The sequence below is a fragment of the Sturnira hondurensis genome, unplaced genomic scaffold (assembly GCF_014824575.4).
Source record: "Sturnira hondurensis isolate 20B ecotype Veracruz unplaced genomic scaffold, ASM1482457v3 Scaffold0008196, whole genome shotgun sequence".
Lineage (NCBI taxonomy): Eukaryota > Metazoa > Chordata > Mammalia > Chiroptera > Phyllostomidae > Sturnira > Sturnira hondurensis.
In genome coordinates this window covers 1,422,876-1,541,796 of record NW_028080827.1, presented here as the reverse complement: position 1 = coordinate 1,541,796, position 118,921 = coordinate 1,422,876, and the positions used below count along the sequence as shown (strand labels likewise).

The window sequence follows — 118,921 nt, the reverse complement described above, 5'->3', positions numbered from 1 at the left end:
CTTTGCTGGATAGAGCAATCTTGGATATGGGTCCTTGCCTCTCATGACTTGGAATACTTCTTTTCAGCCCCTTCTTGCCTATAAAGTTTCTTTTGAGAAATCAGCTGACAGTCTTGTGGGAACTCCTTTGTAGGTAACTGTCTCCTTTTCTCTTGCTGTTTTTAAGATTTTCTCCTTATCTTTAATCTTGGCTAATGTAATTATGATATGCCTTGGTGTATGCTTCCTTGGGTCAATTTCTTTGGGACTCTCTGAGCTTCCTGGACTTTCTGAAAGTCTATTTGCTTTGCCAGATTGGGGAAATTCTCCTTCATTATTTGTTCAAATAAGTTTTCAATTTCTTGGTCTTCCTTTTCTCCTTCTGGCTCCCCTACAATTCAGATGTTGGAACGTTTAAAGATATCCTGAAGGTTCCTAAGCCTCTCCTCATTTTTTAAAATTCTTGTTTCCTCATTCTGATCTGGTTGAATGTTTATTTCTTCCTTCTGCTCCACACTCTTGATTTGAGTCCTGATTTCCTTCCTGTCACTGTTGGTTCCCTGTAGATTTTTAATGCAACCTTCATTGCTGTCTGGGTCTTTTTTATGCTGCTGAAGTACCCAGTGAGTTCCTGGAGCATCCTGATAACCAGTGTTTTGAACTGTGTATCTGATAGGTTGGCTATCTCTTCATCACTTAGTTGTATTTTTTCTTGAGCTTTGAACTGTTCTTTCATTGGGCTTTTTCTTTTCTTTTTGATCTCAGCACACCTGTTAGTTATGTAGTAAGGGGTGGAGCCTTAGGTGTTCACCAGGGAGGTGCAACCCACATAGCTGTATTGTGATACTGTATGTGGGGGAGGGGTGCAAGAGGAAACTGTGCTGCTTGCTCCACTCTCTGTTGGTTTTCAGTCACTTCCCCCACTTCCCATTGTCAAATTGGGCCCTTCTGGTGCTGATTCCCAAGTGGGCGGGCTTGTGTACACTCTAGGACTCTGTGGGTCTACCCAACAAACTCTACTGTGAGGCTGAGAGTTTCTCCTGCTGCCTCCTCAACCCCCACAGGTGTTTTCGGTCAGAAGTTTTGAGGCTTTATTTCGCTGCACTGGAACCCTGGGTTGTACAGTCTGTCTTACACCCCAGTTGTTCCTCCTGGTTTATCTGCACTCAAATGTGGAACCACCCAGTCCTCCAGCTGCTGCCTTGCAGCTAGTCCCCTCCACCTGGCTGCATGTGTCCACCCCTCCTACCCTCCTACTGGTCTGGATAAATATTTCTTAATTCCTTGGCTGTCGGACTTCCATACAGTTCGACTTTCTGTCAGTTCTGCTTGTTTTTTGTTTTTAAATTTGTTGTTGTTCTTCTTTTGGTTGTGTGAGGAGGCACAGTGTGTCTGTCTATACCTCCACCTTGGCTGGAAGTTCAATTTTGTTTATTAATTAATTTACTCATTTAAAAATATCTGAATGTCTTCTGAATATGAGGGACTCATCCTAGGCCCTGGAAAAGAAAAAAGTCTCTGTTCTCAAGATAAATATTTGACTCGTGAAAAATCTGGGGCTGGGGAAGATGTATTTTGAAGTGAGTCAGAGGTTTCTAACATGCCCTTACCAACACCTTTAACTCCTATATATCCTTGATGTCCTTTCTCATCCCCCACAGAAGCACCTATCGATCCTACACTTGGACTGAATCCTGCTTAAGAAATTTGTACAATCGTGTGGATTGGTGCACACTTGGGGTATATGTTCCCAGGCCTAAATACTACTTGGTGATTCTGTTACACACCCCTCCACATGCTCCTTAGTGTCTATTCTAAACCTTCACTATGTTCTCTTACCTGGTCATAAAAGTATCATTTTTCACAGGGGAAATGGAGGCCATAATGTGTCACTTCCCTCAGCTTTTCTGTTCCAATCCTATACAGATTTATTTGCATTTGTATTCTCTGGTTAAAATTCCTCCTCTTGTTGCCTTTACTAGCTAAGTTTCTAAAGAGAAAAATCAGGCCTTCATCTCATTACTTGCCTTTACTTCTCAACCCTCTAAGAGACACTTCTCTCATTGCAGCAGAAAAAAGAGGCAAACCTTCTAACCAGGTCTAATCCATACAACTGTCCTTTGATTTCAATCTCTCTCCTCTTTCAGCTACATCAGTTATCATACTTTCTACAATTCCAACCTGTGTGTGAGTGTATGTTTTCCCTCAGCAAAAAATAATACTCAAAATAGTGTTCAAACAAAAACTATTCCTCTGGCAACTTCATTTTCCTTTAGAGCTAAGCTCCTAAAAAATACACCTGCTATCTTCACCTTTTATTTATTCCTCAGTCTCCTGAGGAATAAATGATCGGTGATTTCTACCTGATTTCTCCCTCATCCCTACAAAGTACTGATGGTATATCTTCGACCTGACCTCTCAACTGTCATTTCCAGTGGATACTATGCAGGTCTTCCTGATCATTCCTTTGAGTGTCCTCATTTGGGTTTCTGTGGTACACTCTCTCCTATCCTTACTGATATTCAAGCTCTTTCGCTAAGTTATCTTCTTCCTACCCTTGAGAGGTGGATGTACACAGCGCCCTGACTTTGAGCCTTTTCTCTTCTCTTACATCCTTCTGGGCAATCTCATCTGTGCCCAGGTTTCCTCTGCCCTGTGACCATTAACTGCCAGCAGCCATGTGGGAGGGGAGGTATAAATTTGGGAGGAAATTTGTACCTCCCAACTTTATAACTTATAGTAAATTAGTTCAAATTTATACCATTATAATACAGTTTAATACTGTGTTATAACCAGTACAGTAGATAAAAATATCAGTAGATAAAAATATTTATTAATATTTGCAATATTAATACCAATACAGTACAGCTTATACCATTATAATACCATTATTTATACAGTTCAAATTTATACCATTCAGTGGGAGGGGAGGCCCTATGCCTAGACTTCTACTCTTGACCTATCCTAAGCTCCAGGTCCTGTTCCCAACCATCTGTGGACAATTATCTGTGTGTGCAAAGGCACTGCAGGCTCGACACAATGTCACAATTGACTCTTCGCCAAGCCATCCTGGACTCTTCCCTCTTCCTCATCTCGTCTTGTCCCTTCCACTGGCCTTTTGCATTATTAAATAAGACAATTACGTCAATAAAGATAGTTCAATTAAATGATTTTAAAAGCCTCTATTTTTGGATCTTATAGCACTGTTGTTGGGTATGCTCTTTTGTCAGGGTTGTGGAGGAAAACAGAAGCAGCTGCGTCTCTACCACACAGCTGCTATCAGTTTGCTATCTGTCATCTACTACTCCTGCAACCCAGTGGCTTCTCTGTGATCTGGAGCAGGCAGAAGGCCTGCCATCTTGTGCCAGGTGTCCAGATAACATGCCAACAACTTCAGACTGGCACTCTTCCTAGGGACCACCATGCCTCTTTGTAAATCCCTGTCTAGAGGAAACAGCTGTGTATATTAAGATGAACCATTGTCATTAAACATAAACTTAATGTTAAATAAAAAATATCTAATTTTATATCGTAGGGCAAGTCTTGTTTCTACTAAAAAGCAAAGTATTTATATTTCAGGAATAACCTTTAAAAATGAAGGTCATGGATCTGACCACTATCCCATGTTAACTTGTAACTACATAGGAATACCACCCAATAGTTCAGGAGAATGCAAAAGGGCACTACATCAGATTTTTCTGGGTCAACTTTTTGGACACATGGCTTCTTTTGAGACATTAGAATAATGCAAAAGTACTCAGATTCCCATCATTTAGCTCAGTAACAGTAACAGTTAAGTGAGGTTTGATTGCTAAAGACCCAAAGGACCCAAAATGGCAGGGCTTATAAACCTACAGTTTATTGCAGGACAAGGACACAAAACAGCAACAGAGTAAAAGTAAGGATGTGAATCACAGACAAAGGCCACCTCACAGCAGGGGGTCCTGGGCCATCAAGCCCAAGCTCCATTGTTATCCTTTCCACTGGTGCAACTGCCCCACATTTTACAGTTGGTACAAGGCCCTGGACTTTGTTTTTTAGTTAATCAATCTTTCTTAATCAGTTTTATGATTTATGGTCATATTAAGGTCACTTTTAGCTTGATCCTGAGTTTCTGAGATAGTCTGTATAGTCTATTAGAACCCTGTCCAGTTGTACAAGATCTAGGTCCCCTGACCAGACTGTGACATAGGAGAGTTCAAATAATCTTTGAGGTGACACAGCAAATGTATATTATAGACCATATCATGTGAATGCAACTGTTGTTGCCTCTCCCTCATGACTAATAGTGAGAACAACACATTTCCTGTGGGATTCTGTGGGGTGAACTGGCTCACTTCTTGTTCTCCGCTCCCTGCTCCTTGTCTGAGATGTCAATCTTCCATCAGCTCCCTGTCTTCCAAAAAATTATGGACCACTCTCATTTACTGTGTTGTCTTTTCCCTTCACTTAGTCTTTGTAAGTTTTCAGATTGTTATTCTGCTACAGTCATTTTAGGGCAGTTTCAGGGGAGAGGGAATATAAATGTTTATTTCATCCACTTCAGTCTCTAGTTATGTGGAAGCCTCTAGACAGTTAATTCTAAATAGCCTGATAAAGGAGAAAAGTAAGAATGCCCTCAAAATCACTACAGGGTTTTACAGGAAGTTGGGGAGCCCACAGCTTTGTCTCTTCAAACTCACAGGATATAAAAACCCCAAAGCAGATGTAAATGAAGTACTCATGTGGGCACAAAATTTAGGAAAAAACAAAAAAACTCAGCAATCCAGATAAATAATACTTTAATGCAGTATTAACCATTAAAATTAATTAATAAAATAAGTGGAAAATTCATGATGAACAAAGCATCGAATTTTAAAATAAAGGGTCAGTGGTACTGACATTTCTTTGACCTCAGGCTCCAATGTGGCACCAGTGGCACACCAGGAATTAGGGTGAAGTGAAAGTAAACCAGCCCTTGCACTGTCTACAGCCCCAAATCATCTGGGTAGTCCAGTAAAATCTCTAGCCCGAATTTGGGTTAAGATGATACCTGATTGCTGGCACTACTAAGTACCTGAGTAAAGCAATCAAACTTATTCTTTAAAGCAAGATAACATCCATCTAGGCTTCAAATTATCTCTAAAAATAAAATGTTATATACAAACTATACCACACAACCAAAGATTGCCAGATGCAGGATGAGAGAAGCCTCCTTCAGCAAAACAACATTCAAAAGAAACATCCAGGCCCTGGCTGGTGTGGCTCAGTGGACTGAGCACAGGCCTGTGAACCAAAGTGTCGCTGGTTTGATTACCTGTCAGGGCACATGACTGGGTTGCAGGGCAGGTCTCCAGTATGGGGTGTGCTAGAGGCAACCACACATTGATGTTTCACTCCCTCTCTTTGTCTCTCCCTTCCCCATCTCTCTAAAAATAAATAAAATATTTAAAAGAAAAGAAAAGAAACATCCACAGGAACTCCAGTCATCAGATTATCAGACAAACTATACACTGTCATCTCACAAAGAAACCCAATACCCTATTAGCAGTCACTCCCCATTTCTCTTTCAGGTGCCAGGCCTTCACTAATCTATGTTCTGTCTCTATAGATTTGTCTATTCTGGACAGTTCACAGAAATGGAATCATACAGTATGTGGTCTCTTGTAATGGGCTTCTTTCACTCAGCAAAATGTTTTCAAGTTTCATTTATTTTGTAGCTCTTATCAGGACTTCATTCCTTTTTATGGCTGAACAAAATTCCATTGTATGGATATTCCATATTTTATTAGTGGGTTATTTGGCTATTTCCAACTGATGAATGGACATGTGGGTTATTTCCACTTTCTGGCAATTATGAAAACTGTTGCTATAAGCATTTGGGTACATATTTTTGTGTGGACACATGCTTTAATTTCTCGTGGATACTGGGAAATTTCTCCTGGGACACAGGAGTGCTTGCTGGGTCACATAGTAGCATCATATATGACTTGCAGATAAAAAAGTTATGTACAAAATATGAATAAAAATAAACCCACTAATATATCAAATCAGTGTAAGATTTATATGATTCATTTGTACAATTATTTGTATGATTGTATTGTAGTTTTAAAAGACAATGAAAAAAATTAAGGAAAGTAGCTCACATGCAAAGTTAGAATAAAGAGATTAGAACTCAGTATAAAATGAGAAAGCTGGAGACTTCCAGCCAAGATGGAGGTGTAGGTAGACACACTTTGCCTCCTTGCACAACAACAAGAAGGATCACAACTAACCTCAAAACAACCAAAACTGTCAGAAAATCGAACTGCATGGAAGTCTGACAATCAAGAATTTAAAGAAGAGAAGAGAAATGGGAGGGAGGTGGGGAGCACTGGGGGGGGGGTGGCAGGGCTGGGAATATAAGACAGAAAACTGTACTTGAACAAGAATTAAATTTCAAAAAAGAATTTAAAGAAGAGGTATTCATCCAGACAGGCAGGAGGGTCAGAGAAGGGAGCCAGGGTGGAAAGGACATGGAGTGGTGGCAGCCAGTGGAATGGGCGAACCCACATTCACATGTGGCAGATAAAAATGGGGAGGGACACCTGGGGAGTGAATGATCCGAGTCCCAGACCAGACCACAAAGCCCAGGGTACCAGCACTGGGAAAACAAAGCCTCACAACTTCTGGCTATAAAAAAACCAGTGAGGGTTGGGACAGCAGAAGAAACTGCTGGTCTCGCCAGGAGAGTCCATTCAAATGGCCCCTGTGGTCCTAGAACATATGCAAACTCACCCAGTCTGGGAACCACCACCAGGGCAGCAGCTAGAGGGGGGCCAGTTGCATGCAGGAAGTGAGTAAAGTGACTGGAAATGGGATGAGTGCCAAGCAAGCGGCATTATTCCCCCTCCAACAACTCCCTCACATACAGTACCACAGAGTGGCAAAGCAGGTTGCCCCACTCTGTGGAACACCTAAGGCTCTGCCCCTTACAACGTAACAAGTGCACCAAGGCAGGGAGTCAAAGCAGCTCTACCTAATACATAGAAAACAAACATAGGGAGGCTGCCAAACTGAGGAAACAAAGAAATATGGCCCAAATGAAAGAATAGATCAAAACTCCAGAAAAAGAACCAAACAAAACGAAAATAGCCAATCTATCAGATGCAGAGTTCAAAACACTGGTGATAAGGACGCTCAGAGAACTCATTGAGTATGGCGAATGCATAAGGGAAGAAATGAAGGCTACACTAAGTGAAATAAAGAAAAATCCCCAGGGAACCAACAGTGAAGGAAATAAAGCTGGGGTTAAAATCAATGATTTGGAACATGAGGAAGAAATAAACATTCAACCAGTAGAGAATGAAGAAACAAGAATTCAAAAAAACAAGGAGAGAATAAGAAGAATCTGGGACATCTCCAAAAATGCCAACATTCAAGTCATAGGAATGCCAGAAGAAGAGAAAGAGCAAGAAATTTAAAACTATTCGAAAAACAATGAAAGAAAACTTCCCTAACATGGTAAAGGAAATAGACATACAACTGCAGGAAGCACAGAGAGTCCCAAACAAGTTGGACCCAAAGAGGACCACACCAAGGCACAACATAATTAAAATGCCAAAGGTTAAAGCTAAAGAGAGAATATCAAAAGCAGCAAAAGAAAAGCACAGAGTTACCTACAAAGGAGTTCCCATAAGACTATCTGCTGATTTCTCAAAAGAAACTTTTCAGGCAAGAAAAGACTGGCAATAATTATTCAAAGTAATGAAAAGCAAGGACCTACAACCAAGGTGACTCTATCATTACTCTGTCTAAATGACAGCAAAGCTATCATTTAGAATTGAAGGGCAGATAATGCTTCCCAGACAAGGTAAAGTTTAAGGAGTTCATCATCACCGAGCTCTCATTATGTGAAATGTTACAGGGACTTATTTAAGAAAAAGAAGAAGGTCAAAACTATGAACAGTAAAATGACAACAATTTCACAACTATCAACGATGGCATGACTGGAACTGGAAAGCTTTATGCTAAGTGAAATAAGCCAGACAGTGAAAGATAAATACCATATGATCTCACCTATAAATGAAACCTAAGCAACAAAACAAGCAAGCAAAATATAACCAGAAACATTGAAATAAAGAACAAACTGACAGTAACCAGAGAGGAGGAAAATAAGGGAACGTCAATAAAGGAACATATATAAAGGATACATGAATAAAGCCAAAGGGGGTAGGTTTGAGGGTGGGAAGTATGGCTGACTGTGATGGGGTGAAAATAGAGACAACTGTACTTGAACAACAGTTTAAAAAAAAAGAATTTACCTATCTCACTATATCTTCTTTTCAACACTTCATTGTTAAATTCCTCTCATTATTTCAGAAATAAATTTGGTATAAATAAAAAATAACCTAAAAAACAAAAACAAAACAAACTAAGCAAACAACTAGAATAGGAACAGAATCATAGATGTGGAGATCCTATGAAGGGTTATCAGTGGGGAGGGTGAAGGGGAAGAATGGGGGGAAAGGTCAAATAGACAAGGGGATATTAAGAAAAGTATAGGAAATGGATAAGTCAAAGAACCTATATGCAGGACCCATGGACTTGAACTAAGGAGGAGGGGAATTGCTAGAGGGAATGAGAGGAGCAAAGAGGAAAAATGGGACAACTAAAATAGCATAATCAATAAAATATACTTAAAAATAAAATAAAAGGGGAAAGCTAAGGAAAGTACAAAATCAAAATGATCAAAGTTACCAGATCTTGACCAACTGGTTAACTTCTAATTTATTTAATAATTTTCAAAACATCTCAATCATGCCCTGGCTGTTGTGGCTCAGTGGCTGAGCGCTGGCCTGAGAATCAAAGGGTCACTGGTTCAATTCCCAGTCTAGGGCACTTGCCTGGGTTGCAGGCCAGGTTCCTGGTCAGAGGCATGCAAGAGGCAGCCATACAATGAGGTTTCTCTCCTCTCTTTCTCTCTCCCTTCCCCTTTCCAAACAATAAAAAATAAAATCTTTAAAAAACACCTCAATTAAAGTACAGTCTTGATTTTAAATAAGAGAGTGTAAAGACCCAGTAACAAAGTAACACAGGAAGCATAGACTCTGTTGGTTTTTTACAAAAAAGAAAGTGAATACATAGTAATGCCTATTATTGAGACCCTACCACATGCTAGGCATCATCCTAGATACAAACCACACTTTATCTCACTTGACCTTTCTAACAAACTTCAAGATATATATCATTTTCCTTTTTTAAAAAAAGACAATGTTTAAGTGCTCATGTTCAAATCTCTTATTTTACCCAAAATTCCTCCTAAATTACATAATTTCTCAGCTATCTCTCATTTTTCACTCCCTCGATCCCCATTTTCAGAGTGAAAGTTCATGAAAAGTTGCTTATATTTCCCATATCTACTTTCTTACCATCCCCTTCAATCCACTTATGTATGAAGTTGGCCCCCATGACATTGTCAGAAACTGCTTCCTCTGAGTTCAGCAAAGAACTCAGAGTCCCAGTGACCACTTTCTAGACTTTCTCTTAAAATACTTTCCCTTGACTCACTTCTAGAGCAATAAAAGCAGGTTCGGCCAAAAAACAAGAGGCCAAATTTGGACTGTCACTTGTTTTTAACATCCTGTGAGCTAGCAATGTTTTGTGTGTGTGTGTGTGTGTGTGTGTGTGTGTGTGTGTGTGTATTCTTTAATAGTTGAAAAAAATCAAAAGAAAAATATTTCATGACCCTCGAAGAGTACATGGGATTTACATTTCAGTGTCTGTAAATAAGGTTCTTTATATAAATAAAGAACCATATATAAATGGGACACAGACACATTTATTCACTTACATATTGTCTATGGTGGCTTTTGTGCTGCAATGGCAGAGTTCAGTGGCTGTGACAGAGACCTTATGTGGTGCCATCCATCGTTGCTTCACACTGCTGCTCACCACTATGAATCACACTGACAGTTAGAATTGCACAGTGTTTCAAGTACCTTAAGTATCACTGTATCTGTGATATTTTATTTTTTATTGCCAGTGTATAGCCATCATGTCAAAACAAGAAAAGTTCACTTCAAATGTCATTCTTCTAAGGCAGTGGATTACTTTGATCAAATGAGATGAAAAAGCATTGTGTTTATTATACAATAACATTATAACTGTGCTAAAAGAATACAACATAGGTTAACATTACCAAACTAAGCACTGATCACAATATTCCCAACACACAGAAGAGAAACAGTCAGAAAAATCAGAAAATTTAAAATGAGATATCTCATCACAGCAAAATTCCTTCCCCAAAATAAAAAAAAATGGAAATAAGGCTGCAATTAAAGTAAATTTAGTTTTCTGCTGGTTCATTTGTTAGTCAAGCAAGGAAAGCCATTTAGTGATGGTGAGCTAATCAAACAATGTTTAATTGCAGTACCTGAAGACATGTATCCAGAAGAAACAAACTTGTTTAAAACTATTATCCATTTAGTGTGAAAAGTTGCTCTAAGAATTGAGGACATTGGGAGTATTATCAATAATCAATTAAACAAGAAGGCAATTGATTTTGAATGACAGACGTTACAGACACTGTTTAATTGCTGATTATTTGTGGAGCCAATACTGAGTTTAAAATGACTAAAGAGTTATATGAATATCTGGCTTGCCCTCCCACAGACCAGTTCAATGGCTTAGCAGTGGTAAAGTTTTTATTGTAATTTTTTTGGGCTGATACTGAAATTTTTCTGGAAGAGAAGTACTGCCCTCAACTACTATTATCAAACACTAAATAAATAGCTTTGGAAATGAGCTTTCACTGTAGACTTAATAATGTTGAATAAATTGAACTGAAATTATGAGCCAAAATAGTGCTTATGTGCAAAACTTATAAATTATGGTAAATTTTGATGACAACTAATGCTGTTTCAAGCATAAGTAACATCAAGTTGCTTTATACAGATACATTTTTTAGCTTGAACTGCAATTCCAGCAGTTTTTTGAAGCTTAATGCATGTACATAAGATTTCCATATTTCAAAATTCACTTAACTGTGCAATTTGAGTTTCTACCTATTCTTCCACTTAAAATGACTAGTCTGCAATGTTAAAACATGCTACAAGTATGCCATGCAGAGGAGTCTAATAGTACTTCTCTCTTCCTGGTCACTTGATCAGTACTGGAAAAAGTCATAAAATTTTCCTGACTTTCTTCTCTATCATTTTTTTCTGATTCATTTATGCTGGGGTTGATCCTTTTCTTCTGATGTTCCCCCGGGGAAAGTGTTTAAACACATAAAACACTTTAATGTGCATAAAAACCACCTAGAAATCTTACTAAAATGTAAGTTCTTGATTCCTGCAACCAGAGATTCTGATTTAGCAGGTGGTCTCAGAAGTACTGGCATAGAACATACCATATTCCAATTTGTATTATAATTTTATGTACAGGCATCTCCTTTGTAAACCTCTCAACATCAGAGAGTACTAATTTTTTAATCTTCCTTCCCACCTAGCACTTAGTAGGTACTCCAGACACATGTAATAGTTATTGAAAGAGAGATTGTCATAATTTTACTCTGATAAGTAGCATTGTCAGCCATAGTTTCATGAGGTGGGCTTGCTATACTTACTTTTTTTGTAATAATTGCTGATAATTATGCTTTGATCAGCACCTAAAAAATGAATAAAATTGTCAACAATTATTCAAGAGCTGAGGCAGAGAGACTGTAAGAAAAAAGCTCTTTTTTTCCAAACCTCTCTTTTCCCCTTGCTCCAATATACAAAGTTGGAGGGAAAGACAGAAAAAGACTGATGAATTTAGTAGCTGAATTAAAGAATGAAGAACAAAATGGATAAAGAAGGGGAGTAGGGAGAGAACAAAAATCATTATCTATTGCACTCTGTCCAAGCCAAGAAATTAACGCCCTAATACCTGCAGACATGGAGAGGAATAAACTTGAGATTTTATACAAATCATAGCCCCAGAGCATTTTTCACCTTTTCTTCCCTTGCCAATCTACACAGACTCAGACTTGCTCTGTTCTCAAGCAGGGGTATACTTATTCTTGCTGGGGTTATACACATTATCACTAGATGGGTTGTCACTGTAGCACTGTAACTGGGGTTCTCAAAGGCCTAGAGTAACTACAGCACATTTTCAGAGCATCAGTTTCATTCAAGGATCTGGAGAAAAACTGCTTAAAATTTTTGCCCCTTAAAAGATTTTTGTGACACATGTGCAAATAAAATCAGCAGAATTCAGTTTTTCCACATCAAACTTGTATTTTTCTGAAATGCATACTAAAGAGCAGAAATATTTTATGTGTAAAGAGTGATTGAAAACTATGACTTTTGGGGGGTATAATCGGGAAACCCATTGATATTATTAACTCTGGAATCTCTGAGTAAATGCAAGATACCATATGAGGCAAGAACAAGTTTTGTAGGCATCTTTGGCCCACCTGGTTTGTGTTCTGACCAGTTATGTGGCTTCTCAGTGAGTCCAGGAAGGCTGAAATAGCGATTGTACAATAGATGTTCATATCTATCACAGAATGGTCTGTCACCTTATAAGTCACTGTTATTACTTGGGTTGTACACAAAGGCACTGGTTCCTACAAATCAATTTAATTTCCTCACATAATTGCCCTTACCCAGGTATTTTGGTATATTGAAAATAACTATGGACAAAATAATATCTTTAGGATTCAGTTCAAAATAATATGAGGTGGAGCAGGAAGAGATGTGAGAACAAAAGACAAAAACCTGGGTGATCTTAACTGAATTGTTCATCTTGATTATAAAGTCTCACTCAGTTGTCTTATTTAATAGCTTTTGGTTTAAGTCTGAACAATTTCAGAAAACAATTATAACGTAAAACTTTGGGTTTTCCTGTACAACAAAATTACAATAAAAATAAAGATCAAGAATTAGGTGAAAAGCATAGAGGACTATGTCATTGGAACTTCTTGATTCATTTAAGTGTAGTGAATTTAAGCATAGTTACAACTTCAGTATAATAGAAAACACCATCAGTCATCTTTCCTCAACAGAAAAGACATGTGACAAGAATTCTGCAGATGCGGTTAAAGAGGCTGACCAGATTATGACCAGATCATATGACACTGATTACCTGGCCCATAAAAAGGATGATGCAACCATCAGAATTTTCCATCGCAGGAACCCGAAAATATTGCACAACTTTCTCTTGCAGCAGTCTCAGAATATTTCATCAGAATTTACCCTTTTATAACTCACAGAGCCATTTTATTAACATATGTTTTTGTGGGTGTGAGACATTGAGACTCTAAAATAGAGAAGAGAAATTGCCTTGATAATGAGTTTGATGTAGGTGTCCGATGCCTTCAGATCAGCCCAGTTTTCTGACATGAACAGAATCCATGAAAAGCAGTTTCTCCCTCAATATATATTAGAGGAAAAAAATTCATAAACTTTCAAAGATATTATCCCAACATATTTTCTTAAAGTATTTCCTGCAATCACATCTGAGTCTTATCATATCACTCATAGTGTTGGCATATGAAGCAAGAATTAAATTTCATTTTAGACAGTAGAAATATTGGTCTTAGTAACGGTAGGCACACAGAGATGCTTGTTTATTCTTTATGGTAGAGTAAAATTTAATTGATAGATTTAAAGAAATACTACTTGTATTAAACAAGCACTGTTGCAACAGGGTCTAAATATCTTGCCATCCCTGGGGAGTACATGGGTCCTTAAATGACCTGCATTTGCACCTCAGGAAAGCTTCAGAAGACTTCAGGCTGACAAATGTGGGGGTGGGGTGAAAATATTCTAACCCACAGCTATTCCAAGAAAGCTCTGCTTTTATTTCAATTAAGCACTAAATATTCTGAGCCAAAGTGGAATGCCCTGGAATTCTTTTAAGGAAAAAGAAATGCTCAGCCCTGGCTGGTGTAGCTCAGTGAATTGAGCGCGGGCCTGCGAACCACACAATCGCGGTTCGATTCCCAGTCAGGGCACATGCCTGGGTTGCAGACCAGTTCCCAGCAGGGGACTCACGAGAGGCAACCATATATTCATATTTCTCTCCTTCTCTCCTTCCCTTCCCCTCTAAAGATAAATAAATAAAATCTTTAAAAAAAAAAAAAAGACCTGGCTGGTGTAGCTCAGTGGATTGAGCGCGGTCCTGCGAACCACACGATCGAGGTTCGATTCCCAGTCAGGGCACATGCCTGGGTTGCAGGCCAGTTCCCTGAAGGCCAATTCCCAGCAGGGGACACACAGAAGGCAACCATACATTGATATTTCTCTCTCTCTCTCCTTCCCTTCCCCTCTAAGATAAATAAATCAAATCAAAAAAAAAGAAAGAAAGAAAGAAATGCTCAGATGACCTAGAACAAAATTGACCCACTGGAATTCACCTAATAGATAACACAAAATTAGAGGGAGCCTTTTGCCCAAAGGGTCCACCCTGAAGGTATAAGAGATCGCTTAGACACCCTAGTTTATGGACTAGCACTCCCCAAACTTCTCCCAAGATCAGGACTGGATGGCAGGACAAGTACACTGAAGGGATTTCTTAACATCCTTATCAGGGTAGCTTCTGGAACATACTTACTAGAAAGTTAGACTACCTTAAAAATAGTTATTGATATTCAGGTAATGTTTCCAGGAATAAATTAGACTGGACCAAAAGAACTCAATATTTACTACCAGTCAAGATGGTGGCATAGGTAAACACTGCTTGCCTCCTCTCACAATCACATCAAAACTACAACTAAAATAGAACAACCATCACTCAGAACCATCAGAAATTTACTTAAATGGAAGTCTGATAACTATGGAATTAAAGAAACCACATCCATTCAGACTTCCCAGTAGGAGCAGCACAGATGGGGAAGGGGCTGGTCCTTCATCCACATGTGGTAGATAAAAATTCAGGAGAGATATCTCAGGAGTGGAGTCCCAGCCCCACCCCAGGCCACCATGCCCGGGGCCAGTGCCAGGAAAATAAATCCCCATAATCTCTGGCTGTAAAAACCAGTGGGGATTGGATCAGTGGAAGAAACTTCTGGAGTCCCAAGCAGTTCCTCTTAAAGAACCCACACACGGACTTACTCAGACTCACTCCCTCTGAGCTCCAGCACCATGGCAGCAGTTTAAAAACCACCAGTGTCATACAGGGAGAAACTGAAGTGTTGGCATCAAGGTAAGAGCTGGAGGACAGCTTTCTCCCAGACAAAGGTGGGCAAAGGCCATTGTCCCTTTTCCCCACAGAGCCAAACAGCCACAGAGCCAATGGGCTGGTGCCATATCTGAGACTCCATCAACCTGGCTAACACTGTTTTCCCCACCTTGAAGATCCCCAGAGATTCAGTCTCACCCAACTTACCAGACTACCCAAGCTGCTTTCCATATGAATGGCTGGTATTGGCTAGTGCTTCATAACTCCCTAAATCCTCTCAAACAACCAACAGCTGGCCTCAGTGAGCCCCTAGCCGTTGTACCACTTGTTAAGTGGCCCCAGGTCCGGCATGAGCAGCCTAGATTCACAGTATGGCCTTGCCGGGGAATCTACAAGCCCAGCACAAGTAGCAGCCATCTCAGATTGCTTTACAGTTCAGGCAGGGTGTGCCAGGTTAAACACAGGTAGCGGCTGACCTTGACCTGCACCACCCAGGAAACTCCAGAGCCTGCACAGACCACATCTGAAGCAGCTACAGACCACAAGACCATCTGGAGCACCACCACCCTGCCCCCACACAGTGAATCCTCCACAGAGTGTGGAAGTTGGTGGTCAGTGGTCACAGCTAGCCCTTGAAGCTGACCGGCGTGGGAAAATCCCTCCCATTGACCTGACAACAGCAATGAAGCATCAACTACCAGAGAAGGGTGTACTCAGCCCACAAGAAAGGTGCACTTCGAGTATCCAGCTTGGGTGATAGGGGAGACTGTGCCATTGGACCCTATAGGACACCTACTATATTAAGCCACACTGCCAAGACATGGAGTCAAGCAGGTCTACCTACTATATAGAAACAAACACAGGGAGGTTGCCAAAAGAGGAGTCAAAGAAACATGGCCCAAACAAAAGAACAGATCAGACTTCCACCAAGATGGAGGCGTAGGTGGAAACACTGTTCCTTCTCCCACAACCAAGTTTGAATACAACAAAGGTTTGGTAAACAAAGACGCAGCCAAAGAACAGAAAATTGAACTATACAGAAGTCCAACAACAACGAACCTTTCAACCAGGACCTGTAAGAGGGGCAGAGCAAGCAGCGGAGCAGGGTCGGGCAGGAAAGATCCCCTGACCCAAGTGTGCAGGCAGCCGGGGTAGCAGCGTGAACCCAGTGAGGGTGTGGGACAGGCGGACGGTGGTCACACATTCGCGGAGATAAACCAGCAGAGGAGTGAGCAGTGGGACGGACCGCGAGGCCCCAGTGGCGGGAGGTGGCAGAGGGAACCGCCATTGCTTTCCTTTGACCCCACCCCCACATACAGCGTCACAACCCAGGGACTGAGTTGTCCTGCCCTGGTGAACACCTAGGGCTCCACTTCTCATACGTAACAGGCACAAACAGTCCAAAATATGGCTCAAGAAGAACTCAAAGCCCCAGAACCAATAACTCTAAGCGAAAAAGAAATAGCGAACCTCTCAGATGCACAGTTCAAAATACTGGTGATCAAGATGCTCACAGAACTGGTTGATTATAGTCACAAATTAGAGGAAATATGAAGGCTAAACTAAGTGAAATGAAGGGACATGCACAGGAAACCAATAATGATGGAAAGGAAACTGGGAATCAAATCGATGGAGTGGACCAGAAGGAAGAACAAAACATCCAACCAGAAAAGAATGAAGAAACAAGAATTCAAAAAAATGAGGAGAGGCTTTGGAACCTCCAGGACATCTTTAAACATTCCAACATCTGAATTATAGGGGTACCAGAAGGGGAAGAGGAAGAGCAACACGTGGAAAATTTATTTGAACAGATAATAAAGAAGAACTTCCTCAGTCTGGCAAAGGAAATAGACTTCTAGGAAGTCCAGGAAGCTCAGAGAGTCCCAAAGAAGTTGGACCCAAGAAGGAACACACCAAGGCACATCATAATTACATTACCCAAGGTTAAAATGAAGGAGAGAATCCTAGAAGCAGCAAGAGATAAGGGGACAGTCACCTACAAAGGACTTCCCATCAGACTGTCAGTGGATTTCTCAAAAAAGACCTTACAGGCAAGAAGGGGCTGGAAAGAAGTATTCCAAGGCATGAAATCCAAAGACCTACATCCAAGATTGCTTTATCCAGCAAAGCTTTCATTTAGAATGGAAGGACAGATAAAGTACTTCTCAGATAAGATCAAATTCAAGGAGTTCATCACCACCAAGTCCTTATTATATGAAATGTTAAAGGGACTTATCTAAGAAAAAGAAGATAAAAAATATGAACAGTGAAAGGACAGCAAACTCACAGTTATTAACAACCACACCTAAAACAAAAGCAAACTAAGAGGACAGCTAGATCAGGAGCAGAACCATAGAAATGAAGAACACATGGAGGGTTAGCAACAGGGGAATGGGAGGAGGAGAAGAGGGGAGAAGATACAGAAAATAAGTAGCATAGGTGGTAGGTAGAAAATAGATGAGGGGAGGGCAAGAATAGTAGGGGAAATATAGAATCTAAAGAATTTGAGGCACGTGGTCATAAACTAAAGGGGGGAAATGGTGGGGGAGGGGGTGTGCAGGGTGGAGGGGAATGAAGGGGGGGAATAGAACAACTGTAATGGCATAATCAATAAAATATATTTTTTAAAAAAGAAGAGATCAAAACTACAGAAAAAGAACTAAGCAAAATGGACATAAGCAATCTATCAGATGCAGAGTTCAAAACACTGGTTATAAGGATGCTCAAGGAATTTAGTGAGGACATCAGCAGCATGAAAAAGACCCTGTCAATAATGAAAGAGACACTAGTTGAAATAGAGAACAATTTACAGGGAAACAATAGTACAGTGGATGAAGCCAAGAATTGAATCAATGATTTGGAACATAGGCAGAAAAGAACAACCAATCAAAAAAACAAGAAAAAAAAAGAACCCAAAAAAGTGAGGATAATATAAGCAGCCTCTGGCACAACTTCAAGAGGTCCAACATTTGTATCATAAGGGTACCAAAAGGAGAAGAGAAAGAGCAAGAAATTAGAAATCTATTTGAAAAAATAATGAAAGGAAACTTCTTTAATTTGGTGAAGGAAATAGACATGCAAGTCCAAGAAGCACAGAGAATCCCAAACCAGACAGATGCAAAGAGGCCCACTCTATGGCACATCAAAATTTAAAGGCCAAAGTTTAAAGATAAAGAGAGACTCTTAAAAGCAGCAAGAGAAAAGCAGTTAGTTACCTCCAGGGGAGTTCCCATAAGACTGTCAGCTGATTTCTCAAAAAAAACTTTCCAGGCTAGAAGGGACTGACAAAAAATATTCAAAGTCATGAAAAGCAGGGACCTATGACCAAGACTGCTCTGTCCAGCAGAACTGTCATTTAGAATTAAAGGGCAGATAAAGAGCTTCCCAGACAAGAAAAAAACTAAAGGAGTTTGTTATCACCAAACCATTATTATATGAAATATTACAGACTTATTTAAGAAAATAAAAACTATGAAAAATAAAATGGCAAAAAATACATATCTACCAACAAGGGATCTAAAAAACAAAGCAAACAAAAATAGAGACAGAATTATGGATACAGAGTGTGTTTTTATGGTTGCCAGATAGGAACGGACTATCTGGGGATGGGTGAAGAGGTGAAGAGATTAAGAAATGCAAAGAGATAGTTACAGAATAGCCATGGCAATGTAAAATACAGTGCAGGAAATGGAGTAACCAAAGAACCCATACGCATGAGTCATGGACATTGAACAATGGTGTAGGGATTGCCTGAGGGAATGGACGGTTCTGGGTGGAGGGGTCTGAGGGAGAAAACTTGGGACAACTGTAATAGAATAATCAATAAAATGTAATTAAAAATTAAAAAAATTTAAGCAGATATCTAAGGTATAAAAAGAAATACAAGAATACCATATTTAGGGTACCTGTGTCCTAAGAATCCAATGGAAAATTTCCCTGGGGTTCTCATTCTTTTACCTTAGTCTTCACTAAAGGACCAAAGTAGTGTATTAAAACTACTGAGGAAGTGCCTACATATAATAGTCCAGACCCAAAACTCTGGAAGGGTCAGGTATATAACCATATTATAAGTCTAATATGCAATATTAGAAGTTTATACTTTCTCAGTGAATCTGGGGCTCTGGTTTTTGGTGTCTGGGGCTCTGGTTTGTGCCAAAGGCTTAATAAAAGACTTGTATAGACATACCACACTTCCTGCAATGCCCCTAGTCATTAAGGCATGAATTCTAGCAACAGTCTGCAATGTGAGGATGAGTTAGAAGTGTCTCTGTTTACAAACAAGAAAGATGCACAGGATCTGTGGGCAGCCACAAATTAAAAAACACTCATTACGCTGCTCATGAAATAACCCCAGAAGTGGAAGTAGCAAGTTATTTCAGTGTGGGAACCTGAATTTGGAGAATTAAGTAGTCAACTATCAGGAAGGCCTCAAATGAAATGAATGGCAGGAATGACTTTCTATATATCATTGTGGAAAGTTTGTACAAGAAAAGTATTGAAAAAACTTCTATACCCAGCAAAGGTTGGGGGACTCTCAGATGCTGAAAAAGACATATACTACTTCCTTACCACACCCCCGGAAAATGTTTCCTGCTACACTCTAAACTTCTGTGGCTACAGTGCCCAAAGAAATTTGCAAGCAAGATGGCAAAATAAGCACAATAAAAATGTATTCTACTAAATGAATCTACTTAAATGAATCCCTGGAACTACACACTGGGACAATATAGGTCACTTAACTGGTCTGGGCAGTGGCTTTACTTTGGCTTCAGTCAATCCCCCTGGAATTTACTTTGGATGGGGTTGCATCCCAGGTCCTCCCTAAGATTCCCCAGTGCAGAGATGGCTGCTTGAATGAGCTCAGGAAAATTGCTTCACTGCTATTAACATACAGAGTTAACTCAATTTTCCACTTCCAGATTACCACCCTGAGGTTGTTCATAAACATAACTGTCTCATCATACAGCCATTTTCATCTAACCACAGAAGTTGAATTAATTTTTTCTAAATTAATATATTTATCCCCCTATTGTAATGAAAGCCAAACCTCTTTGTTTGCTCAATACCTGTGAGACTAAATTATTACTCTGCAGCCAGCATTCCAGAGAGTGAAGGAAAGACGTGGTATTAACCACTCTTCTAAATGAGATACCTGAATCAGAAAAACCTGTTTCCTTTATTTTTTACTAATTCAAAATTGGCTTTTGATTACAATCAGTTTATAGGCCTTCCCAACAACATCACTGGTGCTCCCCAACCAGATAAGAAAATGAGGAGACAATGGTCAAGTCTCTAGAAAGGTGAAAGAGTCTGAATTCACCACAATTTTCCCCAAGTCTATTCTTTAGACTTTCTTCCCTGTCTCTTAAAACTCCACTTTTAAAAAATTCTTTGAACCCAGGCCCTTCTAAGACAGAGAAAGTCTCCAGGTGCCTTATTTATCATTCATTATTGTTAATGCTCCTTCTACTAGTCAAGATAGTTGAAGGTGACTGAGGTAACTGTTGATTATGGACACAGTACACAACTCAACCTCTAAGTTACAAATGAAAACACTGAAAAACATTGGTCTGTTCTCTTTAACTCTCAAATGGCCACCTCAGAAAAAAACAACTACAAATTAAAGCTGATTTTGCTACTTCTCTGTAAGAGACTGAGTTAACAGCACCTTTTAATTTAATGCCAAATGTGAATCAGTTTAAACCGAAGATATCAGACCAAGCCAAGTGCAAACCCCATCCTAGCCTGGATCAGTGACACCCACCACAACTCAAATACATGGGGTGAAAGAACAATTAATGTTCTTCACTGAACTCTTGATTTATTCACCATCCCCTTGTCCAAAGTCTTTCTCTCCACACTTCTTAACACCTGAGAAAATGGTAACCCATCCATGCAGCCATGTGCTCAATCCAGAAAGGTTATGCTCTGACCACCCAGATCCAGACAATGGCCAAGTCCTGTTAATTCTACCTCCAATACAGATTGAAGCAAAAGTAGCTTTACAGCTGTGTGAAAAATAATACAGTAATTAATAATACAGAATAATAGTACAAGAATACAAGAATAAACCATTTCATGTACTAACAACTGTAAACCTACTTTTGTCCCATCCTGTTTCTTTTGAACTTCTTTTATTAATGATTTTAGAGAGATGAAGGGTCGGGGAGAGAGACATCTCTTGGTTGTTCCAGTTATTTATGCACTCATTGGTTTCCCTTGTATGCACCAAGGTCACTCTGTGCATCGGGATGACGCTCTAACCAACTAAGCTACCCAGCCATAGTTCTACCCTGTATATCTTGAATTCATCTATTCTTTTCCCCATGACCATCACCCTAATCCAATTCATCTGTACCTTCTGCCTGGACATCTGCAATAGCTTCCTAACTAGTCTGCTTACTTCCACCTTGAATTCTATTAAATTCCACAGATACATATATAATTTAATTTGTTTACTGGATATTTCTCCCCTCAAAATGTAAGCTTCACAAAGACAAAGACCATGTCTTGTTATCTTTTTTTTTTAACTGGGGTGTTCCTGGTGCCTCACACAGTATCTGGTGCATAGTAGGCCTCAGTAAAACTTGTGAGAATGAACAAATGGTTTGTAGAATTCCTGCATGACAGAAGTCACATCCATTACAATTATAGCTGTCTTCTCTCAAAAATCTTTCTATCCCCTCAGAGCCAAAGAAGCCACTTCCTCAACGAGAATTCTTTTTTTCTTTTCAGGCTGATTATTGTAAAGTGACCTTTTAGCAGAGTCTCTTAGGAAAAAATCAGAGTGAGTGCTTTCATAAAGCATGACTACATGGAATGTATCCAAACTGAGCCTACCCTCCTTCTAATGCTTTGGAAAGAAATGAAGGAATTTTATGGAAATACACAGAAAAATAGAGCCTTTCAGACATTACTGCCATCTTGTGGCAATAATCCTAATCCGCAAGCAACCAAAACTCCCTTTATTATCTCAATTTTTCTGAAATTTTACAATCTTAACCTTGATGTCTCATTTGATCCAGCATGCATTCCTTCTGAAAATGAATGTCCATCAGTTCTAGAAAATTTTCTTGAATTATTTCTTTGAAATTTTCTCCATTCTTTTTGTAATTCCTATAATTTGTATGGTAGACCTGAATTGATCTTTTAGTGTTCTGACCCTTTTTTTTTTCTCTTCCCGGTTTTATTTTGCACCACTTTTTGAGAGGTGATTCTTTTGGCTCCACCACAATGTCACCAAAACAACCTACTGATAAAATATAGCTGAGTTTATTCTTACTGAAGTTAAGGGAGAGCACTAACTTTGGATAGTCTCAGTGGCCTCTTAGAGGGTGAAGGGCAAAGTCTAGATATGTATGGGGTCTTGAAGTCTGGTCCAACGCTAGTGCTCAATTAGGAAAAGACAAAGATAACCTTTGGTGCTTACTAAGGTCTCAATACACCTTTCTGAGTCTGTGTTTTTATTAATCTAAAAATAAGGGGTCCCTACAAGGTATCTCAAAAGCCCCACACCTGCTTTACCTGTCTATAAATCAACAGTACATGGACAGGTGGAAGTGAGATGGGACGATGTACCACTTCTACAGAAAATCGTTTGATATGAAAGTCAATGAAAAAAATTCATCAAAACGGCGGCAGTAAATCAGTAGAAGCTGTCTTCAGGGAGTTTATGTCAGAGAATGTGTTCGAGGAGCCAGAGTATCCTGTAAAAGCAGTAAAAGGTTTAATCTGCTGATCTGGCTGTCTAGGTCCAGTCCTTTGAGAAGAATGGCAATCTCACTCGGAGGGACCAAGTGAAATTCCTATTAGCAGTCTCGTGTTAAAAAGAGCCAGACACAAACTCTACACGCATCAGGTTAATCTTGCATGCCAACTGATGCAGAAAGATGGCTAAGGTGGTGATCAGACGGGCCCGGGCGACAGCTCTGACTCCTGAATCCCCCAGGCTCTGCTTTCCTGCCCCACTTGGGACGAATCCCTAGGGCATCCTATACTCTAGTGGGTTTCCTACTCCTCAAAACCCGACCCGCACTCTCCTTTCCTAGTCCCCTTGTTCAGACCACGCCGCTCCTCCCACACCCCTCCCTCCTTTCTTCTTCTATCTCCGGCCCAGCTCTGCTCCACCCTTTCTTCCCCATGGCTTTCTATTTCTCAGCTCCGACGGTCATATCTCCCCTCGTTCCCGTTTCTACCCATTTCCCTGGTCCCTTTCATACTCCTTTACCGGCTCATCCGGCTCAAGTGGATACTTAGCCGACCAGCAGAATTCGAGCTGGAGGTATTAGCGGAGCAGAGGCCCCGCCCACCTTAAGGATTCCCCAATTCTCCCGCCCTCTGAAGGCGGAGTCAGAAAACTATGGTCTCTGTGGTGCACCTCCCAGGACTGACAGCTCTACCCACCCAATCCAGACATGTACAACCAACCGTCTCTCTCCTGGAAGGACCCCGGGTGAGTGGCTGTCTTGTGCCTGACGCAGTCTCGTCCTCGCTCTGTCCCCTCCCGCTTTGCCTCCCAGCGTTTTAGTCTATCAGGCGATGGTTTTAAGGTTCCATTGTTCCTTGGCGAGATCTGTTTCCAAATTTGCTTTAAATGGAAGACTGAGTCTGAATTAGGAAGCCTGTTCTTCCGCTCCACAAATTTCCTGCTTGTTCACACGTGTTGGCCAAACTTTTAAAGAAGTCCAACGAACTGATTTCATAGCCCTGGACTAAGCTCCCCTGTGTTAGCTAACACTATTAGTAGTAGCTAACACTATTATATATGCTCTATAAGAATTAGCTCTTTTCTCTGTTGGATAGGTGTATTTTATCCCCATTTTACAAATAAGGAAACTAAGTTACAGAGAGGTTAAGTATCTCATAACGATCAGCTATTAAAACAGCTATTACCTGGCTGGTATATTGAGTGCAGGCCTGAAAACCAGAGTGTGGTGTGTTGGACTCAAGTCTAGAGAACACGCCTGGGTTCCAGTCCAGGTACCCAGTAGGGGGCGTGTAAGAGGCAATCACACACTGATGTTTCCCTCTTTCTTCTTTCTGCTCTCTAAATATAAATTTTAAAAAAAAGATTTAAGAACTAGATTTTTTAAAAAGCTATTAAGTGGCAGTTAGGATTAGAACCCAAGTGTTGGGACATATTCCAAACCCACTATAACCACTGCCTCCAGGAGTCTAGAATAAGTTCACAATTCAAGAAGCAGAGTAAATTCTTCCTCTGAGTCAGGTTTACTAGACATGGAGGAAGAAGGGTACAGATGGGGAAAAAGACCAAGAGATTCTTTGCTTTGGCGTTGTGTTCTCTGAGCTTGGTGAATTCAAAGATGAGGTGAGTTCATTAAATGCATATACAGTATGTGCATATCCTTTTAACATCATTCTTTAAAGCTAAATTTTTTAAATATTAAGGGAAAAACTATTAAATGATCTCTTACTAAAACAGGGAAAACATGGCTCTTTAATACTAAAACATAGTAAAGACCTTTAAGGAGCAGGACAGCCTTTAGAAGCTTGTAAGTAGAACATACTTTGTTTCTGTATTATTTAAAGAGATGTGTAGCAGCTAGGTAAATGTGTAGCAGCTAGGCAAATGCACCTTTCAAATCATTCAGTAATCACATAAATCTCAGCTCAAAATTTCCAGAAACAGAGCTTTTCTCTACAAGTACCACATGCCACCTCACATTATATAATTTATAGAAACGGAAACAAAAATACTAATAATTTATTTGACATGGTAATATTTATTATTTCAAATCTGAGTTCAGATAAGGCCCAGGGGGGGCGGTTATTAGGATATAGTGAACTAGACCAAACATTTTCTGTTAAAGATTTTGGTGAGCTGGTTGTAGAGCAGGAACTCAAGTAGCTTTGACAACAGAGATAATCTGAATAAAGAACGGTTAGGAAGTGAACTCATCTTTCTTAGGCACAGTGGTCTACTTGAACACTGAACTTCCCCAGTTAGGCACTGGAAAATTATAGTACCCTTTAGAGAAGGGCTAAAATGAAAAGGCAAAGGAACACATAATGGTTCAGATTAATGCCGAGCAACAAGACTATCAATATGTTATGCTAAGTAGATGGAGGTGAAGCCTTCAGCAATGACTAAATGAATAAAAAGTGTACTTTCATACCTCAAATTATACCAGTAAGGAACTCCATAAGAACTGTTAGGAGAACTAGTTCCTTTCTTCTCCCATGCTTCATATTTAACTCTGCACATGCTGGGAAACTCACTCCCCAGCCTTTGTTGCAATTTAGCTCATGTTTTGCCAAGTGATTTTCTTTTGGTGGGTCTCCATCCTAAAAGTTGAGTTAGGTATCCAACGGTCTCTTCACTTTTGAGGGAGAGAGCATAGAGACCCAGGTTTAATGTCTGTATTAATCGATTGGGTAAAAATAGTCTTTCCTTCAGATTCTGGATGATAATGGCCTACATTATGGTGCCTTAGACAAACAGTTAATTCTAGCTCTGAAAGAAGTGAGTATAAAACACTCTTGTGTTTTGTGTATTTGGGCATAATATACATCAGTAATATGACTACAACTTATTGTGTACAAAAATTACTTATTTTTATATTATTCTTATACTACCTTTTATATTTTATATTATTCTTATACTACCTTCGCTAAACCAGGCGAAGGAGTGAGCAGTGAGACAGACTGCACAGACTAGGGCCCCAGCGACAGGAATTAAAGCCTAAAAGCATCAATTGGAAAAACTTGCGGGGTCAAGGTGCGAGAAACTCCCAGGCTCACCAAGAGTTTGTTGAAGAGACCCACAGGGTTCTGGAGGATGCACAGGCCTACACACCCAGGAGCCAGCACCAGGAGGGGCCGGTTTGCTTGCAGGAAGCAGCAGAGAGGACCAGAATCCGAGAGTGGAAAAAACACCATTGCCCCTCTCTGACCCCGCCCCCATATGTAGCATCACAACCCAGCAACTGGGTCAGATAAAGGGCAGATAAAGTGCTTCTCAGATAAGGTCAAGTTAAAGGAGTTCATGATCACCAAGCCCTTATTATATGAAATGTTAAAGGGACTTATCTAAGAAAAAGAAGATAAAAAATATGAACAGTGAAAGGACAGCAAACTCACAGTTATTAACAACCATACCTAAAACAAAAGCAAACCAAGAGGACAGCTAGATCAGGAACAGAACCACAGAAATAGAGATCACATGGAGGGTTAGCCACAGGTGAGTGGGAGGAGGAGAAGCGGGGAGAAGGTACAGAGAATAAGTAGCATAGGTGGTAGGTAGAAAATAGACAGGGGAGAGGGCAAGAATAGTAGGGGAAATGTAGAAGCTAAGAACTTATGACACATGAACATGAACATGACACATGAACATGAACATGAACTAAAGGAGGGATGTGGGTGGGAGAGGGTGTGCAGGGTGGAGGGGAATGAAGGGAGGAATGGGACCACTGTAATAGCATAATCAATAAAATATATATATTTTTTAAAAGGTCATGCTGGTGGCAGTGGTGTGAGAGGACTGAAGGCCAGTTAGGAAGCAGCTGTGATGATCCAGGAAAGAAGGAGAAGAGGAAACAGATGTTTGGGAGAATTGACAGGATATAAGCAGAAAAGAGATGTAGGATGACAAAGGACTTTTCCAGGGTGACTGGGAATGGTGATATTTACAAAATAGGGAATGCAGGAGGAGGAGCACGTTTAGGAAGGAGATGTGAAGTTGCTTATCTTTTATGAATACCTGCAGCATAACTCAGAGCTGACAGAGTAGACAAGTTCTAAATGCATGTTGATTTGAGTTTGATTTTGGGCATAATTAGATGGAAATGTTTAGTGAACTGTTAGAAATGTAGGTCTAGTAACTTAGAAGAACAATTTAAGCCTTGCAAATTAGCTTTGTTAATTAAGGTATAAATAGGAGAGTGAGAAAAAGCCATGGACAAAATCCTTGAAAACACTCAGCATGTAAAGAACAAGTGGGGAAACAAAGGCTACTGAAGCCAGCAGAGAACAGACACCTAGAGGGGTAGGAGAAAGTTCAGTGTAATGGAAACAAAGATACTAGTTTCAAGAAGGAAGAGGCTTGCACACCCATGTTCATTGCAGCATTATTCACAATAGCCAGGTGGAAGCACACTGCATCTCTGAGGATGGAGGGATGAGTTAAGAAAATGTGGTAAATATATACATCGGAATATTATTTTAATAGCCTTAAAAAAGAAGAAAATCTGTTTTATGCTATCTCATGGCTGTACCTCAAGGACATTATGCTAAGTGAAGTAAGCCAGTCACAGAAGGGCAAATACCATATGATTCTACTTCTATGAGATGTTTAAAATAGTCAAACTCATTGAAACAGAAAATAGAATTGTGATTGCCAGGAGTTGGGGGGAGGGAGGAAGAAGAGTTGCTATTTAATGGTAATAGAGTTTTAGTTTTGCAAAATGAAAATGTTCTAGAGAACTTTTTAACAATGTACATGAAGTTAACACCACTGTACTCTATACTTAAAATGAAGAGGTTGTTTAAAGGATCTTTCTGCCAGGTGAAATAAGGACTGGTAAATGTGTGCACATAGTATCTAACAACTAGGCATTTATTGATCATTTTAGTGAAAGCATTTTATTAAATTAGTAAAACCACTTTATTAGTGGTTATGGTGACAATTAAAATGCACTTGGTTAACGGGTGAAGGGAAGGTGAGGAAGCAGAGACAGCAAGTGAGCCCTGCTTCTGCAAGGAGCTTGCCACAAAGGATACAACTTTTTTCTGCATAGCACAATGTTTAGACAAGATTGATTTAGGGCCCATTTTCTTGCCTCCACTCTCTCAGAGGTCACAGTCCTTTACTGACTATTACGTAATGTCTGAAAATAGTCGTTTCATATATTTTGTCTGGTTATCTAATTATGTACTATGGGAGGATGTTTCTTGTATCAGTTAAAATGGTCAGAATGGAGTCTCTTTTATGCATCTAATTTTTGAAAATAAAAAGTAAATAAAGGAAGAGGGAAGTCAGCAAAAAATCAATCACCTTCCAGATCCTCCCCTTTTTTAATATCTCTCTGAGGATTCCCAAAAGGTCAATTTTTATCACCTCTAATAATGTGACACTCACATTCTGCATCCTCATGAACAGGGCCCTGATAGCACCTGCGTGAACTGGCTAATGATTTGTCATCCTCCAAGCCAGCATTTTAAGAATATTTCTCACCAGTATGTAATGAATGTAGAAGCAGTATATTTCCTGTTATAAAACTGAATGCTTTTCTTTATGTTTATAAGCCATATGTCACCTGACTCTTCAACCTTTCTTTTGAGCTCTCCCAAGAGAGACTCCATTCATAAAAGAGTATTAGTAAATGAGATAGAATTATCAGCTTCCTGCAGTACACCCTTTATTGACTCTTTCAGGGGTATATGAATGGAAAGTTCTCAGTCTTCCTTTGTCTGAAAATATCTTTAGCTCTCTTTCAGCTTAGCAAAGGATAAAATTCTAGATTGACCATTATTTTCCTCAGTACTCTGAAGAACTTATTCCATTAAATTTTAGTCTCTAAATTATGCTGGTAAGTTTTTTGTCAGGCTACTTGTTGTGTCTTCACGGTTAATTTGTCATTCCACTGAATGTTCCCCTCTTTCACTGAAAATTTGTTCTCGTACTTGGAGATCAGAAGTTTCACTACAATGTGTCTAACTATATGTTTACTTTGTATTGTCCTGCTCAGGACCTAAGGATTTGTGCCTTTCATCATATTCACATTAATCTGAAATTACGAGATCTTTTATCCACTACATTAATGGTCTCGTGTATTATTTCCTTTTACTGCCATGATAAAATATCACAAACTTAGTAGCTTGAGGCAACACAACTGATTATCTTACAAACCTGCAGGTCAGAGGTCAACACAAGTCTAATTACACTAACATCCAGGTGTCAGCAGGGCTATGTTCCTTTCTTGTCTCCCTAGAAGAGAATCCCTTTTCTTACTTTTTCCAGCTTCTAGGCCACTCAGATTCCTTGCTTCATGCCCTCTTCTTCCATCTACAAAACCAGCAAAGTAGAATCTCTTTGACTCTTTTTCTGTTGTTTTATCTCTTTGTTTCTGAACACAGCCAGGAAAGATCCACTTTCAAGGACTCATTTGATTACATTGGGCCCACTAGGATAACCCGGGATTATCTCCCTGTCCCAAGATTCCTACCTTTAACCACATCTGCAAAGTTCCTTCTGCCATGTAAGGTAACATTCACAAATCCCAGGGATTAGGACATAGGCATCTTTGTAGGACCATTATTTGGTTTGTCATGCTTTGGTACCTCAATATCTAATACCAAAGTCTCTTCTAATTTTTGGTGAGTGTTCCCATGTGTCTTGAGTTTTCTGGTTCCAGCTCCCTTGTTGAGAGGTTTGGCTATCACTTCTACTACCAGTGTCCTCTGTAAGATTGTCATTCCTCTAGACACAATAGTCACTTAGAGTTATGATGGTGGTCATCTGGAGCATTTGGGGTCCCAGAGGCAGAGGAGAAAGGGAAATAAAATATGTCCTGTTCCCCAGCCCTGTAGCTACATTTTTTTTTCATTGAGTATTGGAATAGAGTAAATAATCCCAGAGTCTCAAAGATGAGTTGTTTTTTTTTTTTTTGCGTGTGTAAATATAGAGCTTTTTACCTTCTAAAACTAAATCTTCTTTTCAAAGAAACTCATAATAAGACCATTGGTTCTAGCTGATGGATAAGTCCCATTCCATCTCCCATTTTTGTCATCTCCTTTTTCTCTTACTCTCCATCACTGGTGCACCTGCCCCAAACTCCTACCAAAACAATGAAAGCCCTTGTGCAGATCATTTCATTAGTCAAAATGACGATGGTCTTCATGCATAGCAATATGTGCATGTGGCTTACTAGAGTGGTCCTCTTACCACTGGTTCTCTAAAATTCCAATTTGTGAATACATTTGAAGGTCAATAAAGACACCCTCCTATGGAATTATTGAATCAATGAAATATTACAGGTTTAAACACAGTTTAGTTTGGAGATTCACTCCTGAGTTATCTTCCTACAACCTACAACTTCAAGAGAATGTAACATCAGAAATTGTTTTCATCTTACCTGGAACCAAAGTCTCTTCAGATCTGACTCTCTTTGCTTGACTTTTCTCAAGCTTCTCCTTACATTATTTTGATTCCCACATATTTGCAGGTCCTACAGTTCTTTTGTAGGCTAATTCCTTTTGGAGCAAGACCTATACTTCCCTGCTCAGGCTATGCAGAGCTCTGCCATTGGTTATCAGGCTGTGGTCAAAAAAGGGTGATGGAGGTACATCTTTCAGAAAACAAGAGTTAGTTATCTTTCAATGAACCTATTTCAAGTGAGTTTATATATGGTCTCCAGGCAAAGGAAGGCTGTTTTCCTCTGCCAAGAGGAAATGAACAGCTTCTTCTGGTCAAGAAGATTTAGGGACAATTGTGAACTTAAGGTTCTCAGGCTCGTGCACCCAAATATTTCTCCCCCAGGTCTTAAGATCTCACATTTTTTCCTGTCTAGAAAAGACCTTGACATGGAAGACCTGCTGAAGCTATGCATTCAATCTCCTTTGCAGTTCTGCCACTCTGGATCCAGAACTCAATTTTCAACAGTGTCTAATTTACCACTACAAGAGATGAGAGTCTTCTTTATGGCTGCCATAGAAGTCCAATGGCTTTCATAGTGTTCCTAAATTGACAATTGGCTGCTTCAAACTATTGTTTTCTTTTTGCAAGGCTTACAATGCGGTCAAAAGCAACCATTTTATTCCCCAATTCTTATTATTACCATTTCTCTCATACCACTCAAGTATAGCATCTGCTTGGTATCCCAATGCCTTATCTTCCACCTGCACCTCATCCCAATTAACTATAGATGAAAGTCTTAATAACACAATGCATGCCACTGCAGAGCAGGGATTATGTGTTTTCCTTCTTATCATGAGGAAAACCTTTCCTTTGCCTTCAGATGTGTGAGTTATCCAACTCCAAAACCCTATTTTGAGGGTCTACTCTTTACATATATATTGATTTTTTCAGAGAGAGGGAAACATTGATTCGTTGTTCCACTTATTTATGCATTCATTGGTTGATACTTGTATGTGCCCTGACTGGGGATTGAACCCACAACCTTGGCATATCGGAATGACACTCTAACCAACTCAGCTATCTGGCCAGGGCGAAGGGCTACTTTTAAAGACCACCCCTGGTACAGGCATTTTTTAAACTGAGGGTCCTAAGAAAACAAAGCTTGAAGTGAAAGATTATATACTAATGCTTGATTGATGGATGAAATTCGAGAAAGAAAGTGTGAGGGAAAAGGAAGTGAGGCAGGAAAAAAGTGAAAACAAACATGAGAGATGTGTTGCCAAGATGTGTTGCCAAGATGTGTTGCCAAGATGTTTGCTTCAGTGCAAACAAAGATGGTTGTTTGATCTTCCAGGGCATCTCCAGAGAGTACTTAAGAAGCTACTGCCTCTCATACAGTAGGCAGAAGTGAGTAATCCCCACTTCTTTCTGTCTCTTTCTCTCATTGCCTAAGGTTTCCCCTCCCCCCAGACATTAATTCCCCTACACTTGCAGACTATATTACCTAGCCCCTACAGGTAGCTTCTTAGAAATCCAGAGCCTCTGTATTCCATTCTGGCTATTTTGCAAGTGCTTCAGTCCTTCCTCCAAGTTAGTATTACATGTGGGGACCCCTCTGTTTGTGGGAGCCAGATGGCAGCAGGGGCTGTGGCTTTATGACTATAGGATACCTCACAGTGCCTGGCATTAGGAAGTACTCAGCAAATATTAGCCATTATGAGTAATAGTAATTATGTGAAATTTTGTGTGATTATTATGTGATGTGGCTGTTTAGAAGCATTTTCTCCAGCCTTTCTAAGGCTTTGTTAAGCACCACTAGACTCTATCAGCACTCTGATACCGAGCCAGACACATCTCAGTGATTCAACAATGCCATGGGCTGTGATCCACCCACAGCACCTGAGGCCCAACCAGGCAGCCAAATGGTTTTGCAACAAATTCACAATGGTTTTGGCCACCAGTGGGTGGCATACAGCTATGCAATGAAGCTGAGTATCTTGCCTTTATAAAAATATGACAGGTGATAATGCCTTCCATTGCCTAGCTGCCTTAAAATATTCTTTTAAACATTTAAGTTGTCTATGAAATCCTCTAAAGAAGTAAATTAATATTGTTTTTTGTTTTATAAATTGTAGCTATGTAGTCGAGGGATAATTTTTCTATTCACGGAGTCACAGATTTGCTTCTGAAACCGTGAATACACGAGCTCTCAAATGTCAAATATCTGAAGGATAATATTTTCTTTGGGAAATATGCTACATCATCCTCTGAGTTAGGTTAACCATAAATAAATATCCTTCATTTAATGAATAATTCAAGTCTTTGCCTTGTCACCATGGAAAAGAGGGCTCCCTGCTCCATTTTTTCTTTGTGAGACCCTTAATGCTGCAAACAGTGTTTACTTCCCTCGAGGGAACAACAGCTCGTGACAAGGGGAAATACGACTTCAACCAAGAAACTGCTGTTCTATGTGACAAAACAGCTTCAATATTTTGTTTTGATTCCTGCTTAATATATATGGAAAGAATTTTTATTGTCAAGGTAAATCTGTGTACTGACAAATGTAATAGACAGGAGCCTTGAGATGGAAGAAAGTGAATTTGGGGCTTTCAAAATATGCCTTTTGCTTTTCTGGGAGCAAGAATTAAGTTTTTAAAAGTAAAACTGGTAGAAGTTATTCAGTCTAATGAAAAATGTAAGCTGTAACATGGGTGGTTTCTAATAAATTTCCTAAACCATGCTTTTCTTGTTGATGATAAATGTTTATCATAAGAATCTGATCTTTGCATTAGAACCATTAGATGACCCACTTGCCCCTGTTCCCAGATCAATACCACCATTACCTCAATACAGATTTGGCTTTTTCAGTTCTGGTCTTTGGACGTGTACCTTAAACATGGCATGGGGCACCTGTCTAGATGCCTCAGGCCACCCCAACAACTACCAGCCAGACCTATTCCGGTTCTTGGCTCCACCCTTCTGAGACTGCATTTGGTCCCAGGAGAGGAGTGGGACGTGGATAGGACATTGAGCCAGGCGCCATCGAAGTTGCAGAGAAATATATGATAGAGTTATGCAGAAAGTATTGGGCTTTAAGTTGGGATATATGAAAAAGAAAGATAGCCAGGGACCACGGAGAGAGGAGAACATTCCTTAAGCATCTCTGTGTTTCAGGTGCTTTAGAATTAAGACATTTAATCTCCACAAACCTCTGATGAAGACATTACTACTTTGGCTTGTATAACTGTGAGCATACAAGCTCCAAGAGGTCAGATACCTTTTTCAAAGGCACTCAGGTATAGATTTCTTATGGAAAGTCAGTAGTTCTGCATGGTAATTACATTCATGGATGGGTGGCATGAGACAGTGGAAGAAACAGATTGGAAAGCTAGAATTCACCCAGATAATAATAGAAAGCCTTATTAAATTATGTCCCTTCACTACAGTAGGCTGGCTTAGGTCCTTGTTAGCTCTGTAACCAAAGGCAACTATACTTAACCTCTCTACCTGAATTTCCTTGTGTTTAACATGGAGAGGGAGAGGAGTGATCTCATCATACCTACCACAAAAAGTTCTGTTAGAACCAAAGGAGACATGAGATATGGACAACCAAAAGAGTCAGGAGCTGGTAGCCAAAGGCAAGAGCCAGGTGGGAAGAGCCAGAAGAAAGAGATGGCTAGACAGAGGCCCAGACACTGCCTTGGGAGTCTAAGGCCTCATTTTATGATCCAGGGCTTCATCCTTCATGGCAGGGGTTCCAGTAAAGAACCAGACAGTAAATGTTTGGAGTTTTGCATAGTCTCTATCACAGCAGCTTCACCATACCCAAAAGTAGCCATGAATTGCATGTAAATCTATGGGCATGGTGGGGTGCCAATGAAACTATTTATGGACATTGGAAAAATCAACAAAAACCCAAAAATTTGTTAGTTCCAATGAATTAATGTAAAGAAGACATTAATGCAACCTTTTGAAACTCTTCCTTAAGGCTATAATATTATTAATATTATAAATAATACTAGATATAAGAAATACATTAAACATTTAAATCAGAGTGTTTTAATCTTTGCACTGTTGACATTTGGGACCAGAGAATTCTTTGTTGTGGGGGCTGACCTGTGTATTATACAATGTTTAGCAGTAATCCTGGCCTCTACCCAGCAGATGTCGGTAGCATCCCCCTGCCTCCTGATTGGTGATGACTAATAATGTCTCAAGACATTGCCTAATGTCCCCTGGGAGGTAAAACTGACCTACATCCCACAGAAAATCACTGTTTTAAAGAATTTCTTGTAAACATGCAGCAAATATGGTCCTAAAGCAGAAAACTAAAACAAAGTAAGGGCCTTTAAGAAATAGACATTCCTTTCAAGTTTGCATATAGGAAGTACTTTTTGTTTACTATGTAATGTTAATGAGTTTGCATGTGTGACAAACAGAATAAAATTATTAAATATTCATATAGCTTACATTTGTACCTTTAGTACTATAAACCTAGCTCATCCACAGAACTCAAAAAAAAAAACCACACAGCTTTTCACCACAGTACACATTACATACCAAATCACATTTATAGAAAACTGTATCACATAATTTTTAAGATGGCAACTAGAAGCAAGATTTGCAAGATTTTTTGGTGTGGTAACATTTATTATTTCACATATAAACTCCAACATAGCCCATAAAGAATTTCTTATTTGGCTTAGCCAAATAATGGAAAGACCAATGCTGACTTTCATCATTGACATACAATGAACCAAAATGAAATTTTTACATTTATTGTTAAAGATCATGGTGAGTTACTTATAGAGTGGAAATTCTTGAATACATAAATACCTTTACCATAAAAAACTTGTCAAGATCAAGACTTATGAAAATGGGCCCACCTTAGGCACACACAGTATTGGCGTAGAAGTCACAGCAGTTAGAAAGGGCTATGGCACTGAACTCTTTATTTTCCCATGGACCAGAAAAAGAAGCATTGGTGCCATTCAGAGAAGTACTGTAATGAAAAGCCAGAGAGATACACAGTGGGTCAGATAAAAAAATGCAATGAGACATATCAATAAGTTCTACTAAGCAACTGAAAAACAAAAATAAAGACCTGTAAAGGGATCTGACCACAATGACCAATTAAATAGAACAGAATTAAGTGTATATTTTCTCATTTGTGCCCCCAAATAATAATACCTTTATACTAGCCTTTGTTTGGTTCCACACACCCCCACCTAGTACCAAGCAACCACCATTCTCCTCCATTTCTATGAGTTTAACTTTAAAAACAATTTTAATTCTCCATATGTGATGCCATGCAGTATTTGTCTTTGTCAGTCTTATTTCACTTTGCTTACTGTTGTTGCAAATACCTGGATATCCTTCTTTTATAAGGAAAAATAACATATGTTTAACCTTTTATAAGGATATAAGAAAAAGTCCAGCCATTGTTAACATAACAAGAACAGTTTATGGGACATCATTGTAACCTGGCAGCCAAAGAGAGTGGACTGGAATGTGCATGTGTGAGCAATTACAACTTCAGTGTACTAGTCAGTGGGGGTGGTAGACACCAGTAGGGTGAGCATGTGCACTGTATGGTCATCACATTCAAAATTGCTCATGACTGAGCAAGTAGAGCAACGAATCTGCATCATATTTTGTGTTAAGCATGAATGTTCCTCTGCAAAACCTGTTCAGATCATTCAGAACTCCACAGCTATGGTCAACTGGCGATTGGCAGCTTTGCCATGACAGCACACCCACTCATGCATCACATCTCATGCAAAGTTGTTTAGCAAAATATTAAATCACCCAGGTGACTCAGCCCCATTACAGCCTAGATCTGGAGCACTGTGACTTCTGGCTTTCCCCAAAACTCAGATCACCTTCGGAGGGGAAGAGATTTCAGACCGCCAATAAGATTCAGGAAAATATGAGGGGGCATCTGATGGCAATTGGGAGAACTGTGTATGGTCCCAAGTTGCCTACTTTGAAGGAGACTGAGGTGTCATTGTCCTATGTACAATGTTTCCTGTATCTTGTATCTTCTTCAGTAAATGACTCTGTTTCTCATATTACATGGCTAGATACCTTCTGGACAGATCTCATATATATATATCTTATTTTCTTTATCCATTCATTTGTCAGTGGATACACATGCTGTTTTCACACCATGGCCACTTGAATAATGCTGCAGTGAACATGGCAGTACAGATAGCGATATCATTTCCTTTGGATGTATACCCAGTAGTGGGATTGCTGGGTCATGTGGTAGTTCTATTTTTAATTTCTTCAGGAACTTCCATACTGTTTTCCATAGTGTCTGTACCATTTCACATTCCCCCCAGCTGTGGATAAGGTTTTATTTTCTCCACATCTTTGCCAGTATTCACTGCTTGTCTTTTTTTATAATAGCCACACTAACAGGTGTAAGGTGATTTATCACTGTAATTTTGATTTGTATTTGCATGTTAATTAGTGATGTTAAGCACATTTTCATGTACTTGTTGACTATTTGAGTTTCTTCGGAAAAATATCTATTCAGTACCTCTGCCCATTCTTAAAATAGGATTATTTTTTATTTTTTATTTTTGCTATTTAGTTGTATAAGTTCCTATAAGTTCCTTGCATAGTTTGGATGTTAATCCTTTATTGGATATGTGGTTTGCAGATATTTTCCTCCAATCTATAGGTTGATTTTTTAAAATTTGTTAATGGTTTTTGGGGTTTTTGTTTTTTGGGTTTTTTCTTTTCCTGCACAGAAGCTTTATAGTTTGATGAATTTTCATGTGTTTGTTTTTGCTTTTATTGCCTTTGCTTTTGGTGTCAAATTAAAAAAAAATCATTACCAAGACAAATTTCAGGGAGTTTACTGCCTATGTTTTCTTCTATGATTTTTAAGGTTTCAAATCTTATATTCAAATCTTTAATCCATTTTGAGTTGATTTTGTGTATGGTATAAGATAGGAACCCATCCAGTTTTATTCTTTTGCATGTGGATATGCAGTTTTTCCAACACCATCTATTGAAGAGACCATCTTTTCCCCATTGTGTCTGGGCTCCGTTATTGAAAACTAATTGACCATTTATGCATAGGTTTACCTATGGGCTGTCTTCTATTCCATTGATCTATATGTTTGTTTTTATGCCATCTTTATACCATTCTGTTTTGATTACTATAGATTTGTAATATAGCTTGAAATCAGGAAGTGTGACACCCAGCACTAGCAGCAGCTGACCTTGTTTTACAGTGTGGCCTCACCTGGGTGCTTCCAAGCCCACCACAACTGTAGCAGCCAACTGTCGATTGCTTTGTAGCTTTTGCTGTGTGACCATGGACAGAACATGGGGTGGCTAACTTTGAACATACCAACAGCAATCAAGGCTTAACTACATTAGGAGGGTATACACAGCCCTTCGGTGGGGGCACCCTGAGTATCCAGCTTGGGTAATAGAGGAGGCTATACCAATAGACCCTACAGGACATGTACTATATTAGGCCACTCTACCAAGCCTGGAAGATATAGCAGCTCTACCAAATACATAGGAACAAACTCAAGGAGGCTGCCAAAATGAGGAGACAAAGGAACATGGCCCAAATGAAAGAACAGAACAAAACTCCAGAAAAAGAACTAAACAAAAATGGAGACAAGCAATCTACTAGATGCAAAGTTCAAACTACAGATTTAAGGATGCTCAATGAATTTAGTGAGGAACTTAATAGCATGAAAAGGATACACTAAATAAAATAAAGAACAATTTACAGGGAAACAACAGTAGACTGGGTAAAGCCAAGAATCAAATCAGCAATTTGGAATATAAAACAGTAAAAAAATCAGAACTGCAAGAAGAAAAAATCCTCCAAAATGAGGATAGTGTGAGGAGCCTCTGGGACAACTTCAAGTGCACCAACGTCTGCATCATGGGGGTGCTGGAAGGAGTAGAAAGAGAGCAAGGAATTGAACACCTATATCATTATTTTTAATGATAGAAAACTTCCTTAGAGGTTAAGGAAATATACATACAAATCCAGAAAGCAAAGTCCCAAATAGAATGAACCCAAACAGGCCGACACCAAGACACATCATAATTAAAATGCCCAAGGTTGAAGACAGAGAGAATCTTAAAAGCAGCAAGAGAAAAGCACTTAGTTACCTACAAGGGAGCTCCCATAAAACTGTCAGCTGATTTATCAAAAGAAACCTTGCAGACTAGCAGTAATTGGCAAGAAATATCCAATGTGATGAAAAGCAAGGACCTACAACCAAGGGTACTTTGCCCAGCAAAGCTATTATTTAGAATCAAAGGACAGATTAAGAGCTTCCCAGGCATGAAGAAAGTAAAAGAGTTTATCACTACCAATCAATATCATATGAAATGTTAAAGCATCTCCTTTAAGAAGAAAAAGATTAAAAATATGAATAATGAAATTGTAATAAATATCTATCAACAGTTGAATCTAAAGAACAAAATAAATGAACAAGCAGAACAGAAACAGAATTAAAGACACAGAGAACATTTTGATGGTTGCTAGATGGGAGAGGGGTCAGAGGAATGGACAAAAATGGTGAAGGGAATCAGAAGTACAAATTGGTAGTTACAGAATAGTCATGGGGGTGTAAAGGACAGCATAGGGAATAGAGTAGCCAAAACATATATGTATGACCCATGGACATGGATAACATTGTGGGGATTGCCTAAGGGGGGAGTCTAGGTGGAGGATGTGTAAGAGATGAAAATTTGGATAACTGGAATAACATAAACAATAAAATATAATTTTTTTAAAAAGTTTGTGCCCTATATGTGCCATCAAACCCTTCACTCCTCTGGGATTTCCCTCAGTTGCAGGGTGCTGTGCCAGGGCTGGAGTTTATGGTAAGATTTTGTCTTAGCCTTTTCTACCCAATTCAATGTGGGTATTTGCTCAGTTACACAATGTGTAGGAGTCACTCAGCTAGTTTCTGATTCTCTCAGAGAGAATTGCTATGCAGCTGTACATTTGGTGAAGCTGGGAGAAGGGAAATTCTGGAGCCTCCTATATTGCCATCTCAGTCTGGAGTCACCCAAGTCTTATTTAGTATAAATAAATTGGAAAAAACATGATCTCTTTCAGATTCTAAATGCTATTGACATTCAGTAAGTAACTATAGACAAAGAGTCCGTTGCAACTTTGGAAGCAGAAGTGAGCAGGAAAGTGTATTCTATTAATTTTTCAGTGAATTTCAGTGATGAGAAGACAACTCATCTTTAAACAAAAATTAGCAACTTTCACTTTATTCATCTCCTTTAGATTATGCTTACATAATGAAATCCATCGAACTGCCACAAGAACATAGGAATCAAAACTATGCCAGTCTATCCAGTTTCTAACTCCTTTAATAGTATATTAAAAGGGTTATTTTTTAAAGATATTGGTTGCCTACTCTGATGTAAAGGTCCAAATAAAGAGGGTAATATCTGTTAACGTGGCATAGAAACCTGTTATACAGCTAGCACCCAAACATCTACCTATATGGTGAACAGATAGATCACTAACTTAACTTACAAATATATCCCCAGCTTTGATTTCTCTCCTGAACCTCAGACCCCACTCAGCTTGTGAGTAGCTTCACATGGAGGATCCACAGGCACCTCCAAGTCAATATACCCAACGGAATTAAACTAAGCCACAATCTTTCCCTTTTATTCCAATTCTTGGAACTAATCCTCTATCAGTGAAATAATGGCCCCCATTAGACACATTTGCCCAAGCCAGAAAAGAGAGAGTACTTAAGGCTCCTTTCCTTTTTTCACCCCATTCTTCCCTCCTATCTAGCAATGAGAAATCCTATTAATTCTTCTTGGTCTAGTGCATCTCCATCCTCATAAACACTTAGTATCAGCTGTCACCATTTCTCACTTAGACTATTACACCAATGTGTTTATTGGTCTCCCTTACAATTAAAGGCTATAAGAATGATCTTTAAAAAAATATTATGCCAGTGTTCAGAATTCTGTGAGTCAAAATCTATATTACTTAGCATTTAGCCCAAGGCCTTTTAAGATATTTTAGCCTCATCTCTAAGAACTCTTTTCATTGTCTTCAGAACTCTCTCCATTTACCCACATATCCCTATGACACACATCTTTTGCTTTGGCAGAACCAAACATTCTAGTTCCTCAATTCTTTCTTTCCTTCTGTGTATCCTATAACTAATTCTTTTAGCTTAATGATATATGCTCTTTTTTCCTGCTGGCTTCTTCAGTATTTTTCTTAACCTTTTATTTTCTGTAATTTGAAAACATGCTTAGGTGTACTTTTCTCGGCATTTATCCTGCTTGGTATGCTCTGAGGTTCCTGGATCTATGGCTTGGTGTCTGACATTAATTTGAGGAAATACTTGGTCAATATTGTTTCAAATGTTTTTTTCTATTCCTTTCCTCTCCTTCTGATGTTTGTAGTTATAACACAGTCCTTTGATCTTCTATTCTGTTTTTGTTTGTTTGTTTCAGTCTTTGTTCTCTTTGCTTTTCAGAGTTGATGGTTTCTATTGATATATCTTCAAGCTCAGAGACTCTTTCCTCAGCTGTGTCCAGTCTACTAATATGCATTCTTAATTTCTGTTACAGTGCTTTTTGATCTGTAAAATTTCTCCTTGGTTCTTTCTTAGGATTCTTATATCTCGGCTTATATTGCCCCTCTGTTCTTACATGCTGTCTACTTTACCCATTAGAGCCCTCAGCATATTAATTATAGTTGTTTAAAATTCCCAACATGATTAATTCCAACATCCTTACCATATGTAGTTCTGATACTTGTGCTGTCTTTTCAGATCATGTATTTTGCCTTTTAGTTTACCTTGGCATTTCTTTCTGATAGCCAGACATGTTGTACACATAAAAGAAACTGTTGTAAATAGGCTTTAGTGAGGTGATGTGGTAATAAGATGTGGGAGGAGGGGAAGTATGCTATAGTGCTATGACTATGTCTCAGTCTTTTAGTGAGGACTGTGAGCTTCATAAATTTTTCTCAAGTTCTTTCCTCCCCGCTAAGTGGGACAGGATGGCTAGAGTGGGCTGAAGTTGGGTATTTCCCTTCTCCTAGGTCAGTTAGGCTCTGACAATACCCTAGCTGGTTTTACTTTGGTTAACTAGTTGCCCCTGAGGGCAGTTCTTGTTAAAAGAAAAAAACAAAAACAACACAGTCTTCCTATCAAGATTGTAGCATAGGTAAACTCGGTACTCACATCTTCCTATAACCACATCAAAATTACAACTAAACTACAGAACAACCTGGATTTTTCAGATCCACCTGAAATCTAGCTGAACAAAAGTCCTAGAACTAAGGACATAAAGAAGAAGCCACATTGAGACTGGCAGGAGGAGCAGAAATATGGAAAGGGCTGGTCCCATACTCATGTATGGTGAATAAAATTTGGGAGGACAATCTCAGCTGTGGAGGTCTCCTTTGAGGAGTAAGGGGTCCCAGCTCCACACCAGGCCCTCCATCCCAGAGTTCCAGGACCAGAAAGAGTAGGCCCTATAACATATGGAAGTGGGAATTGTCCTGAGTGACACTAAGGACAACTGGAGTCCCAGGTGTTCCTCTTAAATGGCCAGTGCATGTATATACTCGGACTCACTGGCTCTGAGCTACAGCACTGGGGCAGCAGCTCAAAAGGCACCAGAGACATAGGGGGAGGAACCGAATTGTCTGGCATCAGAGTAACAACTGAAGGAGCAGCTTTCTCATGGACAGAACAGCTAGCAGAGTTGGCAGACTCCACTGTTCCTTTTCTGAAATACACACACACACACATACAAACTTGCAGGCAGGTGCCATATGTGAGACTCCATCAACCTGGCTCACACTGTTATAACTACCCTGGCGATTCCCTGAGACCCTGCCCCACCCAACTTTCAGGCCCAACCAAGCTCTCCCAGTGGCTTTTTTACAAATGTCCTACCTTGGTTCACACTTCAGACTTTCCTAAAATCTCTCAAACAAAAAGCATGTGGCTTCAGCATGCCTTGTACCTCTCACTAAGTGACCCCAGACACAGCACTAGTGGCAGCCAGACTTAGTCCACAGCTTGGCCCCTCCAGGACATCTCCAAGCCAAGTAAAAGTAGCAGCCATCTTCAGATTGCTTTGTAGTTCATGGTGGTTGGCCCCAGGCAGAACACAGGCAGCAGCTGACCTTGGCCTACCCCTCCCAGAGTCCTCCAGGCCAGCAAAACCATGAACAGCTTCAGACCACATCAAAGTACCACCCAACCACCTCCACAAGTGAGACACTCAAGAGGTGAACTTAGCAGACACAAGAGCCCTGCTGAAGTAAGTACTGGTCCATGGAGCGGGCCCTGAACAAATGATTCTCTGCAATGGTTGCAACCAGTCCTTGCAGCCAATCAGCCTGGTGGTAAACACCTCCCATAGTTGTGGCAATAGCAATCAAGGCTCAACTACAGTGTGAAGGTATACACAGCCCACACAAGGAATGTGGGGAGTTGCACCTGAAGTTCCCAGCTCATGTAAACAGAGATGTTGTGCCCTGGACCTTACAGGACACCTACTACATAAAGCCACTCTACCAAGCCTGGGACACTTGCAGCTCTACCTACTATGTAGAAACAAACACAGGGGGCTGCCAAAATTAGGAGGCAAAAAAATATGTCAAAATTGAAAAACAAAACAAAACTCTAAAAAAAACTAAACAAAATGGAAGCAAGCAATCTACTAAATGCAGAGTTCAAAACACTGGTTATAAAAATGCTTAGTGAACTTAAAGGAAAAGGAGATAAACTTAGAACTTCAACAAAGAGGAAACATAAAATGGAACTAGAAAACATAAAAAATAATCAGCCAGAAATGAAGAATACATTAACTAAAATAAACACCACATCACAAGAAATCAACAGTGGAGTAGATGAAGCAGAAGATCAAATCAGAGTTTGGAAGACAATGAAGCAGACAACACCCAGTTAGAACAACAAAAACAAAAAATAATCCAAAAAAATGATGACAACATAAAAAGCCTTTAGGTCAACTTCAAGTGTACCATCATTTGCATCATGAGGTTGCCAGAAGAAGTGAGAAAGCCGGGAATTGAACACCTATGTGAAAAAATAATGGCAGAAAACTTCCCTAACCTGGTGAAGGAAATAGACATGCAACTTCAGGAAGCACAGAGAGTCCCAAACAAGAAGAAACCAGAAAAAACCCACACAGACACATCATAATTAAAATGCAAAAGGTTAAAGACAAAGAGAGAATCTTAAAAGCAGCAAGAGAAAAGCAGTTAGTTACTTACAAGGGAGCTCCCATAAGATGGTAGCTGATTTCTCAACAGAAAGTTTGCAGGCCAGAAAGAATTGGTAAGAAATATTCAAAGTCACAAAAAGCAAGGATCTACAATCAAGATTACTCTGCAGCAAAGCTATCATTTAGAATTGAAGGCCAAAAAGAAAAAGCTTTCCAGACAAGAAAAAACTGAAGGAGTTCATCACCACCAAACAAGTATTATAGAAGATGTTAAAGGGTCTTCTTTAAGAAGAAAAAAGATAAAAATATGAGTAATGAAATGGCAATAAATACATATCTATCAATGATTGAATCTAAAAACAAAATAAACAAGCAGAAGAGAAACAGAATCTGGACTTCTGCCAAGATGGAGGCATAGGTGGAAACACTGTGCCTTCTCCCACAACCAAGTTTGAATACAACAAAGGTTTGGAGAAACAAAGACACAGCAAAAGACAGAAAATTGAATTATACGGAAGTCCAACAACCACTAACTGTTCAACGGGGACAGTAAGAGGGGCGGAGCCAGCAGCAGAGCTGGGTTGGGCAGGAAAGATCTTCAGACTTAGGCGCGCAGGCAGCCCGGACCCAGTCAGGATGTGGGGCAGACTGACCTCGGTCGCACATTTGAGCACAGTGAGACGGACCACGCAGGCCCCAGGGGGTGAGGGCTGACGGCGGAGGCACACTCGCATGCAGTGGGACGAAACGCTCGGTCCCAGTGACAGTGGCAGCTGCAGCACCTGTGGGGGCCATGGCGGGAGGCGGCAGACAGGACACAATTGTTCCCCGTTGACCCTGCGCCCACTACAATGTCACAACCCAGCGATTTAGTTGCCCTGCTCTAGTGAACACCTTAGGGCTCTGATCCTGCTACGGAACAGGAACGAAGAGCTCGAAAGATGGCGCAAGAAGAACTCAAGGTCCCAGAACCAATAACTCTAAGCGACCAAGAAATTGCCAGCCTCTCAGAAGCACAATTCAAAACACTGTTTATCAGGATGCTCACAGAACTGGTTGATCATAGTCACAAATTAGAGGAACATATGAAGGCTAAACTAATTGAAATGAAGGGAGATGTCCAGGGAACCAATAGCGATGGAAAGGAAACTGGGACTCAAATCAATGGAATGGACCAGAAGGAAGAACAAAACATCCAACCAGAAAGGAATGAAGAAATGAGAATTCAAAAAAATGAGGAGAGGCTTAGGAACCTCCAGGACATCTTTAAACATTCCAACATCCGGATTATAGGGGTACCAGAAGGGGGAAAGACACAGCCATGAGTGGAAAACGTATTTGAACAAATAATAAAGGAGAACTTCCCCAGTCTGGCAAAGGAAATAGACTTCCAGGAAATCCAGGAAGCTCAGAGAGTCCCAAAGAAGTTGGACCCAAGAAGGAACACACCAAGGCACATCATAATTACATTAGCCAAGATGAAAATGAAGGAGAGAATCCTAGAAGCAGCAAGAGATAAGGGGACAGTCACCTACAAAGGGAGTACCCATCAGACTCTGAGCTGATTTCTCAAAAGAGACCTTACAGGCAAGAAGGGGCTGGAAAGAAGTATTCCAAGTCATGAAATCCAAAGACCTACGTCCAAGATTGCTCTATCCAGCAATGCTTTCATTTAGAATGGAAAGACAGATAAAGTGCTTCTCAGATAAGGTCAAGTTCAAGGAGTTCATCATCACCAAGCCCTTATTATATGAAATGCTAAAGGGACTTATATAAGAAAAAGAAGATGAAAAATGTTAACAGTGAAAGGACAGCAAACTCACAGTTATTAACAACCACACCTAAAACAAAAGCAAACTAAGAGGACAGCTAGATCAGGAGTGGAACCATAGAAATGAAGAACACATGGAGGGTTAGCAACAGGGGAATGGGAGGAGGAGAAGGGGGGAGAAGGTACAGAAAATAAGTAGCATAGGTGGTAGGTAGAAAATAGATGGGGGGAGGGCAAGAATAGTAGGGGAAATATAGAATCTAAAGAACTTGAGACACATGGTTATAAACTAAGGAGGGGAGAATGGTGGTGGAGGGAGTGTGCGGGTGGAGGGGAATGAAGGGGGGGAATAGAACAACTGTAATGGTATAATCAATAAAATATATTTTTAAAAAAAGAAACAGAATCTTAGGTACAGAAAACATTTTGACAGTTGCCATATGGGAGGGTGTTGGGGTTATGGGTGAAAAAGGTGAAAAGATTAAGAAGTACAAATTGGTAGTTATAAGGATGTAAAATACAGCATAGGGAATATAGACAATACTGTTATCATTGTATGGTATCAGATGGGTGTAAGATTTATCAGGATGATCTCTTAGTAAGTTATATAACGTCTAATCACTGGGTTGTACACCTGAAAGTAATATAATTTTGCCTGCCCTCTGCAGTTGAAAACTTAAAGTTAAAAAGAGAAGAGAATTCGTGGAAAACTAAGACTCAAATGGAGCACCTGATAAAATGAATCTATTTGACCACACAGTTCTACTGCTCTACAGACCAACTTTCCAATGGCATATGTTTCATCACACATTTATCTGCTTCAGCACCCATCATTTCTACTCTGGGTACTTACCTAAAATAAGCAAAAACACAGGTCCACCCAAAAAAAAAAAAAAACTCAGTGCATTCTGGTGCATTTTTAAATGATTCCCTTCTTCCCCTCACCCAGCCAGAAGCACAAAGGAAGGGGAAAAGAAACTATTTTGAACCTGGTTTATCTCCTGGAGGTAAAACTCACAAAAGTGTGGTGTGCCCCCCATGAGTGCCCCACCCCCACGTTTTTAAACATTCGGACTTGTCCTTACTATGCCTCCAGCAATTCAGATTTCAGGTTTTCCTACCCCAGCACAGGTTTCTGCAGCAGTTCCCACTCACGAGTTTCTGTTCCAGTAATCGTGACTCCCTGTAGTCACCTGTCTGTCCAATATTGGGGGCAGTGGTTTGCCCTGGGTCCTCACCTCTCATATGAATCTACAAATTATTGCTTATTCAGATTGTTTAGTTTTTAACTTGTTAGGATGGAGTGGTGACTTTCATGCTTCTTACATGAGGAACCAGAAAACTACTGGTATAATATCCCAGAAATTAGTGAACAGATTCATTTTTATACTATATGAATGCATGATGATTTTATCGATTCAGCTTCATCCTCTTTAGTCATCATTTCTGTCTGAAGAAACCCACAATTTTTTAGCCACTTGGGAGCATTGCCAAGTCTTCACCTGCAATATTCCAGTCACAATAAATACAGTAACTTCTTGTTAGGGAAGTCACATGTCTTTTCTTCTTCCCCTGCCCTTCCACTTCTCCTTGTCCCACCAACAGGTAAAATCTGTCACTTGTCTATACTAGAGATAATAAATACTAAGGTAAGAGAAAAGAACATAAATCTAGACCACCACAAATACCCATCTTCCTTCTTAAACTCTAATCAGCATCCCCATGATTACTCTCAGCCCTTATTTCTCCCCATGCCCAGAAGATTTCTGGGTGGAGGATGGCATATAAGAGGAGGGGGCTGGGATCCTCATGCTCACTCACCTCTGAAAGAGCTGTCTGCAGCACACATAGGTCTCGTAGGTGCGATTGGTGAAACTTGTGTTTAGGAAGGAGACACAGTCAGTTTCAGCTCCTCTCGGAACATAGAGGATTCCTGGATAAAGGAGACAGAAATACTAAGGGGAAGATTCACACATGTTCTTGAAGGCTCTTAGTAATTCGGGTGTAAACTAGGAACATTGTAGATTGGGTGCCTTTTATATGCATCTGTGAGATGGATGGTTCAATTGATATTCTGAGAGAGATCTTATCAGGACCCAGGTACGTGATTTCTGCCAAGAGACTAAGCTGAGTTACCTACCTGCCACACAGGCACTGATAAGGGATACACAGGCTCCTGTGAAGAGGGCACTGACCACAACCTTGGACAAGTCACTCTTCCGGTGGGGTACCATTGATGCTGCAGACAACAAAAATAGAATAACTTGATCTCTTTCTCATCAGCCAATCCAGGATTTCCCATGAGCCTCTACTAAACAATGCACAAGAACAAATGCAGATGAATAGCTTTTTTTTTTAAACCACTAATGACCAGAGGCTAACCAGCAGTACCCTAAGAAGAGTGTGTATATGTTAGGCCAGAGGGTTCACTAACTCAGAGGTTCCCCGGGTCAAGGGATGTTTGTCTGACCCTAACCTCAGTGGTTCCAAGAACTCTCCCAAGATATCTGGGTCAAGCCATGTTCTGGTTTGCTCCAGAAAGGCACACATGCCTGGGTGTTCCCTGGTTGAGATCTAGGACCAGAATTAGATGAACTGTTTTGAGCCAGAGGGATAAGGACAGCAACATTCACCTAAGCCTTAGTCACATGCACACATCCCGCTGCCAGACGTAGTCTCACAATCAGACACTGATAGGGCATCAGAACTACAACAGTACAGACAGATATTTAACAAAGGAAAAAAGTAAACCAAAAGGAAATTGTTTCACCTTTACATTATTCAATCAGCTACCAAATAAATCAACTGAATGATTCTACCACAGAATATGAGTAGCAATAAATGGACACACTGAGTTGTATTTCTTATACTGTATTTCTAACTTGGATTTTCTAAACTCTTCAAATCTGTTAGTCCTTTTCCTTGCCCCTGCCCTCAAGGACAACTCCACTTTCTCATATTTTTTCATCCAGCCATCACCCACCTTCAGCAATATCTTCAGCAATCAAATATATCTGTGTCCACTTTAGATACTCACTTCTCCCCCACCTGGTGGTTTGTAGCTTTCAGTTCAACACTTGACACCACTCACTCTTACTATGTATCTGTCTTATGTATCTGATTATTTTATTTGTCTTTTGGCTCATTGTGTAATTTCTGTGAAAACAACTGCTGAGCAGCCTAATTTCAGAAAGTAACTTTGCTACTGAATAAAAAAACAAAATATCTTTACTTATATATGCACTATGCCCATTTAATGGCAAAGTAAACGTAATATCATTATCTTTCTCAAGAGGAAAATAAAAACAAAATAGATCCTTTGGGTCTCCAAACAAAAGGAAAAAGAATAACAGAAATCAAGGTGGTAAACCCAGTCGGAGCTCCAGGCACACCCAGGTAGCATGGTCGCCTTAACTCCAAATTAAGTGTGCCTGGGTGGGCTCACTTCACATCAGCTCTTCTATCTGGTCTCAGCTTGTACTGGAGCACCAGGACTGCCTACTACAGAAGCTGGGATCTGTAGTAGGCTTATAGCATAGTTGAAAAAATGAATGAACTCACTCAAGCCTCCCAGTGTGATTCCTATGGAACTAAGATTGGCAAATCCACAGAGTGAAAATGTTGTAATGATTTCAGCTCTCACCTAGGCAAAACAAAAATAAATAGGTAAACAAAAGCAGTTCCATATATGCAGTCATATAATCATGATAAAAGTTCCAAAGAACATGGAACCTCCAACCTTGTCCACACTACCCTAAGGCACATGGAAAAAATGCTCAGAAAATAATTATTTTCTGAGTTATCACAGGAATAAGGATATGGAAACCAGTATGGGCCTCTTTGCCCACGCTTTCCTTGCTGAAGCCCGTGAATAACAAAAAGGCCTAGGAATGAGGATGATTGAGAGGGAAGAAAGAGAGGAAGAGAGAAAAGGAGATCAATTTATAGCAATTTAAACTTAGAAATGAAGAAGGGGACCTTAGGCCATCAAAAATAGTGTCCACTCTTGACCGCCTCAACTGCAAAGCCCCAACGAGTCCCTTATAGATAGAAGTTGGGTCAGAGTGCAGGAGAGAAATAGCACACAGACCTCGGGGCAGCTGGGGCCACCGGAGCTGAGTATAGTGTTACGCTGGCTTTGTGGTTAGGCTGGGACACTGGGAAGGGATCCATGGGTGGGAAAGAAACTCGGTGTAACACTTGCTGTCTGCCCACAGACAATTTTTTTTCTTGGATTGTCACCTACAGAAATCCACTGTTTCTTGCCTCCAATCCACTCTTCCACTCCAGAGAGACGTTTGTTCTTGTATTGAGATAGTTGCTGGTAGGCCACAAACTCATTTGTGAAGAACTTGATCCCCACCATCTCAGCCACCATTGGACAGTCTGCCCACTCTACACCCATCATGAAAACCATGGGCCTTAGGATGTAGGAGCAAATCACCTAGGTGAAAAGAAAGAGATACCCCAGGAAAGGAAAGAACAAATAACACAGGTCAAGACACAAGGACTTTCTCTGGAGACTTAACTCAGCCTCTTCCACCCTTCTATCCACTCTATCTTTTAGCTCAGTGTGGGTCAGGAGGGCATGCACATTTCAAGGACTATTTAAACACACTCTAGAGGGACAGCCCAACAAATGTAATTCTTTACCTGAAAACTGAGCCCTTGTATGTCTACCAATTCCCCTAGCCAGGAGAGGGTGGCATTGATGAAGGCCAACACCGCCAAAAAGGCAATCAGGTTGGCTGCTACATTAACAGCAAGGCTTATGGCATCTGTGGCTCCATTGCTGGCCGCCTCTAGGATATTCTTCTCTTTCCTGTCATTGTTGGGCATAGGAGAAGGATATGGTGTCTGGATTAGTCTTGGTCCCTCACAGAAGAGAAATCCCACTTGCCCTCTATGCAGGGGTGCAGGAGAAGGGTGCCAGACCAGCTTGAGAGGTGATGGGGTTCCTTAGTGACCCTTTTGGTAGGAAGTACACTGAAGCGCTATCAGATTTAATTGCCATGAAATTGCACTAACACCGAGGACAGAGGATACTGGTATGCAGAAGACAGAGGCAGGTGGAGGGTGAAACAAACAGAGCTAGAGGCAGAGGTAGACAAGAGGGGATAAGCATCAGATTACCCCTTCTCCGGGAGACTTGAAGCCTCTGCCATCACAGGACTACCCTTGAGTCTGCACCTGACCTCACCATCTCCCCAATTATATGGACTTACCCACGGGATAATTTTACACCCTCCTTTTTCTTGAACTTGGATTCCTCCACTTCTGGATATACCAACTTTGACAAGGCAAGAGCAGAAGGGGCAGCCATCACAGATGCAGAAATCAAGGATGATGCTTCAATCTGTAAGGGTAGACTTAAGAATCGGCATCTACAGAACCCAGATGTGAGCTCACCCAGGAGTGATCAGACTATGCCTACCCCAAAGGATATGAAGGCTCCTAACACAGTGCCTGAGATGGTGGCAAACCCTCCAGTCATCACTGCGTGGACTTCAGAGAGTGTCATGTCCCCAAGATACGGTCGGATGAGCAGAGGTGCCTCTGTCTATGAAGAAGAAGAAGAGAGTCAGAGTTGAGAGCGTGTGACTCCCTGCCCCAAAGTGCCCACCCCTGCCTCTAGTGTGAGTGCCCTTCCAGCATAGAGTGCTGCTTTTAGGCCCTCCCAGCGTCTGCCTCACTCTCTCTGGCACCTTATCATACCTCAGCTGACATTGTTCTCATCTGTTTTCATACCTGTTTGTCTCCTTTGTTTAGATTTTAAAATGCTATGGAAGGGAAATGGTATATATTTTTGGTATGTTCTCCATGTCTAAAATCATACACAATAATTCTTCACTTAACTTTGATAGGTTCTGCAACTTCAAGCAAAACAATGTATAATAAAACCAGTTTTACAATAAACTAATTGATATAAATAAGAGTTAAGTTCCTCTGACATCTCATCAACTTTATAGGAAAACAAAGTTGAATGAAATACTTTTTAAAATTATTTTATTGTTGTTCAATTACAGTTGTCTTTATTTTCCCCCCACCCCAGCCAAACCCACCTCCCTCCCCTGATCCCACCACTCCCCCTTGGTTTTGTCCATGTGTCCTTTATAGTAGTTCCTGAAAACCCTTCCCCCCATTGTCCCCTCTCCACTCCCCTCTGCTTATTGTTAGATTGTTCTTAATTTCAATGTCTCTGGTTATATTTTGTTTGCTCTTTTCTTTTGTTTATTATGTTCCAGTTAAAGGTGAGATCATAAATAGAATACTATGCAGCAGAAAGAAAGAAGGAGCTCCTACCCTTTGCAACAGCATAGATGGAACTGGAGAGCATTATGCTAAGTGAAATAAGCCATGCATGGAGGAATGAATGAAATACTTTTTGACCAGACATTCTTTGAGGACTTGATGTACTTAATGAATGACCATATGAAGTATAGTGCACTTCTTGAGTACAAATTAGTTGCTTAAAAGGTACTCATTAAATAAAATGCAAAATAGATTATTAAAGCCCAATGTTGATGAAAGAATCAAAAGAAAGAATGTTTGTGAAAATTTGAGGAAATTATGAAGATCCAACTCTGTAAACTGTATTTAACATCAACCTAAGATAATGTCATTTAATGAGTGACAGTTAGGTGCTTAGTCTTATACTAGGGATATTACTATAAATAAGGCAAAGTTTTACTCTTAGGAGCTTATAGTCTGACACTAAAAACTAAGTTGATTATGGATGATTTCAGTAAAATGTGGAATGCTATGGTGGGGTTGTGAAAAAGTACTCAGAAAACATTTCAGAAACAGTTAATCCAACTAAGACCTTGAGAGAGAAAGACCTTAATACTAACTCCTTTTCAATTTGACAAGCCATAGTCCCTAACATTGAACTAATCAGTCAATAGCACATACGGAACACCTATTCCATATAAATGTATCAGACAATGTATTATGAGGAAGAGCCTTGGTGTTAGCACTAAACAAGGCAAGCTATTAGGTCCTTAAAGACCCTGGGAAACAAGGATCACAGGAGAAACAAGAACACAGAGCAAATATCCTTCACACACAGTGAAGGCAGATTAGATTTGGACCAGGATGTTTCCCTAAATTCCTGAGTTAAATCATTGGATTGGCCCTGGACAGGTAGCTCAGTTGGTTAGAGCATCATCCCAATATGCCAACGATGTGGGTTCAATCTCCAGTCAGGACACATACAAGTATCAACCAATGAGAGCATACATAAGTTGAACAACAATGCTCAATCTCTCTCTCTTGCTCACTTTCTCAAATCAATTTTAAAAATTATTTAAGTTGCATTGGTCATTGAGGATGTCCAGACTAATTAAGCAGGCCCAGCTAAGTATTCTTACACATGAAGAGTAAAAGCAATAAACTGAGTTTCCTTTGAACATCTAACTTTTATTTCATCACTGATTGGCTTCCCATACAGTTCATTTATTTGACTTCTCAGAAGGGAAACACTTTTCTCAACCTGTTTTCCTCCACACTATTTGTCCCTCAGGAAAAAAGAGCAGCCCTGGCGTGTGTGGCTTAGTGGATTGAGCACCAGCCTGCAAACCAAAGGGCACATGTCTGGGTTGCAGGCCAGGTCCCCAGTAGAAGGCACACAAGAGGCAATCACACGTTGATGTTTTTCTCCCTTTCTTTCTCCAACCCCACCCCTCTTTATAAAAATAAATAAATAAAATATTTTATTTATTTATTTTTATTTATTTATTTATCTTTAGAGGGGAAGGAGAGAGGGAGAGAAACATCAATGTATGGTTGCCTTTTGTGCATCCCCTGCTGGGAGTTGGCCTGCAGGGAACTGGACTACAACCCAGGCATGTGCCCTGACTGGGAATCGAACCTCGATCCTCTGGTTCGCAGGCCCGCGCTCAATCCACTGAGCTACACCAGCCAGGGCCAATAAATAAAATATTTTAAAAAATAAAGAAAAGAGCAGAAGGCCTCAGGGTACTTACCATACCCACAAAGATGTTTCCTGCCACAGCCAGCGTCTCTGTGGCAGTGGTGCCCATGGTGATTTGCAAAAACCAGGCGATCTAGAGTGATACAGAGCATAAATCATTAACATTAGCAGGAATCTTGGAGAGTACCCAGCAAACCCCCCATGCCCATTTTACTGGTAAGGAAACTAAGACCTAGAGAAGTGGAGTGACAAGCCCAAAGCCACAGAGCAAGTTACAAACACAGACTGGACCAGAACTCAGGACTCTCGGCTTCCAGAACATGTAGATTAAAAGTCAGTATGAAATGGCAGTCCAGCCCATTTTCTCTTCCTGCTCTGCTGCTCAGCCAGTCTAGAACCTGGGGCTGACCACCTGATGTCAGGCATGCTTGAAAGTTTGCCTTTTTACATTGGTTCTAACATCTAGATTCTACACAGGAGCATTTTTCCAGAATGCCATTTTTACGCTTCTTGACAGATCACAAGATGGAGGCCCACCTCCTGAGTGACGGAGGAGAATGACTCACCTTCTGAACTACCCACTGCACAAGACCCAGGTAGTAGAGAATGGCCATCACACAGCCAAAGAAAATGATGATCGGTAAGGTCTATAAAGACAACGACAGGCAACTAATGAGATATAACAGATATAATTGTCTTATTGACGATTCGACTTTCCATGGTATCAGTTACAGTCAACCATGGTTAGATAATATGTAAAGGAAAATTCCCAAAGTAAACAATTCATAGGTTTTAAATTGTGTGCCATTATGAAGAGTGTAATGGAATCTCATGCTGTCCTGCTCTGTCTGGCTTGGGATATGAACAATCCTTCTGTCAATTCTACACACAACCTGCCAGCCTGTTAGTCACTTAGTAGCCATCTAGGCAGTGAGGAAGACCATCGCAGTAGCTCAGCACATGTGTTCTGCTCACCCTTATTTCCTTAATGGCCCCAAAGCACAAGAGTTGTGTTGCTGGTGATTTGAATATGCCAAAGACAACCTGTAAAGTGCTTTCTTTAAGAGAAAAAGTACACATTCTCAACTTAATAAGGAAAAAAATATGTGCTAAGGTTGCTAAGATCTATGGTAAGAATGAATCCTCTATCTGTGAAATTGCCTAATTTCTAAATTAAACTTTATCAAAGGTATGTGGGTACATATATGGAGAAAAACATAATATACATAGGGTCTGGTACTACCTGCAGTCTCAGACATCCCCCCACTGGGGGTCTTGGAATGCATCCTTCACTGGTGGGGGAGGACTGCTGTGTGAATGTGTATGTCATAAACAAACTGTCTTTCAGACTCTAATTGAGCTCTCAGCCTCCCAAGAGCAGCTCATACAGTTAGATATTCAGTGGATACTTCAACACAAGCTACTTTAGGAATAAATTTTAAATGTATCACATATCTATTATCCCATTAGAACCAAGCCACAGGAGATGTTTTTCTGGGCCCTCCCCCGCCCCAACTCCTATTTTATTCTCGTTTCAGTATGGAAATGATCAAAAGCGAAAGACTGGTGCTGTTTCTTCTACTGGTGGGATCAAATCCTCTTCTTAGGCTCAAACTGGTATAGAGACTGGCTGATCTCTTGGACATACATTTGCATCCTCTGCTTTACCCCTCTCCCCACAGTGACCCTCATTCCTGCCTACAAAACAGATATGACCTGAAAAGCAAAGACATCCTTGACCAGCACATCCCCAAAGACAAAACTGGAGCCAGCCACAGTGTAGTTCAGGAAAATCTGTAAGGAGAGAGAGAGAGAGAGAGAGAGTGAACAAGAGTGAAGCCAGGGAGGATTCGGAGGAATATGCTATCAGCCACATGTATGATTAGGTCTTACTGCTATTTCTGAAATTGGCCTCCCTTTGACAACCTGGGGGCAGGCCATGTCTCCAAGAGCTGCTCACTGAATGACAGAGGACTCAGCAGTTCAGTTATCTTTATTCATATGATGAATGGTACCCCAGGATACTCTTTCTTTTCCCACCAAATCTGCCACCATTATCATCAAGACATAGTCCAATCTCTGCAGGCTTCCCCCAAATCTCCTCTCTCTAGGGTTCTAAAAGAGCAGATCCCACTCATTTGTCTTTTCATACCTGAATCTGGTTTCCCAGCCATTGAAATGCATTAAATCCAGGGTCAGTTCTGATGACAAAGACCCCTAAGACAAACTGAAGACCCAGGCCCCAAAGCACTGTCCTCCAGGACACCTGGGACCAACAAGAATATTATTTCAATATGAGTTCTAAATCCTACTTGTCCATTGCCTGGTTGGAGTTTTAACGATGGGTACATGTACTGAGGGTGAAACTAACCCAGGATGTTATCGTGAAACATGGGGTAGGATGGAGTGGGGAACAGGAGGAAATAAGGCAGTAATAAGTAAAGACCCACATATGTCCATATGGTTTATAAAACTGTCTACAGATTACATGACACATGCACATACATACAGATATACAAATAAAAGCATCAAATCCAATACTTCAATATTACTATGCACAATGTAATCTGATTCCCTGTTGTGTTCTATTTTCTTTCTATCCTTTTTTTCCCCTTTGTCTTTTTACACTGGCCTAGACCCACAAATTTCATATCAAGTCTCACTACTGGATTATAACTTATTGTATGAAAATAAGTGGTCTAGGGCCTTTGAGAACTTTAAAACTTCTCTTAGGAGTAAAAGCATCAAAAAAGCAAATTCCAGAGATTGTAAAGAACTTAGTTTTACCTTCGTAATCACTATTTGACACATGTATTTTGTAATCAGTAATACATGGCCCTTGGCCCACCCTGCATCCCCGAAACTCACTGCACTGTGGTTTTTGGAGCAAGCAAAGAGGATGAGGATGATCAGGAACATTCCTGCCAAGGACATCAGCTGCTCTGGCCTTTGGGCTGTGTCTAGGGCCAACCACAGGATAAGGCCAACCAGGCAGACTCCAGCGAACACCCTGAAGAGATAATGCCAGTACCATGTCAGCAACTCAATCAGAATAACAAATAATTCATCTTACCTCTGAAAAATAGAAGTTAATCCCAAGGGTAAGTGAAATAACTCAATGGGTTAGACATAGAGAACTGTCTTGAAAAACATTCATCTGGTGGTTTCCTAGCTAGCAGCTCTCTTTTCAATTCTCTTGCTCACAGAATGAAGTTTAAAGAGTCCAAGTTGAGGATGCAAATCACATGACCTCCCTTCCTCAAGCTTCCACATCAGTAAGATGTGAAATAAAGACTCATTCTTTAAGCTGGTACTAATGAATAACCGAAATATTTTTAAAGGAGGAAATGTATGCATAGTCCCCAGGAATCTCCACCAGATTTCCAACCACTCCAAGGGCAAGAGTAAAGGCTAAGCCACAAATCAACCCCTATGGTCTTGTGGTCCCTTGATGTACCAAACATGCTTGATAAATACAGACACTGGATTTCTCATATCTGAGTGTGAAGTCATTTAAAAAGAATTAGAGAGGAGCCCTGGCTGGTGTAGCTCAGTGGATTGAGTGAGGGCCTGTGAACTAAGGGATCATGGTTTGATCCCCAGTCAGGGCACATGCCTGGGTTGCAGGCCAGTTTCCAGCAGGGGACACACCAGGCAACCATACATTGATATTTCTCTCCCTCTCTCCTTCCCTTCACCTCTAAAGATAAATGAATAAAATCTTTTTTAAAAAAGAATTACAAAGGAGAGTGCATGTGAAATACAAGCAAAACAAAAAGAACACATTGTCCATTGAGATGCCTCAGAAACAACAATGACAAAATGCACTGTAAATCAGAGTTGAATTTTGGAGCTGTTCTTACTGTGAGCTCTTCTCACTTAAGGTGAATAAAATCTGGCTTCCAGAATCTGTCCTGCTAATAAATAGTGTCATTTTAGCTTTGTCTCCTCAGTGTCAAATAAATCAATGATCCAAAATTGAGGTTGTGGTCTCATGCATTTCTCTAAATAATTGCTGTTGTGAACATTCTTAACACCTATTTTCTTTGCATCCGTTGGAAAACAGGCAGAAAGGAGGAACTCTATGGAGTCTGAAAGTTAATCTGTCACTCCAGGCCTGTGATCAAAGGACATGTGCATGTTATGCACCTAGTTAGATGAGCTGTGGCCGCTGTAGGATCCAGTTTAGTATTCACTGAGCAGGAATTTTGCTGATTATACTCTAAGGAATTGTCAAAGACACCAATGGGTGTAGGAAGTCCCAGAGACTAGAAGTAAAATGACCATCAAATCAATTTGATAGCTTAGTGCAGCTGCAAGCCTCGTTGTTTTGATTACCTCATTGCAGAAGAGTACAGTTTTCCTTATTTCTGTCACAGATCCTGACAATAAACAGACTGAAACTCTTTTCTGAAACTTAACCCATCTTGCCCCTAGCAATGTTAATACATGAGGCTACAAGAAAATGAAGTCCATACTCAGAGGCCTGTTGCTCTCTGTGCACTGATTTTGAAAAGCATAGGTGAGGGTCTGAGAGACAGCTCAGGAACTGTCACAGGAGAAAAAGGGAAGCAGACTCGGTTTGGGATGAGTTTGGGGGTCAGGGGTATTAAGATTCTTCTCTTAACTCACCATTTCATCCAACGCTTCAGACAGGAGTTTTCTAGTGGCTTCAAACATCTTATTAATTTTTTACCAAAGAACAGTTTCAGAAAGCGGTGAACCAGGACCAAGAGCACCAAACAAGTGAGGACAAATAAGGCCAGTGCCCTCTGGAAATTCAAGATGCAGGCTGCCAGGAAGTAGGCTGCATAAGCTAAAAGGAGAAGGTGCAGAGTAAGGATGAGCAAGTCAGATATCCCCAGAGGCAAATGAAGCTCTAGTCATGAATGTCTGTGACTTAAAGCAAGAAAAACCCTCCAGCTACATTGCTGCCCAGCCCCTGACTGAGCTGCAGTTCTCAAGGCCAGGCTAGGTGGCTGTTTCCTTCTTAAGGATACCCAAGGAGTGTCCAACTTAGTTTGAATGTTACGTGTTTTCACTTGTCTTTAATGAACCCCCTTGAATTTACTCTGATAATTTTTTTTGCCCTTGAAGTAGATTTGATCAGGATCCCCTTAGATACTCCAAAAATCATCTTTCCTAAAACTTTATAATCCCAGTCATTTTCATCTTTCCCTTTGAGCAAAACTACACAAACAAGACTACAACTAGGATGCATAGCAAGTTGTCTAAGGACGTCTTTCATCCTTAGACATCCTTATAATGTGGATGAGATGCCATAGGAACTTAACTCTTGTTTACATCAGTTGGCCTCTGATAAAATTGGTTCATTATACTGCATTCCATCTAAAGTGACAAAACCTACTGACAATGTTAAATCAGGATTTAATGTACAGCCATACAGTCCTTACCTAGGGCTCCTTGACTGAACCCCAAATAAAATTTTTGTTCTCATCATACCAGCTTCCTCTAATATTGATGCAAAAGTCCTATATATCACTGATAGTATATTTTAAATAGAGGTTTGCTATATTAGAAAAAATATTTTATATCATTGGTCTTACTAGCAAACCAGCAAATAAGTTATGTACACTATAAGATTATCTTGTAACGACTGCAAAAACCATGTTCTGCATTGAATCGAGACACCAAAATAGAGACAAGCCCAGATTCTCTGAAATATTTAAGTCCATCAAAAAAATTTGAAAGATAATTTCTGCTCAGATTTTACTTATCCTGGAAATGCAACTTAATAAATGTGGTTCAACTACAAAGCCAGTATTAAGATCTATACATCAAATAACCCTTTGGATCAGTTTGTGAGTAAAGTTGCATCCCACCTAGAAACATCATGACACAAGGTTAGTTTTCTAAAACAATTACATCTCTTACTTCCAGGGATTCTCACCTCACCTAAACACAACAGGTACAGCAGAATCTTCTTGAACAAGCTGGCATGTGTTTTGCAGAAACGTCTCGCCTTGGTGAAAGGCTGTAGGCTCCTCCTGAGGAGAACCCAAAAATTAAGATACAACACTTGCTACCTCCCATTTATACCAATTCCAGAATTTAGATCACCTGGCCTGAGGAAGAATTTTCCCTTAATCAATAAGGAAAATGATTCAGTCAGAGGGACATTAGGTAGTGTTCCGGCAATGCCAGAAAGGCTAGATGGAACTGTGCCAATGAGCATTGGGTCAGAATAACCCTACCCAACCTAGACAGGTGATATTCTCGGTGATCTCCTACCCCAGAGGTTAGACACTGGTCACATCAGGGAGAGACTCCTGGGATCTACTCCTTTCCTGTTTCCTAGGGACAAGGCATTGCTCAGCTTCCAGATTCAGAAAAGGGCTTTTTCTTCTGAGAAGCAGCTTTGACCATACCTTCCCAAACACCACACAAACCCATAACTCCGAACAGCCAATCAGATATGTGTTGACAGACCAGGAGGAAAACATCAAGAATCCCTGGATGGGCAGGGCCTGAGAGCAGATGCCCAACAGGTAAGACTATTGAAGTCTGACTTAACGAGCATTTATATAGTGCTCTTTACATGCCGAGCACTTTCTAAGAACTTTACCAATAGTAATTCACTGACTCCTCTTAAGAATTCTTGAGGTTGTTCATTATTATCATTCCCATTTCATAGATGTAAAAACTGGAAAACAGAGGTTAAAAAACTTCCATTTCCCAAGGGAGTGGACGGTGTAAGGAGTAAAGACAATAAACTCAGGCAGTCCCACTTCAGAATCTAAGCTCTTCACTGTCATCCCAGCTTCAAAAATACATAAAGAACTCATACAACTCAATAAGAAAAAACAAACCATCCTATTAAAAATGGGCAGAGGCACCAAATAGACCTTTTTCCAAAGAATATATCTAAATGGCCAACAGGTACATGAAAAGATGGTCACTACCAGTAATCATCAGAGAAATGCAAAGCCAAACCGCAATGAGCTATCACCTCACACCTGTTAGAATGGCTATTGTCCAGAAGACATGAGCTACGACAAGTGTTGGCAAAGATGTGGAGAAAAGGGAAACCCTTGTACTCTCTTGGTGAGAATGTAAATTGGTTGAACCACTATGGAAAACAATATGGAGGTTCTTCAGAAAATTAAAAATAGATCCCATATGATCCAACAATTTCACTTCTGGGTATATACCCACAGGACTCACATGAAATGAAAACAAAATTTTAGTGAGATGTATGCATGCCAACACTTGTTTCAACATTATTCATGATAGCCATGACAGGGAAACGAACAAGTGCCCATCAGTGGATGAATGGATAAGACATGATGTGACTATATATGTATACATGGCTAAAATCAGATAGTTACACAAAGAAAGAAAAGCTATAAGCAGCTTGCATTGCAAGATCAAATTAAGGATTTTCTGAGGAACCAAAACCAGGAGTTAGGATAAAAACAGGTCTGAGTGTATGTACTGAAAATGGTTGGCCTTTAGTTAGTCACTAAATTTTGTCAATTTTACTGTACAAGTGTCTCTGGGATTTAAGTTCTCTAATTTATCCCCACATACCCATGTTGATATATATCAATTTGTATACAGAAGTGAATTTCTGGAGAAGAAAATATAATTTTATTTTTAAGTTCATATTCTCTGTCAATCCTTTAAAATACATTTCAAAAAATATACAAAAACAAACTTTTGTTTGGGAGTTGCTCTGGATCATACTAGCTTTAGAAACTATTCAGTAGCCTCGTCTAAGCTTCTCAAAGCAGGACTTCTGCATGTTTTTATAAATATCAAGATGGTTTCCACACCATGCATCATGGATTTCATCCGACCCATTTGACCCAAACAAGTGTCTTAGACATTACTTCTGGAACCAAACCCACGTCAAATTCAAAGAATTTTCTCATTTCTTCTTCCTTGACCCCTGTTTCAGACAGCACTATGAACTGTGCCTTCATTCTTGACACTTCCTTCTCTTTTGACTTTCAAGATGGTACTTTTTTACCCTCACTATTATGCCTCATGATGGTCCCTCTCTGCCTTTGTTTTAATCTGATTGTTTTTCTCCCCATCTCCAAATCTGAGTATTCCCGAAGACCATTTTTTTCTTTCAATGATATGGCTGAAATCATTCCTGAGCCTCAGTTTTCTAAATGAAAACAAAGGGAATAAAATTAGTACCCACACGTTGCCGTGAAAATTAAATTAATTACATAAGACATCTGCACAATAGTGAGTACTCAATAAATGTTACCTGTTATTATTCTCATTGTTATATTTGTTGTCGGTCTGACCACCTCCCATTACTTAGAGCATAAAGATTATGTAACAATTACATACAAATATAGATGGGCTTTTGGTAACACCAGGTGGCTGTGAGTCTTATCACCACAATAAGACCTTGAACTCCCTGACAAGGGGCAATTTTTATCTCCTCTGAGTCCACTGGCCACATTTAACCCACCCTCGCTCCTTGGGTCCTAACTGAACTCATTCCAGAACACCTATACCTCTGGTGTGTGGGAAGCCCGAGCACATCCCCAAGGTTTCGTCCTTGTTCTTCAGTCTTGCTGGTTTCCTCAGGACTTAACCCTTCTTCCTGTAAGCACAGGTAGAGTTTCGGTCAGTTCTAGGGCCTTGCAAGGGCTGATGGGGATCGTGAGCAGCCAAAGACCCTACATGAGGCCATGCAGCCAACCACAAAGCTCTACAGAAACTAAACCATGGATTACCATGGGCTCCAGCCCTGGGTTCTCTATGCCAGTCCTCACTGTGGACAGAGCAGTGGCCTCTCTTCCATTTGTTTCCTCCATCTTCTGTTCTCCTCAACTGAAAAACAAATTCACGGGCAAGGCTGAAAGACTGGTTATTCTATAATGTCGGGCTACGGAGAATATTTAGGGCTAGTTACCCACAGGAAAAACAAAGCTAAAAATGTTTAGAGGTTTAGTTGATTTCTTTAAGAACTGAAAATTGGGAATATTGGAAGCAAAATTTTAATATAATAAATAATAAAATATAGACTTCTGTGTCCTATTGTGAATAAGTAAAGAAAAGTTATAAGGAGAAGAGAAATAAAGGGCAGGAGGAATTGAAATGAATCGGTGGTTGAACCAGATCCCCAGGTCTTAGACTAAAAAGGACACTATTAGGTCCCATGAAGGGAGACCCAAAGGGCTGCTATTCCTGCTAGGCTGCGAGAGCCCTGTGAGCTGTGCTAGGTAAGAAGAAAGCAGAAAGGGAGGCAGAGTGCTGGGGAGGCCCCAAACCCCAACACATGGCTGAGAAAAAAAGATTAACAGGCTTTTGAGTTCCTGACTATATTGTAGCACAACATTCATTTTGGAGGATCTTAAGAGAGCTCCTCATTAGTTAAATGAAAGAAACCTACACTTAGGATAGTCAGCATGAAAGTTAATTATACCAAATAAAGTTTTAAAATAAAACGAGAGAATCAAGAAACTAAAGCAACATTTGAGTTTAACTCTAAGCAATCCTAATAGACAAACATTCAAATTTATAAACTCATTCTAAGGTGTTTCTTTGCAGAAAATTTCCTTCCCCATGGAATTGTTTTTTTCATTATGTGATCTCTTCAAGCATTTAAATATAATTTCATTAAACACATATAAACAGATTTTTGTTGTGTAAAATAGGAACTTCTTATACAGGCAGAGAACAACCTAAATTTGGTCTAAATATGATAAATTAAGAAATCTGATAAATCAGGTCACTACCCTCCCCAAACACCCTTTCTTACACCAGCTTGAAGGGTTCCTTCTGTCTCCTCAGTAAAAGATGGAAAGAAAAATTCAGCCCTAAAAGATCCTGGTTCCCTTAGGCTTTAATCCTTCTTCCTGTAAGCACAGGCAGAGTTGGGGTCAGTCATAAGGACAGACTCTGAAAGGACAGGGTGGGATGGGCTTTCCTGTGATTGGCTCTTCTGTCTTGGGCCCTCCTCTTTGCGCAGCTCTCAAGTTAAACAGTTATGTATTTTTATTAATTTGCAGGGTGAGATGTAAGAGGTCTACAGACACTCCTAACAGGCATATGAACAGAAGCACTTGCCAGCACTGGACTAGGCACCAGGGAGCATGTAAAAGAAAGTAGGAGAAAGCTTTCTGCCCTCAGAAAACTTAGCTTTTTGTATGGGAAAGACAATTACTACGGGGCTACACAGAAAGTAGGGCTATACAGGATTCAATGCCAAGTGATTTCTAGGAAGTCTTGTATTAACGCATTCAACAAGATTTACTGAGTACTCATTACCCCCAGGCACTGTGTTGGGTGCTGAAGACACAAAGATGAATGAGACATTGTCTGGGCTATGAAGGAACTTACAGACCATTAAGGGAACACAGATGTGCCAGAAAGGTTCGAAAGGTCAGTTAACATTTGCCCTGAGTCTGGAAAGTCTTGAAAGGTAAGTAGAGGATCAATGATGGAGAAGGGAGAAGATGTGCCAGCAGAGAGAGAAACTTGAACAAAGGCACAGAGGTGTGGCCTTCCCTGAGGAGCCCCCTAAGGAGGCTGCAACAATTAGCTAAAGAATGGAGAGGAATTTTTGAGGAATTAAGAAATGACAAAATGAAGGAAGAAGTTAGTTAAGGAATGAAGGGGGAAAATGTGAGTGGAAGGGGGGTGGTCTATTCAGAAAGAAGTTTGGAGATGCAGTCAGGTATGAGAGGAGAGGGGCTCTGTAAGCCAGGCTCAAAGTTTGGGCTTATTCGGAACCAAATGGGGAGGCAGGAGGAGGGCAGATTGGAAGGGTGCACATTGAGGACGGGACACCGGCCAGGAGACAAAAACAACAGTGTAGGGCAGACACGACGGGGCTCTAACCAAAGCAGTAGCAAAGTTGCATAGAATGAAACAAGTCTATACGACTTGGTGATTGACGGGGCACGGGGAGAGCGTGTGGAAGGGGAAAGAGGATTCTTCCAAACTGTTCAAAACTATCTAGTTTCTGCCTACTCCTACCCTCCAGTAATACTTAGCTGCATGTTGTGCCCTAAAGACGCACTGTTCCCTTGTGCCTCTGCGAGTGTGTGGATGTTGTTCTTTCTGACGTGAACACACTGCCCTACTTATCTGCCTGATAAATTCCTACACCCTCTTCCGGTGTCTGTTACAAGGCCGCCGTCTTCACTGAAGCTTTCTTCTTCGTCCCTCTGCAAACGAGACTCGGGACCTCCTCCCCTGCACTCCTGTTGCACAGGCTTTTGCAGCGCTCTGCAGGAGGCACGGTTCCCTAACACGTCTACACGTCTACACGTCTAACACGTTTACACGTCTAACACGTTTACACGTCTCCCATTAGACTGTGATCTCCTCAAGCACAGGCTGCCTTGTTCACTACTGTACCCCCGGCCTCAAGGCCTGCCATAATATTAGGCCATCAACAAATATTTGTTAAATAAGTGAAATACATACACACACATCCATAAAAGCCCTGCAGAGCAACTGTGTGTTATATTCCGACAAAGAGCAACTCATTTCACTTCTCCGGGCCCGATTCTGTTATTTCTGCCTTACCTGATTGCTTAATGCTATCTCACAAGATCATTATGAAAAAGTATGAAAATTATGTAATTTAATAGAGAAAAAGAGTTTGAAAAACAGCACATGACCTTATAGCTGTGGACTATTATTGTAATAATTCAGAAAATTTACAGACACTTTTCAGTCTGACATTTTGGGGGAGTTAAAATATGATTTTTAACAAGAAAGAAAATACACACAGCAGCCAAGCATTGCAGGAGCTGTTAACAGATACAGAGGAAGAAGGGAACTTGATAAATTTATGTTTACAGTATGGCAAAAATATGATTATTTCAAAATACCTGAATCATTAAGTGTTAAGCTTATTATCTAGACATTTGCTATCAAGTAGGTGAAGTTTCAAACCAATACATCAAAATCAATTAATCACTCTATGAGGTCTCTTTCTGCCAGTTTCTGACAGGAGTCTTAGAACAGAGGGTGCGGGCCAGCAGGGCTGCACCTCCCTGTGAGGCTTAAAACTTACCTTTTCAGTCACTTTCCACTCCGCCTATCTCTAGGCTTCAAGAACCAAAGAGTTCTCACAGGACCAACTTCAAGAACCAACTCCTCACAGAAAGTCCAGGCTGCCCTAAGGTGAACACAGCCCCCCACTGGCAGGATACTCAATGCTGTCTGACTATCATTTCATGGTGGCCGTGAGGTCTATCTGACTCATCCTCACTCACACTTAATCTTTGGGTTTTATTTTTACCTTCGATGATTGCCAGTTCTGGGGGAAGGCATAGGCGTAACAGTAGGCACAGATCCTGACATTCGGCATTCGGTCCAGGTGCAGCAATGTCAGTGAGCACATCTCTCTCTTCTCTCACCCTCTCTCTTTCCTCTTCCTTGTCCTGTAGGAGGCATAACAATCCATGTTCATCTTCTAAGTGCAGGCTCCAGTACTCATCTCACTTGTCCAAGGGATCCACGTTTCCTTTAAATGCAGGTACTATTGACACAATCCAACTGCCAAGAGGAAGAGAATTGATCTGGCAAGTGCCTTCCTTCAATTAACTGTGGGTTTACAAACAGTCTTGGGCTTCATTGCTTCAGAGTTTTCTTTTCGTCTTATAAACTATAGTTTGATAAGCTCTCTCAAATTACAGATCAGGAAGAATGAATTAATCTACCCAGAGTCAACAGCTAATTAGTGACTAAGCCAAATGCGAATCCTGGGATCCTGATTCTCAGTTTTGTGCTACTTACAGGCTGTGGGGCAAAAATTAAATAAGAGATGCCTCTGTTTCTGCAGCCTTTTACAGTCTTTCAAAAGATTTTTCTCTACTTTTACTGTTTATCCTCATAAAAGTCTTGTAAGCAAGTCAGCTACTAATCCTATATGAGGTACAAAGAAAACTAAACTTGAAAAGATCATTTGTCTGAAGTTATACAACTAGGTAGGGTAGAGCCAGGATTAGAAGCTAGCTCTGCTCATTTGCCGAGGAAGCTAAAGCGCCTGGGCTTTACCCCCAGAGAAAGTAAGTAGCCTACCACAAACCCACGTGGGAAATAAGTAGAGTATAAATAATGTAAGATTTTATCCCCTTGCTTTTACCTGTCCCTTGATTACTAGTAGAAACAGGCAAAACTAGAGAGAATAAAGGGACTTCCACCGTTGGTCTCATTGAAGTAGCTTGTCTTTACCCCTCCTGTTGAAAACAACAAAAAAGCCTACATGAAACATACAAACCAACAGTCTGAAAGCATTTCAGAGTGACTGAGAAACAAAGGGATTGAGGGTCTTTGATCTTTGAGAGAAGGAAAGCACAGTTGAGTTCTGCCTTTATACTAGCTCTTTTTCTGAGGACATTTTATTTTTCTAATCACAATGCAGAGACACAAAACCTAAGAAGTCTTACAAGGTTGAAGAGAGAGAAGATGGACTTTGAGGCATCCCAAATGGCTGCAGTTTGAGAGAAAAATCATTTTTAAAAAAAGAGAACCAAAAATAGAAAAAAAACCTGTAACCTTGTTTCGAAATCGTTGGCCAACTTAAAAGTTGTATATGTTCAAAACAAGATACCAAGAAACTCAGCAAAAAAAAAAAAAAAATGCAGCAGCTGTGTGGTGCTGGAGGGGTTGTGTTCATTTCAAGCCCCACTGGATGTAGACCTTCATAAACACATCAGGCTTTCTATTGAGACCCTAAAAGGACCATAACCCAGTAATAAGAGACATACCTTAGCAATAAAATCTATGCCCTAGAGGAAACACAAAGCAAAATAACAGGCATAAAGCAAAGTCTCAACAAGATCAAGTCAATTCATTTCTACCTGACACTCCTAATGAAAGAAATGCTAACACTCTTCAAGTATATGGAACATCTCCAGAGCCTCCACAGATTTTGAGTTATAATGCACAGTATCTAATTTAAAATTGCAAGGCATCTTTTAAAAATAGGACCAAATGACCAAAACCATGAGAAAAAAAACGATAAGAGAAACAAATTCATAAATGACTCAGGTATTGGAAATATCAAGGAATTTAAAATAAATACAATTTAAAAAATAATAATAAAATAAAATAAATACAATTATTTTTTCTAAAAATAGGAGGAAAGGTGAACAAAATAGATAAAAAGACAGAGATTTTTGAAAAGACAATTAGAATCTATAAAAACATAAATGCATATTCTAGAAATTAAAGTTCAGCACTAAAAGGGGTTCTGGTTCAAAATGGTGACAAAGGAAGAACTTGAACTCATTTCCTCTCACAGACACACTGAATCTATAGCTATATATGGAACAACTTCATCTGCAAAAAAAAAAAAACCTAAAAACTGGTGGAGTGATCCCTTCACATCAGGCAAACAAGAGGGAAAACACTTGGAAGCTGAGACACAAGCCCACCATAAATCTTACTCCCAGCCCCACCCACCCCCTGTCATGGTAACCTACCATCAGGAAAAAACTCAAAACATGAAGATTTTCCTTCAGGAATGAAGGGTTTGGGCATCCCCATATTGGGCACCCCAACTTTTAAGACCAGCACCTGAGAGACAAGGCCACAAACATCTGGCCTTGAGGAACAGCTGGACACATGTGCACAAGACCTGCAGGGCTTAGGGTGAACTAAGGACTATCTCTTCAAGAGTCCATGCCTTCCAAACTCATCTATGAGCTTGAGGGGTGCCCTCAACATTATCCTGATATAAAAACCAGGCAAGGACAACACAAAAAAGAAAATTACAGGCCAATATCTGTGATGAACATAGGTGCAAAACTTCTCAACAAAATGTTAGCAAACCAAATTCAACAATACATTAAAAGGATCATCCACCATGATCAAGTGTGATTTATTTCAGAGATACAAGGATGGTTTAATATCTGAAAAATCAATCCAAAAGTTGAAGGAACAAATGTGGAGTATACTGTTGTAAAGTCTTCTTACTATGTACGAAGCTCTTTGATATTATTTAGACATAGAATCTGATCTTAAATGATGTAAATTGCAAACCCTATGGCAACCACTAAAAAACTTTAGAGGTTAAATAATCAGCCAATTGTGGAAATTAAATGAAAGTAATCAATCCAAAAGAAGGCAGAAAAATAAACAAATGAAACAAACGGAAAAGACCTAGTGAAACGATAGATTTTAATCAAGCCACATCAATAACTACATTAAATATAAATAGTCTGAACACACCAAAGAATATAGAGATTACTGGGTTGGATTTAAAAAATAAAAGCAAGACCCAATTGTATGCTGTCTGTAAGGAACTCAGTTTAAATATAAAAACATAAAATGAAAGTAGAAGGATGAAAAATGAGATTTTATGGAGACACCAAAAAAACACCCTGAAGTATCTATATTAATATCAGAAAAGTAGGCTTCAGCCCTGGCTGGCGTGGCTCAGTGGAGTGAGCGCGGGCCTGTGAACCACACGATCGCGGTTCGATTCCCAGTCGGGGCACGTGCCTGGGTTGCGGGCCAGTTCCCAGCGGGGGACTCACAGGAGGCAACCATGCACTGATGTTTCTCTCCTTCTCTTCTTCCCTTCCTCTCAAAAGATAAATAAATAAAATCTTTTTAAAAAAAGAAAAGAAAAGCAGGCTTCAGAAAAAAATATTGCTAGAGATAAAGAAAAATGCTACATTAATGGAAAAGAGTAAATTCACCAAAAATGTTCAACAATCCCAAATGTATCTGGACTAAGCAATGTAGCTTCAAAGGATGTAAGGCAAAAACCAACAAAATTGAAAGGAGAAATAGACAAATACACAATTATGTTTAGAGAGTTTAATACTTTTCTCTCAGTAATTGATAGAAAATGCAGACAGAAAAGGCATAAGGAAATACAACACCTAAACAGCATTATTAATTTACTTGACCTAACTGGCATTTTTGAAACATTTCACCCAAGAAGAGCAGAATATGCATTGACTTTAGGTATACACAAAACATTCACCAAGACAGACAACATTCTGGACAAAAAAAAAAAACCCTTAGAATATTTAAAATGGTTGAAAGTGTACAAAATATACTCTAAGACAGTAAAAATATTAAGCTAGGAATCATTAATAAAAAAATATCTTGAAAGTTCCCAAATATTTGGAAATTAAAAAATACTTATATTTTTTACTTACAAGTCCAAGTATTTTTTACATAAGTCAAAGAAGTTATAAGGGAAAGTAGAAAACATTTTAATTGAATGAAATGAAAACATCAAAATCTCTGAAATACCAAATGAAGCGTATACTCATATATACACACATACGCTCTAAAATCCATCATCTCAGGCAGAAGACCTGCTCTAAGGGAAGGACCCAAACAGCTTTGAGCACCTGGATCTTTCTGACGCCACTAGCACACTTCCACTCACGACCCCTTCTTGAGCTTTAGGAAGGCCTTAATACTGGTTGGGTCCACCAGTGTTAGTGCAGCTAATGTTGTTTAGCTACCTCTGGAAAAAATACTGAAAATTTGTTTAAAATGAAGCTAAGCATGTGATAAAGCTAGGTAGAGTATGCTAGAGTAAAGGCCTTCAGTTCCCTCTAATTAGGGGAAATGCCTAGAGGAAACTGAATTAAGAGGAAAGGCAGAGAACCAACAAAGTGAAAATCCAACTTTTTCATCAGTGGCTGAACTAATGTTGGACGGATTATCTTGTTATTTGCTAAGCAAGAACACAGATTAGGAAATTATCTTTCTTCCAAGAAGCTAGCTAAAGAGATCAATGTACCAAGGAGAAGTAGTTGGAGGCCCTCTTGCTCCTCCAACTACTCAATTTCATCTTGCCTTGGCGCCAGCCAGGTCATAAAATAGCTGTTATCTCGGGGTGTGGAGCAGGTTAATCTTGTAGAGTCATATAGACTTTTAGAGCAAAAACAGACCTTTAACACATTCTGGTTAACCATAAGTGCCTTGATTGTAGGTATTGTAAGTCAAGCCACAGGCGGTAACCTGATGGGCAAGGCATAAGGACTCTGTGCTCTGCTGGCCGTGTACTCAGGCCCTCATTGAACCCAGCAGCCTATCACACACCTCTACTTTATGGAGATGATATCCAATCCCTTTCTCTAACCCTGACCCTGAGAAATCTCCTCCCACACTCCTGTTTTTCCAGAAACCTGAAGGTCATTTCCTCTAAGATGACCCATTGATATCCCAGCACCAGTATGTTCTAAACAAGAATTTTCTGTTATCTTCCCTGGTGCTACCTCCTACCCTAGGTAAAGCAATCCTTATACTCACTTGTCTCTTTCTTTCACCCCCTCCCATTGGCAGTTTCCCTCACTTGGCAGTGAGTTGGAGTTAAGCATATATTAGAGTTAGGTATACAGTTTGTGTTAGAGCTAGTTAGAGCTGAGGCCTTCATTCCTGCTCACCAGGAGGGAAGTTCCTGCAGGGAAGAGCTTGTGAAGGAGGAAAAAATGACATGGATGGAGTAGAACACAAAGGGAAGAATTTAAATATACATTTCTTCAAATCTCACATTTGAATAGAGTTGGATAGACCCTGAATACAAAGCCATTTGAACTACTGGGGACAATTAAAATGGTTTAAAGGGGTGGTGATAATAAGTGTTTTCCAAGAACCCCATTATTTTTATGTCTTAGGTGCCCAATTACAGTTTATTTTAAGAAATGTTTTCCACTTCTCATGAAATCCTGATGCTTTTTCAATCTTGCCTTCAAGAACGTTAAGGTCTTTCAGGGCACATGCTTGGGTTTTGGGCCAGGCCCCCAGTAGGGGCCACATGAGATGCACATTGATGGTTCTCTCCCTCTCTAGCCCCTCCCTTCCCCTCTAAAAATAAATAAATAAATAAAATCTTTTTTTTTAAAAAAAAGAACCTTAAGGTATTTTTCTCTCTAGCCTTGGCCCAAGCCAGATTCCTTTCAGAGTAATGAGACATTGAATATGTGAAGGGTGTGGAAACAGAAGGGAGATGATGCGTGCCCCTCCACACTGCAGCACTGTGCTTGGCCAATTCAGGGGCCAGGTGCTAGACAACCTGCTTCTTCAGTAAAGAGTTTCTAAAAATTCCTAATGGAAAGATCAAAGAAATGTTATCTGACCACAGAAAGCAGAATGAGAATATGGTGAGTCCTAAGGATTTATAACCCGTCTGCCCTGCCATTAGGGATTTCTATCTTTTTTTCTGCCCTCTGCTTTTACACCCCTCTTTTAATTTCTGCCTCTCTGACTCCACCTCCCTCCCTCTTTTTTCTCTGTCTCTCCTTCGGACACCTCCTCCTCCATTTCCAACATCTTCCTCCACTTAACTCTGCAGTGCTCTGCCTGAGAAAGCTGTGATAGAGCTCTAGGAAAATAGGCTCCAGGACCACTGTGGTGGCCACTTCAGTCCTAGCAGAGCAGAGCTGGTGATGGAGGCTGACCGTGCTGAGGGCCCACATGTCAGGGAGCAGCAGGTGGGTGAGCTGTCTCGGCATTGTGATGGGAATGGATGAGGCGTGAGGAGGACCCAGCGAGGCCCTGCCAGCATGTTAGCGTGTTTGTGTTCTAGAGACTTTGCATCAACAGCCATCTCCCACAATTAGTCATACTGTGTATTAGAATCTTTATTCTCTATTTCCTGAACTTCTTAGAAGCCTTTTGACTTGGATTCTAATTAGAAAAGCCTGACCTCTAATATTGCTCATTGATTTGGAGTTGGTTAATGATTTTCCGTGGCTCAATTGCTCAGTGGACAAAGTCTAAGAAAGTTGGTGTTGGTACCCCAATCCTGACCCTCCCCCCACGATGCTCTAATCTTATTCCACTGATAACAGTTTACTCTTCTTTGGGAAATAAGGGATAGGAAGTAATTCTATTTGTTAATAATCATTTCAGGGTTTATCTCTCCTGGGTTTTTTACTTTCAAGGCAGGATTGGAAAGATCTGGAGTCAGAGACTCCATGGGCACAGTGACCTCATTCTCAAATGATTAAATTACAACAAAAGTGAAAGGAAAAACATTTATATAAATGGTAACATGCTCCAAAAATGTAACACCTGAAGTCTAAAGTTCCTAATACAGATCCTTTGCTTTTTCAAAGCTATATTGTTCATTTACCATATTTCAGTCACTGAAATGCATTTCACACATATTCTCATTTAATCCTGACCACATACCCTTGAGGAAGATACTGTTGCTATCCCAGTTTTCTAGATGAGGAAATTCAGACTCAGAGAGATGCAGCAATTTGCCAAAAACCAAAGTGAGCAAATGACAGAATTATGCCTGAGCCCAGAGTCCTTGCTCCTAACCCCGACTCTGATTTTCGTCTGGGCCCAGCCCCCTACGCCTCCTTCCCCTCTTTCTGTTCTCATAACACTCATCCATTAAGATCCAGCTCAGATGACTGCCTCTTTTTCTGAAAGCCTTTGGACTCCCTTTCAGCATCCAGTGAATTCACTCTCCTCTTCTTTTGCCTGAGCTACCTATGTTTCAATCATTTGGCACCTTTTATATTTTTCTCTGTTATGGCTGTTTGTCATAATGTTCTCATATTATAGTCTGGAGTAAAAAACTTTTGTATAAAAGTGGCAGCATTATTCTTCTTTGAGAATTGTGGAGTTTTTTTAAAGATTTTATTTAATTATTTTTAGAGGAGAAGGGAAGGAGAGAGAGAGGAAGACGAACTTCAATGTATGTGAGAGAAACATCGACCAGATGCCTTTCCCATGCCCTCAGCTGGGGGTCTGGCTGGCAACCCAGGCACGTGCCCTGACTGGGAATAGAACCCATGACCTTTCAGTTCATAGGCTAGCACTCAATCCACTGAGCCACACCAACTGAGGTGGGTTTTTTTAAAGTATATTTTATTGAATGTGCTATTGCAGTTGTTCCATTTTTTCTCCCCTTTATTCCCCTCCACCCTGTGCATCCCCTCCCACCTGTATTCCCCCCCCTTAGTTCATGTCCATGGGTCGTAAAGACAAGTTCTTTGGCTTCTCCATTTCCCATACTATTCTTAACCTCCCCCTGTCTGTTTTCTACCTACCATTTATGCTTATTCCCTGTACCTGTTCCTCCATTCTCTCCCCGCCTCCCTCCCCACTGATAACCCTCCACGTGATCTCCATTTCTGTGATTCTGTTCCTGTTCTAGCTGTTTGCTTAGTTTGTTTTTGTTTTAGATTCATTTGTTGATAGTTGTAAGTTTATTGTCATTTTACTGTTCATAGTTTTGATTAACTTCTTTTTCTTAAAGAAGTCTCTCCCTTTAATATCTCACATAATAAGGACTAGGTGATGATGAACCCCTTGAACTTGACCTTATCTGGGAAGCTCTTTACCTGCCCTTCCATTCTAAATGATAGCTTTGCTCGATAGAGTAATCTAGGTTATAGGTCCTTGCCTTTTATGACTTGGAATACTTCTTGCAGCCCCTTCTTGCCTGTAAGGTTTCTTTCGAGAAATCAGCTGATAGTCTTATGGGGACACCTTTGTAGGTAACTTTCTCTTTTTCTCTTGCTGCTTTTAAGATTCTCTCCTTACATTTAATCTTGGGTAATGTAATTATGATGTGCCTTGGTGTGTGCTTCCTTGGGTCCAACTTCTTTGGGACTCTCTGAGCTTCCTGGCCTTCCTGGAAGTCTATTTCCTTTGTCAGATTTCTGACAAATCAGGGGATGTTTTCTTTATTTTTTCAAATAAGTTTTCAATTTCTTGCTCTTCCTCTTCTCCTGGCACCCCTATGATTTGGATGTTGGAACATTTAAAGTAGTACCAGATGTTCCTAAGCCTCTCCTCATTTTTTGAATTTCCTCATTCTGTTCTGGTTGAGTGTTTCTTTCTTCCTTCTGCTCCAAGTCATTGATTTGAGTCCTGGTTTCCTTCCCTTCACTGTTGGTTCCCTGCATATTTTCCTTCATTTCACTTTGCATAGCCTTCACTTTTTCCTCTGTTTTGCAACTATAGTCAACCATTTCTGTGAGCATTCTAATTACCAGTGTTTTGAACTCTGCATCTTATAGGTTGGCTGTCTTGTCATCACTTAGTTCTTTTTCTGTTTTGACATGTTCTTTCATTTGGACCATATTTCTTTGTCTGAGAGCACCTGTTTAGTAAGAAGCAGAGCCTTAGGTATTTATCAGGGCGGGGCAACCCACACCACTGAGCTGTGACACTGTATGTGGGGGAGGGGTCCAAGAGGGAGCAATGCCACTTCGCTTCTCAGCTCTCAGCTGGCTTTTAATCATTTCCCACACCACCCACAGCAAATTTAGCCCTTCTGGGGCTGATTCACATATGGGTGGCTTTTTGTATATTCTAGGACCCTGTGGGTCTCTCCACTGAACTCTCCTGTGAGGCTGGGAGTTTCTCCCACCACAGCAATCCCCATAGATTTTTTTCAGTCAGGGGTTTTGAGGCTTTATTTCCCCATGCTGGAACCCTAGGTTGCACAGTCTGTCTCGCTCCCCAGTTGTTCCTCCCAGTTTATCTGCACACAAATGTAGGACTGCAAGCCACTGCATAGCCCACCTGGTCCTCTAGCCTCCACCTTGCCTGGTGTCCTCTCTGCCCCAACAGCTGCCTGTCTCTGCCCCTCCTACGGTCTGTATGAATGTTTCTTTAACTCCTTGGTTGTTCAGACTTCCACACAGCTCAATTTTCTGACAGTTCTGATTGTTTTTTGCTTTTAAATTTGTTGTGTATCAACAAATATAAAAATTTAGGCAAAGTGTATCTACCTATGCCTCCATCTTGGCCGGAAGTCATTTGGGGGGTTGGGTTTTTTTTCCAGCAAATTATCTTGATTGGCTTTTTGGCTATGAAGCTCCATTACAGCAGAGACCCCAGCCACTATCACACAGAAATTATTTAAAAAATTATTTGTGGAAAAAATTAAAACCCCTAGGTGTGAGCCCCAATATCTGGAGCAATGAAAAGTGAGAATGTCAGTTACTTGAGGAGTATACAGCACTTAGCATGGTGCCTGGTGCAAAGTAAGCATCCAATAGGTGATGGCTATCTTGTCCTGCATAAGTAATTGAGCAGGAATTATTGGAGCATCTTAGGAGGAGATGCTCCTAAGTAGAAAAGGGAAAGAGAAGGGAAAGAAGTGGGGCAGTAGGGTAGTCACTAAAGACCAGACCAATGAGGTCTTTTCAGAGGTGAAAGGCCAATAGGCAATCAAAGAAAAGGACAGTTAACATTTTCTGTCCTGGACTTCAATTTCACCCTCCTTTCCTCAAGCCTTTAGTAAAATCTGCTGCACATACAGCTTGGAGTTAGTAGTATGTGGGGAATTGAGGAAGCTAGGTGTTGTTCAGGGCTGCCAGGGAGCAGGGGCAGTGAGATTATATAGATAGATTAGATATAGATATATAGATGATATATAGATATAGATATGTAGATATAAATGTAGATGTAGATGTAGATATAGACATCCCTTGCAGCCAAGTTACAGAAGTCAACCAAAGTGTGCAAATGGAGCCAGAGACAACCAGGACAGAGGCCCCAAGAATTTTCAGAAATATTGGAAGTGATGGTGATTATTTTCATTCTACAGAAGATGGGTGAGTTCAAGACAATTTTACTTAAATAGTAAAGTACGGGGGGGGGGGGTGGACCCCAGCAGGCCAGAGGACGTGAGATCATCCAAGTGATTAACACTGCAGTCACATGTGGATAGTTATCATACGGTTTATGTCATGGCCTCTTAGCTGGATTAAAACCGCCTTGGAATAGCAAACAGAACAAGGTGTTGAATTGAATCTGTATGGCTTTTCTTCTAGATGAATTTCATTCCTGTAGATCAACATATCAGATCCTGCCAATAAACCTCTGAAATAATATGACAAGTAACAGTGTGTATTTTCCCATTTTCAATATGATATTGCAGCCTCAGAGTGGTGATATTCTCTTCCCTCGATTACACAGTCAACCACAAGCCAACCCAGCCTAAGAGTGAACCTGGATGTCAGGGTGAAACCTCGCTTTCCTTCCTATTCCCTCTCTTAACGTCTAGAGCCACTCACACAACACCCATGTCTTCTTTAGCCCCACAAAACTATTGTCTATTCCTCCCTAGTCTCACATTTATCACCTAAGGTAAAACCTTTAGACAAGCTGTTTAACAGCTGAAAGGGTGATAACAGCGGCATCTTCACAGGCCTGTGGAATTAAATGAAACAAATAATTTATTTAATTAAATAAAAGTCTTTGGTTCAGTGCCTGGCACATAGAGATGTTCAGTGAATGTTCTCTCTTTTCTCTCTTCCCTCTGCAGCTCTCCCTTCTTTCTCTGTCCATAAATTTAGGTTTGACATTTGGTCTATCATGCAATGTTTCTTACGTTTTCTTGTACTTTGATGGTTCCTGAGACATGACTGATCATTTGACCTTTCACCTGTGGGTTACCCAGAGAAGGGAGATGAGAGACTGGGCTGGGCTTGGGTTTGAGGTGAGACAGCCAGATAGAAAGCATCAGGCCATGTTTAAGGTACAAGGACAGGGATCCAAACTGGTGGAGCCAAATCTGTTCTCAAGTTCAAAAAGTGACCTTGAAGCCAAAACAAAGGGCACCCAAGTCATTGGATGGTTTCAAAGCAAACATTTGTCATCGAAAGAGAAACATGGTTTGGAAAGGCTATTGGTGTGTTAGTCGACTCAGGCTGTCATAACAAAATGCCAGAGAGTGAGTGGCTTAAACAACAGAAATTTAAATTTATTGCTCACACTTCTGTAGGTTGGAAGTCCAAGATCAGGGTGCAGCATAGTTGGGTTCTAGTGAGAGTTTTCTCCCTGGCTTGTAGATGGCCTCCTTCTTGTTGTGTCCACATATGGCAGAAACAGCAAGCAAGCTCTCTGGTCCTTCTTTTTAGAAGGGCACTAATCCTACTAGAAAGGCCCCATTCTCATGACTTCATCTAACCTAATTACTTCCCAAAGGCCTCATCTCCAAGTACCAACACAGTGGGGGTTAGGGCTTCAACATTTGGGTCTGTGTGGGGTGGGAGGAAGGTGAGGGGGAAATGCATACACACAGTCCATAGCAATAGGCAACTACCATGGTACAGCTTTTATTTTACTTCAGTGAGTACTGTTCTGCCCATTAAAGAGAAATCTTTCAGAAACTTGACTTCATTTCTTTTTTTTGTGCTAAAGTAATTTTTTTAATTTTAAGTGTTGTTCATGTACAATTTTCTGCCTTTTACCCCCATCCCAGCACACCTCCCCAGCCCTCCCCACCTCCCTCCAGTTTCCACACCCCCCTTGTTATTGTCCATGTGTCCTTTATACTTGTCCTGCAAACCCTTCCCCTTTTCCCCTGAAATTCCCTCCCCTCTCCCCTCTGGTTACTGTCAGCATGTTCTCAATTTCAGTGTCTTTGGTTATATTTTGCTTGTTTGTTTTGTTGATTAGATTCCTGTTAAAAGTGAGATTGTATGGTATTGACTTTGTTTCTAACCAAATGAAATATATACTTTTGAAAGCACAACATTCATTTGTTGTTTACTGACACAAGGCTCAAGGATATTCCACTCATCAGTTTACAGATTTCCTTGTAAATATCAGTATAAATGTCTTCCCATATATTTCATGCAGGAGTTGAATTCTGCTATTAAGTCTGTTTGTTTGGGTTTTTTAAACAAATTTGGAGTGGATAGTTCTTTGTCAAACCACCTTTCTTCTTGTCGAGAGCCATTGTTCTCTTAAAGGAAGTGAACATTATATCTGCAACCTTGAGTTTCTTACAAAGAAAAATTAGGGAGCTCCTTTTCCCCTGTTTTATGCCCTAGGTTTAAATTCTTGGTCAAAAGATCTCTTTATAGGAAGGAAGATGGTGATGGAGTAGAACGGAGCGATTCCAGTTTCCAGACCCCTGGGAGAAAATCCTGGCAGATCTACTGAGGAACAACACCATCAACCAACAGTTCCCCAGCATTTATGAAAATAAGAGACCAGAGATTGTGACGGAGGGACCAGACAGCTACAGTCCTTCTTCCTTTCTTCCCAAACTTGTTGCTTTTTCCTCCTTTCTCCTGCCTTTTTTGTTTGTTTGTTTGTTTGTTGCTTTGTTTTCTTTTACCCACAAGAGACACAAACAACTGGGAACTGCGAAAGGACCAGAGTGGGACCCAAAGAGGGGGCATCTCAACAATAGAGACAGAGAGATCAATTTCACTTTGCTATAGCAGAGAAGCCTCAAGTTGCTGCATAGTTGTATTTTTTTCATTATTCTCACTTCTTTTATATTTCAATAGTATCTTTGTATTCTTTCTCTTTCTATATAGGCTCCTTAGTCTTGGCTGGTTATGTGTTATTTGACAGGTTTCCCCTGTTCATTCCTCCACAGTGTATTGCTAATTTTCTATACTTCATGCCACTTGTTTTCCATTGGCACACTACCCAAAGCTCTATACCCCCTATTCAGACAGATCACATAGAGTCTGTCATATGGTTGTTGCTCTAATATTATTGTAAATAATAGCTGTTCTATACAACTGTAAACACAACACATCTCTCAGATCTTAGCCCACTTTACAGATTCCTGAATTCTATTACTGTAGTGATTAACTTTATTTGCTCACATGCTACACCTAGTTACTATTCTTTACTCTCACCTTACCTCAAAATCTGACCACCCGCAACCTCACTGCTTTCTAGATTCAACTCACAAGCCTTCCCTTCCCAACAAGAGACTTATCTTTTGTCCATCCTTTCTTAAAAGTGGCAAGTTGGGTTAAAGATTACAGTTAACACTATATATAGCCTAAAGATTTTCTATCTCTTGGACTTCCAGCCAAGATGGAGGTGTAAGGTGGAAACTGTGCCCCTTCTCACAACTAAATTTAAAGACAGCAAAGTTTTAGAAACAAAAATATAGCCAAAACAGTGAAAATTGAACTGTATGGAAGTCCAACAACAATGAACCACTCAGCCAGACTGGTAAGAGGGGCCGAGTCAGCGGCAGAGCCAGGTCGGGCTGGAAAGAGCTTTCTGTCCAACAGACCCAGGAGTGGAGGCGGAGGTGGTTGATGCATCCCAAACGTGGGATGGCAATGGGCGGACCCAGTGAGGGCACAGGGCGGCAGGCTGACTGCAGTCACACATTTGTGCACAGATAAACCAAGCAAAGGAGGGAACAGTGAGACAGACTGCTCAGGCTAGGGCCTCAGCGACAGGGATTAGAGCCTGAAAGCACCAACTGGAAAGACTTTCTCAGGGTCAAGGGGCCGGGAGAGGCTCCCAGGCTCACAGAGAGTTTGTTGGAGAGACCCACAGGGTCCTGGAGAGTACATGGGCCCACACACCCAGGAACCAGAATCAGAGGGTCCCAATTTGCTTGTGGGAAGCCACAGAGGGGACAGAAATCTGAGAGAGAGCGGAGCAGAGCAAAGCATCATTTTTTTCCCCTCTCTGACCCCGCCCCCACATACAGCCTCACAACTCAGCAACTGGGTCGCCCCACCCTGGTGAACACCTAAGGCTCCACCCCTCATACATAACAGGTGGGATCAAACCAAACAATATGACTCAAGAACAGCTCAAGGCCCCAGAGCCTATAATTCTAAGTGACCAAGAAATAGCCAACCTTTCAGATGCACCGTTCAAAATACTGGTGATAAGAACGCTCACAGAACTGGTTGATTATAGTCACAAATTAGAGGAACATATGGAGGTTAAACTGATTGAAATGAAGGGAAATGCACAGGAAACCAATAGTGATGGAAAGGAAACTGGGACTCAAATCAATGGAATGGACCAGAAGGAAGAATGAAACAACCAAACAAAAAAGAAGGAAGAAACGAGAATTCAAAAAAATGAGGAGAGGCTTAGGAACCTCCAGGACATCTTTAAGCATTCCAATATCTAAATTATAGGAGTACCAGAAGGGGAAGAGAAACAGTCATGAGTGGAAAACTTATTTGAACAAATAATAATGGAGAACTTCCCAAGTCTGGAAAAGGAAATAGACTTCTAGGAAATCCAGGAAGCTCAGAGTCCCAAGGAAGGTGGACCCAAGAAGGAACACACCAAGGCACATCATAATTACATTACGCAAGATTAAAATGAAGGAAAGAATTATAGAAACAGCAAGAGATAAGGGGACAGTCACCTACAAAGGAGTACCCATCAGACTGTCAGCTGATTTCTCAAAAGAGACCTTACAGGCAAGAAGGGGCTGGAAAGAAGTATTCCAAGTCATGAAATCCAAAGACCTACGTCCAAGATTGCTCTATCCAGCAAAGCTTTCATTTGGAATGGAAGGGCAGATAAAGTGCTTCTCAGATAAGGTCAAATTCAAGGAGTTCATCATCACCAAGTCCTTACTATATGAAATGTTAAAGGGACTTATCTAAGAAAAAGAAGATAAAAATTATGAACAGTGAAAGGATAGCAAACTCACAGTTATTAACAACCACACCTAAAACAAAAGCAAACTAAGAGGACAGCTAGATCAGGAGTAGAACCATAGAAATGGAGATGACATGGAGGGTTAGCAACAGGGGAGTGGGAGGAGGAGAAAGGGGGAGAAGGTACAGAGAATAAGTAGCATAGATGGTAGGTAGAAAATAGACAGGGGGAGGGCCTGAATACTATGGGAAATACAGAATCTAAAGAACTTGTGACACATGGACATGAACGAAAGGGAGGAATGGTGGAGGAGGGGTGTGCAGAGTGGAGGGGAGTGAAGGGGGAAATGGGACAACTATAATGTCATAATCAATAAAATATATTTTTAAAAAAGATTTTCTATCTCTTCTCCACCGGCTGTGACTGTAAATAACATAAAATACTTTTCTGCTGACATAAACCATTTTGCCTCCCCCTCCAACTGATCACACACGCACAAAAAGGGAGTAGCTGGAAGCGGAGAACATCAAGATACCTGAAGGAAACTGCACCACTGAATTTCACAGGTATTCTATCACAGAAGTTCACACCATTAACCCAGGGAATTAGAACAGATCAATTTAAAAAGCTGAGGCTAACAAGAAGAGTCTCACAAACAATGGGAATACAAAGAAACAATCCCCAAATGAAAGAAAAGGTGGAAGTCTCAAAAAGAACTTTAGATGAAATAGAGGTAAGTCAACTATCAGATATTGAACTCAAAGCACTGGTTATCAGAAAATTCAAAGAGCCACAATGAGCTACCAGAAACTACAGGGGAGCTACAATGAACTCACTGAAAACTATATCAACATGAAAAAGGAAATAGAAACTATCAGCAAAAGCCAAGAGGAAATGAAGAATACAATTTCTGAACCGAAGAACACAGTAGAAGGAATGAAAAGCAGGATCGATGAGGCAGAAGATCGGATCAGTGAGTTGGAGGACAAAGTATAAAGAAACTCCCAGAAAGAGCAAGAAAAGGAAAAGAGGCTCAGAAAGAATGAGGAGGGATTAAGAAAAATGCAAGACAATATGAAACGTAATAATATCCGAATAATAGAAATACCAGAAGGAGAAGAAGAAGAACAAGGGATAGAAAACCTATTTGAAAGAGTAATGATGGAAAATTTCCCTAATTCGATGAGAGAAAAAGTCACATGAATCCAGGAATCACAGAGAGTCCCAATCAAGAGGAACCCAAAGAGGCCCACTTCAAAACACATCATCAGTCACGACACATGCCTGGGTTGCAGGCCAATTCCCAGCGAGGGACGCATGAGGGGCAACCATACATTGATATTTCTCTCCCTCTTTCCTTCCCTTCCCCTCTAAAGATAAATAAATAAAAAAAATTTTAAAAGACACATCATCATTAAAATGGCAAAATTCCAAGACAAAGAGAGAATCTTAAAGGCAGCAAGGGAGAAAAAGGAAGTAACTTACAAGGGAGCCCTAATAAGGTTGACTACTGACTTCTCAATGGAAACACTCCAAGGAAGAAGAGAATGGCAAGAAATATTCCAAGCAATGAGAAACAGAGGCTTACAACCAAGGCTACTTTACCCAGCAAGACTCTCAATCAAGACAGAAAGACAAATAAAGAGCTTCCAAGACAAAAGAAGTCTAAAAGAATATGCCTCCGCCAAACCAGCTCTATAAGAAATACTAAAAGGACTGCTTTAAGGAAAGGAAGGAAAAGAGACAGAGAGGAACACAAGTACATAAATGGCAATGAATAAGTACCTTTCAATAATAACCTTAAACATAAGTAGATTAAATCAAAAGACATAGAATAGCCGAATGGATAAGAAAGCATGACCCACACATATGCTGCCTACAAGAGACCCACCTTAGGACAAAGACCATCACAGACTAAAAGTGAAAGGCTGGAAACAAATTTTCCAAGCAAATGGACAAGAAAAAAAAGTCGGGGTAGAAATTCTCATATCAGACAAAATAGACTACAAAAAAGGGCCACAAAGAGAGAGCCAGAAGGTCACTTCATAATACTCAAGGGAAGAATCCACCAAGAAGATATTAACATCATAAATATATATGCACCCAACATAGGAGCACCCAAATATATAAAGAAAATCTTAGAGGACCTCAAGAAAGATATTGACAGCAACACAATTATAGTAGGATATTTTAACACTCCACTGTCAAAAATGGACAGATCTTCCAAATAAAATATCAACAAAGATATTGCAGCATTAAACAACACCTAGATGAAATGGACTTAACTGATTTATATAGAGCCCTTCATCCCAAAGAAGCTAAATACACATTCTTTTCAAATGCATGTGGGAGCCCGCCAGGCCACAGGGGACCAAGGACAGAGTCCTCCACTGTGAAAATGGTGAAGGAACTTGGTTTCTGGTCCCTGGAGCCGGCGGGTGTCTTGACATTTTCCTGACCTTCTTGTTCCCAGCCTTGAAGGAGATAACAAGATCTTGGCATATGCGTCATGTTCCAAGGAAATGACGGTTATGAGGACACCATTGTCCTCGGGCTAATGTTCCAAGGATATGAGAACATCTTGCCCTTTTGATAACTCTAGGGTGTGTAACATTGTTTCTAGTTCCTTGCGGTCTTGCTTTAGGCCACAGCAGTTTGTATATAAGACAGTTATTTCTTGAATAAAGTTGCCATTTGCCAGCAGAGCATTTGGTCCTCTCCTTTCTTTCAGTCCCTCACCTCACCTCGCGACCACCCTTGCTGCAGCGGGCTGCGGCAAATGCACATGGAATATTTTCAAAGATAGACCACATGATAGGACACAAAATGAGCCTCAACAAATTCAAGAAAATTGAAATTATACCAAGCATTTTCTCTGACCACAAGGGACTGAAATTGGAAACCAATCCCAAAGGAAAAAACCCAAAACACTCAAAGTCATGGATACTGAATGGTATGCTATTAAACAACGAATGGGTCAAGAATGAAATTAGGGAAGAAATCAAAAAGTTTCTGGAAACAAATGAAAATGAACTCACAACAACCCAAAACTTATGGGACACAGCAAAGGCAGTCCTGAGAGGGAAGTTCATAGAAATACAGGCTTACCTAAAGAAGATAGAAACATTTCAAACAAACAACCTAACCCAACACCTGCAAGAACTCGCGGAACAACAACAAAGACAGCCCAGAGCAAGTAGAAGGAAGGAAATAACCAAGATCAGAGCATAATTAAATGACATAGAGACTAAAAGCACAATTCTAAGGATCAATGAATGCAGGAGCTGGTTCTTTGAAAAGCTAAACAAAATTAACAAGCCTTTAAGCAGCCTCATTAAGAAAAGAAGAGAGAGGACACAAATAAACGCAATCAGAAATGAAAGAGGAGAGATTACAACTGATACCACAGAAATAGAATGGATTATAAAAAATTACTATGAAGAACTCTATGCCAAGAACTTTGAAAACCTAGGTGAAATGGACAAATTTCTAGAAAAATATAATCTCCCAAAACTCAACAAAAAAGAAACAGAAAACGTGAACAGACCAATAACAGCAGATGACATTGAAGCAGTAATCAAAAAACTCCCATCACACAAAAGCCCCAGACCAGATGATTTCACAGGAGAATTCTACAAAGCATTTAAGGAAGAGCTAACCCCTATTCTTCACAGACTATTCCAAAAAATCCAAAATGATGGAAAACTCTCAAACTTTTTTATGAATCTAGCATCATTCTAATTCCAAAACCAGATAGAGACACAACAAAGAAAGAAAACTTCAGGCCAATATCGCTGATGAACATAGACACTAAAATCCTCAATAAAATATTGGCAAATCCCATCCAACAATACATCAAAAAGATCATACACCATGACCAAGTGGGATTCATCCCAGGGATGCAAGGATGGTTCAATATTCACAAATCAGTAAATGTAATACATCACATAAACAAAAGCGAAGACAAAAACCACATGATCACATCAATAGACATGGGAAAAGCTTTTGATAAGGTACAACACCCATTTATGATAAAGGCACTCAGAAAAATGGGAATACAGGGAGCATTCCTCAATATAATAAAGGCCATATATGAAAGACCTACAGCCAACATCATACTCAATGGGCAAAAACTAAAATCTTTTCACTAAGATCAGGCACAAGACAAGGTTGTCCACTTTCACCACTTCTATTCAATATAGTACTGGAAGTTTTAGCCACAGCGATCAGACAAGAAAAGAAAATAAAAGGCATCCAAATTGGAAAGGAGGAGACAAAACTGTCATTGTTTGTAGATGACATGATAGTGTATATGGAAAATCCTATAGCCTCTACCAAAAAACTGCTTGAACTAATAAATGAATTTGGCAAAACAGTGGGTTACAAGGTCAATATCCAGAAATCAAAGGCATTTTTGCATACTAACAATGAATCAACAGAAGCAGAAATCAAGAAAAAAATCCCATTTGATATAGCAAAGACAAAAATAAAATATCTGGGAATAAACCTAACCAAGAAGGTAAAAGACCTGTATGCAGAAAAAGTACACAACACTGAAGAAAGACATCAAGGAAGACACAAACAAATGGAAACATATACCATGGATTGGAAGAATTAACATCATCAAAATGTCCATACTACCCAAAGCAATTTACAGATTCAATGCAATACCTATTAAAGTACCAATGGCATATTTCAGAGACATGGAAGAAACACTTCAAAAATTTATATGGAACCATAAAAGACCCCGAATAGCAGCTGCAATTTTGAGAAAGAAGAACAAAGTAGGAGGTATCACAATACCTGATATCAAACTGTATTACAAGGCCACAGTAATCAAAACAGGCTGGTACTGCCATAAAAACAGGCACATAGACCAATGGAATAGAACAGAGAGCCCAGAAATAAACCCAAATCTCTACAGTCAATTAACATTTGACAAAGGGGGCAGTAACATAAAATGGAGTAAAGATAGCCTCTTCAACAAATAGTGTTGGGAGAACTGGACAGCTACGTGCAAAACAATGAAACTTGAGCACCGACTTACATATACACCAAAATAAATTCAAGGTGGATAAAAGACTTAAATATAAGCCGTGACACCATTAAAGTCCTAGAGGAGAACATTGGCAGGAAAATCTCAGATATTTCATGCAGCAATATTTTTACTGATACATCCCCTAGAGCAAGGGACATTAAGGAAAGAACAAACAAATGGGATCTCATCAAAATTAAGAGCTTCTGCACAGCTAAAGAAAACAGTATTAAGATAAAAAGAGAACCAACTGTTTGGGAAAACATATTTGCCAATGATACCTCAGACAACGGTTTAATTTCCAAAATACACAAAGAACTTACACGACTCCACTCTAAGAAGACAAGCAACCCAATTTAAAAATGGGCAAAGGACTTAAACAGACACTTCTCCAAGGAGGATATACAGAGGATCCAGAGACACATGAAAAGATGCTCAATATCACTAGCTATCAGAGAGATGCAAATTAAAACCACAAAGAGATACCACTTTACACCGGTCAGAATGTCCATCATAAACAAAGCAACAAACAACAAATGTTGGAGAGGTTGTGGGGAAAGGGGGACCCTAGTTCACTGTTGGTAGGATTGCAGACTGGTACAACCACTATGGAAAACAGTATGGAATTTTCTAAGAAAACTAAAAATGAACATGCCTTTTGACCCAGCAATTCCACTGTTAGGAATATATCCTAAGAACCCTGAAACACCAATCCAAAAGAACCTATGCACACCAATGTTCATTGCAGTACAATTTACAATATCCAAGAGTTGGAAGCAACCTAGATGCCCATCAGTAAATGAATGGATCAAAAAACTATGGTACATTTACACAATGGAATTCTATGCAGCAGAAAGAAAGACGGCGCTCCTACCCTTTGCAACATCATGGATGGAACTGGAAAGCATTATCCTGAGTGAAATAAGCCAGGCAGTGAAAGACAAATACCATATGATCTCACCTTTAACAGGAACCTAAACAACAAAACAAACAATCAAGCAAAATATGACCAAAGACCCTGAAATACAGAACAGGCTAACAGGGACCAGAGGGGAGAGGGGAGAGAATCACAGGGGGAAAGGGGAAGGATTCACAGGAACGAGTATAAAGGACATATGGACAATATCTAAGGTCGGGGCGGGGAGGGAAATTGGAGGGTAGTGTAGAGCACTGAGGGGGTGGGCAGGGCTGGGAATATAAGACAGAAAACTGTACTTGAACAATAATTAAATAAATCTAAATTGAAAAAATGAGAAAAAAGGAAGAAGAAAAGAAGATCGCTTTATAATTAACAAAATGCACAGGACGATAAGGTGCATTTTCTTAAGAAATAGGTGTTCAGATCTATTGCAAAAATAAATTATATAGATTGTATTCAGTAAGTTATTTATTACATAATAAATTATTGGGGTATTAGAGGCAAATATATTGACCTTAAACAGGCAAATAATCCTTTTGTCACATGAGTATAACATTCAAACCAAAAACTATATTATGCCTTAAAATTTTTATAGCTAAATTAAATGCTACGTTTTCCCATTTAAGGTAACTTCGGGTTTTAAAAATTAATTTTCCAAATATCCCCAACCTTTAAAAAAGTGCCACAACACAGGGTAACCCTTGAAAACTGTTAGATATTTTTTAAGGAACACTGCAGAATATAAGCAAGAGATGCTAGGCAAAGAAAAGCCCTCTGAGGAGCCTTATTTGGGTAAAAGAAGAACACTCCATGCCACAACAAGTGAATGCCACCTGCCTGGGAGGCCCCACTTGAACTTGGTGCCAAGACACTGTGGGCCTGGTCTGGACATTGATGAGGTTTTGTCAAGCTCTATGAGAGCACTAGATGGCCTCATTAATATGTGACAAAGGTCTGTAGGGAGAAGGAGAAAAATGCTCACAGAAACCACATTCTAGTATGATCATCAACAAACTCAATTAATAGTAATACTACTAGGTAACCTTTATGAAGAGCTTTACTTGGTGCAAAACTCTGAGCCAAGGACTTTTCATGCATTATTTCACTGAAATCTCCCAACCCCCTAGGAGGTAGTTACTGCTTTTTTATGCCAGTATTTTACAAAAGGTGGGGTTTAGAGAGGTTAAGCAATTTGCCCAACAACTGTTAAGTGGAAATCTTAGATATGAGCCCAAACAGTTGAGTATTTTATCGAGTTACAAACCCCCAGTGGTATCAGACTAAAGCCCCAGAGAGTGCTGATGGGACATTGCACAGTTGAAGGGGCACTGATTCAGCCTCTTAGTTCATATGTTCTCAGGAAGGTACTCTGGGTTCCTGAAAAAAAAGCTTTCCTGCAAGCATTGTTGCAATGAAGATAAGTGCAATTTTGTGTTCTACTAAAATGAATTAAGATAACTCTAATAATAGGGAAGAGCCGCTAGGTTGGCGCCAGCTTTGAAGCCTACAAACTCCACCTGTGATTCAGTCCACAGGCTATGTTCTCAAGAACTTTTCCAGGTGGACTGTTTGCTGACTCTGTGGCCTGTGAGAAAAACAGAAGGGAGTAAGCAGTTGCTGCCATCTCCTGGCTCCGCTCCTCTCCCTTCCACCTCCACAAGCAGCCCCAATCCGACCCTTTCCAAGGAAATCACTGTCCATGTCATCTTTTTGAGAGTAGGAGAGGGAAATGGGGTCCAGCCTGGGTCAGATGGGGATGTGGAGAGAAGTGACTATGCCTGAGACATGTACTGAAGCAGGACAACACAGGTAAATGGGAAGCCAGCAGAGTCTTTGGAGCTAAAGACCCCTTCTTTCTTTTCCCTTTTCTCCATTCTCTGGCTTCTTCTCTCTGGCCTGATAAAAATCTGTCCTCAGGAAAGGATCTGAGACTGGCTGGCTCAGTGGGAACAAAGTCAGGAAGTTCATGTGGTTTCTGTGCCCCATTAAGGGCTTTGAAGAATCAGTGAGCAAGTCAGGGAGGTAGGCTTTGTCTTGTTCAGGATTAATTCCCCAGTGCCTGGATCAGTGCCTGGCTCCTTAAACTTTGTTGAATAAATAAAACCTGGAGGCCAGGGAGTCCTTCTTGGGAACCTAAAATCGCACATCTCTTGGCCCTGGGTTGTGGACCTGTGGGCCACAGGTGCAGCAGGACAAGAGCTTCCAGCCTGAGCATTCTACATCCACTCCCTGGAATGCAGCGCCTCCTAGTAGAAGTCCAAGGCTGCGGCCTCCTCCCTAGATAGGTTTGCTCCTTGAAGGTTTGCCTGCCTCTTTCCTAGTGATAAGACCTATAGAAGAGCTTAGATTTCAAGTTGGAAGGAGTGGGGGAAAGGACACAAACCCAGAATCAGAAACTATAAAAAGTGAGTGTAAAGCAAAAGGTCGAGGGGAGAGGTTGTCTGACTGCTTAAAGAGGGTGTCCCAGAGCAGCAGGTGAGGTCATCCAAGGTCAAGATCTGTAGCTCTCAGTTTCACCAGCCCAGAAACTCCATTTTGTCATAGGGAGACATAGGGAGACTCAAGGGAAATAAATCATACCAACCAAATTCTTAAGACTCTAAATCAAAAACCAATAACAAGAACAACTGAGTTGTTGAGAACAATGTTCTTCCCTGTAAGAACATCTACATGGGCAGTCAAATCATTATCTAAAGTCAGAGCAAGGGGAATCACTTATTTTATAGTATCAAAAGATACTATAAAATTATGAGAGCTGTGTGCACCCATCTCCAGGATAGCTATACCTGCCAAAAAGGCCAGCAGTCAGAAATGCAGGAGAACACCTTCCCCTTCTGTTACTCTTCCTACAACCAGGAACTTTCTGTTTGGCTTTCTTTAGAGCATTCCTGCCCTCAGAATATACTACAGTTGCCTTGGATGAATGTGAATTACTAGAGTGAGTTACCTCAGATAGAGTATGTTGGTGGTTTTTACTTTCTTGGCTAACTGTTTTTGCTCATAATACTGTTAGAAGGAGACTAACAGATTCTGGGAACAGCTCATTGTCCAGTATTGAAGCAGCTGCAGGAAAGATTGGGAGGATGGATGGTGGCAGGGCCATCAGGGGTAAGAACCAAAGCCTTTCCTTGCTTCCTACCCTGACACCTTATCCAGCCTGTGGATTTAAAAACCTTCAGTGTAGTTATTCTCTGAGTGGTCAGAGGCATGAAAGTTGTCACATTTCTGTTGGCCAGTTTTATTTTTGCGTGTGATGTTGATTTCATATTCACATATACATACATATGTAGTGTGTGTATCCCTTAAATCTGGCAGTTTCTTCGGCTCACCTTCCCCCATTCTATTCTCTCGTGGGCTGAGCTGTCCTGTTGCATGGCTTTAAAGTAATCAAATTTAGGAAAATGACAGTGGGGAGACCTGGGAATTACAGTCCTCAGCTGTGTCTTGCTCTTAACACGCCACTCAGTAAGTCTCTGCTGGTGGATTGTAGGTAAAGGGGACACAACCCCACTGCAATGTCTGTCTCCCCAGGAACACTTCCTGACTTACTTTGCCACACATCCCCAAGTCCCCTGGGAGCAGCTGGAGAGGTTCAGTCTTCACTGAGTCTTACCTGATTCCCTCCTTGACAGTGATACAGCTGCAGTCGGGGACCTGAGAGCCAAATCCAAAACGTACTTCTTTTATCTTTTGCCATTGTATAATTTCGACTTGCTCTGGCCTAGTCAGGCAGCGAAGAACAATCACAGAGAAGAATGTGGCTTCCCAAACCTAAAAAGAACGCCCTTGCCGTGCCATTGTTCCCACAATGCCGTGACTCGGATTCGAACCGAGGTTGCTGCGGCCACAACGCAGAGTACTAACCACTATACGATCACGGCGAGCTACCGGGACGCCACGAGCCACTCTTGGCCAATTACTGTCCTCTTGTATAGGGCCACCAGCCTTCCCATGTTAACCAGTGCTGATCAGATTCCACTGGCCCTCGTACTGACCCTGAAGCAGAGAGTACGGGCAACATGAACTCACGGGCCAGCCGACGTTCCCGCAAGTTGCCCCGAGGGACCACAGAAGAAAACACATGGAAGTGCTTTGCAAACTTTGACTCCAGTGAGGCCAGGCCGACGTAGTCTATATGGACGTGAGACCCCAGAGTCGACCAAACGCTGGCCCTAGATCCCTCCCACACCCACCGTCCCCCGGCGCTCACACTATCTGAACAGATTCCGGTTCGGAATGGGGCTGTCTCTTAAATTCTACGAGAAGGAAAATCAGTTCCGACTCCTCCGCACAACTTCCTTTGTGACGCCGGGAAGGGAAAGACCCAGCGCAGCCTCCCTAGAAGTGAAGCGGAGGCATCCGGCCGGCGAACGAGTCCGGACTGAAATCAGGAAAGCAAGGAGACAAACGCTCCAGCTTACGCTCAGAAAACAGCGAAGTCTGGGGCTGGGCGGGACGAACCCTGACCACTCAGTGACACGTCGAGGGGCGGGGCATTTAACACACAAGATCTCAGGCGAAGGCCTTGATCACGGGATCCCTGGTAGCTCGCCGTGATCGTATAGTGGTTAGTACTCTGCGTTGTGGCCGCAGCAACCTCGGTTCGAATCCGAGTCACGGCATTGTGAAAGCAATAACACGGCAAAGGATCCAACCTTTTAGAGCTATCCTCCGTTTTTCAGTTTTCTATAACCTTCGGAAAATGCATTCCAATCCTCTTGTGACCGTGCGAAACGACGTTTTCTCCAGCTCTGGTCAAATTGGACTTACGACATTTATAAGCTTCCAGTTACTCCGGCTCTACGCGTGTTATTGTTCTTGGAGGCAAGCACAAAAGCACTCACAAGGCTATTTTGTCACAGGTCTGTAATAATTTCCATGGCAGCGCTGGAAACAGATTCCCAATAATAGGGAGAGAAGGCTTCGCAGAGCAGGTGACCTGTGAAACAGCTCTTGAAGGCACAAAGAAAATTTGTCATCAGCCAGAATAATCTCTTGTGCAAAGGCTTAAAGAACTATGTATCGTAATTCCTCTTTGTAAATTTTCTCTTCTCCATCTCCAAGACTCCCAAAGGCCCTGGCCTGACAGCCGCTTCTCAAGGACCTGTTGAGTGAATGAACGCAAGTAATTAGGAATATGGGAAACGACTCTGTTGGAGAGCCAAGAGATGAACTGGAAAAGGTAGACAAATTTCTTGCAGTCTGGAGTGTGGGAGTGAATGCTGGAACGGTCAAACGTTTCAATTCGTGTTTAGCAAGATCCCTCCGGCGATTCTGTAAGGGGCGGTGTGTGTGTAGGCGGGTGAGCAAATGACACTGGAGAGGTGAATGAGACTGGTTTGTGGCTTCACTTTTCAGAACCAGTGGTGCCTTCTCAGTTTAGCAAAAAGCCACTGCCTACTTTGAACTTGGCCTGGTTCTAGGCGCCGTGGGGATGGGAGCACTGATAGCGAAGAAAAACCCTGCCTAGGCCCTGATACCGCCCAGGGGCACAACAGAGGTGGGTACCGAGTGCGGCGGGAGCACTGAGGAGGGGGCAATCAGGGCCTTCTGGGAAAAAGAAACTGCAAGGAAGTGGGTGTTGGAGGGAGGGCAACGGCAGTGTATGATGCTTTGAGACCCTTCTACGTGGCCAACCGGATTGTAGGGGTGTCCACCTCCTCCGCAGAGGCGACGTTGTGTTACTTCTGCGGGGATCAACGAGGAAGAGAACCCCTGAGGAGGGCCCCTGCAGGCCCAGGGTCCCTTGAAGGTCTCCCGGGCACAGAAGATGGGTGTCCTTCAAGGAATGGGAGTTAAAGCTTGTGAACACTCTGATTTCCGGCCAGTCCCGTACCTGACACCCAAACTGTCACCTCTAAATTCCCGCTTCATTCACATGGAACCCACACTTCCCCACTGCATTGTCACCGAATCGGAGTCTAAAGAACCGAAACAGAAAAGAACGCGAGCAATTGGCGAGAGCGCAATGCGCCTGCGCATTCTCTGACTCAGCCTAGGGCTGGAATCCCGCCCCATAGGTGGGCCGTTCAGTGACGTGCAGACTGGGGAAGCGTATGACTACTGAAAAGGACACTAAAAAAGGTTCAGTCCCAAGGCTCCGGTAGCTCGCCGTGATCGTATAGTGGTTAGTACTCTGCGTTGTGGCCGCAGCAACCTCGGTTCGAATCCGAGTCACGGCATTGTGGGAACAATGGCACGGCAAGGGGCTTGCATTTTACTTTCCTTCCTGTTTCCGCCAGTTGATAATGTTTGCACTTTACTTTTCCTCTTTCCTCCAGTTGATAATGTTTTATAAATACCATAACTCTTCTTGAAATAAACCACTGTATCTCTCTACCTTGAAAGCTGAGCGACTTCTAAGATCAGTACGTTCAGTAATTCTCATTTAATGCTTCAGCTCCATGTCAAAGTTTGAAAATCAGCCTCTAAATCATTCTCCTACACCAACAAAGCAGCGCCCCTCTCACTCCGTAACCTTGGTATATTTTTCCTTTTCATGCATTTTTAAAAAACTGAATTGTTCATTTTTCAAGATGAACACTGGAGAGTGCATGTGCACAAGTCCAGTGAAAAGTAATCCTCCTCCTCCTCATTCTTCACCCCTTTCCCCAATTATTGCCAATTTCAGGTGTATCTTCCCATGACAGTCTTTGTATAAACACTTATGTATGTATGTATGTATGTATGTATGCAAATATATTCCCCCTTGCTTCTTGCAGAATATAAATAGCCTCTTCCCTTCTCTTCCAGAAGTCAAAACTTGATGTGACAGATTTGTTCTGGTAGGCAATCTCCCTTTACAGGGAAAAACAGTGCACGTAACTGGAAGGAATCACCACCCACCCTGATCTTGTCTTTTTTCTCCCCAAGCCCTGGCTCCTGGCTGGGGAGGGTAGATGTTTGCGTTGGTAAAAGTGCAGAAAGTGATTCATTACTGTGCCCATAAAAACCTTTGGATGGGAGCCTGGCCTCTGTTGGGAAGCAGCCCTATTTTGATTTCAGCCTGGAAGTGCAGGAAAGCATCCAGAGTTTAGAACTGAAAAGAGGAACTTGTTAATATTTGGAGATTCTCTACTTTTATCTCTCACCAATCTTACTGTCAGGATCCAACTTAAGTCACAAACCACAATTTAAGCTGGAAAATTCAAGTTCATTGAAAAATTCAAGAGCAAAACCTTACTATGTTTGTGTTCCAAGCATATATCTTCTCCATAAATATTTGAACAGAGGTTTCTCATGGATTCCATAAATGAGGGAAGTGGCCCAGTTTGCTTTTTGACTGCACCTTAAGTTGTAACCTTTCAACACAGAACCATGTTATTTTTATATCAGACAAAGAGAAAACTTGGCCTAAATGAAGCTTCATCTACATCCAGAATGTCAAAGAACAGACTGCATGTGAGTGTAGTAGGATATACTTACTAATCCTTTCAAGGTGGTGGACCAAGATGTGCCCAAGGCAAGGCAAAGACCAGACTTAGAGGAAGGCAAAACCCAGAAGGGATCAGAGTTCAGGACAGTACTGAGTATCCAAAGTTAGGCACAAGCAAAAGTGAGGACACCCCATTCAGTCAGTGCCCAGTAAGAAAAGTGAGAGTTAAGGACTAGGCCTTGGTATATGCACAAATTTAGGAGGTTAATGGAGGAGGACAGGATGCAGCCTGAAAGAAAGGAGGAGAACCAGAACACTGCCATTCTAAGGAACGTTTTGGAGAAGATTTCAAGCACAAAGGAGGTCAGCAAACTCAGGTGCTGCAAAGGAGAGAGAGGAATGAATCAAAATCGTTATTAGGTTTGATACTTAGAAGTCATTGCTGACTTTAAAAACTTTCCATGAGAACAACTTGACAATATGTATCAAGAATCAGAAAAATTATATATACTCTTTGCCCCAATAATTCCACTTTTGGGAATCTTGCCAAAGAAAATAATCCTAAATTTGGAAAAGTCATCTGTATAAAGATGTTTATTACAGAATAACTTGGAAGGGAGGAGAGTGGAAATAGCCTAAATGTTCAACAAATTAAAGTGCTGATGAACATTTGGTGGTATATTAAATAGTCACTTTAAAAGTATTAAATCAACTTTCAATGTTATTCCCAACTAAAAAGAGCAAGATTTCCTTAAAGAAATGACTGTTTACAGGTCTGCAGCAGGAGAAGTACAAGTTGAGTGAAATACCTTGTGTAAGAAAGCAAGTAAGTGCTTAAAGATTGATGGGACCAAGTCAAAAAGACACAGAAGCCTTCTGAAAGGACTCCTATTGGACAAATTTGGGACAATTTGGGCATCAAAAACAATGTTGATAGCCCTGGCTGGTGTAGCTCAGTGGATTGAGCTCGGGCTTGCAAACCACACGATGGCGGCTCGATTCCCAGTCAGGGCACATGCCTGGGTTGCAGGCCAGTTCCCAGCAGGGGACTCACGAGAGGCAACCACTCATTGATATTTCTCTCCTTCTCTCCTTTCCTTCCCTTCCCCTCTAAAGATAAATTTAAAAAAAAACAATATTGATAGTAATGGGTTATATTATCTTGAATTTAAAAAAAAAAAAATTTCTGAGACCGTGGGGAGAGAGAGAGAGAAAGAAGGAGGGGGAAGAAAAGAGGAGAAGGAGGAACTGTCAATAGAAGAATTCCAGATAATAAACTCAGAAGGAATGACAGAATTAGACAGTCAGCATTTTGCAATTTCCAGTAGAATAACAAATGCAAGCATAGAGCGTCATGGAGGTTAAACCCACTGGGTAAAACACTTTTGGAAGCAAATAGTAAAAAGGTCTTAGGAAATCACACCAGAGCTTACTTTAAGTTGCAAACTTGAGAGATTTGATGAAATTCAACTTAACCAAGATATCAAGCCTAGCATCACTAATAATGACACAAATGTGCACTATCAGCCTCCCAGTGAAACATGCTGAGAGATCTGCAACATCCCCTAGGTAGTAGTCTTTTTAAAACTGGAAACTTCTTTAATTTTTTTTAATTTAATGTTTATTGTATTTTTCCCATTACCATTTTAGTCCCCTTATACCCCTCCACCCCCAGCTGAAAAGTCTTTTTTTAAATGTTTATTCTGAATCTAATCATGAGGAAACTGGGAAAATCCAGAATGTGAGACATTCTACATGACAACTGCCTCAGACACTTCAAAACAATCAAAGCCATGAACAACAAACTAGCAATAATTTAATGGGGAACTGTTTAAGATTAAAAGAGACTAAAGAAACTTAAACAAATGCAATGAGGTCATCTTTATTAAATCCTGAATTTAAAATATATGTGACATTTTGTAGGGAAAATAGACAAATTTCAGCATACACTGTATAATAGACAATACTATTTTGATAATGGTTTTATGGCCCTATAGAAGAATTTCTATAGGGCTACTGAAATGGCTGCTGAAGTATTTAGTGGTGAAGTGTCATGATATTTTCAGTCAAGTGCTTGAGAAAAAAAGAAAAAGGAATAGAGCCAGTATGGCAAAATGTTAAAAACTAGTGAATCTAGGTGTAGGGTATATAGATTTCCACTGTGCTCTCTTTGAGCTTTTTTGTAGGTTTGAAATTTTTTTGAAAAAGGAGTTGGGAGAAAATAAAACATGACGAAAATGAGGAAATGATACAGTATTAAATTAAAAAATAAAAACTAAATTGTGTATACCACAAGCATAGCTCTATAAAATAAGAACAAGATAAATAATCTTTATTCATGTCAACGTTTGTTAAGCTCTTGCCACATGACAGGCTCTGCACTAAGTGATGGGAACACCTTGCTCTCCTTCAGAAGCTCCTTTTCTCTCCTTCCCTAGCTTTTCCTCCCAAGATATTATTTCCCAGTGATGCTTAACATGCAAGACTTTGAATCTAGCCAATTCCACCCAAGCCTCAGAGGACCCTTGCTCTGGCAACCTCACCTCTGTATCCTTGGATCCTAGCAAGCTACCTGATCCCATGAGACTCACAACAAGGCCTGCTTTCGGGAGTCCACACTTGGGTGGGGAAGGAAACTAACTCCCCCAGATAATTTAAAACAAGATTGAGTACATGGTGCACACAAGGTATTATAGCATTTCAATTATCATTTAAACTCTACCTTTATGATATCCTCTTCTCTCCTAACTTTATTTCCTACTCTTCCCTGCTATGGGTTCTCCCCTTCTTTATGGCATTCTGGTTCCCATCTCAATGCCTTTGCTCAGCTCGTGCTGACCTCCTTTTTTCACTCTCTTGCTTCACCTGTCCAATCCTACCCAGCTTAGGTCTATTTTAACAATGTGCACAAGTTATTTTCCCTCTTGAATCAAGGTGGAATATTAGATATTTCAGTATGTCCTACAGCCCTGCTAATCAAAGTGTGGGGGGGGGGGGAACCAGCAGCAACTGTATCAGCTGGGAGCCTGTTAGAACTAGAGTCTGGGACCCTACCCAGCTAGACCTTCAGAACCGGAAACTGCAATCGAACAAGTTACCTGGGAGATTCACATGCCCATTAACTTTTGAGAAGTACTGTCTTATAACACCAACTAGAATATGCATTAAGCGGAAACTCAAACATTTTGAGATCTTGGGCCCTGGTAATCCTAGGGGTTTCTCAGTTTTGCCATCCCTTCACTCTCTATTCCCCCAGCTGTGAGCCCCCTTCGATCCTTGCTCCCTCCCAAGGTGGATGTGAACCTAAGAGTGAGAGAGACATGGAGGTAGTGCCCAGGGGGATGATGATGAGGTGAAGCTGCTACCTTCCTAGCAAAGCCAAAAGCAAGTGTTGGCTTCTGCTTCAGGGCTTACAACATTTCTGGGGAGAAATTGGCTTTACTTCTAAGACAAAAATGCCTACTATTCTTGCAGCATCCGAGCCTTGGGATAAGAGACTTGTGATAGACAACAATGAAACTGTTTCTAGACTTGATTTATTGACTTGTCTGTTTCTATTCTGTCACTAACCTGATTGACAATGAAACCTGGGATATGAATTAAAGTGATTTCTGCACGTGCGCGCGCTTCGGTCAGGGCCCCGTGGGATGCTCCCATGAATAAAAGGCGATTATGCGGGGGCTGTTTGCGTGTGGGGAGGGCGTGCCTCTAGGAAGTTGACTGTGATGGGATGTGTGTCTGTCTGGTTTGGGAAGCAACGTGGGCTCCAGTTTGTGCGGTGCGAACAGTTGGATAGGAGGAGGTAGGTGGGTCTCCCACGAAGGAGGGGGTAGTTATAGACACATCTTAGGAACAGGTCCTTTTCTCGCCCTTTCTAGCTCTTCCTCCTAGGATATTATTTCCCAGTTAGTGGGCCTTGGCAGAGGGTATAGGAGGGGTGGAAGGTGCCCAAGGGCTCCCCTCTTGGCGGCGCGCACCAGCTGGAAGCTGGGGAGGGAGAACTGATAGGAACAGGTGCACCCCCACAGGGACACGCGTGGCGACACGTGAAGGATTCACAGATTCATCCTCAGTCCGGGAGTCGCATCCCCTGTCCTAGGGCCGCCCGCTTTGCTTCTCTTGAGTCCACACCTCTGGAAGCCAGCGCCCGGCAGCTCCGCTGGGGCCGACGGAGGTCAGCCCTGTGAGGAGCGGAACCCCGCCCCTCCTTGTTACCGACGAGCCCCGCCCCTCCCGTCGCCCAGCGGAGCTCCGCCCCCTCCCCCGCCCCCCGCGCGACCACAGCGCACCCCCAGCTCAGTCTGGCTGGCCCCATGCTACTGAGCGGAGCCCCTCCGGCGGGCTCAGGCCCGGGGCCGCGGGCTCAGGGGAGCGCGGGGAGCGGCACGGGCGGGTCGCGCCGGGGCCCTGGGGGTAGCGGAGCGGGCCCAGGAGGGGGCGGCAGTGGCGGAGTAGCCAAGTGGCTCCGGGAGCACCTGGGCTTCCGTGGCGGGGGCGGCGGCGGAGGTGGGGGCAAACCGGCTCCCCCGGAGCCGGACTATCGCCCCCCTGCACCCTCTCCCGCCGCACCCCCTGCACCACCCCCGGACATCCTGGCTGCCTACCGGCTGCAAAGGGAGCGTGACTTCGAAGACCCCTACTCCGGGGGTCCGTCTGGCTCCGCTGCCCTAGCCACCCCGGCGGTTCCCGGCCCCACGCCGCCCCCGCGCCACGGCTCGCCCCCCCACCGCCTTATTCGGGTCGAGACCCCGGGTCCCCCAGCGCCCCCGCCCGAGGAACGGATCTCTGGAACCCCAGCCAGCAGCGATAGGGTGAGTGCCGTGAGGGGCGGGGGTGACCAGGGGAAGAGGTGGTAGGTGGTCTAGAGCTTTCGAGTGGGACAAAGGTGGCCTGACCCTGGGCTGGGCCCCTCGGTGTCAGTTTCTGGAGGACAGGATCTTAGTCCCTGACCCCGGGACTCGGAGTCTTCATCCACCTTTGTTCAGATTCTCGACCTACACTTAGGACGTGCCCCAAACTCTGCTTGTATCACCTATTATCGTCCCAGGACTTGGTGACCCTCCCCCTCCGGGGCTCTGCTCTCCTCCTCGCGGCCCCCTGGAACCTAATCAGTCAGCCTTTTTCTAACGGGATTTGAGTCCTCTACCCAACCCCGCCCTTTATGGCCTTTCTGCCCCCTGGGAGCAGCAGCTCACTGCCCTTTGATCTCTGACCCCTCCCCCAGGGCAGAGCCAGCACAAAGCTCCACTCATTCTCCTCTGGGAGCCCAAGCATCCTTGCAGGTGCTGAAGCCACAGGAAGGAGGTGAAGGCTGGAGTTTCTCACTGTGGACACGGCAAGAGCTGGCCTTTGCCTCACCCAGTCGGACTGGAGCCGGGTGGACTGTTGTTCCCAGGACGCAGGACAGGAGTATGCAGCTCTGTACTAATTATGCTGACCACTGAGGTTCAGGCAGACCCACTACTGCACTTCTTCCCTTGTCCCTTTCGGAGTGGGGACAGTCAGTGCTCAGAACTTGTTGCCCAGAAGGGGCCAAGCAGCCAAAACCACCCCTTGGTTTGTTCTGAGGGTGGCTAGAGCCTTTCGTGAATCTGCAGGCTGGGGATAGAGAGGAGAGCCCAGCATTCACTGTTCTGAGAACACCCGCTGTGCCTCAGAGAGCCCTGGTGGAGAAGCCCCTCCCTGCTCAACCTCAGTTTGGCCTATCCCTCCTTGACAGTTGAAAGCCATCCCCAGGACCCTCTAGCCTGAAGTCCTGTGATGCTCCAGGCTGTTCTGGCTCTGTTGTCCCTCTTTACTCACCCCTGGGAGCTCAGTTCTGGGGCTTATTTCCCTTTCCTCAGCTTTATTGGATTGGAGAGCAAAGTTGCTGTCCGAATCCACTGGCTCCAGGGTTGAGGCTTTCAGCCGAGAGAGTGTGCCATCCTGCCTGATTTCCTGGATGAGAAAAATATGTCAGGGTCGGAGCAGCAGCCTTAGGAATGTGAATTCTTTTCCCCCCAGTTCCTGCCATGGGGCAAGGCTGCCCATCCTGTGTTAGGACTCTTAGTCCACAGGGTCCTGTGCTGTGCTTTCTTCACTCATCGTTAGTCCTCTTTTTTCCTAATTTTCTTGGGTGATGTGATGGTGGTGGCGGCAGTAAAGCAGAGGAAGCACTAGACCTTGTTCTTACTATCGATCAGTTAATCTCCTCCTCCCTGCCCACAGCCCATTGGCTTGTGGGCCTGAGTTGCTCCTGGCCCTCTTCCTCTTAGACTACCCACTAAGCTGTGGGCTCCTCCGGGACAAGGACCAAGTGCTTTATGCTTGGTATAAAGAAGGTGCATAACTATATCCTGAATGGTGACTCTGTCCATTGCCAGGGTGACCCAAGGGTCAGAGAGTCCCCTTATACATTTCCCCACAAAAATCCCGCAGTGAAGGGGCTGTGCCCACACAACCATGCAAAGACCTACAGCCTCCTCTCACTGAGGTATCCATACCTCACCCTGGGTCAGCTCTGTGATCTGTGAGCCATTCAGATCTTGGGGGCCAAGAGGTGTCTGACTCCTTTGTCAGCTGAAGGAACAGGAACAAGATCCAGCAGGATCTCCTGGGAGCCACACAATCTGTGGTTTCTTCACTGAGTATGATGAGAAGGACCCAGGATGCCATCCAGGATGGCTCAGGGACAGGCATGCCATTTCCATGGGCCCTGACACAGGGCCTCCCACCATTCAGAGAGAGCCTCTCCACCCCTTTCACAGTAGAGTTTGGGGAACCCCACAGGCTTCCTTTAGGAAGAGTGCAGACAAGCCATCTGAGCCACTTACTCTAAATCCAACTGTCAGCATATGCCTGCAGAGCTCACACAAGGGTGCTGCCCCTGGACAGCGAGCTGGCCTGGCTCCGGCCCTGAGGCAGTGCCAAGCCAGTTTTTCTGTTCTTTGTGGCTGCTCTCTCCCTACTCTATGTTCTCCCTCGTCTCAGCCCTGCAGGTCTTCTTGGCTTTTGGGTCACTTCCTGAGGTGAGGTGTAGATTGAGGACCAGAATGTGCCTTGGGCTGGTCAGTTTCTGTTCTTCTACAACGCAGTGACTGGTGCTGGGGGCAGGGGATGGGGGACAGAACCCTCTGAAAGAGGCTGGGTTGTGGGAGTTGATGAAATGGGTGGAAATGCTTCTGTGATGAGCCAGAGAGACTGAGGGGAAATGAGCTCAGTAACTATGGGGTAGGAGAGAATGGGGACTTAGGACCCTGAGAGGCCCAGGGGGCTCAGGACCATTAGTCTTCTCCCCATGCAGCACTCTGGCTATTGGCCCACCCTGAGGCCCACTGCTACAGTTGGCAGGGGTGCCAAGGTGGCCATCTGGGCAAGCCTGGCAGGGCAGGTGTGGGAGCAGCAGGAGCCCCGCCCTGCACAGGATGGGAATGCAGGGACTTGCCATCTGGTCACAGGAAGAGCTCCCTCACGGTGTTGGGCTCTTTCTGGCCTCCAGGCTGTGCTCTGACAGAGGGCTAGAGACCTAGGCCTTCCCTAGCTTTGCTCCCTTTTCTCAGACCTTTTCAATAGGGAAAACCTGCTGTAGGAAAGGGGGATGGGTATGGGAAAGGGCCCCTGATTGGATGAAGCTTTGAGCTGTTTGTGGCCATCTGTGCAATGTCCTTTGCCTTCACCATGCCAAGATGTGTGTGTGTGTGTGTAAGTGAGAGAGAGGTGTGATGGGAACAATAAGACAGGCACCCTGTATGATGTGAAACTAGGGCTCTTGTTCTTAGCTCATGGAGGTGTTTCTGGGGCTCATGAACCTCCAGGAATTATGCAGGTATTTGGGTACATGAGCATTTTTTCTGGGAAAAGAAAAAATTTTTTCAGCTCTCAGTTTCTCACAGGGGTTCACAGGGTCCAAAATATTAAGAACTTAAAAAAAAGATCTACCTAATAGATGGTATCCACATGGACTTAGATCCTGCAGCCCCAAATTCAGAATGAGTGAACAGACAAGTAGGAAGAGTATAGTAAAGCAAAGGAGATATTAGGGTGTCTGAAGTCAAACAAGACATGCCTGCCCTGGGGTTAGAAGGAGGGGTAGGGGCCTTCCTTCTTACCCAGTGTTCACTGAGTGTCTATGTATCATTCAGTGACACATTAAGTGATACCTAGGCACTGAAAGGGACTCACCACTCAGAAGATCTGGTCCTTGACTTTTTTGAGTTTGCTTGTTTGTGTTAATTTTCCTTGTTATGATTTCCACATAGTCTGTAGGTCTGTTTATTGCTCACATAACCTCCAGTGGAAGTAGAGGGAGAAGGGAAGGGTCTAGATCTGGGACCTTTGTGGACTGGTTAGACCTCTTAACCCTTTGTGGCCTGAGCTGGCAGTCATCTTTGGTGCTGGTGGTGTTTCGGGGAGGGCCAAGGCCTAAGGTCTGTGGGGTTGTGTGGCAGGCCTGTCCACTCCACCCAGTGCCACCTCCTCACACTGCAGCGCTCAGTCCCTCTGGAAGACATCTTTGGCTTGTTGGGTTGGCCAGTGACTCAGTGACACTTCAGCCCTGGCATTCTGTCCACTGAGAGTTGGGAACAGCTGGGACCCTGTGGACCATGAATGGGAATGGGGGCAGCCAGCTGTGGCCTGGGCTTGGAGGGGGTGCGTGCTGCCCACTCCATTTGCCCTCATCACAGAACCAGTGTGATATTATGTGACAGCAGAGGCAAGGCCCAACCCCCACATGCAGGGAGCCTGTGGTGTCTCCAGAGCCTGGGTCCCAGATGTGGGGCTTCACAACACCTCAAGATGCTTCAATCTTTGGAGCTTATTCTGTGTCTGTCACTGTGAGCTCCTGTAGGACCCAGAAATTTGGTCTTTTCATGTTTAATAATATGACCGCGTGACACTGACCATGTGTCTGGTACCATTTTGAAGAGGCTGACATGTATTAGGCCAGTCCATCCTTACAACAGCCGTATGAGGAAAATTCAGTTATTACCCCCGGGTCATACACAGGGAGACTGAAGCACAGGAATGCTGATTTCACCGCTAGTGAGCAGGAGAGCCTGCCTTCGGACTGCCTGCCAACACCATGCCAGGGGGGCGCTGCACTTTGGGAGACGAGCCCTGCAGAGCAGAGGTGTTCACTAGCATTTGCTAATGAACAAGGGGAAGGAGACTCAGAGAAGGAGTGAGGAGTGTGTTCTGGGCTGAGTTCACAAGTTTCTGATTGACGGAGGCCAGCACTTGCCACCCAATCTTGCTGTAGCCACAGACACACCTTATAACGGTCTTAGAAGGGTTGGTAGTGTTGATTGCATGTGTGTGATATTGGAATGTTTTACAAGCATGTCATTGCTTTGTAATTAGAAAGAATAATAACAAATTTGTTTCATGCGGAAGAATTTCCCTGGCAGATAAAATTGGGACAGGCATTCCAATAAATGGGAACCAAAAACAAAAACAAAAACAAAAAACGGGGAACACAGGGTGAAAAAGTTTGACTCAGGGGAGGTAAGTAGTATACCATTCCCCAAACTGACAAACTTTCAACTGAAAAGGATTTCATGGTTAAATACTTTGGACAAATGCTCAATTAAACAAAATTAAACTGCTCTCTTTGCTACAGAACTTCTTCAGAGACTTTAACATGCTAGCGTGTATTTGTTGCTACATTTCCCAATTTTCTGGAAAATCTATGGGAAGACACTGAGAGGCAGGAGACCTGGGCCCAGTCTTATTTCTGCTGCTACAAGCTGTGAACCCTAAACAAGTTCCTAACCTCTGGGGCTTTAATGCCTGAATATAAGAGGTTGTCATCAGGGCTAACATTTGTTGAGCACTGACTCTGGACTAGCCTCTGGGCCAAGAACTTTTACATGTATTGTCCTCTTCCCAATCCTCCAAGGTAGGTATTAATACTATCCCCATTTTACAAATAAAAAAGAAAAGGTGTCCAGACATTAAATGTAAACTAAAGAAATGGAGAAAGGGGGCAGTAGTAGATTTTGGGGACCATGCAGAGCCAAATCTTATGATGTCTGTCCCCTTGCTCCCTCTGGATGCACAAGCCCCATGGGGGGCAGAGGTCAGGGACTCCCAGCAGGGCCCAGCTGCAGAGTGGGAGGCCGAACCAGATGGTGGGCCTGCCGCTACCTCAGGAGAGGCTTGGGCAGGAAGGAGAGTCGAAGCCTGACAGCTGCTTCAGGAGGGGCACTGCCTGGTTGGAACAGGCACAGAAGCCAGCTCCTGGAGGTATACCCTGCTGGATGATAGAAGGGAGGTGGGTCTGGTTGGCAGGAGGTATGGGGGGACAAGGGGGTCCTCTGGGCAGCAGCTACTTACATACTAGTTCAGAGATAGTTCAGCATTTTAATAGAATTGTAACTCTACCAGAGGGTTGCCTCCATATTAGCCCTGGTCTTAGCGCCTTCCCTGCTAGTTTCTCCCTTCTGCCCTTGAGCCCCAGAGGCTTTGATCCCCATTCCAGTGTCAGTTCTACTCCTGCAGCTGCTACTGGTTGGTCAGAGTTCAGATGAATGGGGATCTGAGAGTCTGGGGGTCTGGGAAGAGAAGGAGGCCTGTTGAGCCTCCAGGAAATGTGCGCTGAGCACCCACTGTGTGCCAGGCTCTGATGGGTGCACTGGACAACAGCGAGTACATTAGAGTCCATTGAAGAGCCCATGCACGAAATGAACTGTGGTAGGGCAGAGGTGTCAGGAGCAGCTTCCCCCACTGAGCATCCATGCCTCCTTGTGCGACCTAGAAGCCTCTAGGAAAGCCGGCTGGGCCTATGACAGGGATCCTTTGTGTCCAGGGCAGGTGCTCGTCCTGCCTGGCTTCCCAGCAGGTGTCTCTGCTGCTGCTCCTGACCCCCAGCTCCATGGGCGGCTCCTCTGGGCACCCCAGTCCAGGGTGGGCAGGCTGGGCTTCCTGGAACAGGGTGTGGAGCCAGGAGTGGAACAGAGGAGCCATTGAGCTGCCTGCAGAGCTGCCACCTGGGCACCCACAGGCACCGAGGGCTGGCGCTGGGGAGGCCCACACTGGACTGGGAGGAGTCATAGCTTTGGGCACTGGCCCAGAACTCCGGTGGGAAGGGCGCTACATGGGGCTCTGACCAGGCGTGGTGAAGGGAGGGCTGGGGGTCTCTGTGGAGTTGGGGAGGGTTGCTTCAGTTCACTGAGCAGCTTCCAGGGTCTCAATCCCCTTGTCTGACCCCACAACCCCACCCCATCCAGATTTATGCTTCCTCTTCCGAATGAACAAGAAAATGTAGTCCTTTGTCCGTCTTCCTGTTTTATGTGAACTGATTTACTGAGCACTCTTTGTCCCTTGGAATTCAGCAATAAACATGGTTCCTGCCCTCAGGAAGCTCACAGTCTGCAGGAAAACAGATAATAAAACAAGTATTTCTTGTACATGTGATAACTCAGCTCAGAGGCACCTAACCAGACCCAGGGAAAGAATGGAAAGGCTTTTTTCTGAAGAAAGAAAAGAATCTGATCCATGCAGAGGGAAAACTTTAGAGGTGAGAAAGAAAGCATAGAGTTTTCAGGTAACAAAGTGATTTTAGATGGGTGGAGAGAAACCAAAAAGGAAAGTAGAATCTTTAAATCTCTTCAACGATGGACTTTTTCTTGTAGCCACTGGAAAGCCATGGCAAGGTCTGAGGATAGCCTGTCTGTTGATTCAGTCACTGTTGAGTAGCTGCCATGTGCGAGTGCGAGGCTGGGTGCCAGCTGGGCTGGGTGTCCAACGGGCTGGCTCCAGAGCCCCCTTGGTCAGATGGGTAGGGCTGGTTGGGGGCCTTGCCAGCTGGCCTGGGAAGAAGCAGCATGGAGAGGGAGGGGGTGAGTGGATTTCTGATCTTTACTCGGAGGAAGGAGGATGAGGGGTGGTGGGCTCCAAGAGAGATAGGCAGTGATCCAATAGAAACATCTTTCTAGTTCCTACTGGGAGCTGGAGAGACAAAAATGCTGAAGAGCTCCAGGCTGGTGGACAGTATGGTTGTGCCAGTCTTCTCGGAAGCAGGCAGAGATCTGTGGGAGGAAGGGAGCTGGGTGGCTTGACTAGAACAAAGTGGAATAAGTAGGGAGCTGAAGAACTGAAGGGTGAGATGGTAGGAGCCTCTGGGTCATGCTTCAGAGACCCTGCAGGGGCGTGCAGCAGTCTAAGAACATGAAGATGGCGTGTTCATAGATCCCCCTTTCCATCTCTACTAGGGCTCCCCAATCTTCAAACCCATGGCAGGGAGGTGACCCCTACAGCCTCCCAGCCCAACTGGCTCCCACAGTCCTGATCTGTGGGATCTTGGCCGAGAACCAAAGCCTAGACCAAGAATGAAGGAGAGGCAGGAGTGGCCCCTCCCCATGCTGCTGGCCGCAGAGCCACCTTTTGTCAATGCCTGTCAACCCACTTGCAGTGCTCCCCTGAGGGACTGGCAGCCCTGGGTGGGCTGGGCTCTGCCTCTGCCTCAGCCAGTCCTCCCCTCCCTGCCCCCCAGGAGCCTGTGCCCAGCTTGGAGAAAGGCTCTATTGTCCTCAGTTGCACCCCGCCCTAAGCACCTTGAACTCCTCTGCAGGGTTTGCAGCTTGCAATTCCCTCTGCCTTGACTGGGAGCAGGGACAGAGGGGTGGCTGTGAGCCACGTGTGTGGGAAAGAAGTGGGATGTGGAGGGCCAGGGCCAGGCCTTTCCTGTTTCTGTCCTCCAGGAGCCCAGGGGACTTCAGCAGAGCCCAAATCCTGGCCTTCCTCGAGTCTGTCCTAAGGTTGTCTTTCTCCTGGGACAGCCATGGTGCCCACTGATGGCAGGTTGGCAGCATGATTTTGTACAAAGGGCACAGGTTCCAATCCTGGTTCTCCCATTTATGCGGCATGGTCTTGGGCATGCTGTTCCCTACCTGCTTTGCATCTCTGTTTCCTTAAAATGGGGATAATACCCATGTGATGATATGATGGGTGTTATGCAGTTAAACCACAGAACTGTGGCATACAGTGAGACTCAGTCTTTCTGTTCTTGATGGTCAGCAAATATACTTTTGTTTAGCATCTGGTAGCACTCTGGTAGGCATGGACTGAGCTAATCTCCAAGTTGCCCACTGTGCCCTGCTCAGTGTTTGAACTTTTCCAACACCGCTACAGCTAGTTCTCTGAATTAATGCCTCTGCGGAACCACCTGGTGCAAGCTCTTCCCCTGCCTGGACCCTGACTGAGACAGGTCTTAGGGTCCAGAGCCTCGCCTGGCCATTTAGCCTAGGAGGTGGCCCAGAGGCACAAAATTAACAGAAACGAAAGTACCACTTTTCAACAATCCAGTGGGAGAGCCCTGCAAAGGAAGTGCCAGAGCTTGTCCCCACCTAAGCTCAGATTCTTCCCTTGGGTACCTGGGGCTTTGGGTCTAAGGTAGGCTGTCCAGAACTCTTGCTCCTGTGGACAGAGTATCGGGGGAGACATAGAGCTATCTCTCATATGTCTGAAGCCTGCTCTCTCCCCATAGTTGGCAATCCTGGAAGACTATGCAGACCCGTTCGATGTCCAGGAGACTGGTGATGGCCCAGTAGGAGCTTCAGGAGCCCCAGAGAAGGTCCCAGAAAATGATGGCTACATGGAGCCCTATGAGGCCCAGAAGATGATGGCTGGTAAGTAGTAGAGTCAGGGAGAGGGTTGGCAGGGATGGGGGGTTGTCTCCTGAGGCTTGAATATCTGAGAAACGAGCTCTGGTACCCACAGTCTAAGTACCAATTCTTCGGTCTTTAGAAAATACGAAGATGGCCTTTGCTTGGTCCTCAGGAAAGGTGACCACTGCTTTCAAGACAGGCGCTTTGGAGAAGGAGGTGTGATTTGTCGTGCTTGAGACCTGAGTTGGTAGAGAAGGCCACACAACCAAAGGTCAGACAGATGGAAGCATTTGGGATCGTCAGGAAGGGCAAGATAGTGGTGTGGGCTAGGGGGTCATTGCTCCCCAAAAGAGAATCACTAACTTTAGGGAAGGTGGTGAGTTTGAAACAATGTGATGTCAGAGTGAAACCTCTTCATGGCAATTGGAAACACACCACTATAAATGCAGATGCAAAGGGTTCCATGGTATTTGGCAAGTAGTTCAAGGAGTGAGGACAGCAAGAAATGAGTAAGACCTTGCTCTGGGGACAGAGACTGAGAAAAGATCCAGGGAAAGACCGCATGGGGGAGATCAGAGAAGAGGACACAGGTGAGTCAGTCTAAGCCCAGGCCCTAGGGCGGTATGAAAGAAGGATTTGTTCGGGGCCAATAATCTTAGTGCTGGGCATACAGGAGAAGCTAGATGGCAGAGGCCAAGAGGGGCACCGGAAGGCCTTGGAGGCTGGAATGAGGTGTTAGGACTTGCTCTAAAAGGGGAGGGGAGCCATTATGGATTCTTGAGCAAGAAAGGAATAGGACAAATATGACATTTTAAGAGGATTACAGAGGCTTTGGTGTACAGAACAGACTAGAAGAACTGGGCATTAGAAAGATGAGTTAGCAGGCTATTGTGGAAATTACTGAGGCTTTAGGGAACCAATAATTAACACCCCTTTCTTCCCCTCTGGAGCTTGGAAATAATTGAGACATAAGATCAAGGAAACAGAAAGATGGAGATTACAGTGTCAGCATTATTACTGATAAAGGTGATTGGAGAACGTTACTTAGCTATGTCACCACAATGGGCTTAATACTTCACCACAGAATTAAACTTGCCCACTCAGGCTTGGGCAGTGTAGGACAGCTATAGGGCCCTGCACAGGGCAGGAAGAGAAAGAACCAGAATGTTCTCTCTCAGTAAGAAGGCAGATCAGATCAACCTCTCTCCCTGCGTGGAGGAGGTGGGTAAGGAGGCACAGAGCAGTCAGGAGTGTTATTCCAAGGAGCCCATGAAACAGGAGCCTGGAAAATGGAGGTTCGCCCTAGCAGTAATCCAGATATGGAGAGGAGAGGGCGAGACTCATCAGATATTTGCAATAAACAGATGAGCCTCCAAGAATGAAGGAAGGCTGGGACCAGGGAGAGCAGTGTAGTGAACAGAAATGGAAAAAGCGAGAGGCTGCTGTATTCATGGCAGAGAGGTGTGGCCTCCTAGGAGGTGCATGAGTGCCCTGGAATTGATAAGAATATTTGCGCATTTTCCTGGGGAGCTCCATGGCTTTTATCATAGTTTCACTGGGATCAGAAATCCCAAAAAAAGAATCACAGAACGGACTAGAAGAGCTTTTCAGGAAAGTGATGAGTTTGAAACATCAAAGTGAAACATCTTTATGGGAATTGGAAGCATATAGATGCAAAGGGTTCCATGAGACTGGGCAAGTAGCGCAAGGAGGGAGGACCTAAAGAAATAAATAAGGGTGGCCTTGGGAAACAGAGACCAAGGGAAGATCCGAGGAGAGAGACCGAACGGGATGACCACAGGGGAGGATAGTCCATGAAAATGACTTGTCCAAGGGGACAGTTTCAAGGATGGGGTGGTCAGCAGTGTCTGAACAACAAAGAAGACTTTTCAGATTGCAAAATGGCATCACTTGGGACACAGGTAATACATGCAGTTGGGTAGCAAGAAGGAGATGGACTAGGAGAGGACCCTGCCTTGGTTTCCTAAATGTGTAAGCCCCAGCTCCCCAGCCCTTGCTGGCCATTGCAGGACCTTCCCCCTGTCTTTCACTCTGGTGCCTCTCTGCTCCTGCCTCTGTTGCGTCCCTGCTTTTGGAACCCCACAGGTGTTTTGAGGACCCCGGGATGTGTGTCCCAGAGCCAGCAGCGTCTCCTCTGAAGGAGGCCTGACTCGTTGTAGAGGAGCATGTCAGGAGCAGAGCCAGGCAGCCAGGGCTGCTCTCACCTCCCGTCCCGCCTTGCCCTGGCAGAGATCCGGGGCTCCAAGGAGACTGCAGCTCAGCCCCTGCCTCTGTATGACACACCCTATGAGCCAGAGGAGGAGGGGGCCACCCCGGAGGGTGAGGGGGCCCCCTGGCCCCGGGAGTCCCGCCTGCCTGAGGATGACGAGAGGCCCCCTGAGGAGTATGACCAACCCTGGGAGTGGAAGAAGGAGCGAATTTCCAAGGCCTTTGCTGGTGAGTCCTGGGTGGAGATGGCAGGTCTGCTGGGCCTCTGAGCAGCTTTCTGGGCTCAGGGGAATGGAAGGAGCGGAGCCCTGGGACCAGGGAAGGCCCAGGTGGAGAGTAGTGGCATCTGCACCGCGGAGAGCTGTGAGCTGGCAGTTCCTGCAGTGCTGTGTGCAGGGTCAGGGAATGGGCACAAGAGAAGGATGAAGGTGTCTCCCTGCATCATCACCTCTTGGAGGCCATCAGATTTGGACCACATCCATCTTTTGGGGAATTGGGTATGTTTAAAAATAAAGTTCCAAACAAAATTATAAAACTTGTGGCATATGTTAAATACTTGCACTTAACAAAAGAAGGCATTTAACACTCCAGACAATGCAGACAGCTGCCTGTGTAACATTTAGACATACCAGCCCTGAGTTAGAGGGCTGTGTCTTCCATGGTAGGCCATGCCAGACCAGGGAGCCCTGCTGCCGAAGGGATTTCTGAGAAGCAGGGGCCAGTGCAGAGGGATTCTGTGAGAAATGGCCTTCACTGCGTGAGGACAGGTTTCTTCGGTAGCGAGCACCTCAGGGGCAGTCCCAGGCCAGGAGTCCAACGTGGAGAGGTGTGTGTGGGTGGTGTGAGTGAGGGGGAACAAGAGCCTGGAGTACAAACACAGCTTTAGCTCCTGGGTCCTTGATTCAGAGAGAACATAAAGGGTTTAAGTGCCATTAGACTTCATTCCCATCCCCATGTCCCCACACTCCCCCTTGGGCAAGAGGCTCCTCTTGGAGCTGGACCCAGCTCTTTGCTGTCTTCCCCGCCCTGGCAACCAGACTGAGAAACCACAGGTTTCTAATTGTTCCCTGTAAAGCATGCACCACTGAGGATGGGCCGTTTATCTCCAGAAGCCTCCTTGGAGAATCAATACTGTTTGGATTGCTTAATGGGAAAATCTATGCTCGTCATTAGGAAACCTCGTTGGCAGTCCTGGAGCCACCAGTGGCATCACTCTCCTGATTGTTGGGGCTCGGGATTTAGGGTGTGGGCAGAGGAGGAAGGGAGACAGGCTGGGGGTGCTGGGAGACCGAGGAAACCTGGGTGTGGTGCTGGGTGGCATGGGCAGCTCCTTGTCCCTCTTTCCCTCCTTTCCCTGGTCCCTCTAGTCCCTGGAGGCTTGGAGAGGTCAAATGAAGGGGACCCACAAGGCTGACCCTGCATCCTGCAGTTTGCTGCCTGAGCCTCCCACCCCTTGTCACCAGCCCACTGTGGTCAGTGGCTCTGCCCAGCCCTCTGAGGGTCTTATTCCCCATTCAGAAGCCGCCCCTGCCTCTATTCTGATCCTCCTTTCTAGGCTGTCCTGTGTCCCAACTCTGGGTTTTGGTGTCTCAACTTCTGCCTCTCTCTGTCTCTGTCTCTGTGCCTGTTCCTGTTCCTGTCTGTCTCCCTTCTCCTTGCTGCTGCTGGCTCCAGTTGACATTAAGGTCATCAAAGACCTACCTTGGCCTCCACCTGTGGGACAGCTGGACAGCAGCCCCTCCCTGCCTGATGGGGACAGGGACATCTCCGGTCCAGCCTCACCCCTCCCCGAGCCCAGCCTGGAGGACGGCAGCGGTGGGTTCTGTGGGGGCTTCTGGCCAGGGTGACGTGTCCTCTCACCCCTCGGGCCCTGTGGGCTTGGGTTTGAGGAGCTGAAGTGGGATAGAGTTTGGAGAAGTGAGGAAGGACCCCTCTCTTCCTGGAAGAAGAAGGAATGGACAGAGTACACATTACCCCTGCACCTCCAAAGGTGTTTTCTCAGGAGATCCCTTCCAGTATTTTCCCCACCGTGCCAGAAAAAACACTATTCCAAATTCACTGACCAGAGCCTCCAGCAATGCAAATAACTCCTGAGGTTGGGGTAATACGGGCCAGCACAGGAAGTGTCTAACCCCTGAGAGGAAAGGAGCTGATCCTCGCATCTGGTGTCTGAAAGACAATAAGGCCTTGAAAGTGCTTGCAAGGAGAAAAAATAGTCCAAATGGGGAGAGAGGAGGCACTAAACACTTCTTCTATTCTTACCCAGAATGCACAGCCAAGGGGCGCGCGCGCATGCGTGTGTGTGCGTGTGTCTGTGCACACAGGCCTGAGCACCTGTTTGCACATTTGTGCCTGAGTGTGAGAGGGTATTTCATAAATACAGTGTGAAGGAGGGTCTCTGTCACCTGTACAGGTGTGTCTATGCCCATGTGGCCCTATGGCTTTCTGCTGTCCCTTGTGCAGGCTTAGCGATGGGAGGTCTGGAAAGGCAGAGCCACCTCCACTGGTCTTGGCAGGGTGGGGGTGGGTAGCCTGAGGGCAGCGACCCTGGGGGCGGGGGAGGGGTGGACCAGCTGGCGGCTTCGGGTAGGATTAGCCTGTCAGGATGGCACCAAGGGGAATCGGATAATTGTTCTCAGATCAATAAGTCATTTCTACAGAGTGGCTTGGCAGGGTGATTTGCAGAACAGTAATGAACTCTGAGGAGGAGAAAGAAACAATATCATCAGCACAGAAGCCGCCCCGAAGAGGGTGGAATAGGGGAAGGCAGTCAGCTGCTCCCAAGGGAGAGACTTAAGTGGTTTCTCTGTTGCCCCTCTCCCCTCTCCTCCCACAGTGTGGGGGCTGGCAAGGCCCTCTGTGGGCAGGAGGGCTGAGCGCCACACCCACCTCCACCCCTGCCCCGGGGAATGCACCCAGAATCCCGTCCCAGAGCCAGTGAGGCCCATGAGCATGTCCAGACCTTCCAGAACAAACCTTTGACCCCTTTTGGCAGAAAATGGGGGTGGGGCACTGGTTTTCTATAGGGCTCTACCTCTAGGGGCCTCAGAGTCTGACTGGTATGTTCCCCACAGCCCAGTTTGAAGGATCTGAGAAGAGCTGCCTGTCGCCCGGCCGGGAGGAGAAGGGGCGTCTACCTCCCCGACTCTCTGCAGGGAACCCCAAGTCACCCAAGCCCCTAAGCATGGAGCCCAGCAGCCCCCTAGGGGAGTGGACAGACCCAGCGCTGCCTCTGGAAAACCAGGTGTGAGTGTCTGTGTCCAGCTGGGGACTCTCTCTCCTCCCTTCCCCTCCTAGCACTGGCTTGCCTGCAGAGGGCACCCAGAATGGGTGGGTGTGGTCAGCTAGGGACCCAGCAGAAATGCCCTCCTTCCTCTCTCTCATCCTCAGCTGGTACCACGGGGCTATCAGCCGAACAGATGCCGAGAACCTGCTGCGGCTGTGCAAAGAGGCCAGCTACCTGGTGCGCAACAGTGAGACCAGCAAGAATGACTTCTCCCTGTCCCTCAAGTGAGTGGGGAGGGTTGACAGCTTTCGTAGGATTAGCCTGTCAGGATGGCACCACGGATAATCAGCGGGAGGACAGCCACCAGGACAGGAGAAGTCTCCAGTATTTCCCCCATACCCACCACACTGGGGAGAGCCCCATCTCTCAAGGACATTTGCCGACTTGGGACCAGGCCCTGAGGCTCTGGGGCAGTCTGAGCTCAGCCCCTGCTCAGGGAGCTCAGAGTTTCTTGGGGGAAATAGTTGAGCCAGTGTCCAGCTCAGAAGGGTTCTGTCACTTATTACCTATGTGGCCTGGGGGCCTCACTCATGTTTCCTTACGTGCAAAGTGAAAGAATAATAATATCTACCTTCTAGGGATGGATTAAATGAAATAATATATGGGAAGCACTTAGCATGGCGCTGAGCGCTCAATAAATTATTGTCATTATCATTATTCAGGGAAGCCCGAGATATTCTAGAAGCACAGGCAAGGAGATAGGGACTTTGCCTGAAAGGATCTGTAGGGTGAAGTGGAGGCCGGGTCCTGGGAAGAGGGCAGGGCGGTGGGCACAAAGCTGTTCATCACTCTGAAGAAGTGGGCAGGAGGCCTGGCTGCTGATGGCTGACAACTGAGCTTTAAAGGACCCTGGAACTGGTGGAGAGGCAGAGTTCTTTCCCATCAGCTTTCCTCCCCGGGAGCAGATACACACAGGCCCGCAGCAGCCTCCCAGGCTCTCTGGCAGGATGGCAAGTCCTCTCCTTGGCACCCAGGAGCTCCACCTGGTAGAGCCCATGCCCCACAGGGCAGCCTTTGAGAAAGCTGCATCCATTCGCATCCCTGCAGTACTCCTGGGGCTCCTGTACCACCACTTCCTACCACGTTTCCTGGGGGCAGCAGAATAGACATACTCCACTTCAAACAAATGTGTGGAAATTTGGGGCTATTGCACAGACACATTTGAAGATAATTATTTAGCTTCACTAAAAGATGATGAAAAAAAATTCCAGACTGTAGTCACAACCTGGGTTTTATTCTTGGGTTTAATAATATCAATGTGACCATAGGCAAATCCCTTAATCTCTCTGGGCCTTGTTTCTCGTTTGCAAATGTGTTAGTGGTTACCCCTTAGGTTTCTTCCAGCTCTCATACTTTGGAAGTCTGAATTATTAAATCATAGGAGCATTAGGGGAAAATTCATTTGTCAAAAATGTGATTTATATAACTTCAGGAATGTGTATTGCTTTAAAAATTATAGTTAAGGTTCATAGAGCATTTACTCTGTGCCAAATAGCATATATACCTTCTCTAAATAACTGCCATCCTTCAAGATCCATCTTTTTTTATAAACAAAAAATAGATTCAAAGAGGTGTGTGACTTGCTTAAGGCTACCAGCTAACAAAGTTCCCAAAGCAGTATTTGAACTCAGCTCAGTCTGACTCTAATAACCACACTGTTCCCTCTGTTCCGTTGCACAGGTCTAGCCTCCGTCAGGTCTGGAACAGTCTGAGGCAAGGGGAGACTGCAGGGGTCTGGCTCCCTGAGCAGAGCACAGCAGAACACAGCCCTCCTTCGCCTGGGGAGAACAGGGGGGGACAGGCCTAGACTAGACGCCAGGCTCCAGCCCAGGCTGATCCGGCCGCCACCGAGCAGTCTGGCAGAGCCTCGTTTACATATAAATGGCTTCTGGGAAATACAATTATGGTTTCTCTTCTCTCGGTAATGGAAGGGCTTTGACTGGTAATTAAACAGCTTCCTCCAAAAGTCAAGCCAGCCCTGGCCCTGCGGCCCAGCCAGTCCCACCCAGGTTCCCTAAGGGTCTGGCAAGAGTTCTGCTGTATCCTAATGGACCCTTGGGACTTTGTCTTAGGAGATCAGTTATCCAAATGGAGGCTGGGCTCTCGGTTTCCAACTCTGGTCTCTGGATGCTTGTTGCCCTTTTTGGCCAGATCTGTCCCTTATAGAGGGACAGTTTTTAGGAGAGGTGATTTTCCCAAGTGGACTGCAAGGAAGAGGCCATCCCCAAACTTTGAGGGGGCGAGGGAAGGCAGGGCCCATGTTGCTGCTCTCACAGTCTTGAGTCGGGGTCTTGGCATAGGGCAGATAGGGGAGGGGACCACTTACTGCCTCCCCTCTCCACATTCCCCAGGCGCCATACATTTTCCTGAGGCCCTTGACTCCTTTCTCCAGGGCCTGTGTGGTCACTGTCGGCCTCAGTGGTTATCTCAGACCTACAGATGAAGGATGGCCTACACCCTGATGTACACACCCAGGACTGGAGCCCCCAGCAGGCTCTGTAGGACACTGTACCCTGGGGAGGAGAGGGAAGAATGGAGTTAAGGGTCTGTGTTTCCCTCCTATCCCTTCTCCTCGTCAGTCATCCCGCTCTTCCAGCTTTCTCACTGGCAGACCTAGTGAAATGGTTCCAGTCAGAGCCCTCTTTGTGCCCAGACAGGGGAAGCAGGTGAGGAGGTTTGCCAGCTTCACCTGTCAAGAGTGGGGCCTCACCATGAGTCGGCCTCCTCACCAGTCCTACCTCCCACACCTGCTTCTGAGCCCTGTCCTTGTCCTCAGGTAGGTTCTGGCCAGCAGGGCTCCCCCATGCAGCACTGACCATTTGCCTGAGGGTGAGTTTCAGGCCTGGAGCCTGGCCACCCACACCTGTGGCAGTTCAGACAAACATCATTCTTGCTCGGGCACCACCTCCACACTATCTCTAAGGCTGAGGGTGCCCACACATCTGGGAGATAGCCAGAGCCCTGAGTAGGGGGTCCTCGTCTTGTGGGCAGGGTCAGCCACTAATGCTGGTTTCCTGGCTTGTGGCCAGGAGATGGAAGAAGCAATGGAGCGAGTGTGCCCACGCTGAGAAAGGGAATGGGACGCAACCTCATCAGTGACATCAGCCCTGGCTGAAAGGCTGGATGAGCGAGCTGGGGGCTTGGCCCAAGGCCCAGTCAGCAGCAGGGTGAAGGGATGCCCCCAGGACAAGGTAGCTGGCTATCCCCAGATTTGGGGAGCAGCTTGTCCCCTCCTCAAGCATCTGCAAGAGAGTGCCCCAAACAAGATTCTCTTGGTTGTCACATCTGTCCAGCACTATCCTGCCAAGGGTGCCTTGTCTCTGCAGGAGTGACGAGGAGCCCCTCACTGGTGTCCTCCCTCACCGCTCAGAGAGGGGGAAGGTGAACTGGTCTGGGCCACACAGGCTGGAAGGCAGGAGTGCCTGGATACCAGGGTTTGGGGTGGGAGGTGTTGGTCCCTCCAGTTGCCACCTGCACACACCCTGTACACTCACTAGACATACATTCTTGGCACACCCAGTGCCCTTACAGCAAAGCCAATACCTAATGTGTTACCTACTCACAAAACCCTCCACCCCCTGCTTTCTCGACTGACCTCCACCTTCCCTAGTCATTGCCATTCTCTGCTGGTCCGGAACAAGACATTTGCTGCCAGGATGGAGGAGGGGAGGGGGAATGGAGAAGGCTCCCCCTCACCAGGGTCTCCCCTTCTCTTCCCAGGAGCAGTCAGGGCTTCATGCACATGAAGCTGTCTCGGACCAAGGAAGACAAGTACGTGCTGGGCCAGAACAGCCCGCCATTCAGCAGTGTCCCTGAAATCGTGCACCACTACGCCAGCCGCAAGCTGCCCATTAAGGGGGCTGAGCACATGTCCCTGCTCTACCCCGTGGCCATCCGGACTCTGTAGATGTGAGGCCCAGGCACTGTGACAGATCTGGATCCAGTCCTGTGGCCGTCCCCTGGCTCCAGGCTGTGGTCCTTCCTAGGGACATGATCTCCCAAGCCTTTCTTCCCCTCTCCCCGGGATGGAGTGGAAGCTGGAGATTCCTTAATTTATTCTAAAGGGGAAAGAGCTAGTGAGGCCTTGGAGTAGGAGGCGGTCCAGAGTTGAGAAGAGAGAAATCCCTGGAGAGAAGGGATAGCCCCTGGAGGAAGGGGGCTTCAGAGCCACGAGTATCCTTTAGGGTGTAAGATCCAGAAGAGCCTTTCTGCCTCTGGGGCAGAGGTGGTGACCCCCTTCCCCACCAGCCTCTACTCCCTGGGTCGTGCGGGGTGGAACAGGTCGCGGGGTGCCCTGACCATCTCTTCGCGTCCATCCCCAATCCACGGTGGGGCTCGGCCCAGAGTCTGGTGTAGAGCTTGGGGACACGGCAGACCCCTGGGATGGGGATGACTTTGGGGCAGGGAGAGGTGGGGAAGGGCTGGGCCTGAGGAAACATGTGCGGTCCCGGGCCGCTCCGGCACCCGGCCAGAGGCAATAAATAAACCCAGTGCTGCCAGGCAGAACCGCGTCCGCGCCTCCAGCTGCGCACCCCCGACTGATGGGGTGAGGAGCGGCAAAGCGAGCACAGATCTGTTTATAAATCAGCTCTGGAGCAGACACAGCCCGGCTGTGAAAAGCGCTTTCGAAGCATCAAGTTCCTTCCTTTGACAAGATGTCAAAACATCCACCCAGCACCCCCACCCCGGCTGGGGGATGGGGGTGCCCAGAGCCATCAGGCCTCGCGGCGCCCCCATCCCCGCCGCGCCAACGAGCGCGGCTACCTAGGAGCGCGTCCAATTTCCTGCCTAGAGCCATTTGTCTGGGAGGAGGGGAGCCGCGGAGAGACAAAGAGGCACCGCGCCAGGCAGGGGGAGTGGGGTGGCCCTGCCACGCGGAAGCCGCGCGCCTCGGAGCCGGGAAAGCTGGCACAGCCCACTGCGTTCCCTTTCCAGAGAAATCAGGGGCCTGCCGTGCCTCTCTCATTCCCTAAAAGATGGGTTCGGCCCTCGGGGACCCACAGCCTGTGGGCGGGGCCCCGAATCTGCCTCCTGCCTGTGGGTGAGGCTGGCAGGGCCGTCCGCCAGCGCCCTCTGCTGACCATGCCCCAAGCCGTGGGGCCACACCCGCCCATGGCCCTGGTGGCCCCCCTGTCCGAGCCCATGGCTGCAATTCACTGAGGCTTGTGGGCTCAGCCCCCGGGAATACCCACTGGGCCACCAGGCGGAGCTGCCGTCAAGCCACTCCAGGCCTACCCTCCTGCTCCCAGCGGCAGGCTGAACAAAAACACCCCTACAGGCTGAATACAGCGCCCCCCCCCCCGCCCCACCCCACATGGACAATTGCCTTAGGAGGGCATCTGAGGGCCTCCTCCAGAACCTAAATCTGCAATTCCCAAGTGTGGTGTGAATCATAGGTTTTTGGATTATTTAATCCAGTTAATTTCTCGAATTTGAGGATATGTGATGTGACAAATGAAAGGATTCTGTGGGGACAGTTGAATCACTTTAAATTGGGCACTGCTTCAGAAATGCCCTCACAGAGGGTTGGCCTATCTTTAAGTAGACTTGGAGAGCATCCATTTTGCAGATGCAAAAACAGAGTTCCAAAAACAGATGTGTTCCTCTGTCTCCTTGCTGTCATCTCACTAGAAGAGCTGGGAGTAACAGGTCATAGAGCAGGCCAGACCAACTCTGCCTCCCTGTAGGCTCCTGCAGTCTCTCACAGCCCTGACCCCGGGCCCCCACACACCCTTCTGCACAGCCCACCTTCTCCCACTCAGGGCCTCTGGGAGAGTGCCCCTGAGTCAGGAAAGGGGTCTCTAGCTGGGTGGGTTCCTTTATTCAGTGGATACTTATCAAGCTCGGAGAATGCATCAGCCTAAGTTAATCGGCTGGTTGGCTGGCTTGTTCTGTCAGTACATACCCCATCCTGGGGCAAAATAAAGAAAACCAGAGTGCAGAAAAGTGGTTTATTTATAAAGGAGACTATGGAACGAGAAGGAGAGAGAGGGCTGAAGAGCACTACATAGAGAGACATTGGGCCAAGTTCTGACTACAGCACCTGTTTAAGAACTTGGGC

At 43.1% G+C, this 118,921-nt stretch overlaps 2 protein-coding genes and 3 non-coding genes across 11 annotated transcripts; 3 read left to right on the top strand and 2 right to left on the bottom strand.

Annotated features, from left to right (window-relative positions):
- Window positions 1–34,785: 34,785 nt before the first annotated feature.
- SLC28A2 (solute carrier family 28 member 2) lies at window positions 34,786–63,173 on the bottom strand. 3 transcript variants are annotated; one of them, XM_037054532.1, is made up of 18 exons: window positions 62,888–63,161; window positions 61,860–61,956; window positions 61,638–61,726; window positions 59,056–59,147; window positions 57,772–57,955; window positions 56,008–56,149; window positions 55,292–55,405; window positions 54,856–54,933; window positions 53,706–53,786; window positions 53,192–53,272; window positions 50,641–50,766; window positions 50,432–50,562; window positions 49,860–50,028; window positions 49,453–49,650; window positions 48,768–48,849; window positions 47,347–47,445; window positions 47,028–47,139; window positions 34,787–35,198 (listed from the first exon to the last, which is right to left on the bottom strand). In XM_037054532.1, exons 2-18 carry the CDS (start codon window positions 61,938–61,940, stop codon window positions 35,084–35,086), a joined length of 1,974 nt encoding a protein of 657 aa, XP_036910427.1. In that variant the 5' UTR covers window positions 61,941–61,956; window positions 62,888–63,161; the 3' UTR covers window positions 34,787–35,083. The 3 variants fall into 3 exon arrangements, with proteins under 3 accessions (XP_036910428.1, XP_036910427.1, XP_036910429.1); XM_037054533.1 differs by lacking the exon at window positions 47,347–47,445 and having other exon boundaries at window positions 34,786–35,198; window positions 62,888–63,164; XM_037054534.1 differs by lacking the exons at window positions 34,787–35,198; window positions 47,028–47,139 and having other exon boundaries at window positions 47,423–47,517; window positions 62,888–63,173.
- A 27,020-nt stretch (window positions 63,174–90,193) lies between these two features.
- TRNAH-GUG (transfer RNA histidin (anticodon GUG)) lies at window positions 90,194–90,265 on the bottom strand. The gene has a single exon. It is a non-coding gene; the product is annotated as a tRNA-His (tRNA).
- A 669-nt stretch (window positions 90,266–90,934) lies between these two features.
- On the top strand, window positions 90,935–91,006 carry TRNAH-GUG (transfer RNA histidin (anticodon GUG)). Its single transcript has one exon. It is a non-coding gene; the product is annotated as a tRNA-His (tRNA).
- Window positions 91,007–92,494: 1,488 nt separating this feature from the next.
- On the top strand, window positions 92,495–92,566 carry TRNAH-GUG (transfer RNA histidin (anticodon GUG)). The gene has a single exon. It is a non-coding gene; the product is annotated as a tRNA-His (tRNA).
- Window positions 92,567–98,028: 5,462 nt separating this feature from the next.
- Window positions 98,029–117,464, top strand: SHF (Src homology 2 domain containing F). Of its 5 annotated transcripts, none has more exons than XM_037054520.1 (7): window positions 98,029–98,570; window positions 107,225–107,366; window positions 109,596–109,802; window positions 111,249–111,389; window positions 112,649–112,820; window positions 112,965–113,084; window positions 116,581–117,464. In XM_037054520.1, exons 1-7 carry the CDS (start codon window positions 98,073–98,075, stop codon window positions 116,765–116,767), a joined length of 1,467 nt encoding a protein of 488 aa, XP_036910415.1. In that variant the 5' UTR covers window positions 98,029–98,072; the 3' UTR covers window positions 116,768–117,464. The 5 variants fall into 5 exon arrangements, with proteins under 5 accessions (XP_036910415.1, XP_036910416.1, XP_036910417.1 ...); XM_037054521.1 differs by lacking the exon at window positions 116,581–117,464 and adding an exon at window positions 114,541–115,366; XM_037054522.1 differs by lacking the exon at window positions 111,249–111,389.
- Window positions 117,465–118,921: the final 1,457 nt, after the last annotated feature.

Bases quoted from the DNA above. Each gene is read 5' to 3' on its own strand.
- SLC28A2 (XM_037054532.1), bottom strand. From the start codon at position 61,940: ATGGAGGAAACAAATGGAAGAGAGGCCACTGCTCTGTCCACAGTGAGG. The intron at 50,767-53,191 runs GTAAGTACCCTG...TCTTCTTCATAG, and splicing joins GAAACATCTTTGTGGGTATG to ACAGAGGCACCTCTGCTCAT. The intron at 35,199-47,027 runs GTGAGTGAGCAT...TTTTCATTACAG, and splicing joins TGCAGACAGCTCTTTCAGAG to TACTTCTCTGAATGGCACCA.
- SHF (XM_037054520.1), top strand. From the start codon at position 98,073: ATGCTACTGAGCGGAGCCCCTCCGGCGGGCTCAGGCCCGGGGCCGCGG. The intron at 112,821-112,964 runs GTGAGTGTCTGT...TCTCATCCTCAG, and splicing joins CTGCCTCTGGAAAACCAGGT to CTGGTACCACGGGGCTATCA. The intron at 113,085-116,580 runs GTGAGTGGGGAG...TTCTCTTCCCAG, and splicing joins GACTTCTCCCTGTCCCTCAA to GAGCAGTCAGGGCTTCATGC.